Consider the following 144179-nt stretch of genomic DNA (forward strand, 5'->3'; position numbering starts at 1 on the left):
CGCGTCTTGCGTTGGCGATGTACATCAGAAGAAGACGAGAAAAGGGTACAAAACAAAAGAAAAGAATGACATAGATTAACAAAGAATGTGAGACAAATATTGTCTCTGTTTTACATAATTAGGATATTTTTAAGAAATAATTACATAATTGAATGAATATTATCCACACGTTCATATTCCACTCGTAATAAAAAATATATATATATATATATATTGTGGATGTTATATTGCCCCTTGGGCTGATAAAAAAAATACTTTATTCACCATGTTTATTTCTCATCACCCTTTTTTTTATCAGTCCACATAATCCACGAAGATTCATTGTTTTCAATGTCTGAATATTTGATTTCAATGTAAATTGACACAGAAAATTGTATTTGAATTGAGCAATAGAAACAAAACTTATTGCCTCAGAAATTGCTTCAGATACTTCCCGGATTATCTTATTCCCCCCCCCCCCCCCCATTCGGCTTAGCTGGAATCGGAAAACCGGGATCAAAACCGTCCAAGGGGCTTCAAGACAATACTATTTACAGTCAGGCTCGGCATAGTTGAGATTGTACATACTGGAACACGAATTTATGTTTCTGTCGTATGTGCGAAATACATTGAAGTGTTATGAAGGTTTTTTAACAGTTTTAATATATTTCTTGGGTATGACATAACAATGTGTCGTTGATGTTATAAAAATTTCTTCCACGTCGACCCATCGGAACTCAGTCAGGTAGTGACTGCCGCCGGTCCGCCCCTGGCCGCGTCGGCGTAGCGTCAACTGCTGTCGGCTGCGTCGTGATTGCGATCTGCTGCCAGCCAGAACTACCCCTGCAGCAGCTCTGGATTCTCTTGTGCCTCGTCATTCAGTTCAAGATGCGTACATGAAATGTCAAAATACATGTGTCAGTGACAAGATAACCACTCTTACCATCCTGTGGAGAAAATTTGTTAGTGTCCATATCACTCACATTCACACAGAAGGAATTAATTTTGTCCTGTATCTTGACACTGTTCAATACAATGTAATGATTCATTTAGGAATTCATCACAATATGCACATTTCAGTCATGGCACTGTTAATCACACATGTATCCATAGCGTGCTTTGTGTATATTCGGAGAATATGATTACACTTTCTCTCTCGCGACACACTGTAAAGCAACGTTGCATTGTTTTCGTGCTGCACGGCTGTCTCTACAGTCAGTCACATAATATTTTACCCATAAAGACGCTCCGAATCGAATTATTAGAGGTCACGAGTTCCTTTTAACTGCTAATATTGGAAACAGAAGTTAACGTCCATAGCGTTGCTGTTACCTTCGACACTACATGAATGTTCTTAAGGTTTCTTGATCACAGTTTATTACTGTTCACATTTTTCTCTAAATAAATCAGTGTCCACTAGACATTTGTGCAGTTATTGTAAGACACAGATCAACTTTCTGATTGCTGTGAGTTCATGACCATAGTACTTACACACAGTCTATATGCGAATGACACCTTTCATGGAAAGAGGTCCGGTACATTTGCACATATTTTCGCATTACAGTAACTGAATAACAAGATCAAAATTTTATCCAGTTACGTAAGCATAATATAGGATAAAACTTTAGGAATCTGCTACATTGTTGTGATCATTAGATCATTCTCGAACAATCGAGATAACAGTGCATTTTCATGTTGATGGCAAATACACATATTTTATCATTTCTTGGGACAGAGATCTATGTTTGACTTCTTTTAACCGGAATGTACATCAGAAGAAGATGACAAAAGGGTACAAAACAACAGAAAAGAATGACATAGATTAACAAAGAATGTGAGAGAAATATTGTCTCTGTTCTACATAATTATCATCTTTTTAAGAAATAAGTACATAATTGAATGAATATTATTGAGTTACGTAATTTTCCACACGTTCATATTCCACTCGTAATAATATATATATATATATATATATATATATATATATATATATATATATATATATATCGTGGATGTTATAGTTTGTTTGACAGCTACATGATTATACTACGACGCTACTTATGAGTGACACAGTTTTCATTATTGCTTTTACACTGTATCTGTTCTACGTCTGCACGGTTTTCTGCAATCTTCTGAAAAGTAAAACGTGTTTTGGTAATGACTTTTGTGGCAGGGCTATGATGAGACACTTATTTTCGTAACGCAACAACACGTTACAGTACAGTACTTTCAAGGTCAAGGCAATGAACGTAATAACTACGACGTTTATTCGCATAGCACTTTACTTTTGTATATGACAAGGTAAGTACATTGATTTTTGGAGAACTTTGTTAATGGACGACCACAACTACGACATTTGGTACATTTTTACTGTTATGCGATGACAGAAATTTTCTTACAACAAGAAGCATTGTTTAGCGCTGCAGGACACGCATTTGAGTGATTACTTTTTGTACTTGGAACATTTTTAGAAATATTTTTGAACTACAATAATACAGAGAAGTTTTTCAGCGATACATTTCATTCTGCAGTTTTAATCTGTAACATCTGAGGTATAATTACATTATCCCTCATGGGGGTATGCCTACTTTTGTACCATGCGTGTGGCAAGTGCAAGGAGCCCTAGCTAATATGGTACTTGCTTATACAATTTCATACATCGGTACCATATTTCTCTAACACAGAATTACACAGCTATCTGCTCATTTAACTGAGAGAAATAAATATTTTACTACGCCATTGACACATATTTACATAATTACACTGTTCGATTACTTTGCATTTATGAAATTGTACCAGTACTTTGTCTGTACTTTGTGAACTGTTAATATATTTTCGGAATCATTGTAATACTATGAGAGATTTGAGTGATGTATATTGATGGGATCATGATTTTTGAAGTACATTTGAGGTATAGGACACTGCTGAAACGAGATTATTGGAGGAAGCTACGAAGATTTTGAGATTTGATTGATGTGGTTACGATGATATTTTTACGACGACGATGTGTATTATGACGTCGAGATATGGTTATGATCATTATGAAAAGTGAGTGTATATGAAGGGTTTATTTCAATAGTGGTAAAAGTCCATTCTTGTTCATTCTGAGATACAGAGTCCTAAAGTTAAATGAGCGCTGCTGCAGTTGAGATACCAGAAATATTCAAGTATATATACTTGAATAAAGTTAAATACAAATTTATATAAATAAATATTCAAGTATATATATATAACTTTATTCAAGTATATATAGTTGAATATTTCTCGTATTGCAACTGCAGATTTTTCAGCGCTCATTTACCTTTAGAACTCTGTATCTCAGATGAAATAAAATGGACTTATACCAATATTGAAATAAGCCCTTCATATGTGGATGTGAATACCAGAATGCCAACGGTAATTTCTGGACTCGATTATTTATGAGATTTCGTTTCTACACGGTTCTCCTGTAATTTTTCAATCTGTGAAATTTTTTTATTTATATCAAACTGTCATTGTAGTGGAAACTGCTGCTGTAAATGTTTCGGAAAGGAGTGTATGTGATCTTGACATAATGCTCTGCTGCGCCCAGCTGCGCGCTAGCCGCCTGGAAAAACCCATTGTTGTGTTGCTTTTCAAATTTAATGGTGTCACTTAAGCCGCTTTTAAGTTTACGGCACTCCCGCAAGTGCTCGCACACCTGTAGAAAAGAGAGGCTGTTGACCTCGCTATTGATATTTCTTTGCAGAACGCACCACAAACCCGACACACTATTACTTGGAGACATATGATTACACTTTGGAGCTTGTACTTTGTGTACTTTCTGAAATGCTTATGAAGTGATGAGAAATATTCTTACATCTACACACCTGATTATGACAAGTATCTTTCTACGAGAGTTGAGAGAATTTTTACTAACTTATGAAATGCCATATGGCTGGTGAATGGTGTTTTTATGCTTTGCTTTGTATACGTATTTGCTTATTCTATTTGATATCTGGTTTCTAGCTGCGCTGCAGAATTGGTTAAAATTCAATACATACGCTAATGTAAACACTTTCTGTCAACAGATCCATAAAATAATAATTTAGTGATCCATGTTCTTTAAAAAAAAGAGCACTTGGAAAGGAAAGAACAATAAGGAGAAGGGACTAGTAACAGGAATTGCATACATAATTTTCTTTTTAAGGACTTGGTAATTTTTTGGTAGAATAAGTTGTTGTGGTGCACCACTCTAGTGTTAAGATGTGACATAGACATTAAGATGCGAATAGACATTTCCCTTATCCGCATTGCTGTCTTTACTGTATTAGTTTTTCTGCTTGTACTTTATCATGTTTAGGTATAAGTTATTGCATTTGCTGCTTTTATTTCTCAGGCAATATCCTACTGAATTTTAGTTTGTATTACTGTGCTAAGCCAGTTTTACCACTAATTTATTTTTCTTGTTTGCTGCATATTGCCTTATATTAATGTTGTATTTGCATTGCTAATTCAGATATGCTGCTGTTTGCTTAGCCGATTTGCATTTTTTGTCATTGTTGTTTGTGTTAATTGTTTTGTGCTGCTGCATTGCCTAGATCTCTGGTTTATGTATTTGAACTCAATAGATTTAAGTTAGTTTAAGAGGGGGTATGCTATATAAGAAAATGAGTTGTGATGAAATGCATTGAGAAGCTATAAGAAAAGGTTTCGCCTAAGAGTACTGTACAATAAGGAACAATTATTTTCAAAAAGGAAATGAACAGATGTAAGTAGGGTATAGTGACAACAGGTTTAGGTAGGGTTTTCATGGAAACAAATGATGAGGTAAGAAATATGTTAATGTATAAATACAGATAGATAGGACGTTTTTTGCGAACAAATGCTGAAATAAAAAGAAAGATCTGTAGGAATTAAATGAAGTTTTGGTTGGAAATGAAGTAGCACAAGTACTGCAGTACCAAATGTTACACTGAAAACAGATCCTGTCCTTTCCTTTTGTGTTGTTCCACTATGTTTATGTGTACCCTTATCTGTCTGTGTTCTTCCTGTGTCTGTGTGTTTACGTCATAAGATAAATTTGGTATAATTTTTTTCCTTCTAGTATTAATCTGTATTCACTATGACGAGGAATTCTGTTATCTTCAAATTTTGATCTGTTTGTGTAGTACATTCTTTACTCTGGAAAGATGTTCAGACATTATTTATTTTGTTGTTTCCTTTTAATGCTGAAGTGTCAAGTTAATGTTTCTAAGGATATTCTCATTCTTCATATACTTACTTTTGTCATAATTCCTGTCATACTCTTGTATATGTTTATTTTTATTCTTTTTGTAAATCCTATATTGCTACAAATGTTATATGTATTATCATGTTCTCTACGGTAATGATGTTTTCTTTACTTTTGTAATTGTATTCTCATGCTGTAAAATTGCAATTGTGTAGACACCAGTTCGTCAAGTTAAGTAAGCAGTAGGGCTTATTTAACTGCACACATTTGTCTCTTGGTCATACTATATGCATAAAATTTCGGAGGTGCTTGCACATGTGTTGATAATTCAGCAAGGGACTGGTTAACAGCACTGCTGGTTCTAAGGATATTGCAAAAAAAAGTAGTTAGTGCACAAGTGGTGGTTCATGGACTTGCTATATTATCCTCGAGAATCTTCAATTTTGATGGTGCACCAACACAGTGGCAATGGATGGCTGCTGGCCATCTCTACAAGGACTATAGTGGGTCTGCAACTTTGGTGGCTCATCAGTACCATAATTTCTACAAGGACTACAGTGGGTCTGCACCTTTGGTGGCTCACTACCATCATAATCTCTACAAGGAATACTGTGGGTCTGCTTTGTGGTGACCTACCTATTCTAACAGTATTCTTCAAGATTTCGACTGCCTCTGCTATGGGTCTGCTCTGTTGTGGCCCATTATGAATCTTCATGTCAAGAGTCAGCACTGTGTTTCCATTGGGAGAACAACACTTCTTCAAGACTGCATGGTGATCCACTACTTGTGTGTGCATTTTGTTTTACTGCACAGACTTTTTGCATAAAACTGTCATAGACTACACTTCTGATGAATGATTAGGACCATTTTTAGGGACTGTGAGGATAATTTTTGCTTCATTCATGAACACTATGTTACTAATTGTGTGCATCTGTTCTGTTTGATATTGTTAATATAAAAATTTTAACAAATTAATATTGGCCACTGCCCAAAACACAGTCTAGAATTTTTTGACAGGAGCAGGGGGGCTATGTAAGCAGCCTGTTCATATGTTTGTATGTTGGCAGGACTTTAGACTGCATTAATATCACTGACAGCGCTGTGCGCCCTCTGTAAGAGAGTCTGTGGCTGGTTGGACTCGCAGTTAGAAGTTAGTTAGTAGTGATGGAGGTTAGAAGCAGTGATAGCGTGAGTGGACGGTCTGGACGTGTGTCTGTCACAGAGATTTAATATTGGTTGGATATGGATTGTAAAATGTGTGTAGTGGAATTATTGATGATTATATAATTTTTGGGGTTGGATGTCATGGACGATTATATAATTTTTGGAACTGGATTTCACATGATTATGATAAAATCTGTTAAATACAATTGTTTCCTCTGCAACCAAATCTTTCCATTGCTAACCACATGCCTATTAGTAGTTAGAGCCTACAGTAGTTAGAATCTTTTTATTTAGCTGGCTGTGTACCTGCTGTATTTACTGTAGTTCGTGTCATGAAGATATTCTGTGAGTTAAGTGACTTGTGAAAGGTACGGGTTATTGTTAGGACTTCTTCTAATTCAGGGCCATTCTTTTGTGTTAATTAATAGTCAGATTGCGTTATCCTTGTATATTGTGGGTCATAAATGAATAGAGTAAGATTGCTTCAATTCCCTCCTATTTGGTGGCCTAGTGTCGATGTAGACTCGTTTTCGCAAAACAGCCATGAAGTAGGCTGATTTTGCTCATGGCTGGACAATTTCCTATCGTATGCGGCACTACTGAAGTTAAATGGTGAGCATGCACCTATGCTGAGTCAGTGAAAAATGCGCAAAGATCTAAATTCCTGGAAAAATATTTAGCAAACCAGTATTCTGATAAGCAGGTTGTTACCTACTGTAACAAACTGTCCACCCGTAGACGAAGGTTCAGGGAGAGCTACCTCAGGCAAAATGTATATCCCTGGTTGGGATACAGCTCATAACATATACCATGAAATTCCTACCAGAAATGGAAAACCAATTGCACATAAATTGTGCCGAATTCTATATCAATTACCGTCTGTTGTGGAAGAAACGACCCAGCACCAAACTGATGAAGTAATTACTCAAGCATCTGTCAGCCCCTGGTCAAGTTCGATTGTCGTTGTACCTAATAAATCAGTTAATGGTGAGAAAACCTATCGCTAATGGGTAGGCATCAGAGCAGTACACCTCTACTCCTTGCCATTTGTTGACGAAATGTTGGAAAGAATAGGGAACAGTAAGATTTTTACTGATCTTGATATGTGCTCACTCTAATATCAGAGTCCACTAGCCCCTCAAGTCTGGCAAAATCAGCTTTCATTTAGCAGTCTGCCATGTATGAGCTTTTATTTAGATGGCTTTTGGTCTAAGAAATGCACCCACTTCATTTTGGAGATTTTTTGATTTGCTGTTGTATGAATTGAAACCTGTTTGCTTTATTTACATGACATTACAGCGATCTCTCAAACCATCAAAGACCACATAGAAGACTGAGAAATGTATTGACAAAGTTACAGAATGCTCATATAACCATCAAATGGATGATTTTTTATTGAGAAACTAATTTTTAAGTCCTTAAGAATATCATAGAAAGGGAAAAATTCCTGTTGTTGTAAATTATAAAGTCTGAACAACACAGTTTTATTTATGAACTTTATATTTTCTCAGGAACAGATTTTATTTGTAACTTCATATAAACTTCAAAGAGATTATATAAAAAAAAGAATATTTTAGAAAATAATGAGGATTAACACATTACAGCGGATGCTAAAACATTTTTGCTTTTATCTCAACACTTCCTCCAAAAGCTCGAGCAGCTTTATTCACTGTATAACACTGAATAAGTTATGCCTGGACCAGCTGCTATTGCGAGATACATAAGACATCCAATTGCCTCACAACAGGGGACAGAGGACGAAACTGCTACATCTTGATAATTTCCTTCATATCCAATGGGAGATGAAATCATGTTGGATTTCTGCAATTCGAAATCTTTTCAATATTTGCCTCGCCTATTTTTCTTGGCTTATCATAATCATTCCATCTAAATTTTGCTTTATTTTTACGCCAAGAAAATTGTCAAGGGTCCCCAACGTTATATCAAATTCACATTATAAAATGGCAAGAAAAACTGTAATTTCTCCTTTCTCACTGCCAACAATCAAACCGTCATCAACATAAAATGTTACATAAAGTCTAATTCCACTGTATTTGTAAGGAAACAAACAACCCACATCATTCATGACTCCCATAAAACGTTTGTTCCAGTGGTGTGGTTCTTGTCTGAGTCTATAGAGAATACGTTTCAAGAGACACACTCGATGTGTATTACCTTTGAAGCTTTCTGTTTGTTCTGCATACACTTCACCTAGAAAGATTCCATTCAAAAATGCTGTCTCCATATCAAATTGTTTCAACACCATCTTCTATGAAGCAACTACTGCTAGCAAAAACTGAATTGTGTCATAACGTGCAACAGGACTATATGCATCTACTTAATCAATGCCAGCTTGCTGAAGATACCATTTAATGACTAATAGGGTTCTGAAGGGTGTTGTTCCACCAGCTGCAACTTTTTGACTAAAACCCAGCGATTTTGAAATACTTTGACATTTGTGGGACTCAACTAACGCCCAAGCATTGTTTCTCTTTAGTGCTTCTATTTCTTCATTAATAGCTTGCATACATTTTTCCTTTTTATTTGAATGCAATACGTCAGAAAACCAGTTTTGATCTTTATGTTTTCCAACACTAACTTTTGTTAGCATCAAGAAGTCGCCACTTTCTCTTCAGGCTTGTTTTCTCCATTGTCTTCTGTTCCCCAATTTATCTTTATAAGAAAATTCATGGGTTTCAGCTGTCAGGAATATCTATATCTATATTATTATCATGTGATACTTGACTTCCTCCAGAATTCAAGTACATTAAATTTTTCTTCACTTTAACTTCCTCTGGAAGCAGAATGGCATGGAATGTCAAATTTAATATGATCATTATGGAAATTACAGTCTATTTCTGCCTTAAATTTCACATCGTGACTCAAGACCACTTTCCTTTTTGGAAGGCATCCAGACTCAATCTAATAATGCAGCTACTGTAACGAACCCCAAGTAAGCGAGACTGTTTTGGCACAAATGAACATTTTTATGACACGACAGAATATAATTCACAAAGTACCAATATCAAATGCATATTAGGCCTACTACAAGCAAAAAGCTTGACGTTAGGAAATAGTTTCACACTTCATTCATACGCTCCAGTTTCTCAAACATGAGATCGTAAATCAGTAGTATGAAATTTTTATGCACATTTGGAATTGTTATATTCTTCCATAATTTGTGTGATGTTCCCATTTCTTCTCCTTCCTCGTTCTAACAAACAGTCTTGTCATCACTAATTCTGTAACTATTCCTGCCAGTGTCAAAGCTTATTTGTCGGTTAACTTCACTAACTCTGCCAGAATCACTGGTTTAGTTATCCTGTGATTTTTCTCCGGTTAGGTGTTGTTACATATTCGTCCAACGCGTTTTCCGCGCTACTTCAGAATAGAACTTAAAGCGGGTGCTAGCCAGGGACCGTACAATTGGCCCTTACTAGTCACCGATCTGGCCAAATATTTTCTCTCAAAATTTGATTTTCTTGGATACACCGAGAAGATAATACGTAATCTTTCTTACCTGTTATTCCTGTTAGTCGTTTATTTCCACTCTGATAGTCTGAATCTATGGATTTCGCTAGTAATTACAACAACGCACATCAATTTCAAACCCAATCAACCACATCTTGGCATTCATCTGTTCGGTTTTACTCCGCTCAGTTCGTATAGCCCCTTTTGCCTGCAGGAAAGTTTCTTTCTAGATACGACGAGGATTCCCCTGACAGAGACATCACATACACTATGCACGCATTCACAAATCAACTTATGATTCGTTAAGAAATCAACTTAGAAAGTGTTCAAAAATCGGCAGGGATGCGTTTCAAAGTCATATGAATAATCGATAGACCAACGTGGGGTGGATGCTAGGCGCTTTGGGAAACAAGGTTTTTTTTCCCTCCCAGATCCGGGCCTGCAACGCATGCATGAATCTGGCAGCTTGGGCGCGCCAGTAAAATTTTTCCTGATAGCATCTAGCTAGTTGCCGCGACTGCTTTCATAGCCAACAGCCACAACTCTGTAGCCAGAAGCGGGAGGAGGTACTACTCAACTGCGCATGCGCATGATCACGCTCGAAACGAATCTAATGTAAACAGTTGTGATGTCACGCTCATCATAGGCAATTTGTTGTTACGAAGCATTGCATAGTCTTCCTAAAGCCTTAACACATTTTGCTGTCGGCAGATGCTTGTATGAGCTCTGTTTTTTTGTTGTATATGGCGCATTTCCTTTTTAATTTAAGTTTTATTTTAGTTTTTTCTCTCGTTCATGTTTTATGGCTGCAATATTATTCTGCAGTAGCGGGATACAGTAATATCCTTTGTTAGAGCATCGGTTCTTAACAGTCAAAACTACAAAACTTTAACTGAAAATAAAAACAATGATAAATTCCCGGAATTCTAAAAAATTCCCGGGTTTTTCCCGGTTTTCTCCCGGACGAAAAAATTCCCGGCTTTTTCCCGGATCTCCCGGTTGTCCCGGATTGTATACACCCCGTAAACTCATACAGGCCCTCAGTAGTTTTCTCACGATCAGCCTCATCTGCTTAAATCTGCCAGTATCTCGAGAACATGTCCATGGTTGAGAAAAACTTAGCCCCCTTCAGACAATCTAGTGTATCGTCAATTCGTGGAAGAGGGTAAACGTCCCTTTTAGCTATCTTAATAAGCTTCCTGTAATCAACACAAAAGCACTGACAAGAACCACTGATGACGACCATGGGCTCTGCGAAGGCTGAATGATGACATTCTTCATCATTTGCTCTACCTCGTCGCGAATTATTACACGTTCCGTTGCTGACACACAGTATGCTCTCTGGATTATTGGTTGATGGTCTCTAATGCTGATCCGTTGCCTCACTGTTAATTTGTCTAATTTGTTCTTCACCTGTGTATTGAAGGATTAGGATAACTCTTGAAGAATGGCAAGTAGCTTCTTCTGTTGTTCCTTAGTGAGATCTGGTGATAGTCGAGCTAGAAGATCTTGTCTCATAGTGGTAGCGCCAATATCACCCACAGACTCGGCATGGGAGTTTTATACAGGGTGTTACAAAAAGGTACGGCCAAACTTTCAGGAAACATTCCTCACACACAAAGAAAGAAAATATGTTATGTGGACATGTGTCCGGAAACGCTTACTTTCCATGTTATTACTTCTCTTCAAATCACATTAATCATGGAATGGAAACACACAGCAACAGAACGTACCAGCGTGACTTCAAACACTTTGTTACAGGAAATGTTCAAAATGCCCTCCGTTAGCGAGGATACGTGCATCCACCCTCCGTCGCATGGAATCCCTGATGCGCTGATGCAGCCCTGGAGAATGGCGTATTGTATCACAGCCGTCCACAATACGAGCACGAAGAGTCTCTACATTTGGTACCGGGGTGGCGTAGACAAGAGCTTTCAAATGCTCCCATAAATGAAAGTGAAGAGGGTTGAGGTCAGGAGAGCGTGGAGGCCATGGAATTGGTCCGCCTCTACCAATCCATCGGTCACTGAATCTGTTGTTGAGAAGCGTACGAACACTTCAACTGAAATGTGCAGGAGCTCCATCGTGCATGAACCACATGTTGTGTCGTAAAGACACATGTTCTAGCAGCACAGCTAGAGTATCCCGTACGAAATCATGGCGGTGAATCGAGGAAGTACAGTACATACTGACGAAACTAAAATGAGCTCTAACATGGAAATTAAGCATTTCCGGACACATGTCCACATAACATCTTTTCTTTATTTGTGTGTGAGGAATGTTTCCTGAAAGTTTGGCCGTACCTTTTTGTAACACCCTGTATGAAGCTCAGCTGTTCAGCAATTAATTGCTCAGCATTTGCTACACACATGCATCTTGGAAGGACCTGCAGTTCTCGGCGACAGTTAACTATCCACAATTCACCAAATCCATTTTTAAACGAGATGACAGAGGCTGGGATGACCAAGTTATTCTTCAGTGGTATGCTTCTCTTACATTCCACTACAAGATATGTAGGTTGATGCATGGCATGATAGTTAACTTTCTAGCACTGACTGCAGGAATGATCACTTCATCCAGCACACAAAGTCTCCACACACTCGGATGTGCATCTTCCTGTCCACAGTATCTCATCTCGTCTGGCATAATCATCGAGCGACCACAATCTACAACTGCCTGAGAAGCTTTCAAAAAGCCCTATCCGAGAATGACTACTCTTGTAAGACAATGAATTCCAAGGGCTGTGTATGGCCACTTATACCCACACGAATGGTACATCTTCCTGTAGGTTTTACATATTTCCCACTAGCCACCTTCAGCAGAGAGGTTTTGTTGTGAAAGAATACGGTTTTCTGCAACTGGTGATGGTACTTCTCCGAAATGACTGAATATGATGCTCCAGAGTCCACAAGAGCTTGGGCTGCTCTGTCATCCATGAGGATATCGACGTAGTTTCCTATCATTTTTGTAGTGATCGACAGTGGAGGATTTTTCGCTTCAGCAGCCTCACCTCCAAGTGAGGTCGCACCCTTTATTTTTCCAGGTTGCGGCGGCAACATGATCGGCTGGAGCTTCTAAACGGCGATGGGAGACCTTTATCGGCGTGTTGGAGAGCATCCTCTCCAGCAGCTAGCTTGCGGCGATGGTGACCTATGTCGTCCTGCACCCACATCTTCTTGTTCATCTTCGTCATCACAGAGTTGGCTTTGGCTAAGATCGGTCTGCTGTCTTCTGGCACGGGCATTATCAAATATCTGCCGCCTTTCTTGACAATAGCGCACCACATGTCCCGGTCGTCCACAGTGGAAACATACTGGTTGGTTTTCCTGGCTCCTCCAGACGTCAGTCTTCCTTGGTGCCCAAACAGGTTCCTCATGCGGCATTGTCGGAACATCCATCTGGGTCTCGACTTTTTCACGTTATAAAGGGAAATGAAGGACGAGAGATTGGATTCAATGTCTGTTCCACTTCCTCCCTTATGGCCTCTTGAAGCGTCTCGGTTTTTTGCTCGCCGTGCAATCCAAGTGTCTTCTGAAATTCCTCTCTCGCTATCTTACGAAGAAGACTTGTGAAATCAGTTGCTTTCTCCATCACAGACATCGATAGGATGTTTGGAAGCTGTTCAAACTTCTTGTGTGTAATGCTTTTTTGATGCATTGTCTCGATATGCTGGCACCATTTTAATAAGTCATCTGGTTTCGAAACCTCCTTCAGGAGTTGGGTTTGATACATGTCCTCAGTAACCCCCTTCATGACATTTGCAACCTTATCTTCCTCCTTCATTCTAGGATCGACTACTTTACACAGCTCCAAGACGTCTTGAATGTAGGATGCTGTAGTTGCTCCTGGAAGCTGTGCCCTGCACTTTGTCCGCAGCTCGTGGTCGTGCGGTAGCGCTCTCGCTTTCCACGCCCAGGTTCCCATAGACATGGTCTATAAATATGTCTGCTTGTGTCTGTATATGTGTGGAGGGATATGTGTGTGTGTGCAAGTGTATACCCGTCCTTTTTTCCCCCTAAGGTAAGTCTTTCCGCTCCCGGGATTGGAATGACTCCTTACCCTCTCCCTTAAAACCCACTTCCTTTCGTCTTTCCCTCTCCTTCCCTCTTTCCTGATGAGGCAACAGTTTGTTGCGAAAGGTTGAATTTTGTGTGTATGTTTGTGTTTGTTTGTGTGTCTATCGACGTGCCAGCGCTTTTGTTTGGTAAGTCACATCATCTTTGTTTTTAGATATATTTTTCCCATGTGTAATGTTTCCCTCTATTAATTCAAATCAGATTTTAAAGTATTCTTATCAGTTTTCATGCAAAAACTTTTTTGTGCAGCTGGTTTCACAGAGCACAAGTGCAGACTTGCTTTAGGAACATAAAGTACATCTTTCCATTTAGCATTTTTTCTGCTGTTATTCAACCACATTTGTCTTTTCAGTTTTCTACACCTCTTTTAAGGAACAGAGAATTTTGTATATGATATAAAATACTTCTTATTCACAGGAATATGATTTGTGGCACCATTGTTCCAGTAACAACAGTCGACTTCAACACAATTATCAAACGAGGCGCCAAAAATGTGAAAAAAAATGCAACATTCTTTTCACGCAGATTGATATGAATGCTATTATCTGCCTTTTTCATCAGACGCTATGCTGCTGAATGGTAATACCTGCCCACATTTATAACAAGGAAATTTTCATTTTGCACATTCAACATTCTTTTTAAATTTTTCATAATTGTCACTTCTATTTTTCTGAAATTTCTTCTTAGGGCTACTGCAAGCAACAAATGCAGCTGATTCAACCATTCTTTGATCATGCATTTAATTGTGCACAACTTTTCAATCAAAAGGTTCACACTTGGGTTTTCAGATAGAATCATGTCCTACTGGCCTTAAAAAAATTCTGTGCATAATGTGGATAAAATCTAAACATTTAAAATTCTTTCACACAAAACAGTTTTATGATAATTTTGCAACTAATCGTTCAAATTCATGAAAAACTTTTATAACTTTGGAAAGTATGTACTCATGTCCTCTTTTTCGTCATGTTGGCTGCAAAACATGCTCCAATCAACATGGTCAGCCATTGCATACTGTTACAATCAAGTTGTGCACATAACTTATTCCAAATTTCAGTTTTGTAGGTGCATGTCAACACGTTTGGCAATGGATTTTCCTAGTGCACTTGCCAATAAATTTGCTGCTTCTGCATTATATTTCAACCACTGTACCATTATTTTTTTCTGCAGCCCCATGTTCCACCAATTCATGTCACTCATAGATACCACTAACAATGCCTTCAAGAGTATATGCCCACAACAGCATCAACATATGCCATTTCCATTTTGCCAAATTATAGATACTTCGTATTTTGCAGTCACCAATGTTGGCTGCCATTTTGGTTGGGGAGGAGGAAAGAATACAGGCAAATTCATATTATTTTACGAAAATTAATTCACCAGTGAAAACAAATACTTTGCAGCTGTTCATGCATGTCCTGGCCTCACAATCTGTTAATGTTACTTACAGGGTGTTTCAAAAAGGCCTTTACAACTTTAAAAATCCATTTAAATTTATTGAAAGAAGATACAGATTTGGGTTTAGTGTTACTTTGTTAGGAAATGCATAAAGTTTTTTTACCTTATACTAAAGATGTTGTCTGTGGCTTCCTTTAGTTATCCTGCACACATCCCATTGGAAATCAATTTCTTCCCAAACTCGCTGTAGCATTGCAAATGTAACTTTCTCAGTGGTGGCATAAATTCTTGCTCTAAGTTCAGGTAGAGAAGCCAGCACAGGAGGTACAAACATGATATCCTTGATGAAATCCCATTTAAAAAAATCAAGTGGTGTCAGGTCTGGGGAAAGTGGGGACCATGCAATTGGTACATCACAGCCACTCCATTGACCTGGAAAGCGGTCATTGAGAACATCCCAGACATAAGCCATGTAGTGAGGTGGTGCACCATCTTGCATGAACTAAACATTTCGTTCTCGGTCATCAACATTGATCTGTGGTATCAAAAATTGTTGTAACATATCCAGGTACACTATCCTGTTGATGGTTCTCTAATGGAAAAGAAGGGGCCTTAGGCTTTATTCTTGCTCAATGCACAAAAAACGTTCAGTTTATAGCTCCCATGAACACGTTGCAATATTTGATGTAGATCTTCACTGGCACTTAAGTGAAAAGTCGATTCATCAGAAAAGATGATTTTGTCCAAGAAATTTTCATCCTCATGTAATCAATTTAACATACCTGCACAGAAGTTCTTGTGAGCAATTTTATCAGTGTCTTTTATTGTTTGTTCAAACATCAATCTGTACGGTTTCAAATGCAAACAGTTCCTCAATATACGCCAAAGAGTCATATGCGGGATTTGCAGTTTGCAACATGAAAGCCAGGTCGATTTTGTTTCAAATGCAAATGGTTTCTCAACATACTCCAAAGAGTCATATGTGAGATTTGCAGTTCACAAGATGCATGTCGGGTCAATTTTGTAGGTCTGTTGACAAAAAGTTGTCTTACTTGCCCAGATGTGCTTGGATGACCTGATGATTTCCCATGTCTTAATGAGCACACTGTTTCTGCAAAACATTTATGCCACTCATAAACTGTAGGCCTGCTAGGCGGATCTTTAGCATACTTGGTACAGAAATTACACTGAACTGTTGTCGCTGACTTTGATTTCTCAATCCAAAACATACAGCTAGCACGCTCGGATCCAGTGAAGGCAGCCATCTTTAACACAGTTGCCACTAGTGCTCCTTACAGTGTGATTCAGCACTACTGAACTATGCAAACCAAAAATTGATGTATTTCCCTACAAGTTGACACTACAATCACCTCTGTGGATACTATGGATTAATTTGAGGTGGATGCTTGGGTGAGATACACCAAACAACACCTTATAATCAGGAGTTCATTTATTTACCTCTTCACACAAGTAAGGCTTACAGAGAACTGGATGGCGGAACTACACAAAGATAATGTTTTGCTAAGTTCAAAGATGATGCTCAGATCAATACTGGTGTCAATCTCATCGGCACCACATAGCCCTCCCCCTCCCCCCCCCAGTACGGAGTACTCCTGAGAGGCCAGGGGGGGAGGGGGGGTTTGACTATGGCATCGGCAGGGGTGGTCTGCAGGACCCGAACCACGGTCAGCTCGACAGCATCGTTGGGGAGCTGTGTTGGTAGATGACGTGAAGGAAGGTCCGGCCACTGAACCTGGAAGCTATTGAAGTGCGCCGGGCGTCGTACTGGGCATGCTGGTCGTGCGGCGACAGGTAGGCCAGCGATTTGCGGGAGGAACGGAGCGACGATGACGATGTCTCCGGTGGGCGTAGTGCACACACGAAGCGTGTCCAGGTCGACGTCAGGCGAGAGGGGAACACATTTCACCAGGTGGCAGGGAATGGCGGAGGTCGTGTCATGAGCATCGGATGAAGGGGAACACATGACGAACAGTGTGTCATCGCGGAGTATTATAGAGATGTTGTGGATTATGTCAGAGGGAACAGGCACATTTAAGATGGGGGAGCGTGAGACACCTCGAGAGGGCGAGGCAGGCGACCAGGGAGAGGTCTAAGGGACTGGAGTAGGGCCTGGCGACAAGGGTATGATTGTAGGTAAGCTCGACGTGGGGAGCATGTGATCACTCGATGGAGTGCGTGAGCCCAGAGTAGAGGGCGAGGTCGGAGAAGAGCTCGATGATTGGAGCTAGAAGTCACTCGACTGAGTGAGTAAGTCCGACGTGGAGGGAGTGGTCGGAGCGTCATGAGCCATGACAGTGAGTGGCATGGTCGTGGCCTGAAGGGGGGTAGAAGCGGGCTCGACATGAGCAGGCTTAAGTCTGTTGAGAGAGACTGTAACAGCTGAATCTTTTATCTGGATGTCATAGGTGTTGGCTGAGCGCCGGAGAACTCAGTACGGGACGGTATATTGGGGTTGGAGGGGAGCACAGACAGTGTCATCTCAGAGCATGACGTACTCGCAATTGTTCAGAGATTTTGGGACGTGAACCTTAGGGTGGGAATGGCTGGCGGGTGGAGGGATGTGGAGGTTGATGAAGTGGCGTCTGATGCGGTCCACGAAGGAAGATAAGTCAGACTGAAAGAGAGAAGTGGAAGGGCTCACAAGTTCGCCGGGGAGAACAATGTTCTGGCAGTATACGAATTCGGCTATTGTGCCTTTGAGGTCTTCCTTATAGATCGCACGAATGCCGAGTAGCACAAGGGGAAGGGCCTCCGTCCAAAGAGAGCCATGGCATCGAAGAGCCGCCTTGAAAGTGTGGTGCCAGCACTCAACTAGCCCGTTAATTTGCGGGTGATATGCTGTGGTATGGATGCGCCGGATGCCGCAAATGTTACAGATCTCGTTGAACAGGGCCGACTCTAATTGTCTGCCCTGGTCAGTCGTGATGATAGCTGGACATCCCAAATACGGTACCCATGACTTGACAAAAGCTCGAGCAACAGTTTCTGCCGTGATATTGGGGAGGGGGACAGCCTCGACCCAGCGAATTGTTCAGTTGATAGACGAGAGAACATAATGAAAGCAGTTAGAGGGGGGGGGAGAGGGCCAACAATGTCAATGTGAATATGCTGGTAACGCCCAGGAGGGATCGATAAGGCGCCGAGGGGGAGGGGGTGAAGTGTGCTTGCGTACTTTGCAGCGTTGGCACGCGACGCAGGAGCGTGCTCATTGCTGGCGGTCCTTGTTGACAGTTCTCCACACAAAGCGCTCCACTAGGAGGCGGGCGGACACATGAACACTGGGATGGGCTAAATTATGCAGTGCGTTGAAGAGAGCTCAACGGAGCGTGGTTCGGATGAGGGGGCGTAACATGCCCGTACTGTTGTCGCACCACATCTCACCAGAAATGCCAAGGAAGGTGGAAGGTGCTGCAGACGAAGTGTAGTGAAGAGGTAGAGTCTGAAATCAGGTTTTGTGTGTTCTCGTCAGCGGGTTGGAGGTTAGGCAGGTCAGAGAGGGTTAACAGTGAATGAATGGCGTCGATTGGTGAAAGGAAATCAGCAACTATATTGTCAATGCCCTTTATGTGTCTGACCTCGGTGGTGAACTGAGATATGAAGTCCATGTATCTGAAACGGCGAGGAGGCGGGTCAGCTGGAGGGTTTGAAATGGCCGCAGCCAGGGGTTTGTGGTCTGTTAAAACATAGAAAGGGCATCCCTCAGTGTCGGTTTTAAAATGCTTGATCGCTTCGTAGACCACTAGCAACCCCCTGTCAAACGCGGAATATTTCCGTTGTGCATTGGTGAGCTTGCGTGAGAAGAACGGCAGAGGCGTTGGCCATCGACTGTCTGGCTAAGGACAGCGCCGATGGCAGTATCGCTCGCATCTGTGGTGATGAAAAGCTGCGTATTGGGATGAGGATGCGTGATGGTGCAGGCCTCGGCAAGAAGATTTTTGAGGGCAGTGAAAGAGTCAGTCATAGCAGGGGTCCACAGAACAGGCCTAGATCCAGGAGTGTTGGTGCCTGCCAAGGCATCCGTCAGTGGAACCTGAATGTCCGCAGCCCAAGGTGGATGACGGCGATAATAATTAACCGTCCCCAGAAAGTGCCAGAGCTCTTTGAATGACGAAGATCTGGGTAGGTTTAGTATTGTTTGTACTTTGTCAGGGGGCGGCGAAATGCCGTCGGCAGAGACCCAAAAACCAAGAAAAGTGACAGCAGGTTGGTGTAGCTGCAATTTGTCCTGGTTGGTCTCGATGCCAGCTACCGCGAGAATGTCCATAACAGTTTGCATGTGTCGAATGTTGTCCTCAACGGAGGAGCTGAACACAAGAATGTCATCAAGATATGCAAAGCACAATTTTAGGCCGAATAGCACTTCGTTGATGAAGCATTGCCAGGTCTGGGTTGCGTTTTTTAGCCCGAAGGGCATGAATCAAAACTGAAATAACCCAATTGGGGTGGTGAGTGCTGTCTTCTCGATGTCTTCAGTAGCCATGGGGATCTGGTGGTAGGCCCATTTGCAATCAATGACAGAGAACGTGGTCGCACCTGCGAGGGAACTGGTAAAGTCGGCAATGTTGGGAATCCGGTAGGTGTCCATAATTGTTTGTGCGTTTAGTCAACGGTAGTCTCCGCACATGCGCCAGGACCCGTCTTTCTTGGGTGTCATATGAATGGGCGTAAACCAGCTGCTGGCACAGGGTTCAATGACGCCGGAGCTTAGAAGTTCAGAAATCTGCTTTTTAAGGTCGGAGAGGCGCTCGGGACAAAGTTGACGTGGTTTACTGGAGATCAGGGTCTTGGCGTGAGGCGAAGCTTGTGAACCGTGCCATTGGTGACGCCGGAAATGTTGCCAGCGGCACGGGAGGCGGTTTGTTTACAAGGTGAGGTGGGTGGGGCAGGCGAGGTGAGGTGTGGTGTTCGGAGCCACTCGGCGGATCCGACGGAAGCCGAGGCGTTGAAGTGACCCAGGAGACTTGCGTCTTGCAACCCGCTGATCGCGATGCTGATTGGCTGACAGTTAAATTCATGACGTCATATACAATAGCCAATCGATGGCCGCCGGCCTGAAGCTGTGGCATCGTGGTCAGGTGAGCTCGGTAGAGCTCTTGAAGCGTTAGTGAGTCCATTCTCCGATGGCACGGCCTGTGGCAGCACGTTCGCAGGCGAAGTGCTAGGCACGAGTGCACTGTTTGTGTTGTCAGTGGCGGTCGCACGGCGGCGCGCAGGAGCCGAAGTTGCGTAGTTTGAGGTGCTGTCCACGAGGGGAGGGGTAGGAGCTGTCAGTACGGGAACACGTGACGTTCGTCGCGCATGTGCACTCGTGTCCGGCCGAGTGTCACATGCTGCTGTGTTAGGGGGCTGTGGTCTTGTGGAACTGTCAGTACACGTTATGGTAAACTTGATAGCACAGTTGCGAGGGGTAGTGGGAGGTAAGCACACGGAGGCTCAATTGCTGGGACTACAAGCAGATTCGGCATACTTACTGACTTTGCTTTGTCCTTGCTGCAGTGTCTGTAATTCCTTTGCTGCGCCGGATAGCTGGAGCTGAGTTTCATGGAGCCGGAGAGAGAGGTCAAAGTTTTCCTTGCATAGGCGAGCGACGTTTTCAAGCTCGACGAGGCACTTGTACATTGTTTCTTGTAACGTCGTCGACAGAGCCGAGCACGTACAGATGAGATGAGCCCGGACCGACGTGTCACGGGGGGGTTTGCTCGACGGAGCACAGGGGAAGTGAGTTTTGGACAGGTGATGAAACACGGTGTTTCGCACTAGGTCTGGTGAAAGTTTGTGGTGTCGCAAGAAGTCAATGCCTAGTATAGGTTCCTTAATATTGCACACTAAAAAAGTCCACTCGAGTTTGCAGTTTGCAGAGAGTGAGACAACGTGGGAGGTTGAACCCGAACATTGTAGTTTAGTAGAATTCACAGCTTGCAGTGAAGTATGATGAGGGCAGATGTTCGATGACACTAAGGACGTAGGCAGCTGTGAAACATCGGCACCTGTATCCACTAGGAAAAAGTATCCTGGCGAAATGTCTTTAATATAGAGTCGTCCATAATTATCCGATTGTTCCCGGACAGAATGGAGCACTGGGAGGTGTCTGTCATCTTGTGCGCAGGAGGTGGCATCCGGACCTACCTGCGATTTGCGTTTGGGAAGCAGCAGGATGGTCTGCAGTTCCATGCCGCCTCACCAAACCATGTGTGGAAGTAACAGTATGGGTAGTGCGGCTGCATTTCCTGCGGAAAGTTCGTTGCCAGAGGCAGTGGCCAAGGTTTGGAGGCCGCAGCCGGTTCGGTTGCAGGAGGGGGCGTGACCAAGGGCGGAGCCGGTGACGTCCCAGCTGTTTGTATACTGCGTCCTGGAGCGAGCGGAATGGTTGGTACAGTGCAGCCCCGGCCGTGGGACGAGGAGCCTGAACCTGAGACTTGCCAGGTAGGCAGTGGCTGGCGAAATAGAGCAGTGATGCTTCATGTAGTTTGTCAGCAATTGTCATTCGTTGCTCGACAGGTTCGGGAGACCTCTGAGCCAGAGCAAAGCGGATGTGGGGAGGAAGTTTATTTGTCCAGATGGCGAGGAGAGCTGTGTCAGAGAGTAGATTGTCGCTGACCAGGGCCCGTAGCCGTCTCCAAAGTTGTGAAGGGTTGTCGTTGCCTAGTTGCTCGACATGGAGCACTTGCCGTATTTCTGTCTCACTTGAGCACGCAAGCCGACGTAGAACTGTCTTTTTGGCTAGAGTGTACCGGGTAGCTGAGTCTGGGGCATCGACCAGGTCAGCAATCAAGTCCTCCTGGTCGTGCAGGTGGGTGATAAGGCACAGAAATCTGGTTGATTCGTCGAGTTTGGAATGGTCGAACACTTCGTCCACAATTTTGAACCAGGTTGTTTCCCTGTCGGGATTGAACGGCCGCAGCATCGGTAAGCTTTGTAGAACGTTTGGAAGAAAAGGGTGAGTTGAATTCGTCGGGGCACTGCCTGAAACGAGCTGTTGTTGCTGCAGTATTCCAGGAGAGTGTGCCTTCAAGGTATGTGGCGACGACGACTGGTCAGGTGGCAGTGTGAAGGTGACGCGATGTGGTTGAGTGTGATCCGTCATGACAAGAAAGGCCAACGCGGGTGAGACACCGTAATGTGTCAATTGCGGTTGCGGAAGTTCGACTGGAGTCGGTGCGGGGGCGACAGGTGAGAAAAAGTTCAAAGTTTGAAAACGTGTGCCAGTCCGCAGAAAACTTGACGTGCGATCAGAGTTGGAGACACTTGTATTGCAGGGAGGCTGTGGAGGTGCGGGCTGTCCAAAAGTACAGTGAGGAAATGATGTCGAACATTGGGCAAAATGTGTGAATGTTCACTGTTCATAATAACTTCACTCAAAACGGTGTGCAGAAAAGGTGAATGTCGTGGCACAAAACACTGAGGTGTAGCAGTAGGACAGAGATGGAGGTCAGGCACAGATAACAAGCCATTCTTCCTATTGCAGGCCGAGGTATTGAAGCAGGAAGGCATGTGCTGATGCTGAACCGAGGCAGGTGCGGGCTTGGTCGGATGCTGAGGAGGTTGACCTGTGAACAAAGCAGTTCCAGCCACGTGGCAGGAATCCACGTGGTACTGCACGGATTGCGGCATGGCAAACCATTGTCCTGGTGGTGGTAGGTTATCCAACGAAGCATTTGCAGAAATCGGCATTGATCCTGCACTGCACAGAGATCCATAAGAGGTAACTGCACTGACGATGAGGGAGGGCACATGTGGCGGGAACAAAGGCGTCTGATAGCTGGAGTCATGCACAATCCTAACCTCACTTATTGTTGCAGGCATGAAAACGTCTGGCAAAATCAGCATAAACGATGAGTGAGAGGCATCGTGTTGCAGTCCTGGTGGGTGTACATCGCCCGCAACACGATGTATGTCAATCACAAAATCCGACTTTAGGCGTTGGGCCGAATCAATTGTTCGAATGTTGTGTTGATGTAATACACGCAAAAATAACCAATGCGGAGGCCGCGAACACAGTAAAATGGTGAAAACGGAATATGTTACAACTCGGGGTCACCAGTGAGGTGGATGCTCGGGTGAGATACACCAAACAACACCTTATAATCAGGAGTTCGTTTATTTACCTCATCACACAAATAAGGCTTACAGATAACTGGATGGCGGGAATACACAAAGATAATGTTTTGCTAGGTTCAAAGATGATGCTCAGATCGATACTGGTGTCGATCCCATTGGCGCCACAAATTTATATGAGTTTTCAAAGCTGTAAAGTCCTTTTGGAAACACCCTGTACTTAAAACAGACTGCAAAACATTTAAAAAGCTTGGTTTCTCAGAGATACACTCACAGCATAGTACCACACACTTTTAGTTTTACCAGTCCAGAGATTCCATTCCACTTGCATAACAAAGATATGAAACTCACATTACACAGATATGGCAATACACTTCTTTTCAGTGTTAACATTCTCAAATTGCAATGAACTGTTGACAACAATTTTCATCAGTTAATAAATGTACTGTGATGCTGTAATTAATATTCCCAATCACAATATGGACAGGATAGATTGCTACTCACCATGTAGAAGAGGCATTAAGTCACAAACAGGCACAAACAAAAGAATACTAGAAGTATTTAAGCTTTTGGATGAAGCCTCTTGGCTTGTATCCCTGCAATAGACCCGAACGTGAGATCTGTCCCATACACTGTCCCACTATCACCTACTCCAGTACTGTTGCAACATTCCACTTAACTTTTGTTTTTGTTGAACTCAGTTTTGAATAATTTTGAAGCCTTATAGCTTGTTGAACAGAAATAATATTCTGAGAACTAATATCAGGTTGGAGAGATTCAAATTATGTAAACTGGACATGAAACGGGTTTTAAAGATGGATTATCCCAACATATTTGTATTATATTACAATGGAAACTCCACATAGGAATATCAACAATGTAGAAAAAGATAGATTGCTACTTACCGTAAAGGTGACACATTAAGTTGCAGACAGGCACAATTAAAAGACACTTACACAAAGCTTTCGGCCACAGCCTTCATGAGAAAAAGAGAAACAAGCAAGGACACCTCATACACACATGACTTCCAACTCTGGCAGCTCAAGCCAGAATGCAGCTGTCTACATCTATATCTGAACTCTGTAAACCACTGTGAGATGCATGGCAGAGGGTATGTCCCATAAATTTACTGCATCCAGCAAGTTTTGAACCCATAGCCTCCTACACATGAACCTACTCATCTATCCATTATACCACAATATCCATATATCATGTGTGATGGAAGCAGCAATCTGGAGGGGGTATGGAAGGGGAACAGATAGTAGTGTAAGGCTGAGAAGACAGTGAAATACTCTCTGGCATAGAGTGCAAGGACTAAAATGCCAATAAGCACAGTGTCAGGAGGTTATGGGACAGGGAAGTAGGGAAAAAAGGAGCAAAAAGGAGAGACGTGGAGAAAGACAAGCAGATACATTGGCAGAAAGCTGCAAATAAACAGGTGGGAGGTGAGAATGGTGAGGAAATGATGGACAGAGGAGGTGGAAACTGTTGGGTGGAAGGTGTGGGGACAGCATGTTACTGTAGTTTGAGGCCAGGATAATTGCGGGAGCTGAGAATGTGTTGTAAGGATAACACCTATCTGTGCAGTTCAGGAAGCTGATGGTACAGGGGAGTATCCAGATGGCTCGGTTAGTAAAACAGCCTTTGAAACCAAGCATGTTATGCTTAGCTGCATGTTGTGTCACAGAGTGGTCTACATTGTTCTTGACAACAAATAGCAGTGGCTGTTCATCCTGGTGGACAGCTGGTTGGTAGTCATACCAATGTAAAATGGTTTCGGCAGAACTGATAAATACACGGCTGCTTTCACAGGTGGTCTAGTCCCTGATAGAGTAGGATAAACCTGTGACAGGATTGGAATGGGAAATGCTGGGTGGGTGGATTGGGCAGGTTTTGCATCTGGGTCTTCCATGGGGATATGATTCTTGTGACAAGGGGTTGTGATTGGAAATGGCATAGGAATGGACTAGGATGTTGTATAGTTTGTGTGGGTGACACAACACTACTTTAGGAGGGCTGGAATGGATCTCTCTCATTTCAAGGCTTGATGATGGGTAATCATAGCCCTGGCAAAGGATGTGGTCCAGTTGTTCCAGTCCCACATAATACTGGGCAGTGAAGGTGGCACTACTTTATGACCGGATTTTGAGGTTGGTGGAAGAATGGGGGGTGTGATGGTAAATGGCATGGGAGATGTGTTTGTGGACTACATCTGGGGGATAGTACTTGTCTGTGACAGCCTTGGTGAGACCATCAGCATACCATCACCAAGTGGCCAGGCCATATGGGAGGGATTTTTGTGTGCGAAAGGGATGACATATGTGGAAATGTAGGTACTGTTGGTGGTTGGTGGGTTTAATGTGGATGGAAGTGCAGACAGAGCCATCACAGAGGAGATGGCATGCTGGGTTGAGGAGGAACAGGTGAAGTGGATGGGAGAGAAGGTGTTGAGGGTGTGAAGTAATGAAGGTAGAGTGTCTTGGACCTGAGTCCAGATCATGAAGATATTTCAATGTACCTTAACAAGACTAAGGGTTTGGTATTTTGGGAGGCTAGGAAGGTCTTCTCCAGATGGTCCATAAACAGGTTGACATGGAGGGTGCAATATGGGTGCTCACGGCCATGCCACAGATTTGTTTGTATATCTTCCTTCCAAAGGAGAAATAGTTGTGGGTTAGGATAAAGTTAGCAAGGTGTATGAGGAATGAAGTAGTGGATTTTGAGCTGGGAGACATTCGGATAGGTAGTGTTCAATAGTGGTAACACCACGGACCTGACGGATGTTGGTACATAGGGAGGTGGCATCAACAGTGACGAACAGGGGTCCTGCAGGTAAAGAGGTGTTGTTGGTGGAGAGTTGATATCTTTAATGTGGGAGGCTAGATTATGGGTAACTGGTTGGAGGTGTTGTTCAATAAGAGCCAAAATTCTTTCAGCAGGGGTACAATAGCCAGCCACAATGTGGTATCCAGGATGGTTGGGTTTGTGGATTTCCAAACACCATACAGAGGTTCTGGGAAGGACCTAAGGCTTTAAGCAGGAACTTGAGGTTGTGCTGGACTTCTGGGATGAGATTACTCTTACAGAGTTTATAGGTGGAGGTATCAGATGGCTGGCGGAGACCTTCTGCCAGGTGGTCACTGCAATTCATAACAACAGTGGTGGAACTTTTGTCTACATGTAGAATGATTAGGTCAGGATTTGGTTTGAGGTTGTGTATGGCTATTCTTTCGTCTGCTGGCAGGTATTCTGAAAAAGGGACCTGGGGAAGGATGGTGAGGCTAGGCTGAAGGTAAGGAATTCCTGGAAGCAAGGTGGGAGGGGGAGGATCATGGTTGGATGGTTGTATGAACTGAGAGAGGCTTAGGTCAATGTTGGAATTAGGTTGGTTTTGGTTGGAGGGATTGGCACCAAAGAAGTGCTTTCATTGCAGGGATCGAAAGAAGGACAGTAGGTCTTTGACAAGTCAAGTATGATTAAATTTGGGTGGAGGGTTAAATGTGAGGACTCTGGATAGGATTTTGGTGGAAAGGTTAATAACAGTGTAATGGCCACGTTTTGGCACTGGATTTGGTGGAGCGTTGGTCTGGAGTTTTGGGGGATGTGGCTAGTTGAAAAGGTCAGCTACGCAGAGCTTAGGTGCTATGAGATATGGGTCAGGAGAAACACTGTTGGTAAGATAGCAGTTGGACAATGGTGCCCTGATGCGGCAGTAGGATGTTGGCAGGTTGGATAGCTTATGGGGGTGCTGTCTGGAAGGATTCTCCAGGCCAGGTGCTGGAGAGAAATGGACTCGGTTTCAGAGATCTACATCAATACTCTGCAAACTACTATGAGGTGCACTGCAGAGAGTACATCCCATTGTACCAGTTATTTGGGTTTCTTCCTGTTCGATTCACATATGGAGCATAGGAAGCACGATTGTTTGAATGCCTTTGTCTGAGCAGTTATTATTCTAGTATTATCCTCATGACTCCTATGTGAGCAATACATAGGGGACTGTAGTATATTCCTAGAGTAATCATTTTAAACCAGTTCATGAAACTTTGTTAATATACTTTCTCAGGATAGTTTACCTATACCTTCAGGAGTCTTCCAGTTCATTTCCTGCAGTATATCTGTGACACTTGTCCATGGATTAAACAAACCTGTGACCATTTATGCTGTGCTTCTCTGTATATGTTCAATATCCTCTGTTATCCTATCTTGTACGGGACTCACACACTTGAGCAATATTCTAGAAGCTGTCGCACAAGTAATTTGAAAGCGATCTCCTTTGAAGGTTGGTTGCACTTTTTCAGCATTCTGCCAATAAACTGATATCTAGCTCCTGCTTTTCCCACAACTGAACCTATGTGATCATTTCATTTCATATCCCTACAAAGTGTTACACCCAGGTATTACAGAGTTGGCCAACTACAACAGTGACTCATCGATATTATAGTCATAGGATACTACGGTTTTTCATTCTGCGAAGTGCAAAAGTTTACATTTCTGAACATTTAGAGCAAGTTGCCAATCTCTGCACCATGTTTCAATCTTACCAAGATCTGAATGAATATTTATGTAGCTCTTTTAGATAGTACTTCATTATGGATAACTGTATCATCCGCAAAAAGCCTGACTTTCCTTTTAATATTGTCTGGAAGGTCATTAATACACAACATAAACAGGAAGGGTCCCAACACAAACTTCCATGGGGAACACCCAAAGTTACTTCTACATCTGACGATGACTCTCCATCCAAGATAACACGATGTGTCCTCCCTACCAAACATTCTCAATCCAGTCACAAATTTTACTTGATACCCCATATGATCATACTTTTGACAAAAAATGTAGATGCGATACTGAGTCAAATGCTTTTAAGAAATCAAGAAAATACTGCATCTATTTGGCTACCTTGATCTGAAGCTTTCAGTATGTCATGTGGGAAAAGTGTGATTAGGGTTTTCGAAATCGATGCTGGTTGGCATTAAGGAGGTCATTCTGTTCAAGATATCTCATTATGTTTGAGCTCAGAATATGTTCTCAGATTCTACAACAAATTGATATCATGGATATTGGATGGTAGTTTTGTTGATAACCTACGCTTCTTGTAGACATGTGTGACTGTGTTTTAGTGACTACAGCTGTTCCTCCACACCATAGACACTAATACTCATTTCATTCATCCTTTCAGTGGTACAAGGATTAAACTGTGGCAATTCTCCTGGATTTTCCTTTGTAATGGCACATTCAAAAATGGAGTTAAGTATTTCAGCTTTTGCTGCACTTGTCTCATTCGCTAGGAACTGGACACTAACTTTGCTGCCACTAACAGCCTATGCATACAACCAGAATTTCTTTAGATTTTGTGAATGATCACTTGACAATATTCTGGTATGGTAGTCATTGAAGGCATCATGCACTCCTCTCTTGACAGCCAAATGTGTTTCATTCAGCATCTCTCTATCTGTAGCCCCACACTTTATTTTACACCTATTATGCAATGATCTCTGTTTCTTCAGAAGTTTCTTTACAGTGACTGTCTACCACGGAGGTACCCTCTCATTGTGAACTGTTCTAAGAGTACATATCTATCCAGTGCAAGGTCACCTATCCTTTTAAACTTGATCCCGAGTTCCTCTACATGCTCTTGCCATGTGCTGAAAGTTTCAAGTTCCTCGTTGAGACATGACACTACTGATTTTTTACCTAATTTAATGAATACACTACCAGTCAAAAGTGTTTCTTCACACGAGAAAAAAGCTATATACCTTATTTCAGTGTACAAACACATAGTACAAACTAAGTAGAGCAACAAAAAATATTTTCTCTCTATTTAATTAAGTGCAGCACAATATGATTTAGATTTTGGCCTCTTCAAAGTATTACCCTTTGGCCTCAGAAGAGACTCATAAGCTCTTGGGATTCTAGAGATAAGATTTTTTAGTATTTTTGCAGATACTGCAGTCCCATACATGTGTAAGTTACTTCATAAACCTTCAGTATGAGATTACTCCCATTTTATGACCTCCCTGTCAAGTTCATCCCATAAGAGTTCATTGGGATTCGAGTCAGGTGACTGACTTGACCAAATCATATTCTTCCGTTCCCCACATTTCTCTTTTCTATTGCTATATCCTCTGCACAATTCAGAAGCATGTTTGGGATTTGTCCTGCTGTAGAACAAACCCTTGAGTAATAAGTCTCTTGTCAGCCTGTTACCTGTGATATCCTTCCTTCTTTAATCTCTGATTAATTCTCCCTAGAACACTGATTTTATCACCTGTGAAACATCCTCACACCACAACCAACACTTCACCATGATCCAGGTTGGCAACACACACTACTCTTCATAGATTCTACACAAAGTAAATGAACAAATATTCGAGGATGGCTTCCAAATATTTCAACTTTAGATTCGTCCATGAATAACACCCTATACCATTGCTGCAAGCTGCAGTTTTTATATTGTTGTGCGCATTACAAATGTTTCACCCTATTTTCATTGCATAATAAAGGTTTTTTGGGTACTATACACTCCATTAAACTCTGTTCACCAAGACAGTGTTGCACTGTTGTGAGAGAGACTTGAAATGCTTGCATACTATTTACTTTCCTCAGAATTTCAGGTGCAGTATGAGTCCTCTGATGTTTACTCTGTACACATACGAACTGATCTTCCTTGTATGACTTTACTCAAGTTCTTCCACACCATGAAACATTTACATTTGCAACAGTTTACTTGAACTGCTGCAATGTATGCAACATGAAAACAGGGCTACGCTAACTTTTGTTGCTACTTTCGTGCTAGAACAACCTTATTGATGCAGAGTTCCAATTGCAGCACATTTTTCAATTCCAGTCTCCTCCTTCCGTCCCATTAGGGAGTAATATGCTATGAACCTGATCAGATAAAGAAACACATTGCTATATGAACATAATGTACTGTAAGCTAATGCAAACTACTTGCTACACAGTCAGCTGAAAGAATCAGGCCTATTTGAACGGAACTGTCGTAGGTACAGGCACCTCATTGTTGTTGTGGATACTCATCACTGCCCCTCTAGGTGAACTAGCGGTCAAATGCACAGCAGAGGTGCTTCATCTTTAAATATTTGTACTTATTATCATGTTGGGAATATGTTGTTGTTGTTGTTGTGGTCTTCAGACCAGAGACTGGTTTGATGCAGCTCTCCATGCTACTCTATCCTGTGCAAGCTTCTTCATCTCCCAGTACTGCAACCTACATCCTTCTGAATCTGTTTAGTGTATTCATCTCTCAGTCTCCCTCTATGATTTTTACGGCAGGTCAGCTGGAGGGTTTGAAATGGCCGCAGCCAGGGGCTTGTGGTCTGTTAACACATAGAAAGGGCATCCCTCAACATCGGTCTTAAAATGCTTGATCGCTTCATAGACCACTAGCAACTCCCTGTCAAATGCAGAATATTTCTGTTGTGCATTGGTGAGCTTGCGTGAGAAGAACTGCAGAGGCGAAGTTCGGCCATCGACTCTCTGGCTAAGGACAGCGCCGATGGCAGTATCGCTCGCATCTGTGGTGATGAAAAGCTGCATATTGTGATGAGGATGCATGATGGTGCAGGCCTCGGCAAGAAGATTTTTGAGGGCAGTGAAAGAGTCAGTCATAGCTGAAAGAATCAGGCCTATTTGAACAGAACCGTCGTAGGTAAAGGCGCCTCATTGTTGTTGTGGATACTCATCACTGCCCCTCTAGGTGAACCAGCAGTCAAATGCACAGCAGAGATGCTTCGTCTTTAAATATTTGTACTTATAATAGAGGGAAACATTCCACGTAGGAAATATATATCTAAAAACAAAGATGATGTGACTTACCAAATGAAAGTGCTGGCAGGTCGACAGACACACAAACAAACACAAACATACACACAAAATTCAAGCTTTCGCAACAAACTGTTGCCTCATCAGGAAAGAGGGAAGGAGAGGGGAAGACGAAAGGAAGTGGTTTTAAAGGAGAGGGTAAGGAGTCATTCCAATCCCGGGAGCGGAAAGACTTACCTTAGGGGGAAAAAGGACAGGTATACACTCGCACACACGCACATATCCATCCACACATACAGACACAAGCAGACATATTTAAAGACCATGTCTGCTTATGTCTGTATGTGTGGATGGATATGTGCGTGTGTGCGAGTGTATACCTGTCCTTTTTCCCCCTAAGGTAAGTCTTTCCGCTCCCGGGATTGGAATGACTCCTTACCCTCTCCTTTAAAACCACTTCCTTTCGTCTTCCCCTCTCCTTCCCTCTTTCCTGATGAGGCAACAGTTTGTTGCGAAAGCTTGAATTTTGTGTGTATGTTTGTGTTTGTTTGTGTGTCTGTCTACCTGCCAGCACTTTCATTTGGTAAGTCACATCATCTTTGTTTTTAGATAAATATTTGTACTTATTATCATGTTGGGAATATGATGTTGTTGATGTTGTGGTCTTCAGACCAGAGACTGGTTTGATGCAGCTCTCCATGCTACTCTATCCTGTGCAAGCTTCTTCATCTCCCAGTACTGCAACCTACATCCTTCTGAATCTGTTTAGTGTATTCATCTCTCAGTCTCCCTCTATGATTTTTACCTTCCACGCTTCCCTCCAATATTAAACTGTGGATCCCTTGTTGCCTCAGAAATGTCCTACCAATCGATCTCTTCTTCCAGTCAAGTTGTGCCACAAATTTCCCTTCTCCCCAATTCTATTCAATACCTCCTCATTAGTTATGTGATCTACCCATCTAATCTTCAGCATTCTTCTGTAGCACCACATTTCAAAAGCTTCTATTCTCTTCTTGTCCATACTATTTATCATCCATGTTTCACTTCCATACATGGCTACACTCCATACAAATACTTTCAGAAATGACTTCCTGACACTTAAATCTATACTCAATGTTAACAAGTTTCTCTTCTTCAGTAACACTTCCCTTGCCATTGCCAGTTACATTTTATATCCTCTCTACTTCGACCATCATCAGTTATTTTGCTCCCCAAGTAGCAAACCTCATTTACTACTTTAAGAGTCTCATTTCCTACTCTAATTCCCTTAGCATCACCCGATTTAATTCATCTACATTCCATTATCCTCATTTTGCTTTTGTTGATGTTTACTTTATATCTCCTTTCAAGACACTGTCCATTCTGTTCAGCTGCTCTTCCAGGTCCTTTGCTGTCTCTGACAGAATTACAGTGTCATCAGCGAACCTCAAACTCTTTATTTCTTCTCCATGGATTTTAATTCCTGCTCCAAAGTTTTTTTTTGTTTCCTTTACTTCTTGCTCAATATACAGATTGAATAACATCGGGGATAGGCTACAACCCTGTCTCACTCCCTTCCCAACAACTGCTTCCCTTTCATGCCCCTCGACTCTTATAACTGCCATCTGGTTTCTGTACAAATTGTAAATAGCCTTTCGCTCCCTGTATTTTACCCCTGCCACCTTCAGAATTTGAAAGAGAGTATTCCAGTCAACATTGTCAAAAGCTTTCTCCAAGTCTACAAATGCTAGAAACGTAGGTTTGCCTTTTCTTAATCTATTTTCTCAATAAGTTGTAGGGTCAGTATTGCTTCGCGTGTTCCAACATTTCTACAGAATCCAAACTGATCTTCCCCGAGGTTGGATTCTACCAGCTTTTCCATTTGCCTGTAAAGAATTCATGTTAGTATTTTGCAGCTGTGGCTTATTAAACTGATAGTTTGACAATTTTCACAGCTGTCAACACCTGTTTTCTTTGGTATTGGAATTATTATATTCTTCTTGAAGTCTGAGGGTATTTCACCTGTCTCAACAATCTTGCTCACCAGATGGTAAAGTTTTGTCAGGACTGGCTCTCCCAAGCCTATCAGTAGTTCTAATGCAATGCTGTCTACTCTCAGGGCCTTGTTTCGACTTAGGACTTTCAGTGCTCTGTCAAACTCTTCAAGCAGTATCATATCTCCCATTTCATCTTTATCTACATCCTCTTCCATTTCCATAATATTGTCCTCAAGAACATCGCCCTCGTATAGACGCTCTATATACGTTTTCCACCTTTCTGCTTTCCCTTTTTGCTTAGAAGAGGATTTCCATCTGAGCTCTTGATATTCATACAAGTGGCTCTCTTTTCTCCAAAGGTCTCTTTAATTTTCTGGTAAGCAGTATCTACCTTACCCCTAGTGATATACGCCTCTACATCCTTACATTTGTCCTCTAGCCATCCCTGCTTAGCCATTTTGCACTTCCTGTCGATCTCGTTTTTGAGATGTTTGTATTCCTTTTTGCCTGCTTCATTTACTGAATTTTTGTATTTTCTCCTTTCATCAATTAAATTCAGTATCTCTTCTATTAACCAAGGATTTCTAGTAGCCCTCATCTTTTTACCTACTTGATCCTTTGCTGTCTTCACTATTTCATCTCTCAAAGCTACCCATTCTTCTTCTAATGTATTTCTTTCCCCCATTCTTGTCAATCATTCCCTAATGCTCTCCCTGAAACTCTCTACAACCTCTGGTTCTGTCAGTTTATCCAGATCCCACCCCCTTAAATTCCCACCTTTTTGCAGTTTTAATCTACAGTTCATAACCAATAGATTGTGGTCAGAGTCCACATCTGTCCCTGGAAATGTCTTACAATTTAAAACCTGGTTCCTAAATCTCTGTCTTACCATTATATAATCTGTCTGAAACCTGTCAGTATCTCCAGGCTTCTTCTATGTATACAACCTTTTATTATGATTCTTGAAGCAGGTGTTGGCTATGATTAAGTTATGCTCTGTGCGAAATTCTACCAGACGGCTTCCTCTTTCATTCGTTACTCCCATTCCATATTCACCTACTACATTTCCTTCTCTTCCTTTTCCTACTATTGAATTCCAGTCACCCATGACTATTAAATTTTCGTCTCCCTTCACTATCTGATTAATTTCTTTTATCTCATCATACATTTCATCAATCTCTTCATCATCTGCAGAGCTAGTTGGCATATAAACTTGTACTACTGTGGTAGGCATGGACTTCATATCTATCTTGGCCACAATAATGCGTTCACTACGCTGTTTGTAGTAGCTTACCTGCACTCCTATTTTTTTATTCATTAGTAAACCTACTTCTGCATTACCCCTATTTGATTTTGTATTTATAACCCTGTATTCACCTGATCAGAAGTCTTGTTCCTCCTGCCATCAAACTTCACTAATTCCCACTATATCTAACTTTAACCTATCCATTTCCCTTTTTAAATTTTCTAACCTACCTGCCTGATTAAGAGATCTGACATTCCAAGCTACGATCCATAGAATGCCAGTTTTCTTTGTCCTGATAACAACATCCTCCTGAGTAGTGCCTGCCAGAGATCCAAATGGTGGACTATTTTACCTCCAGAATATTTTACCGAAGAGGACACCATCATCATTTAACCATACAGTAAAGCTGCATGCCCTCAGGAAAAATTACGGCTGTAGTTTCCCCTTGCTTTCAGCCATTCGCAGTACCAGCACAGCAAGGCTGTTTTGGTTAGTGTTACAAGGCCAGATCAATCATCCAGAATGTTGCCCCTGCAACTACTGAAAAGGAACCACACGTTTGTCTGGCCTCTCAACAGATACCCCTCTGCTGTGGTTGCACCTACGGTATGCCTATCTGTATCACTGAGGCACACAAGCCTCCCCACCAACAGCAAGGTCCATGGTTCATGATAGAATATTCAAAATGAAATGCATGTTTTAACCACAGTTCCATAACTGTGTTAGGTGATTGAAAACTTTTGACTGGCAGCATATATATCTTGCTGTGGTGTATGGAGCAGTGATTGCACAGTGGTAGCATCTTGCAGAGGGTGTAGAGGTTCTTCCGGGATTCTTGTGTCATTGAGGTGAGCTTTTGCAGTACCAGGTTTGTGAGGGTCAGACGCTGGAGGAATCTGAAACGGTGAAGGTTACTGTGAAAGGAGCGGTGGGATCCAGAGAAAGTAATTTTTATGGTAAGGTCACATGGGAGGATTCCATGGTTTAGGCAGCATTTGAGAAATACAATGAAGGATTGGGTTTTAGCCAGGGAAAGGGATACTTTTCTGAACTGATGCAGCAAGAAATGGTATAAAGGAAATGGGAATGATGTGGAAATGGGCAAAATAGGTGTTGATGGTTATGAGAGGAGCTGGATAAGGGAAAAGATGCTTACAAAATATATAAAGACATGCAAAAACATGCACAGATATGCACAATATGCATGAAACCTTGTACAAATATGCAAAAATATGTTAAAAACTTACAGAAACATGGGAGACAAGAAACAGATGAGATACTTGTGTGTGTGTGTGTGTGTGTGTGTGTGTGTTGCGATAAAGGAAGAGAGGGGGAGGGAGGACAGGTTAGATCAAGGGTGAAGAGTTCGTACAGCATGGTCAACCATGGAAAATATGACACTTAAGTACATCAGGATCAAGGGTAAAGTAGGATCAATAGCAATAAATGTAATTATAACTACTGGCGGGAAGAATCTGGGGCATCAGACGCTGCATCAAGAATCTGCGCAGTCACAAAGCCCATGTTGTGTGCGGACAGTCGTTGATACAGTGTGGCTCAGAAGTAGACATGGTCTGGAAGGTGGTGGATAAACAAAGGAAAGAAGAAAACGAATGGGCACTGAGAAAAAAAACATCACAGGGTTGTAAGATGGAAAAAAAGTTATTCAGCAAAATCAAACAATGGAACCTCTTCATAGGAATATCACCTTCTTAACATGTCTTCTGTACTATATTATAGTTTGTGTCTAATTATGGTTCCAGAGTCGACAGTAGATACAGGTAAATGAAAGTGCATCTCATTCTTCCTAAACCCATAAAGAAGGAAAATCATCCAATTATGAAGCACCAACATAGATTTAGTTAAAATTCACAGTGGCAGAATAAATGTATGTTGACAGATATATAATTGGAAGTCAATATAGTAATCATATAACTAATAACACTGCCTCATGAATATTGTTCTTCTTCTTCTTTCTTGGCTCTACAGCTCATGATGAGCCTTGACCTGTTCTACAATTTCCTTCCATCTCTCTCAGTCCTTTGCCAATACTCTCCAGTTTCTATAGCCCATCTTCCTAAGATCTTCGATTTCTCTATCTTCCCATCTGGCTCTTGGTCGACCACATCCTCTCTGCCCTCCGGCTTTCCTTGTAATATTCTTTTTGGTACTTCTGTATCATTCATGCGAGCCACATGTCCCGCCCACCTCACTCTGGTTGATTTCACTATCCTTCTGATGGGTTGGTCTTTGTATATGGTATACAATTCATGATTGTATCATCTTCCTCTTTCGCAGGTTGGGCTGATAATTCGTCTAAGTACCTTTCTTTCAAATGCATCCATTGTTTCAATATCTTTAGTTGTTAATGTCCAGGCTTCAGAGGCATATGAAAGCACTGGTCGTATAAGTGATTTATACATAGTTAATTTCGTAGAACGAGTCAGGAGCCTTGAGGATAGATGTCTTGTTAGGGCAAAACAGCCTCTGTTGTCCAGTATTAATCTCTGCTTAATTTCAAAGGAGGTACCATTTAGATGTGTAACTGTCGAGCCCAGATACTTGAAATGTTCAACTCTCTCAAATGTATAATTGCCCATTGTTATTACATTTGGTATATTTTCTCTATGTGCTTTTCCAGCTGTGATATATTTTGTTTTTTGTTCATTAATAATTAACCTCATGTTCCTACTGGCCTGTTCAAGAGCTATAAATGTCTCTTCCATTGCTTTTTGGGTTCTTGCTATTATATCTATGTCATCTGCATAGGCCAGTGTCTGCACTGTTTTATAGAAGATCATTCCTCTGTTCAGAAGGTTTGCATTTCTCATCACCTTCTCCAGGGCAGCATTAAAGCGAAGTCAAGCCAATGCATCCCCTTGTCACACTCCATTTTTAATACTCAATGTGTCGGACATCATTCCTCCTATTCTTACACTACCTTGTGCTTCGCTCATTGTCATTTTCACCAGCCTTACCAACTTTTTAGAGATTCCCAGTTCATCTAGAGCTTGATATACCTGCTCTCTATTTATGCTATCATAAGCTGCTTTGAAATCTATAAAGAGATGATGTGTGCCAACTTCGTATTCATTTGTTTTTTCCAGGATTTGTCTTAAGGTGAATATTTGATCTATGGTTGACTTCCCGGGAACGAATCTGCATTGGTATGGCCCCCGTCTCCCTCTGTATGATTGGGAGTATTCTGACAAATAGTATATTAGAGAGTATTTTATATCCCAAATTACGTAGTGTGATCTCTCTGTAATTGCCACACTCCATCTTACCTCCATTCTTATATATGGGACATACGATGCCCTCTTTCCATTGTTGGGGGATTTTCTCCACTTCCCATATGCTGGTGACCATTTTCAGAAGGCTTTGTTCCAGCTCTCTGCCTCCTTGCTTAAACAGTTCTGCTGGAATACTATCAGTCCCTGCCACCTTGTTGTTTTTCAATTTCTTCATGGCAGTTTTCACTTCTTCTATATTTGGTGGGGTAGTGTTGTTGTCTGGGTCCTCTTCCCCATTCGTGTCTGTTGGGTTCTCTGGTATAGTTATTCTAGGGTTGAGGAGACTATCAAAATACCTACGCCATCTTTTGCATATTCCCTTCCCTTCACCTATTATATTCCATGTCTCATCTTTTATTAAGCTTGTTTTGCTACCAAAAAGCTTCCATGCTGCATTCACCTCTCTATAGAATTTTCTTATTTCATTTTTGCTTCTCATGAGCTCCATTTCTTTGATGCTTGCTTTCATCCATTCTCTCTTTTTTATTTGGTGAGTCCTCTTTTCAATCCTCCGTTTTTCTTTGTATTCTTCTACTATCCTCCTCGTACAATGTGATCGCAGTGTCCTTCTATATGCTTTGTTCTTTTCTTCAGTTACTATTTCACATTCAGTATCAAACCATGATGGTCTTACTTGTCTTGTCCCAATTCCAAGTATCTTTCTTGATGATGCCTCCACCATCGTTTTTATCGCTTCCCACTGATCTTCAATATTGTTATATTCACCAGCATTTTCCAGAATCCAAGTTATCTTCTCCTGGTACTGTTCTCTTATTTCCACTGATTTTAAAGTTGTTATATTATATTTCTGTGCCTTGGGTCGGTCTCCTTTCGCTGCGTTGGATATCCTTGCCCTCACCCGTGCCCATACCAGAAAATGATTTGTATCTATGTTTGGGCCTCTGAGACTCCTCACATCCAATAGGTCCGATTTGTGTCTCAGATCTATCAACACATGGTCGATCTGGTTTACTGTGTTTCCATCCGGTGAGTTCCATGTTCCCTTATGAACTTCTTTATGTGGGAACAGTGGTGATCCTATTACCATATTTCTAGATGCTGCGAACAGTATAAGCCTTGTTCCGTTATCATTACTTGTTCCATGTTTGCTGTGGGGGCCAATTATTGGTCTATAAATCTTTTCTTTCCCCACCTGAGCATTTAGGTCTCCAGCTATTATTTTAATATCATGCCCTGGGCACTCATCATATACTCTTTCCAAAGATTCATAGAATACTTCTTTCTCTTCTTCTTCGGATTCTTCTGTTGGTGCATGGGCATTAATTATGGAGTAGGTAAAGAATTTCCCCTTTATCGTGAGTGTTGATAATCTTGGGCTAATGGGTGTAAACCCTATTACCAAATGCTTTAATTGATGATGTACAACAAATCCTGTCCCCAGCTGGTGATTTCTTTCACTGCAGCTATAGAATATACTCGCCTCTTTCTTTCCTAAAACTCCACTCCCTGTCCATCTAATTTCTTGTAGTGCTATTACACTTTGCTTCAGACTCATTATTTGATCCTGCATTACTTTCAGTGCTCCTGGTCGATATAGGGATCTCACATTCCAAGTACCAATATATAGATCTGATCTACGCCTTATATTTCTCTTCTTCCTAATTTTCCCTCCTTCATTTACTTGTATTCCATCTTCTTTGTCCTTTTCCATGCCAGGTCCATCTTCCTTCATCTGTCTGACTTTACTTTGTAGAAGTTTCGCAACAGTTGTTTTTACAGAGCGGGCTGTCAACCCTGCGCCCAACCCCTACCAGGGGACAGGTGATTTTTAATCAGGGTTTTCTTCCCTTAACCTTTGGAGACCCAACACCCAACTGCAAGGCAGCAGTTATTGTTTTGCTAGTTTTGGTCTGCCCCGAGTATTTTATTTCTCCAGTGTCCACCATATCTGGTGAACATTCCCCAATCTGCCACCTGGGAAGGCGCCTGATGGGAGACTAGCAACTCCATACAGGCATGAATATTGTAGTGGAATATTAACACTCTGAAGTTGCAAGTACACCATTTCATGTGAAATGTTCATGAGAACAGGTATTACCCAGTTTCATATTCTTTACAAATGAAGTCATTGTACGTATTACGTTGAGGTGCAAAGTGTCACTTTATCCACTCCAGAAATGTGAGCTTTGTGTTAGAAATATGCACGTCTTCACAAGGCTTACTACATTGGTGATATCTAAGTAAGTGCAGATCACAAACTCTTAACATGAACCAACTTATATAATTCACCCATTTACTGGTCTAATGCGATCCGACCCAGAGATGTTCGCGATGTACAGGTTGTACAAAGACACTCCATTTTGGGACGGGGATGACTATTAAAAGCCAGGCAGAAGAACATGATGTGAAGTCTGAAACTACATAATGCTTTCAGATTTGGCTAGGTTAGATTTTACTGTTCACCATGTACTCTTAAGACTTTACTGTAATTTGCTTTATGAAAAATGTTTCAGGTTAATAATTCACAAAAATATGTGGGACTTAATTATTACATGGTTTCTGAAATCCCTTCTCATGAGTATGGCATCCATCTTGAAATAAATATTTTGATTGTAAATTACTCAAAATCTTAATTACTGACTGATTAAGTGATGAGAGGTGTCATCCGATTTAGAAAAATCAGGCAATAAAATTATATTGTCAGAATTCAGAATCTTGCAGTCAGTGGACCAAAAGATGCAACTGAAATTTGGAGAGTATGAACTTTTAATGTCATGCAAGTTAATTACTTGTAGCTGATTTTGAATATGTCCTCAGGAAGTTGGGAATACTTGCTTTTGAATGAATGGTAACAATACCTCTAGTTCTGCTTAATGGCTCACAAATTTTTTCCATTACATGGTTTTGCCAAAAATTTAATGACCTGTATTTATTAATAATTAACACTTTAGAGAAATATTAATTGCATTGTCATAATCAGGAACACAAATATAAACAACTGAGATATAAGTTTACATGAGATTTTACATAAATAACACTTTTACATATCACTGTAGTGACAGTATATTACATGTACACCTACACCATATACAATGAAGTTACAAAAATCATGGGATTCTGATGCACACACATACAAATTGTGGTAATATTGTGTACACAAGGTATAAATGGGGCGATACATTGGTGGAGCTGTTATTTGTACTCAGGTCACTCATGTGAAAAGATTTTGAACATGATTATGGCTGCACGAAGGGAATTAACAGACTTTGAACGCAGAATAGTAGTTGGAACTAGACGCATGTGACATTTCATTTTGGAAATTGTTAGGGAATCTATATTCTGAGATTCATAGTGTCAAGAGAGTGCTGAGGATACCAAAATTCAGGCATTACTTCTCACAGCGAACAGTGCAGTGGCTGATAGCCTTCATGTAACAACCAAGAACAGCAGTGTTTGTGTAGATGTGTCAGTGCTAATATGCAAGCAACACTGCAGGAAAGAACCAAAGACATGTTGTGAGATGTATGACAAATGTACTGTTAGGACAGTGTGGGGAAATTTGGGATTAATGGGCTACAGTAGCAGATGACCAATACAAGTGCCTTTGCTAACAGCACAACTTCGCCTGCAGCATCTCACCTGAACTTGTGACCATATTGACTGGACCCTACACGACTGGAAAACTGTAGCCTGGTCAGATGAGTTCCATTTTCAGTTGGTACGAGCTGACGGTAGGGTTCAAGTGCGTTGCAGACCCTATGTTGACGTGGAACCAAGTTATCAACAAGGACTGTACAAGCAGTTGGTCACTCCATAATTGTTTGGGCTCTGTTTATATGGAATGGACTGGGTCCTCTGGTCAAACTGAACCTGTAATTGTAGTTGCTTGAGATTTCGGTCGTGTGTGTGAGTTGCGTTTGTGTGAGTGTGTGTGTGTGTGTGTGTGTGTGTGTGTGTGTGTGTATGTGTGTCTAATGTTGACGAAGGCCTTAATGGCCAAAAGATTTAATTGTGAGAATCTTTTTATTGTGCCTGTCTGTGATTCAGCATCTCCACTATATGTTTAGTAGCAACTTTCCTTCTCATAACCTTCTCATAATATGGAACCTATCATTGATTAGAAATGGTTACGTTTGGCTACTTGGAGACAATCTGCAACCATTCACAGACTTTATGTTGCAAAACAATGATGAAATTTTTTTTGATGTCAATGTTCTGTGTTACTGGGCCACAATTGTTCACAGTTGGTATGGAAAACATTCTGGAAAATCTGAGTGGATGATTTGGTCACTCAGATCATCCAGCATGAACCTCATACACCATTTATGGGACAAATCGAGAGGTCAGTTTATGCACAAAATCCTGCAATGGCAACACTTTCACAATTGTGGATGCCTATAGAGGTAGCATGGCCCAATATTTTGGCAGGGATTTACACCACTTGTTAAGTCCATGCCATTCAAGCTGCTGCACTATGCCAGGCAAGGGAGGTCTGACGCAATAGTAGGACATATCCATGACTTGTTATCAGCTGTGTACAGCATGAAAAAAATTTGTTTATTCTTGGAAGCACTGAACATAACAGATGTGTTCTACCCCAGCTTACTATGTCTCATTGTAACTGACATATCCTACCCCATCAAAGGCAGTACAACTTGTGAAAGCAGCCATGTGATCTGCAAACTTAGCTGCAACCATTGTGCCACATTCTATGTCAGCATGACTAACAATAAGTTGTCGGTCTGCACGAATGGCCACTACTAAACTGTGACCAAGAGGCAGAAGGTTCACCCAGCTGTACATGCCATCTGACACAGTGTGTTTTGCAGCCAATGCCATCTGGATTTTTATCCATCAACAGCAGCTTTTATGAAGCCACAACATATCCTTCAATCTCATAACACCCCTGGCCCCAGCCTTTGATAGTTCCCGCACCTGCACCTCCCCTTCCCTGCTCCCACTATGGTACACATGTCTGTTACTCCACCAATGCACCACACGTCCTTTCCTCTTCTCTACTTGTCTCCTCTCAGTTCCCCACCCCTGCAGCATAGCCTCACTATCCTGTCCTCATCACATCTCTGCACACTCCTACAGACAGTACTAGCTTCTCTCCACACATCTATCCCACTATCCCTCCCCCTCCCCACCCCATGCCTCCTCTTTACACCCACCACCCATGCCAGCAGATTGCGCTTGCTACAGATGCGGTCACAGTTAGGCCTTAGCATCCAGAGACAGCAGCCATCTGTGTATGAGTTTTTGTGTGAATGTGTGAGAGCTCTACTTCTGAGGAAGGATTTTGTCCAAAAACTTAAATATTTCTAGTATTCTTTTCTTTGTGCCTGTCTACAATTCAATTCCTCCTCTATGTGGTGAGCAGCAGTCTATCCTTTCCATATTGTTGTTATTCCATCCATCATAGACTTTCAACTGCTTAAACAGATACCTGTATGATGTACTTGTGAAAACACTACCCAGAAATGTAATTACTTTCTTTTTTTCAATGAATACTTATGTTTAAGTGAGGATTTACCTCATAATATTATCCCCCTCACTTTTATTTGTGGTTTCCATCCTAGAATTTTCTTTATCTTAATATGAAATATTTCTTTATCATTGGCATTTGTCTGTCATGTTCAGATTTATTATTTTTCTTTCTGTTAACTCACTGAAGGTAATTGTGTGAACAAACAATTTGTTAATTGCTGGTGCTTTATTCCCCTTCAACCTTATCGTTAGAAATAATACAAAGCTGGACCTAAACATGGCAGGTATTATTTCTGTTTTCTCTATGTAGAAATATGCATGTAATTTCTAGTTTCCAGATGGATTAATGATTTCATTTTTATGGGTAAGGAGGACTTTGATCTCAAGTACATAATCTCTACAACATATAGTGGAATGAGTAATAGCCAAACTGCTATCAGATTCACAAGGTTCCTGAAGGATAACTGCACATAAGAGTACCCTTGACACCAAGATAAGTTACAAATGACATGGAAATTTAACATGCTTACATATTCCAATAATTGTGACAAATCTGATTTTCTTATTCTTTTACTATTATTTCTTCTATTTCCTTTTTCACTTCTCTTTATTATTGTTGTCGTTAATATTTTTGGATTTTAAAACTGCTTTTAGATTTTCTCCCTTTTGTAGTGTTTGATGGTAGGCAGTTGTAAGGCGTAAATTTCAATAAAGCGTATAAATTCCCATCTCCCCTCCTTATACATAAAGTTTTGATGTCTAAGGAGGGGATAGTGTTGTACTCTTAATCTTGCAATATTTATAGTGTAGTTCCAAGGGCAGATGGGTGTGGTCGGCACTTGGATGGGTGACCATCCAGGTTGCCATGCGCTGTTGCCATTTTTCGGGGTGCACTCAGCCTTGTGATGCCAATTGAGGAGCTACTCGACCGAATAGTAGCAGCTTCGATCAAGAATACCATCTTACAACCAGGAGAGCAGTGTGCTGACCCCACACCCCTCTTATCCGCATCCTCCATTGAGGATGACACGGCGGTCAGATGGTCCCGGTAGGCCACTCATGGCCTGAAGACGGAGTGCTTTTTCCAAGGGCAGACAATATATACCAATGATATTACTTAACTTGTAAGTTGGCATCAGTATCCAGGTATAGCTTCAGTTACATAACCTTGCGGAAAGTTAATGTAGTCCTGGGTGTTAACTCTAGTAAGAGTGAAGCATAACTATAACTTTGATATCAACATTTCCAGTTCCACTTTGCTCAATTCAAGAAGCATTTTCACAAAACTCAAAAAAATTTTCATGCAGCGTGTGTTATAATATTCAAACAAAGACTTAATGTGTAGTCTCTCACTGATCTAAAAACTTCCTAGCAATAAGTGTTGTGAACTGCATATCTGAAATGATGCACTACAGTTGAAGTCTTTGGCACCAATTTCACAGTATAGATGAATTCCATATCATTTAGGAGCATTCAGAATGTGTAGTAAATCACATTAACAATGCGAACATTTCTGCTTTTATGGTCTGAGACAGATATTAATAAAATTATATTTTTTGTAAATGAAAGAACTTTTAGAGCTATAATGAAAATAGATGATGTTTATGTGAACATGAAAATAAATTAGACATTTTTCAAAAAATGTGCATGTCATAAGCTTCACATAATGTATATTCGTTAATTAATCAAATGTAAGTGGCACCTCTTATGATTGATATTACACTGATTTTATAAAGTAGAAATTAGAACAAAGTTATTGTTTATCATTTGTAGTGACATTTAGAGGAACACTAATTTTTGTAGCATAATCCAGAAGCAAGTAAAATTATCAGTATGTAATAAACTAACTTTGTGCAAGACAGAGTTTCTCCAGAGTGCCAATATATTTTGTAAATATGCAAAAAAGATGAATCAGATACTTCATATTGAACACTGTATAACCACAGCTGAAAATAAAGTATTATCACAAGTTTCCATAATCTGAAGTTACCTAAAAATCTTGGTTTTGTTATGAGTGTCAGTGTTTTCCTTGTAAAAAAAATGAATGTGAGTCAAGCTTCGTTTCTGGAACAGTTGTCCATTGACAGAGAGCCAGAACACAAAACTGTTTGGGTGCTCTAAGAAATCATAACAAAGATTTATGTACATTCTGATCAACTTGTTAAGACATCTTGTGAAATCATACAATCTGTATTAGTAAAATATTTAAGGAACAATAAGTAAATGCCCTCAATCAGTATCATCTAACAGAAAACCTGTATTAAAATCTCTCAGACAGTGAGTCATCAGCTTATTTGGAATAAATTTATTAATACTCTCTGTAACTATTTGACAAAACTGAGGCTATTTCACACTAGTGACCTTTGCAATGTTAGTACTACTAACTTCAGTGCATCCAGATAATGTTCCAACTTTACAACACAAAATTCACCAAGCAATTTGGTTGGGGACTTAGCTTTGACTTCTGTGTAAATAGTCTTTACAACCTACCGTTTTCTGCACCTCAATAATGCACCATTGATTTGTATTTATTATATGTGTATCTGTTCAATTTCTGTGATTTCAAAGTGTTATCCAAATAAGTGTAACACTTATGCTGACATTCCAGTTGGATTTTCATTTCCTTATACTGAGGTACCAAACTTACTTTTTGTGTATGACCTTCCCATGCTGATGTGTTAAAGTAAATGCTCTTTCATACCTATGTTTCTGTCTTTGCTGCAATGTTTAGCTTTTTTATAGTTTTCTACTCTTTAATCATATATGTATACTACACAGATCTGTATTTCTGAAATATTCAGACAAATTTTAGCCATGTTTGTCAAGTTCACAAAAATAACAGGCCTTTGTGAACTTAATAGAAATTAGCACATATTCTGATTCTTTCTATCATTTTTTCTTTTCTTTTGTTTTAGGTAAATATAGAACATATTTTTGAGACTGAACCTTTCTGTGTGTGTCTCCCAGAAACTGATTCTTATTTCCAGTTTCATAATTCTGAAATCATCAATTTTATGCTAACAATTGCACATATATGTTTGTAAAACTAGTGCACATGCACTTATATAGTGAAATTGCTTTTATTAAGATAGTGATGAATGTAGGTTATTCATTTGATATTCATATTTATTAGATTGTCTCATTTTATTTGTTGGACATATTAAGGACTGCCACCTGTAACTAAAAAAGTAAATTAAAATTACTATTAAAGATAATTAATTGTTAATGCTGTATCTAGGAGCCACTTATAACTACTTCAGTCTGCTATTGTATTTCTTGTACATTCCACATTCCAAAAATTCAACTTTAAGCTAAGATATATAAAACAAAGTCACTTGGGATGTATATATATATTTTCCTTAAATTACAGTCAGGTTAAGTCAGAACACCAGAACATTTGTTTCTTGGTTTAAGACACAAGCTCAAGCACAACTGTTTGGACCTTATCTGTCTGTGTTTTTACTTATCTGTCTCCATTGAGTATACATGATAAGACACTTATACGTATTGTGTCACCTGTGATAAGGGGATTGTCACTTAGCAGTATTTTTCTGTGTGTTTTATGTTCACTGTACAATGGAAGTGTTAGCAAAAAGGGGCAGTAAAAACATTGTGAAAGTTGCTATTACTATTGGAGAAGAAAGTGTGCTTTATGAACTCAATCAACAAGAATCACTTGAAAACATTATCAGTAGTGTATGCAGAGAGAGAAATATACCTGGTAATCCAAAACAGTATTCTTTTCAGCTTGAAGAAAGTAATCACAAGAATGAAATTCAAAGAAGATATATTACAGAAGACAATAGGTCAAAGATACAAAATGGACACATTTTAAAACTTGTTCTTTCTCCGGAGGAAATGGTGAAAATTATTATAAGTAAAATTGGTTATGATTCAGATCCAGATGATGAAACCAGATCATGGCACTTTGAAAAGCTAGCTTCATTTTCTTCAGACCCAACATTTTCTAAAGCATTTTTGAAAGCAGATGGTCTTAGTGTATTGACCAGTTTGTTACTTAATAATGCACTTGAAGAGGTGTATTTATGCAACTGTCTTCATTGTCTTTATTGTGTGCTTAAGTTCCAGTTAATAACTACTTTAGATGTTAAGATTATTGAGAAGATGTGTAAGATTATTGTAGAAAGTCAGTATAAATCATCAGTAATTGCAGATGCTTTACTCATTGTAGAAAAAATAGTGAGACTGGAAGCCTTTAAAAACAAAAGAGAAATGATTTACAAATCCTTAAATGTTGATCATTTGATTCGACATATTCAGAATAATAACAGTGATGAAGTGCAAGAGAATGCTGTAGGTTTACTTAATGCTTTGGCAGAGAATTCAAAAGATGCCAGAATAACTGAAATAATGGCTGCTGAATACAGACACATTATTTATGCAAGTGTATTAAAGCTGGGGAGGAATGTAAGCATTTCATTAGGTAAGAAACTTTATACTTATCAGAAATTAATACTAAACCTACTAGTACATGAACTACATTCAACCGTAGATCAGAATGGTGCTGATTCTAGTGCAATACAGGAAATACAGGCAATTTCAGAGAGAACTTTTGAAAAAGAAAACAGTATTATGGGGAATGACTACAAACTTAAAAAGAAAAGAATGAAAAAGAAACAAAATCTTGAGAAATTGCTTCAAATACCAAACAATATGAGCCATCTGACTCTAAGCTGCATGGTGTTTTTTTCACAAAGATATCCTGAAAGTTTTTCACAAGTCATGTTAACAGAAAATAAAGTTGGAAATTCATTTTATGTTACTTGTGATTATGTCCTACGATTACTATGCAAGATAGTTGGCATTGGTGGCCAAGCAATGATGGAGAGAAAGTATCAGCCACTAGTCTTTTCTGTTCCCATGGAATCTCCATTTTTAAATGAACTCTTCTGTAGGGCTCTATTACGTTTAACAAAAACAAGAAGAGAAATGAGGGCTAAGACCATTGATGATCATAAAAAGGTATGTAAAATTTTTATCAACATGTCTACAATGATTTTCCAGAAATGAATAGTCCCCCAGTCAACACATAAACCTGTGTTTGGCTGTAATTATCTGTATAATATTTGCAAAATGTTCATTTTTTTTCTTCAAGTTAATAGGTACCTGAATCACCATGATACTTTGTTCCAATATGTAGTTCAGTCACAGATTTGTTTCCAAGAATTAGAAAGTTTCATTATGACATAACTGTAGATGATTTCACATATCTTACCTCTTATGGAGAGGGAGAGTTCAGAATTTAATGTCCCATGAATGTTAAGCTCATCAGAGGTGAGGATGAGAAGGAATTCAGCAACTGTGTTATTTACACAATTGTCCTATTATTTACACTAGTAATTTAAGGAAACTATAGAAATGGTAAATGTAGATGCCTGTATGGGGATTTCAACTTTTTCCATTGCAAATATGAGTCATATTTTAATTACTGAACCAAACAGCTCAGTTTATGCTCAGTCTATATTTGTGACACCTGACAAAATACACACTGCAAATGCTAAGCTGTTCATTTTGTTTTCCAAGTATTCTAAGTGAACTTCCCAGTTTAAATTTTTATCAAGATTTAGGCCTAAAAACTTTACATGGTATGATTGTATGATATCCTGATCATTGGAAGTTTTTTTTATTTTGCTCCATTCTAATGTGTTAGCTTTTCAAATGCATCATTTTGGTTTTAGTTACGTTTAATTTTAGTCCATTTTGATGGAATGAAGTTTTTCTAATGTATTTTTAAAACATTCATGGAATTCTTTCAGGCACCTCATTTCCAATTAGAAGTGATGTATCATCAGCAAATAAAACGAAGTGAACATCACTAGCAAGTAATTTGTCGTTTATGTAGAAAAGGCATCCATACATTTTGGCTCCCAGTATCAAACTTGTGGGTCTCCTTAGGAAGTTGTTGCTTTAATATGAGGTTACAACTATGTACTCTTTGTTTCCTATCTATTAAGGAAGAGTTCAGTTACCGAAAATGTGTGTCCCTGATTCGATACATCTCCAATCTGTGGAGAAGTAATGAATGGTTCACTGAATAAAATGCTCTTGTCTGAGTTCAGAATATTCCTGCCACCTTTTTACACTTATCTAATGTGGAGCATATTATTTGAGTGAACTCATTTACTGCATTTTTCCTTGTTGGAATCCAAACAAGTTTTTAACAAAATTGTCATCTTCCCGCAACATTTTCAGAGACTTTAGAGAGACTGGCTGAAGAGAGACAGGGAAGTAGTTCCCTACACCTTCTGTTGATCTGTTTATGAATAACTTGACTTTTATCTTGAGCTCCTAATTCTGACTAGACAACTGGACAGAATGCTTTTGTCTTTTCCATGTTGGAGGATGAATGTATTATTTGCCATTTGTTTAGCTGCCACTACATCTTTCCTGAATACATCTTTCTAGCATTTAACATACATTACAAAATCATAATTTCTGTTTGATTTTAACTGTTTGTGGAGTTGTCTCTTTCTGGTATTAGAGATTTTTATTCCTGGTGTAATCACTTTAAGTTTACTGTTTACTTTCTTTTGCAAAGATCTAGAAGGAAAATATACATCTAAAATACAGTTTAAGAAATTGTCATAGTTTCTGGTGCTTGAAATGTGATAATTTTGTTGAATTATTGCTTTCAAATAACTTGTTTAAGTTGAAGTCTGCTGTGACCATCACTTTTTTCGTACCTTGTTTTTGAAGTGTTTCTAGGTGGCACTAGTATTTAGCTAAGAAAACATTTGTTACGAAACATGCAGGAATTCCATAGCATCTTGGACTAAAGTATCTTGTGCAACAGAGAGACAAGTTTATTTAATGCCTGAGACCAGCTCTAATTAAGATTTGAAGATGCACTATAAGAAATTGCAAATATCTCCACTCTGTTATCAAAAAATGTAAAAAAATATCTACTGTACACAAGAAATACTAAATTCCAAGAGCAGAATGAAGGCAACTTAATGCATTTCTAAGCAAGAAACAAATAAACTCACTAAGGAAAATGATACTGAACTCACTTATAACAGTACTTGTGACAAATATGACTTTGGATTCAAATTATTGGCTATTAAATTTAATGAATTTTTCCACACAAGAACCAAAAATAATAAAATAAAAAATGGACCATTAAAACCTGATGCACTTCAACAAACATTACATACATTTACTCCTCAACCGCAAATCTTGAAGTGCCTTTTTTAGTGTAAAGGAGCCTTCAGTGTCCACACAAGATGGAAAAACAGCAATTACAGCGCCAAAGAAGACACAAAATGTAAAATAATGATCAAGAATGTCCAGTGCATCACTAATAAAATAGAAAAAGTTGATGAATTTGTAGGAGACAGTAAATCAAAAATACCAAAGAGACTCAATTGGAGAGATAAAAAGTCTATCACCAAGCAGTGGCAGAATATGCACATAAAAGGAAGTTATAATTAGGCAAGCTTTCAGAGCCAGTGGCTCCTTCTTCAGGCAGAAGAGATGAAGTGGAAGGAAGAAGGGTGAAGTAAAAGGACTGGAGAAGTCTAAGAAAAGAGGTAGATTTCAGGAAAGTCACCCAGAACCACAGGTCAGTGAAGACTTACCAGATGGGATGAGAATGAAAGCTGTGATTGTATACTACCAAAAGATGCACAAGATCGTATGTTTTTTTTTTTTTTTTTAAAAAAAAAAAGGGGGGGGGGAGATGGTCTTCAAACCAGCAGCAGGAAAAGTAAAGCTAGGCAAAAACAGCTTTGTTGGCCCATGCAGATCATTAGTTAGTGTTGTAAATGAATTCTTCTCCCATTTAGCAAATCTTCTAGATAAATAATCAACAAACAAGTTCCAATAATAGGAGACGTGAATGTAGATTCTATAGATCAAATTCATTCTAAACATTATGAGCAGAAAACATCAACAGAACAAACATGGAATACTTATATAGAGCGAAATAAAACAATAATTTATGTGGGTACATGCTGACCATTTACAGGATTTTTAATGACTAGTTACCTCTGCTCAAGAGTTCCTCTATATTATTGGGATTGTTAAGAAGAAATGTCTGTAATCGAATTGGAAAAACTTCTGGTATATATCAGGCATTTTATTTCTGTGAGTAGACTGTCAAAGGGTTTTGTAGCTGCATATTTCACCGCTTTTTGTGCCAAAGTTAGATGCATTAAAGGGTGATGCAGATCATTTTTCTTTCTAGTGTTTTACTTGTGAATATCTCTGTTACCTTCAAACAATGGAAAGTCCAGGCTGGAAAAACAATACTATTATGAAAAGCCTTAATCTATCAGGACACCTGTTATCTAATGAGATCATTATGCACTAGTCTACCATCATACATGAAAACTATATTACAAATAAATCAAAGACAAAAAGGGAAGATGTTACATCATTTTTAACATCTCAAAGAACTCTTTTATCTTTGTTGACAAGAGTGAAATACACTGGCTGTCATGTTCCCATAAGAGTCTACCAATCTTCCTGCATATTAGGCCAGCATAAGGTAGACAGCAATTCTTGGTTTCTCTTCCTCTGTCTCCAACTCTACATCTTTCTCAGGTATTTTTGATTTTGACTGCACACATCTGCTCATTCTGCTGATTTGATGACCAATTTCTACAGAACTCTAGGCAGCGTAATTCCTTGAGCATGCTCTCAGTGTCTGAAATTGTTCAAGTCTATGAAGCAGAAAATGTAGCATCAAATTTTTTGTGATGGGTGCAATGGCTTGTGGCATGGGGACGTTTGTTAGTGTACGTGGGGTTTTCTACACACACTGTTATTCAGGGATACATCTGGTCACCTATTCACTAATGCACCGAGGAAATGTAGCTGGTCCTATTTTTTCAAGTTCCATCATGAATTATATATTAGGCGGGACAGACTTTTTGAACATTCCAGAAATTATTCAATTTTTTTTATTACATATGGCCACACCATAAATATGTTATCCACATATTGATAGGAATACATTGCTTTGAACTTGATAGATTCCATTCCCTTGCTTCAGTGTGTCCCACATATAGGTCTGCTATGTCAGGTGATAACTGTTTACCCAACACCATGCACCAGATTGTTCACAATATTTTTCATCATACAGCAAATAAGATGATGTCACAACATGCCTAAAAAGTCCAGTGAAACAATCATCAAACTTTTCCCCCAATCAGTTACAAGGATTCAGAAAGTGGGACTCTTGTAAAGAGAGAGACTACATCAGTTCTGAACACAATATCTATATCCCAGCATTGTGACTGTCTGTGGTGGTGTGCAAAGTCAGATGTGACAGAAGCAAACAAGAAAATTTACTCGCTATGGCCTTTAATTGTGATGCAGCTCTCTAAGCTAGTCCATCTCAAGCAAGCCTCTTCATTTGAACGGTCTACCCGACGGGGGGCCTTAGCCACACGACATTTCATTTCATCTATAAATAACTACTGCAACCTACATCCATTTGAACCTGCTTACTGTACTCATCTCTTGGTCTCCCTCTACATCCATCCATCACTAAACTGATGTTTCCTTGATGCCTCAGGATGTGTCCTGTCAACTGAGCCCACCTCTTGGTCAAGTTGTACTACAATTTTTTTTTTGTTCCATGTTTAGATGCAGTATCTCTTCATTAGTTACTCAAGCAATGTTTCTAATCTTTAGCATGTAGCACTTCATTTCAAAAGCTGCTTTTGTTTCATTGATTGAACTGCTTATTGTCCATGTTTCACTTCTGTATATGGCTACACTTCAGACAAATATCAAATATCTCCAGAAAAGGCTTCCTAACTGTTAAATTAAAACCTAATTCCTCTTTCTCAGAAATTCTTTTCTTGCTATGGCCAGTCTACATTTTGTATCTTCTCTACTTGGACCATCATCAGATATTTTGCTGCTCAAATAGCACAACTCATCTAATACTTTTCATGGCTTGTTTCCTAACTCAATTTCCTCAGCACTGCTTGATTTAATTTGACTAAATTCCATTGACCTTGTTTTACTTATGTTTATGTTCATCTTAAAACATCTTTTTGAGAAATTCCCCATTCTGTTTAACTGCCCTTTCAAGTCCTCTGTTGTCTCTGACAGAAATGCAATGACATTGGCAAACCTCAAAGCTGTTATTTATTCACAATGAACTTTCATTCTCTTTTAAAATTCCTCCTTTGTTTCCTTCACTGATCGCTCAAAGTGCAAACTGGACAACAATTGGAATATGCTACAATTGTGTCTCACTCTATTATAAACCACTGCTTCCCTGCCATGTCGTTCGCCTCTTGTAACTGCAGTCTGGTTTCTGTACAACTTGTAAATAACCTTTTGCTCCCTGCATTTTATCCCTGCTGCCTTCAGAATTTCAAAGAGTGCATATCATTCAAAATTGCAAAACTTTTCGAAATGTACACATTGTATAAATGTAGGTTTTCCTTCCTTGACTTTCTTTCTACGGTAAGTTTATAGGGTCAGTACTGCCTTACCATATCCTTACATTTCTCCACAACCCAAACTTATCTTCCCTGAGGCTAGCTTCTAACAGTCTTTCTGCTCTTCTGTAAATAATTCATATCAGTATTTTGCAACCAAGACTTATTCAAGTTCAATATGTTGTAAGGCTCATTTGAAAGTGTTGTGTTAACAATTATGATAGTAAAAACATTAGCTGCTAATGACACACCATGTGCATCTAGACGACAACAGAGAATGAGTGTATGGAGGTGCAGAGATCAATGACAGTAAAAATATTAGCTGCTAATGATACACCATGTGCATCGGGACGACAACAGAAAATGAGTGTATGGAGGTGCAGAGATCAACCTTCCATCTGATGGACGCATTACACTTCGCAAAATGGACATCATCAACATTCAAGAAATGTTCAAAACAAACCATTAACTTGTGCCATGGATACTAAATGAAAAATAGTACTATGGCGATCACAAACGTTCACACCATCAAGATCAAAGACAAAATCATTGGGAGTTAAAAACCGTGCCCGGCATTCAGCTATGTATCCACTCTTAAAGAATGCATATAAAATCATTCTGGTGTGACGGGGTGATGAGAACTGATGGAATATGATGGCATGCACCAAATGAAAAGTCTGTTGTGGACCTTGTCATGAAACTGGCTATCCTTTAAGACATAGCTGCAGATAGTGTGATAATAGATTTTACGGACATGGAAAAAACAAACATCCAAAGGCTGAATTTATTCAGTGGTCCCAGGTGGTGTGAACTGCAACATTACACAGTTTTCAGGAGGGATAGTTTGCTCTAAAGGAGTATGATTTTTTTACGCACTACTCTAGCAAATGCAAGTTATTTTGACCAGCTAATCGCCAAAAGCAATGCTCATACCATACCTGTAGTTCTCTTATGCCCATTTTTCCTCTCTTGCTTGCTGTGATGTAAATATTCCCTACTGTCCTTGCAAGATCACACACACAGGAAAGAATGGTAGGGGGAAGAGTACCTCCAACTTTTCGCAGCACAATAAATAACTTTCCAGTCAATTTATGATTCAGGTCAACAGTCGGCATTGATGTTAGTTGACCTTGATAGAACTCTCTTGGTACCTCTAGTTTCCAGGTTTCCTTTCGTATGCCTTTCCTCTTCAAATCCCAATTGGTCCTTAATGACAGATGGGATACATTTGTTTACTTTATCTACAAAGTTTTGGGCAGGTTCTTCAATTTGTTGTGCATCATCACGTTAACACTTTGTTTGAAATTTGGTTATCTTCCATCTTTCAATTCTGTAGCACTGTTTGAAGTTATGCAGCCATCCATCCCTCAAAATCACTGTAATCTATGTCACACACAATTTTGATGTGCATAACATAGTAGGTCACAGTCATGCCCATACTGTAAATTATATCGAACATCCTTGAAACATACAGTCAGCAGTTTTTGTAACAAGTGCACCTAGTGCTCCCTTGAATATACATAGTTTTCTTGGGCACCAGATGATCATATGGCTGCAGATTTATTGAGCATATGGTTGCAGATTTATTCAAAATCTGTACATAACTGTTTTTTTACTATGGTGCAGATGATTTCCATGTATGTAATCATGTTCAGTACGTGCTCCCTGTCTGACATGGATGATGAACTATATGGGTCAATACCTGTTTCAATATCATTTTCACTTGTTAAGCATGTATCTGCCTCAGCGATACAAATGGCTGTACCATAGGTGCAACCACAATGGAGGGGTATCTGTTGAGAGGCCAGACAAACGTGTGGTTCCTGAAGAGGGGCAGCAGCCTTTTCAGTAGTTGCAGGGGCAACAGTCCGGATGATTGACTGATCTGGCCTTGTAACACTAACCAAATCGGCCTTGCTGTGCTGGTACTGCGAACGGCTGAAAGCAAGAAGAAACTACAGCCGTAATTTTTCCCGAGGGCATGCAGCTTTACTGTATGGTTAAATGATGATGGCGTCCTCCTGGGTAAAATATTCCGGAGGTAAAATAGTCTCCCATTCGGATCTCCGCGTGGGGACTACACAAGAGGACGCCGTTATCAGGAGAAAGAAAACTGGCATTCTACGAATCGGAGCGTGGAATGTCAGATCCCTTAACTGGGCATGTAGGTTAGAAAATTTAAAAAGGGAAATGGATAGGTTGAAGTTAAATATAGTGGGAATTAGTGAAGTTCGTTGGCAGGAGGAACAAGACTTTTGGTCAGGTGAATACAGCGTTATAAATACAAAATCAAATGGGGGTAATGCAGGAGTAGTTTTAATTATGAATAAAAAATTGGAGTGCGGGTAAGCTACTACCAACAGCATAGCGAACGCATTATTGTGGCCAAGATAGACACGAAGCCCATGCCTACTACAGTAGTACAAGCTTATATGCCAACTAGCTCTGCAGATGATGAAGAAATTGATGAAATGTATGATGAGATAAAAGAAATTATTCAGGTAGTCAAGGGAGACGAAAATTTAATAATCATGGGTGACTGGAATTCGTGAGTAGGAAAAGGGAGAGAAGGAAACATAGTGGGTGAATATGGATTGGGGGAGAGAAATGAAAGAGGAAGCCGTCTGGTAGAATTTTGCACAGAGCATAACTTAATCATAGCTAACAATTGGTTCAAGAATCATAAAAGAAGGTTGTATACATGGAAGAAGCCTGGAGATACTAGAAGGTATCAGACAGATTATATAATCGTAAGACAGAGATTTAGGAACTAGGTTTTAAATTGTAAGACATTTCCAGGGGCAGATGTGGACTCCGACCACAATCTATTGGTTATGAACTGTAGATTAAAACTGAAGAAACTGCAAACAGGTGGGAATTTAAGGAGATGGGACCTGGATAAGCTGACTAAACCAGAGGTTGTACAGAGTTTCAGGGAGAGCATAAGGGAATAATTGACAGGGATGGGGTAAAGAAATACAGTAGAAGAAGAATGGGTAGCTCTGAGGGATGAAGTAGTGAAGGCAGCAGAGGATCAAGTAGGTAAAAAGACAAGGGCTGCTAGAAATCCTTGGGTAACAGAAGAAATATTGAATTTAATTGATGAAAGGAGAAAATACAAAAATTCAGTAAATGAAGCAGGCAAAAAGGAATACAAACGTCTCAAAAACGAGATCGACAGGAAGTGCAAAATAGCTAAGCAGGGATGGCTAGAGGACAAATGTAAGGATGTAGAGGCTTATCTCACTTGGGGTAAGATAGATACTGCCTACAGGAAAATTAAAGAGACCTTTGGAGAAAAGAGAGCCAATTGTATGAATATCAAGAGCTCAGATGGAAACCCAGTTCGAAGCAAAGAAAGGAAAGCAGAAAGGTGGAAGGAGTATACAGAGGGTCTATACGAGGGTGATGTACTTGAGGACAATATTATGGAAATGGAAGAGAATGTAGATGAAGATGAAATGGGAGATATGATACCGTGTGAAGAGTTTGACAGAGCGCTGAAAGACCTGAGTCGAAACAAGGCCCCCGGAGTAGACAACATTCCATCGGAACTACTGATGGCCTTGGGAGAGCCAGTCCTGACAAAACTCTACCATCTGGTGAGCAAGATGTATGAAACAGGCGAAATACCCTCAGACTGAATATAACAATTCCAATCCCAAAGAAAGAAGGTGTTGACAGATGTGAAAATTACCAAACAGTCAGTTTAATAAGCCACAGCTGCAAAATACTAACACGAATTCTTTACAGATGAATGGAAAAATTAGTAGAAGCCGACCTCGGGGAAGATCAGTTTGGATTCCGTAGAAATACTGGAACACGTGAGGCAATACTGACCTTAAGACTTATCTTAGAAGAAAGATTAAGGAAAGGCAAACCTACGTTTCTAGCATTTGTAGACTTAGAGAAAGCTTTTGACAATGTTGACTGGAATACTCTCTTTCAAATTCTGAAGGTGGCGGGAGTAATATACAGGGAGCGAAAGGCTATTTACAATTTGTACAGAAACCAGATGGCAGTTATAAGAGTCAAGGGACATGAAATGGAAGAAGTGGTTGGGAAGGGAGTGAAACAGGGTTGTAGCCTCTCCCCGATGTTATTCAATCTGTATATTGAGCAAGCAGTAAAGGAAACAAAAGAAAAATTTGGAGTAGGTATTAAAGTCCATGGAGAAGAAATAAAAACTTTGAGGTTCACCAATGACATTGTAATTCTGTCAGATACAGCAAAGGACTTGGAAGAGCAGTTGAACGGAATGGACAGTGTCTTGAAAGGAGGATATAAGATGAACATCAACAAAAGCAAAACGAGGATAATGGAATGTAGTCAAATTAAGTCGGGTGATGCTGAGGGAATTAGATTAGGAGATGAGACGCTTAAAGTAGTAAAGGAGTTTTGCTATTTGTGGAGTAAAATAACTGATGATGGTCGAAGTAGAGAGGATATAAAATGTAGACTGGCAATGGAAAGGAAAGCGTTTCTGAAGAAGAGAAATTTGTTAACATCGAGTATAGATTTAAGTGTCAGGAAGTCGTTTCTGAAAGTATTTGTATGGAGTGTAGCCATGTATGGAAGTGAAACATGGACGATAAATAGTTTGGGCAAGAAGAGAATAGAAGCTTTCAAAATGTGGTGCTACAGAAGAATGCTGAAGATTAGATGGGTAGATCACATAACTAATGAGGAGATACTGAATAGAATTGTGGAGAGGAGGAGTTTGTGGCACAACTTGACAAGAAGAAGGGACCGGTTGGTAGGACATGTTCTGAGGCATCAAGGGATCACAAATTTAGCATTGGAGGGCAGCGTGGAGGGTAAAAATCGTAGAGGGAGACCAAGAGATGAATACACTAAGCAGATTCAGAAGGATGTAGGTTGCAGTAGGTACTGGGAGATGAAGAAGCTTGCACTGGATAGAGTAGCATGGAGAGCTGCATCAAACCAGTCTCAGGACTGAAGACAACAACAACAACAACAACAACAACAACAACAACAAGCAGGTATCATCATCATTGTTCTCTTAATGTACACTGTCTGTACAGTCAAGCATATACAACACCACACATTCTATTGACTCATATTTCATCTGCAACTTCTCTCTCACTCTGCAAAATTCCTTGGGTTCCTTTCTGATGAAATGTCAACTTTGTCCAACTATTGTAGATATAATACAATGCTTGCTTTGTTTATAATTGCCTCTTTTCTCTGCCTTGTAGCACAGTAGCACTGCTGTTATGCATCAACTAAGCAGTTCAACTACACTCATGCTGTGCTCGCCATTTGATACCTCCAGTCCCTCCCTCTGTTGCCATTAGCAGCAAATATTGTGGTTGTATGGTAGGCAATATATGGGACATTGAATGCCCTGTTTTGACAGGTCTTGTTTTGACTTCTGTCTTTCAGTGCTCTATCAAATTCTTTTCACAGTATTACATCTCCTACTTGTCTCATGAGTCTTGTTGATGTTCACCTTCAAAAATCTTCTTTAGCTAATTAATAGGTTCATTCACAGTAAATAATGACTTAATATCACAACACAGTCAAGGTCAATTGTTTCATTCATTGCAATTACTGCTTTACACTGGTGACAAACAGTTTGTATTAAGTAATTTTAACAGTTAATGTATCACGGGTCAGCACTCTGCATAATAAAGGACTGATTTAACAGAGCATTTTTCAAGTGGCTACAATGACAACTAACTTAGTAACTTTATGTTATAATGGTTAAATGTAGACCCAATGACGAAGTAATGTTACATTCTAACTTCTTGATGCTGACTGACTTTATTTTACAATTGTACCCGTACTGTTTGATCAGCAGATGCAAAGTAACTTAAGGCTTTGTGCACAATGCCTAATTATAGATGTATGTACACTCCTGGAAATAGAAAAAAGAACACATTGACACCGGTGTGTCAGACCCACCATACTTGCTCCGGACACTGCGAGAGGGCTGTACAAGCAATGATCACACCCACGGCACAGCGGACACACCAGGAACCGCGGTGTTGGCCGTCGAATGGCGCTAGCTGCGCAGCATTTGTGCACCGCCGCCGTCAGTGTCAGCCAGTTTGCCGTGGCATACGGAGCTCCATCGCAGTCTTTAACACTGGTAGCATGCCGCGACAGCGTGGACGTGAACCGTATGTGCAATTGACGGACTTTGAGCGAGGGCGTATAGTGGGCATGTGGGAGGCCGGGTGGACGTACCGCCGAATTGCTCAACATGTGGGGCGTGAGGTCTCCACAGTACATAGATGTTGTCGCCAGTGGTCGGCGGAAGGTGCACGTGCCCGTCGACCTGGGACCGGACCGCAGCGACGCACGGATGCACGCCAAGACCGTAGGATCCTACGCAGTGCCGTAGGGGACCGCACCGCCACTTCCTAGCAAATTATGGACACTGTTGCTCCTGGGGTATCGGCGAGGACCATTCGCAACCGTCTCCATGAAGCTGGGCTACGGTCCCCGCACACCGTTAGGCCGTCTTCCGCTCACGCCCCAACATCGTGCAGCCCGCCTCCAGTGGTGTCGCGACAGGCGTGAATGGAGAGACGAATGGAGACGTGTCGTCTTCAGCGATGAGAGTCGCTTCTGCCTTGGTGCCAATGATGGTCGTATGCGTGTTTGGTGCCGTGCAGGTGAGCGCCACAATCAGGACTGCATACGACCGAGGCACACAGGGCCAACACCCGGCATCATGGTGTGGGGAGTGATCTCCTACACTGGCCGTACACCACTGGTGATCGTCGAGGGGACACTGAATAGTGCACGGTACATCCAAACCGTCATCGAACCCATCGTTCTACCATTCCTAGACCGGCAAGAGAACTTGCTGTTCCAACAGGACAATGCACGTCCGCATGTATCCCGTGCCACCCAACGTGCTCTAGAAGGTGTAAGTCAACTACCCTGGCCAGCAAGATCTCCGGATCTGTCCCCCATTGAGCATGTTTGGGACTGGATGAAGCGTCGTCTCACGCGGTCTGCCTGTCCAGCACGAACGTTGGTCCAACTGAGGCGCCAGGTGGAAATGGCATGGCAAGCCGTTCCACAGGACTACATCCAGCATCTCTACGATCGTCTCCATGGGAGAATAGCAGCCTGCATTGCTGCGAAAGGTGGATATACACTGTACTAGTGCCGACATTGTGCATGCTCTGTTGCCTGTGTCTATGTGCCTGTGGTTCTGTCAGTGTGATCATGTGATGTATCTGACCCCAGGAATGTGTCAATAAAGTTTCCCCTTCCTGGGACAATGAATTCACGGTGTTCTTATTTCAATTTCCAGGAGTGTATTACAGAAAGTTACAAACTGGTAAAATATTAAGCTACTTCATTTTAGATATTTATATGAAAGACAGTAAAATGAAAAGGAACAAAAGTACAATAGGTAATGAAGTAGATTTGTTTAACTAATAGATGTATAATTGGAAAAAGGCAAAATTATCAGTATTGTTTCACGAGAGCAATTTAATGTGCAAGGGGATTCCCAAAGCTAGGCCATAAAGTTTCTAGGAAATGTAATTTTCTAAGTGAAATAATTAACAAACTAAAGAGCTATTTTAATGAGAGTATGCATTTTTTGGAAACACACAAATCAGGGCTACCAAAATATTTCACTGGATTTTGGAAAGAAGTATATTTTAAAATACAAACATTTTGAAACATGAAAATTTTGAATATCATTGCAAATAACTTCTGGAATATTACACTTATGAAAAAAGTAAAATGTTTGTTCAAAAGTTTAGAATAAGGTCTCTGAAATAAGCTGTATTGATCTTGAAATGAATAGTTTTTAACAGTAAGGGCTTTTGAAATGCACGTGGTCTACAAGTATCTTAAACTATGAATATTTCTTCAAATAAAATGTGTCCTTGAGGTGTATACTATTGTCATCGGTAAATGGCAAATTATATATTCAATAACGAATTTTTATAAACTGCTGTATCAACAAGAAAATAGTTTTTTTATGTATCTATCATATATGTACCATTAATGAAAAGAGATCAGAAAAGGAAAAATAATTATATTGTCATCCGAGTGGTATAAGAACAAGTAGCACAATCCCACCTTGCTTTGTTACAACTCTTCTTCTTTTACGACTCCTCGCCTTTCTGTAATACTGCCTTCAACTTCATGTCCCTTGTATAGCCCTTCTATATATTCCTATCACATTTCAGCTTTGTCTGCTTTGCTTAGTACTAGCTTGCCACTTGAATTCTTGATATACATACAGCTGCATTTCTATTCAACATATGTCTTGACTGTGATGCAGATTAAAATTAAAACTCCATTTATCCTAATGGTGTATGATGAAGCAATGGATAAATGTTCCTGTGGGTAGCATCTAACACCTGCTGTACCTGTCTCCTGGTGTTGCATGCTTCTACAGCCTTACATTTGTCTTCTAGCCATTTATGCTCAAACATTTGGCACTTTTCATCAGTCTCAGTTTTTAATCATCTGTGTTCCTTTTAATCTACTTCATTTTTACATTTTCTCTTTCCATCAATTAAATTCAGTATCTTCTGTGTTATCCCACGATTCCTACCATGCTTTGTCTTTTTATCTGTTTGATCCTCTGCTGCCTTCACTATTTTTCTCTCACAGTTACCCATTTGTGTTCTGTTGTGTTCCTTTCCCCTGTTTCAATCATTTGTTTCCCAATGCTCCCTCTGAATTTCTCATTAGCCTCTGGTTCTTCCACTTTTATCAAGGTGCCGTATCCTTCATTTCCTACCATTTTTGTAGTTCCTTAGCTTTAATCTGCAGTTCGTAACCAATAAATTATGGTCAGAGTCCAGATCTACCCCTGGGAATATCTGACTGTTTAAAATCTCTTTCTTACCATAATATAATCAATCTGAAGCCTTCCAGAGTCTCTTTGAGACACAAAAACTGTTTACATTATTCTTAAAGCAAATGTTAGAGATTAAATTATGCTCTGTGCAAAATTCTACCAGGCAGCTTACTCTTTCATTTCTTTCTCCCAGTCCATGTTCTCCTATTATTTTTCCTTTTCTTCCTTCTCTTTTACCTCAACGTCACACTCTTCTAACCTCTTCATCACTTATGGAGTTACTTGGTACATAAAGCTGTATTACTGAAACTGGTGTTGGTTGCATTTCTGCCTTGACTATGATAATGTATTCATTATGCTGTTTGTGACAACTTATCTGTGTCCCTATTTCCCTGTTCATTATTGGACCTACTCCTTCCTGCATTACTCCTATTTGACTTCATATTTATAACCTTACTGCCACCACATTCCACTAACTCCCATTATATTTAACTTCAAGCTATCCATTTTCCTTTTTAAAGCCTCTAACCTACCTATTTGATTAAGAGATCCAACAATACATGCTTCAGCCCATAGAATTCCAGTTTTATTTTTCCTGATAACAATGTCCTCCTCTGTAGTTCTCATCTGGAAATTCAAATGGGTGACCTCTGGAATATTTTATCCAAGAAGGTGCCATCATCATTTACTCATATGGTAGAGGTGCATGCCCTCAAGAAAAATATAGGTTGTAGTTTCCGCAGTTTGCAGTGCCAGCATAGCAAGATCGTGAAGGCCTATGTTACAAGGCCAGATAACTCAATCATCCAGACCAGTAGCCATCAAACATTTTTGTTTACGAGCCAATACTGATACCGTAGGGCAACACCTCAGGCCACGTTGGATATTGGAAGGTGTGTAAGTGAGAGGGGTGGGGGGCGTTGCGGCCACTCGAAGAGGAATTCAGTTTTCACCGAGCTGTGGTTATTGATAGAAGCTTACAATTTCAACATTTTGAATATATATGTTGTACAGTATGACACTTAAGATTTTAAGTGAAAAATGAGATAATATAGTGGAACTGCATGGATTTTTTCTGAAGGCTTGCATAGTGACTAATTTTCCATACCTAAGCTGATACTGTGGCCAGTGCCATTACAACAGGACCCTATGTTTGCTGTTCTGACTTCTGAGCACTTTTTCTAGGCATCTTCATGCACTACTGTCTGAAAGAATACCACATGATAGCAACACACTGTTTTGAATCTGACTTTTGTATTAGGTTAACTTAACTGAACAGAGATGGTTTTAAAAATACAATTTTATTGATTCAAAATTGTCACAAAAAAATTGAATGATGGATGATAGCTCTGCATATAAAAAAAGTATGAAAAGTAAGTCTGGTGTGTAATATTTTGCATATTAATTAATAACAGCAACTGTAATATCCTTAATTTGATATCATATTACTTGCAACAAACATGTACCACAGTTGAAGGTGAATGTCTGTATAATGCACATTCACAAATCCATTTAACTTCCGTTCGAGATTTATACCACAGCAGCTGATCTGTGCTATTTGCTCATGCTAATGAGTTGTCAGCACTGGAAGATAAACAATAAAATATATTCCCCTCTCATTTCTGTTAACCCTGCAGTGATAATGCTACATACCACTGTGCCACTGACGTAAGCTTACGGCCAAATTCCTGAACACAAATTAAAATTAAGCACATCTTAAAATATTACTGACTGCAAGAATTTTTTTTTGTTATTAAACAAGAAAAAAACACTCTTAAGAAGCTATTAATTTTAGTTGACGTTTTTGGATTCCACTATTAGTTGCTAGAAACATATTATTATTATTATAAAATACAACTGAGAAACACAGGCCACACGAACACTTGATTCAGGCCACATTGACGACTTCTGATCCAGACTCTTGCCCCTGCAACTCCGAAAAGGCTGTTGCCCATCTTCAGAAGCCATACGTTAGTTTGGCCTCTCCACTAGTATCCCAAAATTGTAGTTGCACCTACAATAAAGCGATTTGTATCATTGTGGTATGTAAGCCGCTCCACCTGCAAATGCCCATGGTTCCTGGAGGAGGGAGGGTGGGGAGAAGGTTAATAAGGAATCTAAAATTTTGTGGCATTGATGGCCTTCCCCTTGCAGGTAGTAATATCTTAACAATCACATTAACAAATGATACCAGAGGAATAAAATTATTTTTGTAGTGGGGGAGCCATTAAATATGGTATACTTGGCTCATTCCTGTTCTTGACCTATATAAATGATTCACTAAATACATTAGGTACTCATGAAAAACTGAAAAGGTAACAAAGAAGTGGTCAAACACATTCACACCAACACAGACAAGAGAATAGTGAAACGGGCTTAAATGGTTCACAGCAAACAGTGTAGTATAACAGTCTGAAGCAATACAGCTAAAGGTCAAAAATGTATTTATTTTACAGGAGTAAGAATACAGGAGTAAGGATACCACTTTGTGCAGACATGAGAACATCTAGCAAAAGCCTCTTTGGGTGTTTTTGTGATTCTTGCACTCACACGTTAATTTGTTGACTCCATAATGTTACTTGTGGTTATAAGGAGAGTGAACGTAGGACAAACTGTGATATTCATAACTGCAGTGCTGGAAGTAAAACTAAATTCCTTATACACTGAAGAGCCAAAGAAGCTGGTAAAGCTGCCTAATATCGTGTATGGCCTCTGTGAGCACTCAGAAGTGTTGCAACATGACATGGCATGGACTTGACCAATGTCTGAAATAGTGCTAGAGGGAACTGACACCATGAATCTTGCAGGGCTGTCCATAAATCCATTAAGAGTACAACAGGGTGGGAATCTCTTCTGAACAGCACACTGCAAGGCATCCCACATATGCTCAATAATATTCATGTCTGGGGAGTTTGGTGGCCAGTGGAAGCATTTAAACTCAGAAGAGTGCTCCTGGAGCCACTCTGTAGCAATTCTGGATGTGTGGAGTGTTGCATTGTCCTTGCGGTATTGCCCAAGTTTGTCATAATGCACAATGGACATGAATGGATGCAGGTGATTAGACAGGCTGCTTACGTACATTTCACCTGTCGGAGTTGTATCTAGACGTATCAGGGGTCCCATATTACTTGAACTGCACATGTCCCACGCCACTACAGAGCCTCCACCACCTTCAATAGTCCCCTGCTGACATGCAGGGTCCATGCATTCATGAGGTTGTCTCCATATCTGAACACATCTATCAGCTCAATAAAATTTGAAACGAGACTCGTCCAACCAGGCAACATGTTTCCAGTCATCAACAGTCCAACATCGGCGTTGACAGGCCCAGATCCGAAAGCCCATATCAATGATGTTTCGTTGAATGGTTTGCTCACTAACACTTGTTGATGGCCCAGCACTGAAATCTGCAGCAATTTGTGGAAGGGTTGCACTTCTGTCATGTTGAAAAATTCTCTGCAGTCATGTTTGGTACCATTCTTTCAGGATATTTTTCCAGCCACAGTGATAGCATAGATTTGATGTTTTACCGGATTCCTGATATTCACGGTACACTCGTGAAATGGTTGTATGGGAAAATCCCCACTTCATCACTATCTTGGAGATGCTGTGTCCCATCGCTCATGCGCTGACTATAACAGAACTTTCAAACTCACTTAAATCTTAATAAACTGCCATTGTAGCAGCAGTAACCAATCTAACAACTGTGCCAAACAACTGTTGTCTTATATAGGCATTTCCAACCGCAGCACCATATTCTGCCTGTTTACATATCTCTGTATTTAAATATGCATGCCTATACCAGTTTCTTTGGTGCTTCAGTGTTGATTCTCTATTTGTGCCTAGCTTTCAGAATGGAGTCTTATATTGTGGTTTGTGGTGGAAAAGTCTTTAACAAGTTGCTAATAGGCACAAGGCAGGAAGAGGAAATCCCCAAATTTTTCAAAAACGTATGAGAGTACTTTATTAGCTACTACTTTCATGATTATCAGAATATTAGAACTCAGAGATGTGAATTCCAGTTAAAACTGCAGTTAATACTAAATAAGCATTAATTTTCACAGTACATAGACAGCTAATATTGTTTTCTGAAATCAATAAGGCTACATAAATATGAGGTTCATTCAAATGAAACCTGGTCAGTGCATCTACCTTTGCTTTACGCATCAGGTGGCACCACGTAACTGTGAGTATGGTGGCACCATCTATTGGCAGAGAGACAGACGCATGCTCGTCATTTGATGCTGCATAGCGCCAGTATGGCTTCACGCCAAAGAGAAGGTGGTCACACAAGTTATCATCCACTACCCAAAATGCAGGCAAGTAAGCAGGGACAACGAGGAGCGATTCGATTTTTGGCAGTGGAGGGAGTTGGAGGCTATGAACTGTATCAACAGATGAAGGCTGTGTATGGTAAGTACAGTCTGAGTGTTGTGGAATGGCACAAATGATTCCTTGAGGGGGGTGAGTCACTGGAAGACGATGCTCATTCTGGACAAACTCATCATGTCATCACACCGGAAGTAGTTGTGGAAGTGAATGCTTTAGTCTTGGACAACCGCAGAATCACCATGGACGAGATCCATCAGTTACTGGGTATTAGCGTGGGCACCACCCACACTACAATGCATCAACATTTGAATGTTTGAAAAGTCTGTGTGCAGTGGGTTCCCCACCAACTGATCATTGAATAGCACAATACTCGAATGGTGCTGTCTTTTGAGTCATCTGCAACGTTATCATGAGGGGACTACAGCTTTCTGTCGTGTATTGTCACAGGTGACGAAACATAGTGTCACCATTTTGAACCAGAAAGCAAGTGTCAGAGCAAGCAGTGGAAACATGTGACTTCACCACCTCCAAAGAAATCAAAGGCCTTGCACACCAGTTCTGATAAGGTCATGATGTCCTTCTTTTTTGACCACAAGAGCCCACTGCTTGTTGAGTTTCCGTCAGTGCCCAGTGTTGTCAAGCCACTTTACAGAATCTTAGATGAGCCATCAAATTGAAACATTGAGGTATGTTGTCCAATGGTGTTATTCTCCTGCATGATAATACTCGCCCATACACAGCCAGTACGGTGAAGACAATATTGCAGCAGTTTCAGGGGGGAATGCTGGAACATCCATCACACAGTCCCAACCTTTCACTGTGTGACTTTCATATGTTTGGACTTCTAAAACAAGCTATTCGCAGACATCAACTCACAACAGATGACGAAGTGTGTGACTGGGTCCAGGCCTGGATCTGACAGCCTAATAGCTTCTTCAAGGATGGAATCGACCAGCTAGTATCATAATGGGATGAATGTGCCAACAGTTTTGATGATTATTTTTGAGTATGTGTACTGTGTATAAATAAATTTTTGAGTTAATAAAATCGTTACCTTTACTTGACATTAGTGGCCGGGTTTCATTTAAATCCCCCTTATACTTAGTATGAAGGAAAGCTAAACAACAGCTTAATACTGTAAGAGAAGGATGACTGTGTTTTTCAGAGTCACTGGTTTTTTACTAATACATATAAAAAACAATTATCGAGAAGTAATTCCCAGAACTGACAAAGTGTGTACGTTAGCACTTACAGAAAAAGTGTGTAATTCTTACTTCTAGTGGTCAACATATAACTTGGTGTGTTCCATATCCCTGTGGGATCTCCTCCATGGTAAGATTTATAGAATATGAAGTTTGCGTGAATAAATAAATAAATAAAATGAATAACTTCAGATATGTTATAATTATGTCAAAATGTATAAATATGGAATCTGGTTTTTGGAGTAACAAAAATTGTGTTGGGAAAAGAATGTAAATGCTGATAAAAAAATGGTATAGTCATTGTCTGTTACAAGGGGATTTCTATGAGAACACGTTAGCGTTAATAACTTTTATTTGAATTTTTTGCTGTATCTCACTGTATGCCCTGTTATCTAATTATCATTAATTTGTTAATTAATTTTTGGGATGATTCTCATGTGTACTAAATAGAATGAAAAGGTATATGAAAACTATTAGTAGGATGATTTTTGCAAGTACTGAAAAAACAGTTCAAATATAAATTTATCATTATAAATGTGTTTATTCTCCCATTTTCATGGCCATTTTTCTCCAGAACATTATTATGCACCATTAAAAAAACAAAGACAGTTGTGTTACATAATCCTAAATACAAATAAATTAATGGCATCTCGTAATTTTCTTAAAGTGTCTATCATTGTGCCAATAGCCTTGCCGCAGTGGTAACACTGGTTCCTGTCAGATCACCAAAGTTAAGCACCATCGGGCTTGGCTCACACCTGGATGGGTCAATGTCCGGGTCTGCCAAGTGCTCTTGGCAAGCATGGTGCACTCAGTCCTCGTAAGGCCAATTGAGGAGCTACTTGATTGAGAAGTAGCAGCACCTGTCATGAAAACTGACAACGGACAGGAGAGCGATGTGCTGACTACATGTCCCTCCGCACCCACATCCTGTGATGCTTGAGGGCTGAGGATGATACGGCAGCTGATCAGTACCACTTGGCCTTCAAAGAGCTATTTGGACATTTTTGTGTTTGTGTGTGTGTGTGTGTGTGTGTGTGTGTGTGTATGTGTGTGTGTGTGTGTGTGTGTTCATGAACAAGCTAAAACTGATTCTAATTTGAAAGTTAGACTTTATATTTTTTTTTGGTTTTCTGTTGTGCTCCTCATGAAATATGTGCCATTTTTTAATTGCAAATTAGAAAGCTTCAAATCCTCATTTTAAAATACAGATTATACCATTCTTAATCATCAGTGTGAATTGTAGAATATCTGTGGAAGGTTCTGCTAGTGCTGGAGCGACAAATAATAGAAGGCCTCAAGACTCAGCCAAGGGAGTGGCAAAAGTTGGATCGTCAGCTGCAGGAATGGAGCTATGAGCGTGTGACACAAGTCTGGAATGATGAACGTGAGCAGCAGTTACAGTGGAACCTCCGAAATCTGCCTCCAGTTGTCAGCCTACGTGAAACACGAACAAATGAGTTGTTAGATGTTATTGCTCAGCAGAGGCTTGGAGTAATGTCTGACGGTGAATTTTTTCCTAAACTTGGCGTTCGGCAGCAGGTGAGGATATGTACATTGTTGTATTATATTCTTAGGAAATCACATTAGAAATAAAATGACGGCAGGTGTGGTTACATACTACCACAAGGCCTTGTTGAAATAACATTAACATCAAATGCCTTGTGAAAATGAATAAGTGTTTCATTTAAGTTTTAGTACTGATTTAATTCTTGAATAGAGAAATATTATTCTCTGAAAACAATGCAATGTTTAAAGTAAATACCTGAAAAAATAAGTACATACTCAGCCTTATCTAATCGAAGTATTCAAGAATATAGTTTTATTAATAAATAAGTCTTGTTTTTGATCCCTTTGCATTAGTGTGCAAAATTTATTCATTTAATTTACAGTTTGCACTAGACTTGTCTCTGTGCTTGCAAAAGAATATACATAGAACTTTGTATTTCAGAAAGGCAAACAAAAACTGTGGTTTGCATATCTATCACCTAATCACAAAGTTATTCACTATGGGGACTGCATAGATGAGAATCGTCCAGAGTGTCCATGTAAAATATCAGTGTCGGATATCAGAGATTTAGTTACGGGACTGAAATGTCCCCATATAAAAAACGCAAAGTAAGTTTCTGACTTATGGGAATCTATTGCTTCTATTATCCAAAATGTTTCAAATTTTAGATTGTCTTATGGCACTCATTTTAAAAATCTATTTTAGAAGAATTTATACTTTACAACTAATTTGTTAATTTTTGTATGATTTTTGTTACTCGTTTTTTTTAATAATGAAATTGTAATTCATCTGCATAGTGAATTTGCCTAATTTAGGGTTATCACAGCATTCATTTAACCAATGATGGAGATAATTTACACTCTACTCTTCAATTGGTTGCAAAATAAGACTTGTGTACAACATCTAAACCACCTACCTATAAACAATTGATGGATGACGAATGTATAATATGGATGACAAATGCATAGTGTGCACAATAAGTTTAAGAACTGATTTTCTACAGACATGCTAACCATAAGAACATCATTTAGAATTCACAGAAATTAGACAGATGCACCTAATGGAGATGAATACAAGTTAATACCATATTACTGCAGGTATAATAAGAAAAAGAGGGGACGATTGTTCATTCCATGTGATTACTGCATTGAACAGTTCTATCAGTACTGTATTTCAGTAACAGAATTGAAACATACAAGATAGCAAGTCTGACAGTCATGACCCCAAACAGGAGATGTTTTAAACTTCATTATGCGATTAGAGGAGGTGATAATGGCAGAAATAACTGGGATGTGATTGTATGGGGTGATTTCAATATTGATTTTAACACTGATAGTTCTGATAGAGGGCACCATGAGTTACTGATGTTCAGTTTTGGTTTGATCCAACAGTAATATTCCAGACAAGAATATAAGGAGGCAATGTAACTGTCATTCATAATTTATTTTTAAACGGTACTGTCTTTCGTGAAATACATGTGATTCTTATAATTTTTTGTTTGATCATTATGATCAAAAGGCAACAGTAAAGTATCCCCATTAATCACATTTTGTATGAAGGAAAAAGTATAATTTCATGGAAGTTTAAATTCTGACCTATTTACACTATTCAGAAAGAATTTACAGTGTGAAAAATGAGGCTCGTTTACTAAGGGCACAAAGCAGATAAGAAATATAATTCTTTCCTAAAAATATCCTTACAGCATTATGAATTCAGTTTTGCTTGACAACAGGTTAGGGAAAGTGGAAGAGGAAGCCAAGAAAAAGCGTAGCTCACATCTGTGATCAACATATCTTGTGCCACAACAAGAGGGGGAAAGAGAACTTTACTTAATGCAGAGGATTAGCTGTTATTTATCAAGACTTGAAACCAAACTACAAGCAGTACTTTATTATACCATAAATAAGGCAAAAGCCATACACTATGTACAAAAGATTGAAGATTTAGAGAACAAGACAAGGAGAATTTAGAGCATTATTAGGTGGGAAACAATAAATTTGGTAAGCCAAATAACTTTCAACTGTCAACAGTGAGATAGATTATATGAAATTCAAATCATTGGCTACTAAAGTCAGTTATTTTATGATCTCATGAACTCAATAATAGTAGAACTAAACATGAAAAATTATGCTAAAATTTCGTTTTTAGGACATCCACTACTGAGAGGTGTGTTTAATAGAATGACATGCTTCAGTTGCAATAATGATTCATTCAAGCCACAACCAGTTATTAATCCCATGTTAAAATCCCATCATCTAGTGTGAAAAAATTATTGTATTAGGTCATGCATAACACATGGTCAGGCCACTCAGTCCAAAGGTTCCAAGTCACTGCACCTTGAGTGGGAACTGCCCGTTGTCGAGCAGCTGTATGCCACAGACTCCAACATGGACTGCGTAGAGGGCCACACTGGAGATGCCTGCACCACTCCATGCATCTAGACCTCCAACATGGTCCTCCATTCAGTCTTTGTTGGCATCCATGGTGTGCAGCTGCTCAACAGCAAACTGTTTCCACCCAAGATGCAGTGACTTCTAGCCTTTGCACTGACTAACCCATCGTGTTATGCATGACCAAGTACAATAATATTTTATACACCTGAAGAAGGGATATTTTTCTTTTCTTTTTTTGAGTTACCAATCTTCTGATTGCTTTGATGCAACCTGCCACAAATTCCTCTCTTGTGCCAACCTCCTCATCGCAGAGTAGCATTTGCAACATATTTCCTTTCTGGATGTATTCCAATCTCCATCTTCCTCTACAGTTTTGTTTTTATGCTCTACAGATCTCTCTAGTACCATGGAAGTTATTCCCCGATGTCCTACCATCCTGTCTCTTCTTCTTGTCAGTGTTTTCCATATATTCCTTTCCTCACCAATTCTGCAGAGAACCTCCTCATTTTAACAGCCAAAAACGGTTGTGGGTTTAATCAATCATTATTACAACTGAAATGGGTGTTATTCTATTAGAAATTATCCTGTTGGCGTTTTCTGTAATCTTGTCAAGGCCTTTGGTTATAAACATCAGACATGAGCACTAGGGAAACTAAAATGGTATGGATGGTATGGCATGAAGAACCTTCTTTTTGCATGAGTGGAGTATTGTCCTAACAATATAAAATAAATGGTTACATTAGCAAGTTATATGATATATGCTGATGACAGAGGTACATTGACAAACAGCCCAGACACAACCACACCAGACACAGACAGGAGAATAATGGAGCAGGCTTACAGCTGTTTCACATGTAACATCTTAACTGTTGATCTATTTTTTTTAACATGTTATGCAATGCCACAAAAATAAAAATTACTTACAGTACCGAAGTAGATACAAATAGGCGTACACTGACTGAGGCTCGATGTCTGAAGTTCTTGGGCATCCAGTTGGTAATGAACTGACATGGCTCTGTCAGTGAGTGGATAAGTATAACTAAAAAAACTCAGTTCTGGCTGCTTTGGACTTGAAATCTCATTATCTTGACCTATAGACAAGACTGCTAGCATATTTTTACTGTATATTGCACTATGGCATTGACTTCTAAGGCAATGAAGCTAAAGTGAAAGAAAATATGTATTTTACAGAAACATGCAATAAGAACACAGTATAGAGTTGACATCTGAACGTCTTGGAGAAGCCTCTTTGGGGACCTTCAGGGATTCCTGAGAGAAATTGGAATGAACTTAACATTTCATAACAACAGTACTAGATGCAAAAGTTAATTTTCATATGGACTATGTATCCCTGTCTAGAGATCAGAATAGGATTTTATGCTGTTATGGAAAAGTGTACTACAGGCTGCCAGCAGATGTCAGGCACAAAACTGAAAATTCCCATATATTCCAAATCAAAGTAAAGAAAAACTTCAGTAGTAACTACATATACAATTTACTAGTGTTTGGACTAAACGATGACAATTTCAGCATAATTCCAGAACCTATTTTTATTTATTTTTATTTATTTATTTGCATTTTCCCTATGATTTCACCAATGTATGTATTAGACATATATACTGCACACATCTCCACCTACCTTCAGCCCTCTCTCTCTGTCCACTTCTTCCCCCTCCAATCACTCTGTGCAGGTGATGTGAATTGTTTATTTACTGCAATCCATAATTGTAAATGAAATAATGTGACCTGTCTCTCCAGTGTCATATCAAGAAAACTGTGCTATGTTGACAGGTACTGTTGTGATTTTGTAATTAATAGTGCTTCACAGTTGAAAGTTGTCCACAGCATTCCCAACTGTGAGGACTTTACTTGCAATGTATCGACTAATGGCGCGTCTTGTTTCCACGGTATAAGTATCCATAATCCATTTAATATGCAAACCAAGTGTCTGTCTACCTCTTCCTCCTCCTCCTCCTCCCTGTCTCTGACCATCTCCGCCTCCATCATCTATCTGTTTATACCTCCTCCTCATTTTTCGGTGCCCATCTCATCCTCCCCCTCTCTATGAACATCTCATCCTCACCCATGTCTGCCCATACCCTCATCCCCGCCTCTCTGTCCATCTCCTCCTCCTCTAACTCTTACCACCCCCTCCTCCCCCCTCCCTTCGTCCATTCCCTCCTTCCCATTCTATGTACTAATCTCCTACCTAGCTTCATAGGCCAACTCCCCCTCTACGTATTCTCCACTTACCTGTCTCTTTTCATCTCTTCCTACTCTCTTTCTATCTATACATCTCCTCCTGCCCCATCTCTCCGTCCACCTCATCCTCCCACCTTTCTCTGGCCCATCTCTTACTGCCACCTTTCTGTCTGTCCATCTCCTCTTCCTGCCTTTCCTGTGCATCTCATCGCCCGTTGTCTCACTACCCATCCATCTCATCCTCTCCCTCCTTACACTGGATCAAGATGAACTATTGTGGTGTCCTGCTGCCACAGTATAAGTACCCATGGTCCACTTAAAACATGTACCACTTGTCTGTCCATCCGCAAGTGTAACCCTGCACCTGTTGTGCAGGGCAGCATGAATGTCAGGGGTTGAAAAATTCTTTTCACTTTAGTACCTCCACTCCTATTAGAGCTAAAAGAATCTAACAGCCACAGTGCTGACTTAAATACAGCAAGTAGTATTTGTATCAAATCTGGTTGAAACCAATCCAGAGGTTTCGGAGATGGTGGACACACACACACACACACACACTCTCTCTCTCTCTCTCTCTCTCTCTCTCTCTCTCTCTCTCTCTCTCCATCCATAGAAAATATAAAACGTATGGATGTTGTCAACACATCATATAATACAGAAACATAAATACACCAATGTATACAATTACAAACACATAAATAGATCCACATATTATTTGATTTACTATGTCACATTTTTGTACATCATATTTCACTATTCTATTGAACATGTTGTAAACTGACTCTTAATCACAGTAGTTAATTATTAGCACTACTGTCAACAAAATTTACATATCATTTCAGGTAATCTTTGACATATCATTTTTAGGATATTCCTGAAGACTTATACTTCACTTTTGCCTTAGATATCTTGTGGAAGGTTGTTCTATAATTTGATTGCATTTTTGGGTTTTTATTTGTTTTTTCTATTGAGATGTAAGCAGTGGCTGGATTTCATTCCATGTTCATTTCAATGTATTTTTTTATTGGATCACTGTTCGCAAAATGCATACACATCAAACAGTCAGATTCCCACAGATGTAAACAAGTCTATGCAATGAGTTCTTGCATTACTTTTTGTTGTAATTTATACAGTCCTTTTTTGTAGCTTAAAGAGTTTTTGTATATTCTGCTCATCTGTTCCCTTGAAGGTTATCCCATAACTAATTGTAGAATGAACGTATACAAAATATATTGTTCTAGAGTATGAGCTACTACACACAGAACTTATTATTTTAAGTGCAGTGCATACTGAAGCTACTTGCTCCCTGAGGGCAGTAATATCAAGAAGTACATTGGGCCAAGCACTAATATTGATGTATTCTGGGTTATAAAGGTGTTTTATGGTATGACTGAAGTTTGCTTGAGAGATTTCTACACATGAAACCATTCATTTCCTATCTCTCTTACACCCAGTTTATTTAACAGAGTTGTGTGACCTATTGCATAAAACGTTTTTGTAAAGTCCAGGAAGATGCCTGTTATATGATCTCCTTTGCCTAGCACTTCCAAAACACCATTTGTAAATTGAGCTTCATTGCTCCTGTGCCTGAAACACACGAAAAATCATACTTTGTTAAGTACTCCATGAGCCTAACCTTCATTATGGTTTACAATACTTTTGAAAACAGTGACAGTAGAGAGAGGGGCCTATAATTTTGTAACCCCTTTCTAATGTCGAGGCAGGACTTTTGCATACTTCAGCAAGCAAACAGGCACTTCATCTATACTTCCTGAGGTTTTATTTTTTGGGTTCCATGCAACATTGCCCACCATAACACACAGTGAACACAATAAGATAAGCCAAATGTATGCAAGCAGTAACAACATGATAACTGTGCACAAGCGTAATGTGGCAGGGTTTAAATAGATACTCCCCTGTGGCAGGCTCTATCGGAAGTTCACAGTATAGCTCTTCCTTGGTGCACTCTCACAGATGACAACACACTGCTAATGCAAGCAGCTTTCAAGTGTGCGCACATTACTTCATACCTCTTACCTTGGGGCACAACTCCAATATGCGAGATGTAAATGACATCTTCCTCCACAAGGCTCTGACTCAGACAACGTGCTGATACTGGGGTGTATGATTGGAACTACCTGGGGCGAGGGCAGCATCGCAGTCCACCTTCTCGTGTCAGTCCATATTGTAAGATGGGTGACACAGATGCAAGCTACCTGTCCGCGACAGGTCCAGGGCCTGACGGTGATGGTGCCCCCATAGTTGGCAACTGAGGTGGAGGAGATGGCTCCGGTGTGGACAGCAGCTGCATCAGTACTGGTAGTGGTACTGGAGAAGCTGCACCAGGTTCGTCCCCTGGTGATGTGGGACCTCTCGTATGTCATGGCAGGGACCCATTCACATCAGGTGATCTGTGAACTGATGCAGACTGGCTTGGCAATGTCAGTGTCCCAGCCAGGGTTGTCCGATCATTCACACACAGGCGCAACTGGTCACAATGACATGCACAAGGGCCCTCCTCTGTACGGACATCGCAAGGAGGTGGACGCAGCGTCAGGAGATGGCGGCGGAAATCCATTTTGGGCACTGACCAAACCCATGTGTCTAGACAGCCACTCTGGCTGGAAACAGGATGATGGCTGCATGGGTTGGCATCCCTGGCCGGGTCACAGAAGATGCAGAAGCATTCCGGATTGGCACCTGTAGAGCAGTTCGGCAGGGCTGTTGTCACCAAACGGCTTGAACTGATAGGAAGACAAATTGATCCAAGGCAATGTCGGATGAGGACTGAGTCACATACTTTTTCATTTGCATTTTGAATGTTCTAACTAACCTTTCGGGCTCACCATTGGACTGCAGGTTGAAGGGCGGGGCCAAAATGTAAAATGTGGCTGATCTCTCAAAACCGTTGCAGGAGGCAAATTTCTGTGACATAAACTGAGGATCATTATCAGAGAGCAACACTACCAGAAGTCCTTCGATGGAACAAATTTTCAATAGGGCTGCCAAAATTGATGGGCAATGAACAACATATGGGAACCAAGAGGATACATCAATTACTAAGAGCCAGCTTGCCTTAAGGAAAGGGCCAGTGAAATCAATGTGGAGATGGTCCCACGCCTGTGAAGGCTGATGCCACAGAAACAATGCTGCCCAGATGGCAGCTTGCTCCAATGCATATTGGGAAAACAGCGGAACAAAATGAGTGATGTTGCCATCCAAAGCAGGCCAAAAAACATGACAGCAGGCTAACTCCTTGGTGCATAGCATCTCCCAGTGATCAGCATGCAGCAATTGCTGGATCTCCAAACAAAAAGCTGAGGGAACCACTACAGAAGGATTTGAATAGTCCATATCAAGTAGGAGAACACCATCAATGACAGAGAAATGGAGTCGAAACACATAGTTACGGAGGGGTTCAGATACCCATGATGGAGGTTCCTCAGGCTGGCCATGCTGAACGCAGTGTATCACTTTCTGTAAAATTGGATTGATAGCACCAGCTTATATGACTGAAGCACTTGTGATTAGAAAGCCATTGACAGTTTGTTGAGAACATTCATCAAAGTGGAAACCGAGTAACTCCTCTTGGTCAAAAATTGGACCTGGACCAGTTGTAAGACAAGGAGAGTGCATCAGCATTCATATGTTTAGCTGTGGGATGGAAGTGAATCTTGAAGTTGTACCAACAGAGGAACAGCACCCAACATTGAAGACGATGCACTGCTTTGTCTGGCAACAATGCTGAGGGGTTCAACAATGAAACTAATGGCTTGTGATCCATGATGAGGTGAAATTTTACACCATACATTGTGTTACAAGGCAAGGCACAGATTGTAACATAGACTTCAGTTTGTAAAACTCTGTTTCACATGCGTGTGACCAGTGGAAAAATGTCCCCTTATGCAGTAAGGCATGTATCAATTGTGCAACCGATGCTACCCCTGGCAGAAACTGATGGTAATAAGCAGTTTTACACAAAAAAACCTGGAGTTCCTTGACCGACACAGGATGTGGTAGAGCCATAGCAGCACACACATTCTGAAAAAGGGGCTTGATACCTCTAACCCAAGATCAGCAACAGAATTCCTTTCTAATCTTGTGGCCTGTAACACCAAAAAGAGTGTAATAAGTTGTTGAGATGTTCAGCAGTGGAGGAGTAGAAGAAACAATGTCATCAAGACATTTGGCACAGCCAGGCACAGACCTCATATGAGTTAATTGAGAAACTGTTGAGAAATTGACAGGGCACTGGTCACATCAAACAATAACTACAAGTATTGATACAAGCCAAAAGGTGTGTTAATGACCAAGGCCCGTTGAGAGTCAGCATCAATGGGAAGCTGCGAATATGCATCAGATATGTTGATCTTGGGAAAATACTGACCACTAGTGAGCTTAGAAAAAAGTTCATCAGGGCACACCATGGGATACATGTCAATGATAGACTGAGCATTGACAGAAACTGAAATCACCGCAAAAATGTAACCATCCTGATGGCTTCTCGGCAATGATTAATGGGGTAGCCCATTCACTGAATGAGATCGATTGGACGACCCCCAGAGGCCATGAAGCGGTTGAGCTCCACATTGACTTGGTCATGGAGTGCCATCAGCACCGGGTGAGCCTGAAAGAATTGGGGTTTGGCCGAATACTTCTTGGTGATGTGGGCTTTGAAATTATTGGCACAACCTAAACCCACAGAAAACAGGGCGGGAAATTTAGAGCATAAAGAGTTGAGTTACATAAAAGGCACTTGATCAGAGATGAGTTTAACATCAGAAATAGTAAATCCAAGATGATTAAAGGCATCCAAACAAAACAAAGTTTTGGTGCATGCTTTGATCACCACCACAAAAGTCAAGGACGAATCAAAGATTTAGATGTGATGGGCCAAGAAACTAGTTAACATCAGAAAGCTTTGTTAATTGTAGGTGACTAATGTATGTGAGACTGGTGCTAAAAGGGGAGAACCCAAGATCTTGTACATTTGCAGGTTGGGTACAAACACGGCAACACGAGTGTCAACTTGCAAGTGCAATGACGTACGTCCGTTTCCAGAAGTATTTTGAAAGAAGATCACTTGTGTTATCAAAAGAGGGTGAAGATGGAGCCTGCAGGGGGGCCAGTCAGCAAAGGAGTTGATACATGTGTGGTGATGACCAAGACAAAACAAAAGCACAGGACAAAGTAACATTAGTCAATTCAAATGCATTAAAATGGTGCCACAAACGTTTTTTGTAGACATCCCATTCTTTGGCAGACTCATTGCAATCCAGAAACAGTGGGGGATAAATAAGCAGGTTAGCAACAGACAAAACAGGAGGTGCAAGGGGCGAAAAGAGGAAATACAAGGGGTGACACATAAGATTGTGACAGACCCAAACTGGCCAAAACAGAGGCAAACATTTGCAATACCTCCTACTGTTGACTGGTATGCTGCAACACCACAGTACGAACCCCTAGCTGATCAATTAGCCGGTGGAAAAACTCATCAGTAGCACCATCAGACATTGTAGACGGAATGGAGGACTAACCTGAGACTGAAAACCACACGGAGAGCAATCCTACACTCATTGTCACATGTGTTGTAACTTAAACACACAAAACAACCAAGAATGTAGTACAACTTTATTAGACTGTGGCATGTACACCAATCACCATAACATGCACTAAACACAATTACATAAGGCAAATGTATGCAAGCAGTAATAACATGATAACTGAATGCGAGTGCAGCATGACAGGGTTTAAATAGGTCTTGCCCATGGTGGGCTCCATTGGAAGTCACTCTCTCGAGTGACAACACACTGCTAATGTGCATGGCTTTCAGGTATGTGCACATTACTTTACTGTTGTAGCTTGGTAGCTATGTTACTGAAATGTTGGTTCGCAGAGGTTGCTTGCTCTGTGGGATCATGTATCGTGCTACCACTGTGCTAAAGTTCTATGTTTACTTGTTTAGTCTCTCCTACTTATCTCTAGTTAGGTGACATTCTAGGCTGCTTTGATTTCATTTTCTGTCTTTTCTACAAATTTACCACTTTGGGACATTTTTATGCTTCTCTCTATATATTTTTGTATGTCTGGTAGTACTTTTGAAATGTGTGATCATTTTGGCTGCTTTTGCTTGAGGGTTACGGTTATTTTTGTTTTGTTAACGACTCTTAGTACTTTCGGAAGCACTGCTTCAACTTTGAATTCAAATACTGTGAGAAGCTTCAAGAACTTCCCATCAATGCTGATCTCCATGTACACTCCTACCCATGTTTCACTGTTCATCTGTGTGGCAAATTCAACTCTTTTTGGCTAAGAGAAAACTATTCAGTATGTCAGGATTTTAATTTTCTTTCCTATGGCTGACTGGATTGATCTTAGTGACCAAGGTAATATACAACAACATTGCAACTTTCTTTCTCTATGTCAGTTAGCATATGGTAAATGATTGATGCTGAAAGCTTGGTTAGCATTTTAGCAGTGTTAATCACAAGTGATATTCTACAGCTGTATAGCTGTTCAAGAATGGGTTCATTGTGTTGATTGTTTAAATCTCCACAAATGAGAATTTTGTCCTTAGGATTAGAAAGTATGTCCAATACTTGAATTAATATTGCAATGGTAATATACATGTCACCATTGGCAGAGCAGTAAATATGTAGTATAGTTAGTCTTTGGAACATATAGGGCCTCTACATATTCTTCTTCACTTAATGAAATAATGTCATTTCTAATTTTATACATAATTCCTCCTTTTAGACATGTGCTTATTGCAGATCCCCTGCAACAATGTTGCAAGCAAGTCAACTATCAGTAATATGCAGTTCAACTTCTAGCTGTTGCACTTTATTTCTTATGGAGTGGATACTTTGGTGGAGAACTGAAAAAAACTAAGCACTGCTTACCTTGGCGACTTCTTGTATTTCTTGTCTTTGTCCAAAAAGTCATTTGGATGACAAATAGTCTTCTTGTTGAGCACTTCATTTTCCACTGTTGCTTCTGTTGATCCTCACCTTATTTTGCACTTTTTCTGGTACTTTTGACAGTTACATCACTATTTACAGTTCTATCACTTCTATCTCTTTTAGAAGTGCTGTTGTCATTTCTGTTGGGGCTAATGATAGAGTTGCAATTATTGTTTTGCTTTTGAAATCATTTTCATGTTGTTTATTTCCTTGGTTATCAGATTTGCCAGGTACTCTTTCCCCAAGCCATTGAGATGTAGTCCATGTTATGTATGGACTCTACATCCTATATTAATTATGTCAAAGCATTTCACATTTTTAAAATGCCTGCAGATTTTGGCAAACTGATGATTGGTGTTTTGTACCTTCGTTATTACCATGACTGTCTCATGAGACATTGATGATGCTAAATATTCACAGTTACAACAGTTATGTGTGTGAGGCTTTTCAGACACTGTTCAAGATTATAGACGGTGAACACCAAGAACTTGCACAGCAAATATTGCAGCAATGGCAGATGCTACTGATGTTCAGTTTTCACAGAACACATTGTTGGTGTTCTGGGGCTCATACTATTAGCCAATCAACAGATTATAATAATACCTATAAAGTGTAATTTTTGTGCAACATACACATTCTTAAATGGAACAATACCTATTGACATTGCAGAATTCTAGAGCAAGTAGCTAATGAGGTATCATATTTTGAAAAGTTCCCACACCGACAGTTGTACAATACCTGTTGTAGCACACACTAAAGAACAACATAAGTGCATACAATAGTTATGTGGATTCTGACCAGTAATGAGACTACTGACCATCCGTAGCACATGTGCTAGCATTGCAATGGAGATGTCCAAGCAGGCTGCAGTAATACGTCATTGCTTATCATCAGGTGTAGTTAGTATGTCATTGTAAGCAGCTTCTTTCAGCTTTCCCCACAGAAAAACTTTACGGGTGTCAAATCTGGGGATAAGGGCAGCCAAGGTACACATGCTCTGCGTCCAATCCAAAAATTTAGAAACAATTTGTGAAGACATGCTGTAGTACTTCGTATACTATGGGCCGGACAGCCATCATGTTGGTACCACAGGTTCCTCCTAGTCTGCAGAGGAACATCTTCCTAGTCTGCAGAGGAACATCTTCTAGACGGTCTATTAGGAGACTACAACACTAGCGTACATTCAAGTGTTCCATCTATGAAAAATGGCCCTACGAGCTGATGGTTCACTATCCCACACCACATGTTTATACTCAGTGGACACTGATGTTCCACCTGATAAAGCCAATGGCTGATCCAGCCAATGGGGATTTTCAACATATCAATAGCGCATGTTTCACTGGTTTATTTGGCCATGGTTGGTAAACGCGGCTTCATTAGTAAATAAGACACATCTGGTGTATCCTGTCTTAATGCCTGTGTGCAGCAGTTAACATGATTCTCTTAAGCATTTCCATGCAGCTCTTGATGGAGAGAAATATGGTAGGGGTAGAACCTATCTCACTGGAGAAGCATAGGACACTTGCCTGAATCACGCCACTTTCTCGTGTGATTGTGTGGGAGCTAATGTGTGGACCAACTGCAACACTGGTAAGAGCATTGAGATAGCTTGTTGTGTAAGCCACACAAGAACAAACTGTACTTTTCCTACATTCTACATACACAATGAGCATGTCACCTTTTTGTGCATTGATAAATCTCGTTGTTCACTCAAAAGTTAATGCTTGGACTGTGACACACTAACTGCGTAGCAAGTCACAATGCATCAAGGAACACACAACTACACAGTAAGCAAACATAATGACATTGTACCTGGGAACCACACAGGTTGAATGGCACAAACAAGTATTGGAGTTGGAACTTTTCAGAATACAATTTCTTGTAAACAAGTCACACTAGAATCCTGCCACAAACACCACTGACATTTTAATTTACCCACACTAGAATCCTACAGCAAACAGTTCTGATAGTCTAATTTATCGAACTTTTGTTTTGTTAATGTCAATAGCCACTATTCCATTTAAGAAGTATATGCTGCACAAATAATCCATTTTCTAATCATTACTACAGTCTGCTTATAGGCAAAAAATACAAGCCCCTGGCTGCCAATCCATTCGGTGAAGACCACACATCAACAGCACTTTCCATTTCTACAATACTTGTGCTGCAAGTTTTAGGTGATTCAGCCTGTATGGATGTTTGCTTTGCCAGTACATAGACAGCTGGTAGTCATCTCTGTACAGTTACGTAATGCATTGTTTGAAGTATAATACAAAAACAGCAACTGATCAGCATAGCTGAAGCAGTGGTGACTTGTTTCAAAGTAGTAATTTTCTCCTAATACGCACAGATAAAGTAATGTAGAATAATTTCCACAGTTATCAGTGTGGGTAGATTAGCACTAGTTGAAATTGGTTGTAAGTGTACTTTATAGAACTATCCAGCAGAGGTTGCTTCTGCCTCTTAATATACAACTTGACTCATTCCACATCCCTGACAACTCCAATTCATGATGGAGGTTTTGGAGTACTGTGTGTGAATGAGTAAATGAATGAATCATTAATGGGTATTTTTCAAATTTACCAGAATCACAATACAGAAATGTACTTTACTTACTTGCAAAAAGGTGACAAAATGCATTGACATCAAAGGGGACTTTTGGTTTAGAAAACACAGGCTTTCACTGTCAGACTAAGAATTTCAGTCTTATCCTTATAATGTATAAGGTATGAGCTGCAACCCCTTCCTCCTGTTATTTTTCAAGCTTCAACTTTTGGTGTTATTACAACACAAATTTGCATGTGCTTACACATTATTAAACAGCACTGAAAGACAGACTTTTATATTTGCTTTCTTCACTTACACACCCATCATTCAGGGTGTACACCCCATAAGTGTGTGTGTGTGTGTGTGTGTGTGTGTGTGTGTGTGTGTGTGGGCGCGCGCGTGCAGCTCTTTAATGCAAAATATTTTCCTTGAGTTTGGAACACATTCTGCTGATATTTAATGTAAATGCTAAGCATGTACTGTAACTAAACAATGAGCAAAGGTAGACAAAGGACATATTAAATAGTTTGAAAATTACTTTGAAATTTTGTTTGTGGGTAGTAGGATATCTTTGTACTTGCTCTTTGATTAACGTCTTACTTGTTATTTTATGTGAACAATTTGTGCATAAATTTAAAGTAGCAATTCTGCCAAAGTAACTATGTCCTAAATCTTCCTTACAGGCCTAATCAAAGATTAGAAGCAAGCTTTGCTTTTTCTATCACGTATGAAGAAGATGACCAGCCTAAATCACTGGATTTCATAGCACCGTCATGTGAAGTGTATGATCACTGGACAGATGGCATCAGTGTTCTTCTAGGTATGTTTCATTATGACTTTACAACCACTAATGAAAACCTTACATATATTATGCATAATTTATTTTCACGAACAGTGGTGTGAAATAATACAAATACAAACTAGTGCGATAAATGTCTGCAGTTCAATGGTGTGAAAAGAGAAGATGTACATATTATTTGTTGCCAGCACACAGACGCACACACACAACACACTCACACACACACACACACACACACACACATACACACACAGTGACATTAGCCTGTTAACTGATCTACAGTTAAGTTGAGATGCTATTTGGTTCCACGCCATTATATTCACCATGACCTGACACACTGTGATATTAGTCTGTTAACTGAACTACAGTTAAGTTGAGATGCTGTATGGTTTCAGGACATTGTATTCACCATGACCTGACAAAAAATTGGTCTCAGCCTCCATTCTAATGCTCTAAGGGTGGTAAGGGAGTAAACACACGGACTACTGGTTTACTACACAGGGGATTCTGCAAGAGTGCAAAATTTAAACAGGAATAAGGGAAATCTTTACTACGGATTTTGAGATAGACAGCATGGATTATGCATAATGGTGTTAAAATATCTGCCAGCATTGCAGATGTTTGCTATTTTATTTTACATAATCTTACTCTGTTTCTTAGTTCCTTGGAATTTGAGGATGAACACAATCAACAAAAATTAAGAAAGGCAATCACTCATATACAACTAATTGATGTGTGGCAGAGAGAAACAAATCAGAACACATAGATGTTAGTAGCTTTCAGGCTGCTACTTTTTTTCTAGTACACAGGCATGCAAAAATACTCATTTATTTAACTGGTGTCACATGACTCACAACTCAGTACCCATAAAGGAGTAATGCCAGAGGTTAAGAACTATGGACCCATTGTAATATGACTAATCAAATAATTTACAATCCAGGAAATGCAGAGCTACATTCATCCTGGGAAGTCTATTACTGTACCTTCAAGGAGAATCTGCTGATGGTCTAGTGGTAAAGCACCTACATGGACATGAAAAAGTCACAAGATTGATTCTTAATCAGACCATAGAATATTTTAGTCTGCCTTTAACCTAGCCTTTACCTTTCAGAGCTGTGAATATTTTCCAAGAACAACATATATTTCAGATCCCATGTTTAACTTTACCTGGTAGAATCAATGAGGTAGGGTACGGGACATGCAAGCTGCCAAAGTGGCATCCAATGGAAAGACTTGCACCGGGGATATTGAAACACACTGAATAATAGAAGGTGTACAACTTTGCTTCTGCCATTTTCCCCCCCAACATTTGAGGCTTTAATGAAACAAATTGGTTACACATGTATCATTCCAAGTATTTTCCATCGCTGGCTACTACTTTCTCCCATCTTTCGGGCAGTGTAGGAATCCCACATCAAAAAAATTGTTCATCTTTTGAAGCGATCCACGAATCAATCCAATTTGTGACTTCTTCATGAGATCGTAAGTGTTGGTCAGCCAGGCCCATGCGCCATTGATCTAAACAGGTGATAGTCAGAGGGAGCAATGTCTGGAGAATACAGAGGGTGGGGTAGGCCTTCTCGTTTTAATATTTCCAAGTATGTTTTGACCTCTTTAGCAACTTGGGGTCGAGTGTTGTCACGCTGCAAAATCACTTTATTGTGTCTCTCGGTGTATTGCGGCCGTTTGTCTTTTTATGCTCTGCTCAAATGCATCAATTGTGTTTGATAAAGAGCACCTGCGATTATTTCACATGGTTTTAACACCAAATGCAGAGTATGATCTTGGAGCTGTGAATATACAGTTTGGTCATCGACTTGGAAGCAAGGGGGAGATATACCCACGATTTTTTGCATTTAGGGTTATCATAAAGTACCCATTTTTTGTCCCCAGTCACAATGTGATGCAGAAATCCCTTCTGTTCTTGCTTCTGAAGCAACTGTTCACAAACACACAAACGCCATTCAAGGTCTCTTGGTTTCAGCTCACACGGGACCCTAGTTCCTTCTTTCTGAATCATGCCCATAGCCTTGAGACATTTTGAAATGGCTTGCTGTGTCACTCCCACTAATCATGCCAATTCTTCTTGAGTCTGATGTGAGTCTTCACTCAGCAGTGTCCCCAATCCTGCATATTCGAAAACATTCTCGCTTCCACCACTATGCCAGTCTATGACATTAAAATCACCATTCTTGAAGCGTTGAAACCACTCATGACACTTTCTTTCACTAATAGCTTCCGTACCATACATACTTGAGAGCTTTCGATGAGACTCAGCTGCTGTTTTCTCCATACTGAAACAAGACAGCAAAAGATGAGAATTAGCCTCGTAAACTGACATTTTCAATCAAGAATAACTTTATTATGCAGACACAAATCAAGTAATGTTTGAATGAGGTTATGTTGACTGAGGTCCAAGCTAACTGCCTGATGTCTGCAATCTGTTTCTTTTGACCACTATTTACCGTTGTTGCCACCTATCGGCAAATCGCGGAAGCAAAGTTGTACACCTTGTAATAATAATAATAATTAGTATTATTATCTTCAGGGGAATGAAAATCTGATTACTGCATCAATCATTACTTTGTCAATCTCTATTTTATTTGTAGGTACTGATCACCATGTGGAAACGGAGACGTAACTTCTTCTTCAAAATTCATTAGGAGTGATATAATAAACTTGCTGCAAATAAGTCTGTTTGAAATTATATAGTTCAGATGGGCAGAGTAAAACAGGTACTTAACTTCTTCTAATTTGATGTCCTGGTGATTCTGACAAGAACAGGATTGGCACAATTACCATCAACGTGCAATGTGACTTGAAACAATAGGTACACCTTTATAAGTTGTTAAGACATTTTATTACTCAAAGTGATACAGGAGGTTCATCACAAATAAAATCTCAACAGTAAACATCAGATTCTCCAACTCACTCCCTTACATACAGTTTCAAACAATGACACCATTGTCGATTTTATAGTTTTCTGTAATTATAGATGAAAAGAATTTCATTAAGTCAGTTTGACATACATACAGGAACAGTATAAACATAACTATTTCTTTCAAACATACAAATTAGCCATAACACAATGACAATATTTGAATTTGTATCAGATATGTGGAATATAGTGACTTCGAAAATTATATTAATTACACGACAATAAAATTAAGTACAGTGTTCATACCATGTTTGAGATGCACATTTTAACAGAGCTTTCAGTTTACACTTAATAGGATTTTATATTTTACACAAAAAATATCTTTCAATAAATTGTTAAGATGTGTTGGTTTCATTGTTGTTGTTGTCTTCAGTCCAGAGACTGGTTTGATGCAGCTCTCCATGCTACTCTATCCTGTGCAAGCTTCTTCATCTCCCAGTACCTACTGCAACCTACATCCTTCTGAATCTGTTTAGTGTATTCATGTCTTGGTCTCCCTCTACGATTTTTACCCTCCGCGCTGCCCTCCAGTACTAAATTGGTGATCCCTTGATGCCTCAGAATATGTCCTATCAACTGGTCCCTTCTTCTTGTCAAGTTGTGCCACAAACTTCTATTCTCCCCAATTCCATTCAATACCTCTTCATTAGTTATGTGATCTACCCATATATTCTTCAGTATCCTTCTATAGCACCACATTTTGAAAGCTTCTATTCTCTTTTTGTCTAAACTATTTATCGTCCACATTTCACTTCCATACATGGCTACACTCCATACAAATACTTTCAGAAAAGACTTCCTGACACTTAAATCTATACGTAATGTTAATAAATTTCTCTTCTTCAGAAACACTTTCCTTGCCATTGCCAGTCATCATTTTATATCCTCTCTACTTCGACCATCAGCAGTTATTTTGCTCCCCAAATAGCAAACCTCATTTACTACTGTAAGCGTCACATTTCCTAATCCAACACCCTCAGCATCACTCGATTTGATTCGACTACATTCCATTATCCTTGTTTTGCTTTTGTTGATGTTCATCTTATATCCTTCTTTCAAGACATTGTCCATTCCGTTCCTTCTCCATGGATTTTAATTCCTACTCCGAATTTTTCTTTTGTTTCCTTTACTGGTTGCTCAATATTTTGCAGCCGTGGCTTATTAAACTGATAGGTAGTTTTCACATCTGTCAACACCTGCTTTCTTTGAGATTTGAATTATTATATTCTTCTTGAAGTCTGAGGGTATTTCGCCTGTCTCATACATCTTGCTCACCAGATGGTAGAGTTTTGTCAGGGCTGGCTCTCCCAAGGCTATCAGTAGTTCTAATGGAATGTTGTCTACTCCCGGGGCATTGTTTCAACTTAGGTCTTTCAGTGCTCTGTCAAACTCTTCACACAGTATCATACCTCCCATTTCATCTTCATCTACATCCTCTTCCATTTCCATAATATTGTCCTCAAGAACATCGCTCTTGTAGAGACCCTCTATATACTCCTTCCACCTATCTGCTTTCCCTTCTTTGCTTAGAACTGGGTTTCCATCTGAGCTCTTGATATTCATGCAAGTGGTTCTCTTTTCTCCAAAGGTGTCTTCAATTTTCCTGTAGGCAGTATCTATCTTACCCCTAGTGATATACGCCTCTACATCCTTACATTTGTCCTCTATCCACCCCTGCTTAGTCATTTCGCACTTACTGTCAATCTTAATTTTGAGACGTTTGTATTCCTTTCTGCATGCTTCATTTACTGCATATTTGTATTTTCTCCTTTCATCAATTAAATTCAGTGTCTGTTCTGTTGCCCAAGGATTTCTATTAGCCCTCGTCTCTTTACCTACTTGATCCTCTGCTGACTTCACTATTTGATCTCTTAAAGCTACCCATTCTTCTTCTACTGTATTTCTTTCCGCCATTCTTGTCAATCATTCCCTAATGCTCTCCCTGAAACTCTTTACAACCTCTGGTTCTATCAGTTTGTACAGGTCCCATCTCCTTAAATTACCACCTTTTTGCAGTTTCTTTAGTTTTAATCTACAGTTCATAACCAATAGATTGTGGTCAGAGTCTGCCCCTGGAAATGTCTTACAATTTAAAACCTGGTTCCTAAATCTCTGTCTTGCCATTATATAATCTGTCTGATACCTTCTAGTATCTCCAGGCTTCTTCCATGTATACAACCTTCTTTTATGATTCTTAAACCAATTGTTAGCTATGATTAAGTTATGTTCTGTGCAAAATTCTACCTGGCGGCTTCCTCTTTCATTCCTTACCCCCATTCCATATTCACCTATTACATTTCCTTCTCTTCCTTTTCCTACTATTGAATTCCAGTCACACACAACTATTAAATTTTCGTCTCCCTTCACTATCTGAATAACTTCTTTTATCTCATCAATCTCTTCATCATCTGCAGAGCTAGTCAGCATATAAATTTGTACTACTGTGGTAGGCATGGGCTTCTTATCTATCTTGGCCACAATAATGTGTTCACTATGCTTGTTGTAGTAGCTTACCCACATTCCAATTTTTTTTTTCATTATTAAACCTACTCCTGCATTACCCCTATTTGATTTTGTATTTATAACCCTGTATTCACCTGACCAGAAGTCTTGTTCCTCCTGCCACCGAGTTAAACTCACAAAATTACTTCAAATATTGGTAAACTTTGATACATAAGTTGCTTATAAAGATGGGTAATGGCAGTTCATATAATATTCTGAACAGTGCTTTATTTATTTTGGCGACACAATGTAATCTGTTTTCATATGTGTCGACTAAAACAGAATAAGATAATTTCGGATGTTCCTACCAACTGACTGAGTTTCACGGGTCTGATATGTTAGTACTTCATAATCATTTACATATTACATTGTCCACTAGGTGGAGATTACTACTTTGTTTATGTTTCTGACATTATGATTAGCTTATTCTTTGTCTAGTTTGGAATCATTGCATATGATATGATTAACTATTAAGGTAATGTACAAAATAGATCCATTACATTCTTATACCACTATTGGAATCTGGACAGTGGCAAGCCCTCAGTGAACTAAGAGCTGTGGTAACAATCTGTTCGATTTGATTTCCATTCTAGTCTGCTACATTTCAAAAGCAACATTTCAAAATACATACATACTCTGCAGACCACTGTGAGGCACATGACACATATTAAGGCTTCTTTGTCATCCATTCGTGTACAGCACACAGGAAGAATGACTGCTTATATGCTTTGCCTTTGCAGGCACTTGTATGTATATTCCTAAATTCTTCGCCTAATACTGGTGCTTGATGTATTGTAAGTAGGATTTTGTGAGATGGTTTTCTATCTGCAAGTGTCTGTCAGTTCAGGTGTTTCAGAATGTCTCTGACCCACTCTTGTACATGTTCATGGGTTTCACACAACAAATGTTCTAAGATGGGTAACATAATTGTTTTGTAAGCAGCCTCCTTTGTTGATTGATTACATTTTGCTAGTGTCGCACCCATGAACCAAAATCTGCAACCTGTTTTAGCTATGACTGGCACTAAATGATCATTTCATTTCATGTCCCCACAGGTTGTTACAAACAGTATTTGCATGAGTTGAACAATCCAAATTGTAATGCACTGCTTTTGTAGCAACAGGACACAACATGTCTGCATTTTCTAAATCACAGTTCAGAAAATTTGAAGCAATTTGACAATTTTGCACCACTCTGAAATAGAGATTTAACTAAATATTTGTGTAGCTTTCTTTCAGATAGAATTTCATTATAGATAATGGTATTACCTGCAAAAGTCTCATGCTATATATAATATTGTATGCTACATCATTCAAACACAAAATGAACAGGAAGGGTCAAAACACACTTCCCTTCATATCTGAAGTTACTTCTAGCACTGCTGAAAACGTTCCATCCAAGATAACATGCAGCATGCTCGGTATCAGAGAGCCTCAATCCAATAACAAATTTCATCTGGAACCACATATGATCTAACTTTTGTTAGTAATTATTGGTTTGGCACTGAGTCAAAAGATTTTTGGAAATAAAGAAAGACAGTCTTCACCTGTTGCCCTGGTCCATGGCTTTCAAGACGCCATGTAAGTGGACCCCAAGTTGGGCTTCACACGACTGATTTTTTTTGGAATAAATATTGGTTATCAAGAAGGACATACATTTTTCAGATACTGCGTTATGTTTGTGCTCATAATGTATTCTAAAATTATACAAGGGGATGTCAATGATATGTTGCGATCCAGGTAGCTGTGAGGCCAAGCACGGAGTGTGGAAACAGAGATACATAGAAATGTCCAGAGGCATCAGAAACATGGAAGTATCATTTATTCGCCAGCATGAGTATACAGAGTAATGAAGGTGTCTCAGTGTATCATACAGCACCTGGACCACAGTGCGTGCCCTGAAGAAGTGCTGACGTACCTTATCAGTGATTCGTGATGTCGGAGCTGTAGAACAGTGTGGAAGTGGGTAGGCGTTGCCCACTCCAGATGTTCTGTAGTAGACTGCAGCCCTACACCCAGTGCTCTTGTAAACAGCCAGTTGCACGCTTAGCTGAGGATAGCCAGGATATTGGTTATTTTAAAGACTAGACCCTGGTCAACCGCCAAGGGTCAACCATGACTGCAACATATGTTCATGAGTCGTTTGCAGGGCTGCACGAATGCATCATTCCTGGACAGCCTGGAGATGTGAAGGTCATGTGCAAATGACCCTCAGTGGGTGAATAATTAGCAGCACACCAGTCTTCTACTCATATGTGATGTCCCAGTAGGCAGCAATGGCAGACCACGTCTGTGGTTTGCATCAGGTTGGGTGCATCTTTGTTTTGGAAGTCAGCAAGCAGCTAGCAGACAGTCGATTATCGATTGAGTTGTCAGGGTTTCACTGAATCTCAATAGACTAGCAGACTCTCTCATTCTGGCGACAGACAGAATGGTGGCATGAATGAATGTACCCTCAAGCTCCAAATGCCTGTTATTTAATGAGTTATGCCCACAGTTGAGCCTCTGTGGCTCGGGGTGCATGAGTTAATTTGCCCTTGTATATTGGTCTAATCAGTGCTCCTTGCTTTACTGGGAGGCTCAATAATTATTCTGTGTTGCCGAGTTTGGATCTTTCTGCAATGTTTGACTACTGCAGTGGTGCTCGAAATCACAGAGTGCTACTTCATATTACCCTATTGTGTTATACTGCAGTATTTGTGCTTTCGCTTCCCTTGCTTGAAGGTTGAGTGGCAACACTCGCCTGATGCCTTCTTCTGCTAACTCGGCAGTATGCCTTGTAGACATTCTGATTGGCACACCAATCACAAGCTGGCCTCCTTGGCTTTAAGCTTGCAAACCAAATTCATTCTGGGAGATGCAACACTCCTCTCTTCTTCCAAAAAATTCATCCCAAATTTTGCTCTGATCATCCTCTGCAACAATCTTATACATTTACATAAATAATTGTAAAATATGCTCATTGCATCAAATTGTCTGTTTCTGTGTGAGCTGACCTACATGGACCTTCCTTTTCTTTCTTAATTCTGTACCCTTATTCATAAGTTTTAGTTCACTTTACCCTTTTCAAACTTAGGCTATGTTATGTCCAACCTTACAAGTTTTCACAGATTTACAGTTTTCCTTAATCTGTACTTCCTGGGTTATGTCAGTTAACCACAACAGAGATATTTTATGTGTCAGTAGGTCTGGAGAATGGCTACTTCTATGTCAGAGGCAAAAGTGAAGTATGCAATCTGCTACCAGAAACATGGAAAGACAGTGGTCGTAATGCTTATAGTCATGAGATTTTGATGCTGGTTCTCTTGATATTGCTGTGTGCATTGAAACATTTGTCGGATCTTCCCTTGCTGAGATGCAATTAATTTATCTAAAGAGAGTATATGGTCAGGATTTAGGGTAGTGTTGAGATGGGTTAAATTTTGTGCTGGCAGTAATCCCAAAGGTTCTTCTCGCCAATACGATGCAGTGGGTTTGTCTGAGAACAGATGTACATGTGAGTGTAGCTGGGAGGAGGAAGTTCATCCCAGCTACCTCTCAAGTTGTGCCATTCACAATAATATCATTATTATGTAACTCAAACTTTACTGTGCCCTTATGTCTCCCATTCTCATAGCCATTCATGATCATGGCTTCTGGTGAAAAACCGGAGTACATCCAATGCACTCCCACCTTCCAAAAATGAAATTGTGGGGCTAATATTTCCTTCAGGCACTCCAGTGTGTCTGCTTTCCCTAGAAACAGCTACATTTTGGATGTTTGTGCATTAGTCACTACTTCCCTGGCTGGACAAATTGTAATGTTTTCCCTTAGACATACCTGCAGGTCCTCTAGTGCCATAAGAATATGAGCTAATATCTCTCACATCTCTACTTGCACCTGTTTATCCATTGTCCCTCACATTACTGGATAAGGGTGAATACAATACAATACTTCACATTCTTTCCAAACACCAGTAACTCGACCGATACATACAATCTCTTTCTGTCTGAAATCACTTCCATTATTGTTATGTGATAAAATAAAGCCCAGATCTTTTCCGTCACCTCTGTCACATGTTGTACTTCTCCAGCAAATTCTTTTTCTGCTATGTGCAGCCCTGACAGGAATTGTTGTGGCAGTAATAGTATCAAATTCAATTGTCTGTTTACTTCATAGTAAACTGCTTCTTGTAATGACTATAAACGCATTCTCATATCATTGAGTATATCTGCTAATACCTGTAATAGTCTGGCTACTGCTATTTTGCTGTCCCAGAAAGCTCAACTGATTCTGTATTTCTCCCAAATCCATGTTTACTGTTTTCATTGTATCCTGGATGTACTGGGGCTAACTCCATATATCATTTTGGGGCTATTTATAATGCCCCTTCAAAATTCTACGATTGGATGGTATGCCACTGGCTCTGGTCGCTCCTGACATCAATTGCACTTGCCCAATCAGGTCATCCAACTTCTTAATATCCTCATTCCTAACACTGTCTCTAATATTTTTCCTCCTGTGTCCAACCACCCTCTTTTCCAACAAACTTGCTTCCATGGTGCAGTGTCTGTCATTTTTGTCAGTTGAGCTCTCAATTTGCCATATGATAGCCTCAGCCTCTGGTATTTGCTCTACAGTGAGGATTTTGTTCCCTTGCATTCCTCTCTGTAATTCTATGAAAACACCCCATAACCGGTGAACTTCATTTCTTATTTCCCGCACATCAACAGTCAACCTCAGTGTCCACTGATGACTGGTTAACAGCACATCTGGCTGTCAGGAAAAAACACCCAACTCTAACTGTTGAATGCAACCTATATGCATCGCTTCTCCATCAACGACATGTGGCAGCTTCAGGAATACAACAACTTGTCCAGTTGTTCCTGGTCACCCGCCACCTGAGGAAAGGAACTTTCATTATTCTCTCCCTCTCCCAAAAATGCATCTACGAAACAAAACAACTGTGAAATAACTTGCATCCAATACAACTGCAATGGCCTATGCAAATTAATACACTTGAACAAGAAAAGAAAAAAATGACTTATGCATTAAATAGCTCCTAGAAATAACACACCTAAGCCCAAATATTACTACTTGTTGCATCACTTCAATGTGTGGGGTATGCTATGCACATAATGCTTATCCACTACCACATGCTTTTTTACTTTGTTAGTCATTTCCTGTGCATGAAGTCATTTGCTGGAATTTGTGGTAATATATCCACCATTTCTATAAAAGGTTTAACTCTACTAACATGGACAGTAGATATTTTAGACAGAAACTGCACTTAATGTTCACTAGATAAGTCATCTCAATGACTTCATAGGGACCCTGATACTTAGTCAAGGACTTCTTTGTCTTTCCATTAGGCAAGTAAGGATTAGTGACTAACATCCATTGACACTTTTGATACTGTGTTAGTTTCCGTACATGTTACCCCTATTGTTCCTGTCATTCCAAGACTTTAGTGTTGGCCAACTTTACCTTCTGCACACCTCATATATCATTTTCACAAATTTTTTGACTGATTTGCAGTTAGGTTTCAATTTACGAATCATGACGTCAAAGTGGGACAGCATTCTTCTACTGTACACCACCTCTAACAGTGACAAACCTGTACCCACATAGACTTTAGAATGATATGTGCAAACTAAGCATTATAGGCATGTATCCTAGTCATGTTGCTGGCTATTAACACAGAACTTAACATTTTAGAGATGGCTTTAGGAACTTGCTCCATTCTGCAATTAGTCTGTGGATGGAACAGGCTTGTCCATAACTTCCAGATACAAAGTACATCACATAAATGTTTCATCGAGTCCAATAGAAAATTCGTACCCTGATGCATAATGATGGTATCAACCATACCAAATTTAAGCATCCAGCTATCAACTATAGCCTCAGCTACTGTACTAGCCTGTTGATGAGGAACTGGCACCACTGCCAGGGACCTTAAAAAAAATATCTCTAATTCAAACTATTGGTCAAGCACACAGTTTTAATCTGCCAGGAAGTTTCATATCAGTGGACATTCTGCTGTAAAGTGAAAATTTCATTCTGATCTATAATTGTTAGCATATACTTATTTCCAGCAGATGTTCTATTTAACAGTCTCAAGATATCAAAACCAATCATCTGAAAATATTTAGATGCCTCAGCTAGTCTTTGCAAAGTTTTTATTCTTATTTTATTTTTTATTTTTTTTATATATAACTAAGATCAGCTGTTTGTGCACAAGGTACACTGTCTTTTATGTACTGCTCAACATAATGTTTTCTTGTTCGCCAGGAGAACCTTTCTGTGACTCATCTGTCCATCATTCTGCATCTCCATGACTTGACAACATATGGTCATGTGTTCGACACAACACTTCATCCTTGAACACTGCTGGAACCACTACATGTTGTCCGAATGGCTCATGCACAGCAGTTGTAACCAGAATGCTTGACAGTCTCTGTCGCTGCCAGTGCTCTCTGCCACTCCATTACATTTTTAACTCATATGTTGCTACAGATAGGCTCTTTTCATTCCATGCTGAGGTGACTTTTGTTACAGTTGTAATGTTCACCAATGCTGGTGCCTGTGCTAAGAGACAGCATTCTAGCTGATATGAAATACTTATCATCTGATTTTTCAAAAACTATTAGAAAAAAAATTGATTTTTTCTCATCTTACAGTCTGATATCTTCACTTGCTAATGAATTGAATTCCTTTTTGTTATATACCATAGTTACCATGCAGCATCAAATTAAGTAAAACATTGTCCAAAATTTTAAGAATTTTGCAGAGGTTAAAATGCACTGCATAAACTTTATATATGGTTGATTTTAGCCCATACACTGCAATGAATGACATGTAGATATGATATTGAAATTTCATTTAAAACTGAGAGCAGAATGATCTCTCATTTCACTCTTGAGTTATTGGGTTTTATATCCAAAGGACAGGAGGTGCAACACACCCTTTCACGTCATTGTACACTGAGAATCATGTGGCCATTGTTGTTGTTGTTGTTGTGGTCTTCAGTCCTGAGACTGGTTTGATGCAGCTCTCCATGCTACTCTATCCTGTGCAAGCTTCTTCATCTCCCAGTACCTACTGCAACCTACATCCTTCTGAATCTGCTTAGTGTATTCATCTCTTGGTCTCCCTCTATGATTTTTACCCTCCATGCTGCCCTCCAATGCTAAATTTGTGATCCCTTGATGCCTCAAAACATGTCCTACCAACCGATCCCTTCTTCTAGTCAAGTTGTGCCACAAACTTCTCTTCTCCCCAATCCTATTCAATACCTCCTCATTAGTTACGTGATCTACCCACCTTATCTTCAGCATTCTTCTGTAGCACCACATTTCGAAAGCTTCTATTCTCTTCTTGTCCAAACTAGTTATCGTCCATGTTTCACTTCCATACATGGCTACACTCCATACAAATACTTTCAGAAACGACTTCCTGATACTTAAATCTATACTCGATGTTAACAAATTTCTCTTCTTCAGAAACGATTTCCTTGCCGTTGCCAGTCTACATTTTATATCCTCTCTAATTCGACCATCATCAGTTATTTTACTTCCTAAATAGCAAAACTCCTTTACTACTTCAAGTGTCTCATTTCCTAATCTAATTCCCTCAGCATCACCCGATTTAATTTGACTACATTCCATTATCGTTGTTTTGCTTTTGTTGATGTTCATCTTATATCCTCCTTTCAAGACACTGTCCATTCCTTTCAACTGCTCTTCCAAGTCCTTTGCTGTCTCTGACAGAATTACAATGTCATTGGCGAACCTCAAAGTTTTTACTTCTTCTCCATGAATTTTAATACCTACTCCAAATTTTTCTTTTGTTTCCTTTACTGCTTGCTCAATATACAGATTGAATAACATCGGGGAGAGGCTACAACCCTGTCTCACTCCTTTCCCAACCATAACATGTGGCCATAACAGTCATCATATCTCATAAATGATTCAAGATACTGAAAGATTTTTTGCAAATGACTGCACACACAGCACACCAGACTTCTCCTCATCCAGAATGACCTAGTAGGCAGCAATGGCAGACTACAGTTGTGGTTTGCATCAGGCGGGTGTGTATTGGCCTTAGTTTCAGCAAGCAAGTAGCAGGAGGACTATTATTGACTGGTTCATTGTTGTTTCACTGAAACTCAATAGACGGGCTTTCTCTGTGGTTCTGGTGACACAAACATGATGGTAGCATGACTGAATGTGTCCTTAAGTTCCAAAAGCCCAGTAATTTAACAAGCTGAGTCGACTCTATGATACAGTGGTTCTAGGTGCATGAGTGAATTTTCCCCCATTTACTGGTCTCGTCAGCAGTCTCCTTGCCTTACTGTGGAGACTCAATAATTATTTTGTGGCGCCAAGCTTGGATCTTTCTGCAATGTTTGGCTATTGCAGAGGTGATCTAGTGCTTGCTATTGCAGAGGTGATCTAGGGCTTGCTGTTACGGAGTGTTACTTCATACTGCCCTATTATGTTGTACTGTGACATTTGCAGTTTTGCTCACCTGGTGCCTTGTCTTCTGCTACCTCAGTGGTAAGCCATGGTGTAATTCTGATTGGCACACCAGCCCCATGTTGGCCCCCTCAGCCCTGGGCTCACCAGATAAAACTTTAAAAATTTTTGCTTGCGCAATGAATTCATTCTGGGGTACAGCAGATATTAGATAGTAGTTTTGGGGATCACTTCTGCTACTCTTTTTGTAGACATGTAACACGTACTTTTTTTCGAACTACTGTGCACAGTTTTTGTTCAAGGCTTCTTTGGTATAGTACGATAAAAATAGGATCATCTCAACTGCAAGTTCTGTATAAAATGTGATAGCAGTTCCAAAGGGTCATAGGATCTTGTTCAATTTTTGGAATTTCAGCAGTTTCCCAAATTCCATCGATACCAAACCTATATCATCCATTTTCATTGTCATGTGAGGATTAAACTGGGTCAGTACTGAATTCTCCTTTGCACAAGAACATTTGAAAATGAACATGAGCATTTATGATTTTGCTTTACTACCCTCAATTTTGGTTTCTGTGACATCTGTGTTTGGATACTAACTTGGTGACACTAACAATTTTTATGTACAATCAGAATTTCTTTGGTTTTTGTGAGAGGTCTTTCAGCAACATCTTGCTTTGTTAGTCATTGAAGGCTTCACGTATTGCTCCTTTGATAGCTCAATACATTTCATTTGGTATCTGTCTGTCTGAAGTCCTGTGCTTTGTTTTCCAGCTATTGTTCTGTAGTTGCTGTTCCCTTAAAAGTTTCTTTACATAGACTCTATACCAACTAGAGATCCTTCAATTATGAATTCTTCTATTATGAACTCATAAATCTAGTGCTATCTAGTGCTTGGTCAACTGTTCTTCTACCCTTCAGTCACAGTTTCTCTAAACGCTTCTGTCCACAGCTGGTTTACTAAACATTCAAATCTTTCTATCAGTTTTAGTTACCCTACTGGTAACCTCTGTTGCTACTAGTCCCTCATAGTCACTTATCAGAAAGTAAAAATAAATTAGGGACTGATGGAGTAAATCACATATGTAGTTAAGATTTGTGTAAAAATTCAACTGATGTGATTCACTGCTCTGCGACACGGGAATATCATGAGCAATGAAAATACCAGTACTACATCCTCATTAATGTGAATATCACATACATATCAATGCACCTAACAAAAAATAAAGTGATAGTAAACCCAGGATGGAATAATGACAATATTATGAAAAAAATAGATTGCTACTCACTTTATAGTGGAAATGGTGAGTCGCAGATAGGCACAACAAAAAGGCTATCAAACAAGTAAGCTTTCGGCTAAAAACACCATAATTGTAATTAGACAAAATACACACACACACACACACACACACACACATGCATGCAAACACAACTCACACATATGATCACAGTCTCTGGCCTCGGCAACCAAAGACTGTGGTCATGTGTGTGTGAGTTGCACTAGCGCATGCGCGTGAGCGCATATGGGAGTGTGTGTGTGTGTGTGTGTGTATTTACATAATTGTAAAGTTGGTTTTCTGACCTTTAGGACAATCTGAAAATGGGCACTGGCCCAATACTAGTCATGAAGTAAATTTAAAAAAAAAGTGAAATTTGGGACTTTGGCTGGTTTTCCATTATACCAGTTAACAGGAGTCGCTGACCTGCAATTACTCCAGCATGCTGGCAGTTCATGAAGGAAAAATGCTGGAAATGGGGGGGGGGGGGCACAAGGAAGAGTGTAGGCTTGGATCAGGTGAAGTGTGAGAACAGATAACTTATTGGAAGGACAGTTTCCATTTACATAAGAGGAGCTGACACAGTGGTGAGGGATCCAAATGGCTTAGCTACTGAAACAGCAACTGAAACCGTGACCCATAATGTCAAATAGCACTGTGAGACTGTTGCTGGTTAAAATTGGAAATAAAAATAACGTAGTCCGTCATATCTGTGATGCTTTATATCTTTGGCACGTAAGACAAGTTGAATCTGTGCTGTGTAAAACTGTGCTTTCCTCTCCGTCTTTTATATGTTGGTGTTTGAATATGTAATGAAACTGTTAGCTAGTTGGAAATAAATAATCTTAACAGGTTATGAGCCCAGACCGTGTATGAAAAGCCGTGAAGTGTTTGTTTTCGCTCATCCATGAATTTATAACAGATAACGTGAATTTGACCATTATTTTTGTGCGTGTTCAACAGAAATGGCAATGGTGACTATAAAATACATGTGGGTAAGCTTGATGAACCTGAAGACCGGTTGAAATGGAAGTGGCATATATTGATGCTGTAGCCAGCATAAGCACTTGAGGACATCCTCACAGGTACGTAGAAGTGTCCTGAAGTGGAAGAAGAACTGCGGAAAAAAGGGCAGCACATCACCAGTGGATGAAAGGTGATGCAAAAGTGGCTAGTTTATTAGCAAATGTGCTAGGGAAGTCAGTAGCCTAACGCATTTTAACAAGCACTCATGCAAGTGAAATTTGGGACAAATTATGCGCGCGGTTCGAGAGTAGCACTATGCAACGACTGAATATTTTGATAGAGTCATTTTTTCATGTTCAACGTGATGACAAAGAGGATGATAGCACTCATGCCACGAAATTGCAGAAAATTTTTGTGGACTTGAACGATGAACTGCAGAAGCACGAAGAAAATGTTTCATCTGAAAGAATCTTAAATGGCCAAATTTTATCCATGCTAGGCAAAGAATATGACAACTTTAAAGACTTGTGGGACACAATTCCATCTCAAAATCAAAGTGTAAATCTTCTGATTGAAAAATTGTGGACCACTTAATTGCGTGATCAAAGTATGGTTGAATCAGCAGCGTTTGTTGTACGCAGTAGTCCTAAGAAGAAAAGTTAGCGAAATACATGTGACAATAGTGAAAAATAGAAACAGAATGTGGAACGTGCAAAACGAAAATTTCCATGTCATAAATGTGAGCAGGTATGACACTGGGCAGCAGTGTGTTCAGTGAAAAAGTCAGATAAAAAAATTCGCATCAATCAGTCTGAAAAGAATGTTGCATTTTTGGCACAAGCCTTTGGTGCTTCAGTCATTAACAGTTTTGAAGTCAACAGTTGGTATTGCGATAGTGGTGCCACAAATCACATCACTGCAAATAAACATTTTTTTTGTGTCTCATACAAAATTTGCTGTTCCTGAAAAAAATTCAATTGGGAAGAGAGGTGTAAGCATGCTGGCTCATGGACAGGGAACTGTGAAAATTCAGAATAATTCCACAAAGAAAGCTGAACTGAGAGAAGTGCTTTATGTTCCTGGAGGAAGTGCTCACTTGTTCTCTGTAAAAGCAGCTGCACAAAAAGGTATCTGCACAAGATTTGGTGACCAAAGACTCCACATTGAAGACAAAGTGATTGGTGAAACAATGATGACTGGTCATGTCAATCATGGTCTCTATGTTCTTGTCATACATGTATTTAAACAATTCCAGCCAGTTCAAGTTAACTTGGTGACATTGTCGGATATGCTGCAAATTTATCATGAGAGATTTGGCCACCAACACACACAACATGTGAAAAGTGTTTTGAAGCAGATGAACATCAATGTGGAAGGGTGCAAAGAAGAATTTTGTGATGGATGTGCTGTGGGTAAAATGCATAGATTGCCATTCAGGACTCGAATGAATCGACCAATGGTTACTGGTGAACAAATCAATGCTGATGTGAATGGACCTGTGACTATACAATCTCTTGGAAAAGCTCATTACTATGTATGTTTCAAAGATGACTCTAGCAAAAAATTTTCTTCCTGAAGCAGAAGAGTGAAGTCAGCACTGTCTTGGAACAGTTCTTGAATGAAGCGAAGACAAATGATCATATTGTTAAACAGTTCAGGTGTGATGGAGGAAAAGAATCTGACAACAAGAAGGTCTCAGAACTGCTAGTAAACAGAGGCATCAAGCCCTGCATCACCCCACCTTACACACCACAGCAAAATGGTACTGCCGAAAGAGAAAACCAAACTATTGTGGAATGTACACGTTCTAAGTTGAACCCCAGTAAACTGCCGAAAGAACTATGGTCAGAAGCATGCAATACTGCTACATATCTTTTGAATCGCACCGGGAAGTCCTCCACTGAAAACAAACCTCCATATGAACTGTGGTATGGCCAACCAGTAGGCAACGTGAATCATCTGAGAATCTCTGGAATGGAGTGTTATGTGCATGTAAACAAGAATTTTCACACAAAGTTTGATGACAAGGCTGTGCATGGACATCTAGTTGGATGTGTGAATGACAGAGATAGCTTCAGGGTCTGGATTCCATCTAAGGGGAAGGTTTTGCTAAGTCATGATGTAAAATTTAAGGCTGAAGTTGTATGCAATCTGCAGACCAATGTTACTGAATTTGAAGTTGCTCAGGATGAAACCGTTAGACAAAGTGAACCTAATGAGACTTCTGATGAGGAAAAGGAATCAGAAAATGTCAGTCATAACAAAAGGACAGAAGGATTAAGTGAGGAGGAAGAAAATTTAGACACAACATCAAGTTCCGGAGGAAGTAAAGGTTTAAGTGAGACACGAAGAAGCAAACGTGAAAAGAAAAAACCATACTGGATGACCAGTGGAGATTATGTGTACATGGCTGGAACCCCTATAATCAGGGATAAGGATCCAAGCTCTTATACTGAAGCTTTGTAGTCTAGCAATAAAGTTCACTGGCTGGTAGCTATTCATCAAGAACCAAAGTCCCTCAGAGAGAATAATACTTGGGTATTAGTTGAGTGCCCAAGTGGTGCACAGGTTTTGCAGAATTGTTGGGTCTTGCTTAAGAAAACTGCAGAAAATGGGAATGTACGTTTAAAGGGTCGACTTGTGGCCAAAGGACATGTACAATGGCAGGGAACTGACTATGAAGAAATATTCAGCCCTGTTGCTATGATACGATTCGAATCCTGTTGGCAGTAGCTGCTGCACAGAAAATGAAACTCGACCAGTTTGACATCAAAACAGCTTTTCTTAATGGTGCACTAGAAGAAGACGTATACATGGAACAACCTGAAGGTTTTGAAGATGATACTGGACATGTACGTTTACTAAAAAAAAGTCTGTATAGTCTCAAGCAGGCACCATGTTGTTGGACCAAGCATTTCATAGACTTCATGAGAAAAGCTGGATTTGAAAACAGAAGGGCTGATCTGTGTCTCTTCTGCCGTCGGAGCAACAAAAATTGTTTATATGTTGCAATCTATGTGAATGGCAGTTCAGTTGTGGCCAGCAATAAAGCAGATATTGAAGAGTTCATGGAAATGTTGAAGTTGGAGTTTCATACAACTAGACGATCTCTCAACAACTTTTTAGGTATGAAGATACAGCAAAATGAAGAGGGGTCAATAGCAATTAATCAAGAGGACTATACAATGGAAATTCTGAAGAGATTTGGAATGGATGAAGCTAATGGAGTTTCTACTCCAACTGGACGTGAAGAAAGTGATGCCAAGGAGAAGATCACAGCCAAAGTTCCTTATCGTGAAGCGGTGGGGTGTCTGATGTATTTGACTACAGTCTCCCATCCGGATATTGCTTTTGTAGTGAACAAAGCAGCTAGAGCCATGGAAGATCCTACAGTTGAAGACAGGAATTGAGTGAAAAGAATTTTTAGATACCTGAAGAATACAATGACTTGTGGGATTATTTACAAGAACAATGCAGTTTGTTTAAAACTCTACAGTGCTGCTGATTATGCTGGTGACAAGGACACGAGGTGTTCAACAACAGGTGTTGTCGCAACACTCTCCCGTGGGGCTGTATCATGGACCAGTCAATTACAAAAGACAGTGGCAACATCCACTATGGAAGCAGAAATAATATCAGCCAGTGAAGGACCAAAGGAATTGTTCTGGCTGAAAAGGTTGCTGTATGAACTGATTGGAACATCCAAACAAGTGACGCCTCCCACACTCTATGTTGACAATGCAAGTACAGTAAAGTTGTCTAAAAATCCAACGTATCATCGAAAGTCAAAGCACATTGAAGTCCACCACTTTTACACCAGAGAGAGATTTTTGAATGGGGATCTTGGATTAGAACACACTGATGGAACATATCAACTAGCTGATCTACTAACCAAGCCATTGGAAAGGGTCCAATTCGAGATACTGCTTGAAGAAATTGGAGTGCAGAAGATTATATCCATGTGACATTTACTGTTTTTTCATATATTTTATTTGGAGGAAGTGTTAAAAATTGAAAATACAAATTACGAAGTTCGTCCTATCTGTGATGCTTTATATCTCTGGTATGTACGACAAGTTGAGTCTGTACTGTGTAAAACTATGTTTTACCTCTCTGTCTTTTATATGTTGGTGTTTGAGTATGTAATGAAACTGTTAGCTAGTCAGAAGCAAATAATCTTGAAGCTCCTAAACAGGAAAAATAACACATCTTTCTACTCAATGTTAATTTCATTTTGTATGATTTGTCTTTAGAAGTAGTGAAATGTTATAATGCATCTGAAGACTGGAGTTCATCCTGGTTGCCAGTTGTTTTTGGTTTATCCAACTGTGGAAAAAGAAAAAAATCAAAGTGGTCTTTTACTAACAACATAGGTTTTTGTTTACATTCAGTGTTTCTAAGAAAGTGATGGCTTATTGAAGTCCAGACTATGCATCCAAAGGCTTGGTATTCAAACCATAGTCAGTCCTCTGCTTCTTATTTGTTGTTTTGCACTTCTTTCATGTTTGTTGATGTGACAGATGCCATGCTGCAACAAGTTTTGGAGTCATGTTAAACTGCAGGTGCCTCATAACTGACAGGACAAGTCAGTTCAAAGGGCAGAGGAATGCAAAGGCATACCATCTCCAAAAGGACCATGCCTAGTGAGACACTGTAGTGTTCAAACAAACTTCTAACTGACAAGTACCAAAAGGACTTAAAGGCTGTAAGATCTCCACTTATTTACTGTTGCTGCCTGGTCATCCCTTACTTTTAAATACAACCAGTAATCTGTTAATATAGGTTGAGCTAGTGCACGAGTTAATGAACACAAATCATCTGACAGAGAGGCATTAAAATCCTGGACAGAATGGCAGCAACTGGCCAAATAAGTTTCCAGCTGCCACTAAATGCAATAAGAATGTACTACAATGCAATCTTAATCACTATTGTGGGCTACAGGTCAAGTGTTTGGGTTCACAGTCTCAGAATGATAATGACGTAACATCGTGTACAGAACAACACCGACTGAGGCATTGCTGGTGTCACTAGGTTTGCTACCTCTAGACCTACCCAAAAGAAAGAAAGATGCACAATATTGGCTCCAAAAGAGTGAATATGATAAGGTAAAGGAATAAGGAAATAAGGGCATGCACTGACAGAGACTAGCGAAAAATCTCAAATAGGCAGAAACAGGGAGAAGAACTTACCAACTCCTTCATAATACAAAAGAAAGAACCAGAAAGTCATTCTTCCTTCCGATCAAGGGAACTATATGCTACCTGTTGGGACATGGTCCGTACCCCAGCAACTTATTGAAAATACGAAAACACATCACAGACACTTGTAATTGAGTAGCAACTGGCACTCCAGACCATTGTCTGGGAATGCGCCATTAAACAAGACATTGCATGCCAGGACAAGAATGTCTCTGGTGTTAGAACAGCCTCTAAGATAATAAGGAATGAGGAACTGAGGCATAAGCTGAACTTGCTGACAACCTAAATATTAGATAATGAACTGCAAGCCTACATGGCTGAGAGACAAAATAGAAGAGGCCATACATTATGATGAGACACATCATGGCAGAACATCTGCCTACAACAAACCTTCTGGAAACACTGAGGAGATGAGCCTCAGGGAGGACCAGGAAGGATTTCCTGGGACCCTGGCAGCCATCTCCCAATCTCTACACCTTGGGTGGCACAGTAGCACAGCTCATTTGAATCTCAAGTTATGCCTAAGCATGCCGCTGTTTAACTACCTAGCCAAATGACAAATCTAGCATGGTTCTGATGCCATTTGCAGTAGCATAGTGTTGTACAGCAGTGCAGTCCAGAATTATAAATTGCAAAATTTGTGATCCAGCAATGCAGACAGTACAGCAGACCAGTAGCATCTGCTTTCTGGATCACAGATGAACATATATCTGTGTGCCAAATGGCCAAATGGTAGTACATCGACATATTCAAATTTTTTTATGGAGATATGTTATACAGATTTTCTTTTTTCCCCTTAAACACCAGAATGATTGGTTACAGTAACACATTTATGTTTAAATATTATATGATATATTCATGTCAATTCATGTAAAACATTTGGTCTGTTTTTGCATCTCAGCAACAGACTAAAAAAATAGCAAATAAATAAATAATGTTTGACCCAGAAATACAATGCAACTCTGGCAGCAAGGATCTGATTCTGGTCCGAGCTCCCAGAATTGGTGGTCATGAGTTTGTGAGGTGTCTTGCTTGTGTGAATGAATGGTGTGTGTTTTTCTTTCTTTTTCTGACAAAGGCTGTGGCCAAAAGCTTACGTGCAAGTGTCTTTTTGAGCCAGTCTGCAACTTAATATGTCAACTCCAACCAGGAGTTTCCATTGTTTGAAGGATCAGTGAAGATAGCCAATTGGTAAAATATATTAACAACTGAAATGAGATATTTATTTTCCATTCACTGCAAACCTCAAATGGAGAGAATATAAATTTTGCACTAATTAAACATATGAAATATTACAATTGCAATTAAAGTTTGTGTATATGCAAACACATGCTGACAGATTTTTTTAAGCAACTATTTATTTTACTATCTGCAAATACAAATTCCTGAAGCACTTCAGCTTCACCTAGTCTCACAGTTAGTCTACAAAATACATTTAATGTCTCACTGCACTATCCTACAATCCACAAACAAAATCTTAAAACTAAATAAAAAGGTCCAGAGTTCGAGTCTCAGTCTACCAAACAGTTTTAATCTGCCAGGAAGTTTCACATCAGCGCAAACTCTGCTGGAGAGTGGAAATTTCATTCTGGAAACATTCTCCAGACTGTGGTTATGCCATGTCTCTGGAATGTCCTTTCTCCCAGGAGTGCTAGTTTTGCAAGGTTCACAGGAGAACTTTTGTGAAGTTCGCAGGAGAACTTCTGTGACATTAGGAAGGTAAGAAGGTGGAAGTAAAGCTGCAAGCACAGGTCATGAGTCGTGCTTGGTTAGCTCAGTTGGTAGAGCATTTGTCTGTGAAAGACAGAGGTCGAGTTCAAGTCTCTGTCCAGCACGCAGTATTAATCTGCCAGAAAGTTTCAGGGACAAGTGCTCATAGCTCTTGACAACTCATGTGTACTGGACTTTTTTTCTTGTTTTGGTCCATACCACCTCCTCCCAAAATGTGGAAAGCAAAGAGCATGCAGCACAAGAGATGTGTATCACAATATAAAAGATGGACAAGCACTCATAGCTCTCAAGGTATGAATTTTAGAGCCCCTGTTTACTAAACATTTTTTCCTGTGTTTGGTGTGAGGAACCTGTTCACAAAGTATGTGAAAGGGAATTCAGTTAGACCTATAGACAGAAGTTACAAGTAAGGTATCACTTACTGTCAAAGATCATTACATCACACATTATTTTCGCAGACAAGATACAACTGTTCACTGCGATAATGTTTCCTTGTGCCCATAGCTAAAGTTTTTGTTAAAAAGTTCCCTTGACAAACACTGAAACATCTGTAAGTAATGGTAAATGGTAAGCTATTCTAGAAACAATGTACGACATTTGTGTCTCTGTTGCATTGTTTGTTTTGACTGTTTGACAGTCCATTATTCTGCCTTGACATAGTGTATACAGAATACAACGTATGAATGAATGGATGAATGAAGATAATATCCAAGTGTCTATCAATATATGCAAAGAAAATTACAACAGAGATTGTACTACATAGAGCAATAAATAATAGTGTTGAAAAACATAGTTGTACCAAATTCCAAAATCGACATTCGACCTGGAATCAGGATGCATACACACCTGAACATCGTCTTAAATTCAAGAGAGAACGCAGCAGATAAACATAGCAGAAATCCAAAAGGTGTTTTTATCCATGTGGGAACAAATTTGCTTCGAAACAACAGTGAGGTAGAAATTGTAAACCAGACAAGGAACCACATCTGAATGGCCAGAAGACTCTACCCGAATTCCAGAATAATAATAAGTGGCATTGTGTACAGAAGATCAGTGAGTGACAGTTATGTGCAGAGAATAAATGGCAATATTAAAGAACAGTGCAATAAACTAGGAGTCATCTTCATTGAGCCCAACAAATTTCTAGGTGCAAAGTGTCTTGCCAAAGATGGTCTACATCTGGATAGGTTGGGCTCAAAAATATTCAGTAAGATGTTCATAGATACTTGCCAGATCATAAAAAATAAGGGAAACTTATAAGTTGTGATGGGGGTGAAAAAACTTGTGTAGCATTAAGAAAGACAGAACCAAACCATCATCTGGCAAGAAATGTGCTAAAGCCTGTAAATGATAGTCAAAGTAGGTATGTTATCCACTGGAATATAAATTGCTTAAACGTTGATGCTTCTAACAATAAAAGCTCCAAAATAGATGAATTGGAAATCATTCTGTCAGAATGTGCAAATATTAAAGTTGTTTGTTGAAATGAACACTGGTTTACTGAGGACACAATTAAAATTCTAAAACAAAATAGGGAACTTCGATTAGCAAGTAGCTTTTGCAGAAGAAACAAGTCACATGGAGGCTCATATATACTTCTACATAGTGATATAAATTATGAGATCAGAAACTGTTTTAATTATTTAAATGAAGAATGTGTGTTCAAGAGCTGTTGTGTAGAAATTGTGGACTCACTAGCAAATGTTATAATAATCTCAATATACAGAATTCCAAGGACATCAACAACAGAACTATTCTTATCTAAGCTTCAAATTATGCTAGAAGACCTTTGTAGAGAAAAAAGAAAAACATTGCAATAGCTGCTGATTTTAATATTGATATCACATGTGGTAGTAGCCACACTTCAAGATTCACTGACTTAGTAAAGAAATATGGTTTCAAATTGAATTTCTTTGAATTTACCAGAAACAATCGGCAATCAGCAACATGCATTGACAATGTTCTAACTAATTATGTATATGAAGATGTGTATACATTTTGTCTAGATCTAGGTATTTCTGATCATTGTGCATTGTTCATTGAGCTGCCACAGACAGAGAGGAACATTTCACATATGAGAACCCATATGAGCAGAAACTGTAGCAAAGAAAACTTATTAACATTTAGTGAGAAGCTAAGAGATAAAACATGGCCTTTTGATTATTGTTCCTCAAGTGATAAAAACTTTGAGAAATTCCTAAATAGTTTTCTTGGAGACTTTAATGAAACATTTCCACCTAGACTCTGCAGCAGTAAAGTAACAAATACAGTAAAGTGGATTACCCAGGGCATAAAAATTACCAGTGTAAGGAAAAGGCAACTGCACAGAGAACTAAAATATAATAAAGATATTGATTTCATTAACTATGTTAGACTCTATAGAACCATATTTAAAAGAGTTGTCAAGGCAGCAAAACAACTGGCAAATAACAGGCTAATTTTAAAATCATAAAAATAAGACAAAGGCTTTGTTGTCAGTCATTAAATCTGAGTTAGCTGTTAAAGCCTGTAACCAAGAAATTCCAAAAATTGACATTGAAGGAAATACTATTGTAAATTCAACTCAAATACCAAAGTACTTTAACGAATTCTTTATAAATGTAGCAAAGTCTCAAGTAGATGTAACAGATTATCACAACAAAGTAAATCCCTTTGGCCTAGGCGAAAACTCTGAAAACTTTACAAAAGTCTCAAAAGTTTCTGTGGAGGATGTAGAAAATGCTATTCTAACATTAAGAAACAAAAAATTTGCAGGTTGGGATGGAATACCCACCAAATTTATTTAAGTGGTACACAACAGAATTGCAAAGCCACTAGCTCAGATAATAAATCAATGTTTTGAAGAGGGCTGTTTCCCAGAGGTACTGAAATATGCTGAAGTCAAACCACTCGTCAAGAAGGGATGAAGAGATATCATGGGAAATTATCGTCCTATCTTGATTACCCCAGTCCTACCTAAAATATTTGAAAAAACTTGCTGTTGCACAAATCCAACACTTCATTGCAAAATATTCTGTTATTCTAAACAATCAATTTGGTTTTCAGCAGGGGGAAAACACCATCGATGCAGTAAACAGTTTCATTGAGAAATTAAGTACATCATTAGATAAGTGAAATAAGGCGGCAGGAATTTTCTGCGACCTCACAAAGGCGTTTGATTCCATAAACCATGCATTGCTTGTTTACAAACTTGAAAAGTATGGCATTAGTGGCAGTGCCCTACAATGGTTTATATCCTACTTATCCAACAGAAAACAAAGAGTTAGCATGTCTTCAAATGGCACATATTTTTTTCTGACTGGAAAAAAAAAAAAAAAATCTCAGGGAGTTCCACAAGGCTGCATATTAGGCCCATTCCTATTTCTCTTTTATGTTAATGACTTACCATAAAATCAGGTGCCCATCAGTTCTGTTCACAGATGATACTTCTGTTCTAGTCGAAGATCAGGACTTCGAAAAAATTCCCAAATCTGTGATCAGTACCCTCAGTACCTTAGAAACGTGGTTTCAGCTAAATGGGTTGAATCTAAACCTATCTAAGACTCACGTGATGCAGTTCAAAACCAAACAGTCAAAATGAGCAGATTAAGATTGTACACAACAACCAAGGTATAGAAGAAGCTGACTCAGTCAAATTCTTAGGTTTAAATGTAGATAAAAATTTGAGCTGGCAGGCACACATTGAATACCTGGCAAACAAACTGAGCAGCTTTGCATTTGCAATGCAAATATTATCAACTGATATAGACACACAAAAAAGTAGCATATAAAAGCTACTTTGAATCCATTATTAGGTATGGTATTGTTTGTTGGGGAAACTCGACAGACATAGTGCGGGTACTAAAAACACAGAAAAAAAATCATACGAAATATGTGCATTGCAAATCACAAAGAACCATGTCGACCATTATTTAGAAAACTTAAAATATTAACTTTGCCGTCCTTATACATATATGAGATTATTATATTTGTACACCAGACATGAATTATTTGAGGGAAACCATTTTGTGCATTCACATGATACCAGAAACAAAGAAAATTTTGTGCTTCCCACCCACTGCCTCACACTGTATGCCCAGAGACCTCAATACTTGGGAATGAAAATTTGTAATAAATTAAAAGGGAACAAGTTGATGCAGATGCTATATGAGGTGCTGACACTGAAGTGTTATTACTCAGTGGATGAATTCATGCTGAACAAACTGGAAATTTGAGCTGGGTACAATGTGTTACACATTCCAAGAAATATCCTTCTAGTGTTGTTATTTATTATAGTGCTAATGTAAAAATCATTGAAATTGTTTTATAAATTTTTGACATGTCTCCTGTATGCAAACCAAATGGATTGCAAATTACATCGTGAGATGAATAAAACACAATTCACAAAAGTTCACAAAGTTTTCTGTAATTTTTCAGGTCGTTCAATGAAAAGCAAAAAACTGAAAAGTGACCTGGATACACTGCTGGACATGGATATAAGACTGCAGTTAATGGACTTGGAGGGAATTCATATCCCACATTCACCACCACCCATACCAGATGATCCTCCAGATTTTGACTTCAGTGATCCATTTGTATCAGAGGCAATAAAGTGAATACATATACTTTTGATGAGCACTTCCTTTACAGTCTGACAGAATTGAAACAAAACTTGCAGAAAGTAAACAATTTTTAAACTTTTTTGTAAGGAGAATAAAAGCATTGAAACATGACAGCAATATTTTACTTTAAAGCATTATCCTTTTCCCATTTCAATGAATTATTTTGTATGATTATTGTAAAATGTAGCCCATATAAAGCAAACAGAGATTGAATAAAATCTTCTCTAAAGTTCTAAGCTGTACGAAAGTTCAACTGAGTGTAACTTGGTCATTGTTGAGTGGTAATTGTTTGCCATACGATTTTTTTTATGGCTATGGTATGAGGTGTGACAGCACTGGTACATAATCTATAGCGTATCACCATTCAAAGCAAAGTTTCCGTCCTAACTGCCCAATTTAAAATGGAAATGGTCAGATTCCACACTGCATTTAGCCGCTAGCCAGCTTCTTTATTGATGGTGGTGTGAGGTGGGTTACCTCAGTAGTTTTTTAATCATACTATCTCAGAAATGTGATGATAGATGTAACAACAAAGGTATCGTCGAATGCAATTTTATGTCCATCTTACTAAGCACGTTTGGCAACTGCTGATTTCTCTTTGTAGAGTAGTCACAGATATCTCTCCCATTCAATACAACACTGCACTATCATAAGCTCAGTCTTCTCACCATTACAGTGATTGAACTCACACAATGCACTCTAAAAAAGAAAGAAAATGCACCATGAAGGAATTATCAGGATGGAAATCGGTAGAGGTGATGTGCATGTACAGACAAGCAAATGATTACAATTAAAATTGGATGATTTATTCAATAAAAACAGCTTCACAAACTGAACAAGCCAATAATGCACTGGACCACCTATGGCCCTTATGCAAGATGTTATTCAGCTTGGAACTGAATGAAAGAGTTGTTGGATGTCCACCTGAGATACATCGTCACAAATTCTGTCCAACTGGCACTTTTGATCATTAAAATCCTGAGCTGGTTGGAGGGCATTGCCCATAATGCTCCAAATGTTCTCAGCAGCAGAGAGATCTGGTGACCTTGCTGCCCAAGCATTAAGAGAAGCATTAAAAACTTCTGCCACATGCAAGTGGGCATTATCTTGCTGAAATGTAAGCCCAGGTTGGCTTGCCAAGAAGGGCAACAAAAATTGGATATAGAATTTCACCAATGCACCAGTGTGTTGTAAGGGTGCTGCAGACAACAACCAAAGGGAACTTCCTATGACAAGAAATTGTCCCTCAAACCATCACCCCTGGTTGTCAGACCGTATAGCAGGTGATGGTCAGGTTGGTATCCCACCACTGTCTGCAGCACCTCCAGCACCTTCACTGGTCACTGGGACTCAATTTGACACACCTCTCATCACTGAAGACAATTTTACTCCAGTCAACGAGATTTCTGGTTGAATTATGACTGTGAAGCTCTTTCTCTTGGATAAACCATTCAACTTTTCTGAAATTATAATCATTTGTTTATCTGTGTGTGTACATCACATCTACTGATTTCCATCCCATTCAGATAATTTCTTCATATATGTCTAGAACTCTGTGGCCTAAAATTATTTTTCACAATTTCATGATATGGCACATTTTAGCTGGAGGCCTTAAGACTGCCTTGAAGTTATATCTCTTCAGCAGCTGTCAAATATTTCCTGTTGGCAAAAATGCAAGCTTTTAACTCTTTTCTATGGTGATATTCTCCAAGCTGGTACCATGCGAAATTGCTTGCAGCATTAGTTGATCATGTAACCTGCCTCACTGAAGACTTTTCTTAGGAGTTCCAATTTTTGTGCCTAGTTTGCGACATTGTAGGTGTTGTTCACTTGATGAATTATCATCAGAACAACGCACTTTTAGGCCAGGTGCACATACTGTTCCATATAATGGATTTCCCGTGTATAGTATAGCTGAGCCATTCACTGTGGTTTCGTGGACAAGGACCTCAAGAAAGGACAATGTACTAACATTTTGTATCTCCAATGTGAACTTGAAATGCTACAGAGGTATTGCAAGTATTCTTCCAGTTTTTCATATTTATGTAACCTGACAAATATCTCATTAACTTATCGGTAATTCATAATGAAATAAATAATTCCCATCATCACACACCACTTGGTCCACCTATGTTAGTGGATTTCTAGTGCTATGTGAAAAAAAAGAACACAGATTAATGAGCCAATATGAAGAAAGAGCCCACCGAACTCCAACCATACTGGTGCATTTCTCCAGATTTTCATAAAGAAAGTGAATCCAGATTGACAATCCAACTGGGGAATACAGTCAACTGAAAAGTGGCAAAAATGCACTCTCTGTAGTTTTTTCACTAAGTTTGGAGCTCCACAGCTAAAGAAAAATTTTCCGTCACCACATGCAACTTTTGATACTGTTATTTTTCGGACATGACAGAGCCATAAATTTGGTAGGATCTGTGAAACAAAAATTTGCAAAATAGCTATTTAATATTGACTAGCAGCGTCGTGGACTGGTGTGCAGGAATTACTTTTCACAGTCATGAGATTGATCTTTGGATGTAATTTATTTGACAGCATATGGCAAGAAAGAAACAGTAAAAATATTGTTACAAAGGAAGAACATCAGCAACTTTGCATTTCCATTTTAATTAGGCTAATGCAATTGGCAATCATTTGATCCTACATGCAGATAAACTATGTGATTTAGTTCTAAATGATTTTCATCACATAAAACACCACAAATGCATAAAAGTTATGTATACCAGATGCTATTTTGATGATATAACTTTTAGTTTAGCCATAAAGTGTGTAATGTTTCACTTCTTTGTGAATAAAAAAGAGTTATTTGAACTTTCAGTGAACAGAGTGGTTATATATCTACAAGTAGTCTCACTGTCTATGAAAATGTGTAATGCAATGCATTGCCCACCTGCAGAGTATATGGATACTGCAACAATTCTATCCTTGTATTATGGGTAGAACCACTCTTGAAGCTGAGTGGATGTAATGTCAATGAGGCCACAAGAGTATTCCCCTTTTCCTGCTCAATTCAATGGTTGCCTGAAATTTAATAATATATTGGACACAGAGGATACAATTATGTTGTAGGTGCTTATATACTGTTGTTGCTAGTGTAGCATGTGAGTTAATGAGCATTGAGCATTTTGCTCTCATTTAAGTATATGGCTGAAAGAGTCAGCCTTCAGGAATTGTGAAACGAACCCTGCTGTCCGGGGGCCGTGTGCTACAGAGAGCGCACAATCACCACGAGATGGGGAAATTCACAGGCGTCTATTGTGCTGAATGAGGCCTAAGTGCTGTAGTGTGCTAGTGAGGCAGACGAGAACCTCTGTCATAGGGAAATCCCATAGAAGCTGTTTGTGGCCAGGGAGACGTAGTAGTGTTTTATATGGTGAACCTAATATTGGCCATAAAGAGAAACATTTATGAAAACTATTTAATTCTGTAGTAATTCAGGGAATGAAGCCACAGTAATTTTGATCTACCACCCTTCATAAATTTTCATGGTGATCCCAATGAAACTTGAATATTGATCAGATCGATAATAGTTTAGGATTTACTGTTCTAGTGAAATTAACAAGGTTTGTAAGAAAGACCTGAATGCTCAAATCTGAACGCTCTGGTCGATCTTAACGATCAACATTTCATATAGAAGCGCATCATTAAAATGACAAATGTTGTAAATATCAACCCTGTAACTTTATTTGTTTAAAAGATACAGTAAATTTAAATTATCAGTATTTTCAGTTAAGCATCAGACCATTTCCTTCACACAAAACACATTGAACGATGGCAGCAGGACACCTTATTGAATCATTAGGTAATAGAATCTTTGTTGTAAAGTTTAGTACATAATAGTTACTTTTGTTCTTTATTTACTATCAGAAACCACATTGGTGCAAGGCTACTGGCCATGACATTCAAAGCTAAGAAGGAAACTGTATTGGTTTTATGTAAATGAATTTAACATTTATACACAATGGATATTATTGTTACTTTATTTAGAACGTGAAAGTGGTCAAACTTTGATTATTTCAATATGTTAAAATGTAAAATAATGTAGAATAAGCTGCAGCCTATCAGGTGGATGGCTTCAGGAAAGGGAACTGCCCTAGTCAGTTGAATGAGGATGATCGGCGCACGGGAAATGCGGCTGGGGATGGGCAGAGGGACAGAGCTGGTGGAGAAGAGAAAGCGGACAGTTGGTCTTTAGGTAGCTAGGGAGTGAAACGACTTAGAAAATTTTGCATTGTGTGGTATCGCGGGACTTAGTCTCTGAGCGATGAGCAGCTGTGCATCTTCTGCGAACTCTAACTTTTTCCATAGTTTACAAGGTGGAGTATTGGACTTGTAATTTGCGATGAGATTGTGAATGATCGAAATGTGTCAGATGGATATGCGCTCGAGTGTAATAGAAATTCTAAATACGACCACTTTCACTATTAGTTTGCTTTCTGAATTAACATTATTATAACCAAATCACAAGTGTGTGGCCTATATCATTTATGGGTTGTTAATTTAGCTCTCGATATTATTATTACTGTTGTTGTATGTTATATTAACGTTGTATGTTTCATACAATTTCGCAAATTTTCCATCAGCCAGACAATATAACCAAACATTCACAAGTGTCTAATTTAGGGCACGTAATGCGACACGTGCAGTTCAACCCCTAGACGAGTTTGAGCAAAGACATTTCAATGAAGAGGAATCGCATGTGAGCCCGGGCATCTTATGGATGTTAGCTTGCAAGCACCACAGGCCGGTGTAAACCACCGCTGCCACAACTAAACTGATTGCAGTAATTAGATGAAGCATCATTTCACCATTATAGCTTGCTTCCGTATGTCGGCACCACAATCTGGTCAACAACCAGCAATATTACCAATATCCAGGACACCCCTGCAGTGTTGTGACTGCATGATGCCTGGGGCACCTACATGTCAATATGTCTGACCCCAGCACATATGAGTACCAGCCACTCAGAGGCCAAGAGGCATTGGGCCAGTGACCGCAGTGGAGCAGCCTAACATCATATGGTACATAGAAGCTTCATTCCTTTATTGCACTCTGCTGGTGTAGTCATCAACTTCCATCATTCTACGAGACTGCCCATTGTCTGGTCCAGCACCAGCTGCAATAGACCGAGGACAAACAAGGACCCTTTCAGCCACTGACCTGCTTAGCAAATACACCAGGTGCTGTCAACCAAAAGTCAGGGGTTGCAGTTCGCTCCACAGATGACACCACATTTGCCACAAGCTGCCAGTGGACGACTAGCCAAAAATCTCACTCAGACACAGTAAGGCAGGACCACATGCCCGGAATGACTTGGCACCAGCCACTCCAGAAGCATGAATAGCAAATGCACACTGCTCTGAGTTACACTGCACTGTTTATAACTATTGTCAGTATCCTGAAAGTGCGCCTCCACCTAGGGCCAAGATCTATCCGATTTTTCTTTTGATCACAAACGGAGGAATTATATTGAGCTTTCTGTTGCAGTTTCTTGAGATGCCTGTCTGCCAGTTCATTTCCAGCAATTCCCACAAGATCTTTTGTCCATTTGAAATTGAAATGCCAGTTTGTATGACTCAATTTCCTAATTTTGTTTCTGATGTATTCTATCAAATATTTATGATTCCTGGAATTTTTGAATGTATTCAGCATAACTCTACTGTCTGTCTGTATTTCAGCTGATATTTTAACATTTATTTCTCATAGGTTACCTAGTTTTTCAAAGGCTCACAAAACTGTCAACTGTTCTGCTTGGTTACTGGTGCACCCATTCTTTACTGCAGTGGTTGCCAAACATATCAAGCTTCTGTGTTACCATGCCATTTTTAAACCCTGCAGTGAGCTACCCAAATACACTAGGGCAGAAACGAGAACTTTAAAAAAAAATCTTACATTTGTTAATAGCCTATTAACTGACATTTGTTGTGGACTGGCAAGACAGCCAATCCACAGTGACGGGTAGCCGAAAGGCACGCGTTTAAGCTCACGCAGGCTGGCGTGAGGTCTGGAACAGTTAAGGGAATTTATAGTAGCAAAGAACGTAAGTAACTACTGGAATACTTAACTTTAATTCATAATTGGTGAACATCGGTCTGACGGTACATGCATCACAAGATAAATAGCAAATGATAATGGCGCCTTGCTAGGTCGTAGCAAATGAGGTAGCTGAAGGCTATGCTAACTATCGTCTCGGCAAATGAGAGCGTAATTTGTCAGTGAACCATCACTAGCAAAGTCGGCTGTACAACTGGGGCGAGTGCTAGGAAGTCTCTCTAGACCTGCCGTGTGGCGGCGCTCGGTCTGCTATCACTGACAGTGGCGACACGTGGGTCCGACGTATACTAACGGACCGCGGCCGATTTAAAGGCTACCACCTAGCAAGTTTGGTGTCTGGCGGTGACACCACAGAATACACATGTAAATGTATAGAAACCTGCAAGCATTTCTGATGGCAAAAGAATTGAAGGGGAAGGAAGGAAAAGGACTGGTGACGTTTAGGAAATGGTGAGAGTATGGGTCATTGGAGGCTGGGTGATTCTTTTTTGTCATCAACAAGTTTTTTAATGTTGGGAGAGTAGGTAATATGTGTACTAGTTTTTATAAATTATTCAAATACAGATACCCATGTGTTCATCAGTCATCTGTTTCTGTACTTTGCATAACTTAATAATGTAAATAGAAATGTCACAAAAATATGTAGGGTACAGCTGAACACAGCCTTCACCTTGAGATTAACTTGGGCCAAAACTAGGCATTTTTCTTTAGGAATAAGAGGTGATATATTTTCAGATCTTGAAGAAAACGATGTTAAACGTAAATTACTTTGAAAATCAATCAGTTCCAACTCCACTGCGACACTGTCTTGTTGAAAATCAATATGCTCCATTACAAAGTGAAGAACTCTTCAGTATGAGTCTCTATAAATGGTAATTGGACGAACTGTGTGACAATTGACATGCTTCTGAACTGTTAGAAGAGTTTGATTAAATGACTTCTCAAACCTGAAGGAACTTCACCATATTATTTGCTGCTGTTACGAGGCGCTGAAGAGCCTTGTTTATCAAGGGTTCGTTTGAAACAGGCGAAGTGTTTGTATTCGTCTTTGATGATTCCCCCCCCCCCCCCTACAGTACCTGCTATATGGAGAACGTAGGAACATCTGACATTGTTCTGCCAATATTTTTATTTTTACCTTGAAGCTAGGATGTGTATCTTTTCGACGAAGTCTGCCAGAAAAGAAAAATCCTGCAGCCAAACTAGCCCTTAAAAAATTCTACTAATGCAAGAAGCAACTCTTCAAAACGTTGTAAAACTCTCCTCTCTACCAACACAACGAACTTCCGTATGAAAGAGCTGGTCACCACACTGGCATTCTAGTCGTCAATGTTCCGTTGTTGAACAGTATAGATGTTCTTGGACTTTTGTCTTCGATGTATCGCCATCCAAAACACTAATGCTAACCTTGACGTTTAAGGAAGTTTTCAAAACATCGATGTATCATTTGATCCCAAGTTGTTACTGTGTGCGCGGTCTGAGCTCAGTGAAGCAACCTAGTTAGGCCGGTATTACACTATCAAATTTCTTTGTCCAATATCTTTGTCAAAGATTTTTCATAGTGTAATAGGGACTTTGTCAAATGTCGTCCAATATTTGATCAAATCTAGGGCCTCGCCGTATATTTGATCAAAGAAATCGCTTGTCTTCTGTTCATTGCAATGTGACATGTTACCACATGGAGCGCTAGCATCGCTGCAGCGTTTTGTCGTCTGTAGTGTTTTTATAACCATTGCAATTAAATACAATTGGTGTGTGCCGACAACTACAAAATTAACAGAGATGTCAGAAGCTGATGAGGCGCTTTACAACGTGAGGCACCCTGAATACAAAAATAGATTAAGAAGATTGGAGACCTGACCTAACATAACCTAACATAACCCTCTCCCGTAGCAAGGAATCGGAGTGTTACAGTGAGCTTGTCTTCTGAAGATGTAGCAGTTCTTAAGTGAATCTTGTGCTTTGTGATATGAGGATACACTTCATTGAGCACATACAGAAATGTATGCTCATCCATTCTTAAGTAATTGATGTACGACTTGACGTCTTCCATTGTAAGCTCACGTAACAAGTTTTGTTGAATGCTTTTATCGTGTCGTCGTAAAACCCATGGCTTCACCCAGATTAGATTAGTTTTTCGTTCCATAGATCCGTGCTGAGGAGATCCTCGTGGATGTGGAACATGTCGATTTTTTTTAAGCTGAAATAATAATACTAATAGTATGAATAAATACAATACATCATTTGTTTCTATTAAAAATTTCGCCAATGGAGTAGAAGGAGTTGGGCAGTAGTAAGATTTCAGGCTCCTTTTAAACTGATCTTTATTTCTAACCAAATTTTTTATGTTTGCTGGCAAATTATTGAAGATGAGTGTTCCTGAATAGTGGACCCCTTTTTGAACTAAAGTAAGTGCTTTTAAGTCCTTGTGCAGATCATTTTTGTTCCTGGTATTGTATGTAGGAACTGAGTTGTTTGTTGGAAAAAGAGATATATTATTTACGACAAATTTCATTAAGAAGTAAATATACTGAGAGGCAGTAGTTAGAATACCCAGTTCTTTGAAGAGGTTTCTGCAGGACGTCCGTGAATTTACTCCACAAATAATACATATTACACGGTTTTGGACTCTGAAAACTTTTGTTTGACTTCAAGATTTACCCCAAAATATTATCCCATATGACATTATGGAATGAAAGTATGCAAGATTTTTCATTTTTATGTTGCTTATGTCTGCTAACACTCGAATTGCAAATTCAGATTTGTTAAGGCCTTTCTGCAGTTCTGTGGTGTGCTCCTCCCAACTGAATTTATTATCAAGTTGTAATCCCAGGAATTTAAGACTGTCAACCTCGTATGTATGGTTCCTTTTTTTCCCCCATTTCTTTTCCGCATGTGCACACAATGCAATTACGGTATGTGCAACTGCTGTGGTTAATAACAAGTTGTTGTCAGCCATCTTGAACTTTGACGAAAAAATTGATGACAGTGTAATACCCCTTCTAGCGCTACATCAAAGATCTTTGTCAAATATGTTTGACAGAATATTTGATCACATCTTTGATCAAATCTTTGACAAAGAAATTTGATAGTGTAATACCAGCCTTAGCCAAGCTGAGCGTAAAGGCCGGTATTACACTATCAAATTTCTTTGTCCAGTATCTTTGTCCAACATCTTTGTCAAATATATTTGATAGTGTAATAGGGATCTTTGTCAAATGTCGTCCAATATTTGATCAAATCTATGGCCTCGCTGTAGATTTGATCAAAGAAGTCACTTGTCTTCTGTTCATTGCAATGTGACATGTTACCACATGGAGCACTAGCATCGCTGCATTCTGTCATCTGTAGTGTTTTTATAAACATTGCCGGTGAATACAATTGGTGTGTGCCGACAACTACAAAATTATAGAGATGTATGAAGCTGATGAGGCACTTTACAACATGAGGCACGCTGAATACAAAAATAGATTACGAAGATTGGAGACCTGATCTAACCTAACCTAACCTAACCCTCTCCTGTAGCAAGGAATCGGAGTGTTAACAGTGAGCCTGTCTTCTGCAGATGTAGCAGTTTTTAAGTGAATATTGTGCTTTGTGATATGAGGATACACTTCATTGAGCACATACAGAAATGTATGCTCATCCATTCTTAAGTAATTGATGTATGACTTGACGTCCTCCACTATAAGCTCACGTAACAAGTTTTGTTGAATGCTTTTATCATGTCGTCGTAAAACCCACAGCTTCACCCAGGTATGTTCCCTTTTTTCCCCTGCTTCTCTTCCGCATGTGCACACAGTGCAATTGTGGTACATGCAACTGCTGCAGTTAATAACAAGTTGTTGCTGTCAGCCATCTTGAACTTTGACAAAAAAAATGATGACAGTGTAATACCCCTTCTAGCGCTACGTCAAAGATCTTTGTCAAATATATTTGACGGAATATTTGTCACATCTTTGATCAAATCTTTGACAAAGAAATTTGATAGTGTAATACCGGCCTAAGGCCTGTCCACACGCAACGATCTGTCTGTGCAAATGTCTGTGCACATCACATCTGCGCAGACAGATCGTTGCGTGTGGACAGAGGATTTGCACCAACCTGAGGTGTGTGCAAAGCTGGAAGTTGGAGTTGGAGGTTTGAGCGAAACCTCTCAAATCTGTGGGTTCAAACCACATCTCGCAGACAAGTTGGAGCGTGTGGACAGGCGTGGCATCATTGCACAAAGTTCTGTCACACCCATTCTAAAATCCCCAGTGTCTTTGGAACAGTGTCATGGGTGGCAAGATTTCTTGTCAGCAGGTTCTCTGCAGTCTCGGTAGGAGTCTCGTTCACAAGGCTTGTCACAGGGCCCTACAAGAAGAAATCAAGTAAGGTGAGATCAGGTGAATGTGCTGGCCTAGAGACAGGGCCTCCTCTGCGTATCCACGTTTCAGGGAATGTCTGATCCAGATGTTCACAAACACTCAGTCCAAAGTCAGGGGAGGCTCTGATATGTTGGAACAACATCTTTTGATGAATAACAAGAGGGATGTGTTCTGGAAATCTGGATAGTGGGATATGTCTGTGATAAACGCTATGTACATTACTGGTGCATTTAAGAGGTATGAAGAAGAAATTGGCCTGGTACATAATCATTGACTATGCCTGCCCACATGCTGAACGATAATCTGTGTTGATTGCTCTTCACAACTGTATTGTGGGGATTCTCATTGTACCAGACATGACCACTGTGACTATTTAGTACTCCAGCTCTGGTGAAAGTAAGGATCGAAAATAATGAATTGCAACAGCCGCTGGCTGTACAAGACACAAGGTCCAAAGTCAGCAGGAATCAATGCATTCACTTGCCCGTAATACTTGCCACACAGAAATCAGTGAAACATTCTTTTTATGTGCAGCTGACTGAGCGCTGATTACAAAAGCCTCATCAATTCGAGCAAACATTGCATCTTCTAAGTCAGGAGTCCTGCACTTCGTCATCCTCCTCAGCCTTTGTACTGTGGTGCCAATTGCCCTGTTTCATTTAATCCTTGGAACACTCTTAAAACATGGTGTAAGCCAGACGTCTTCTATGTGGATATTTAGTCCTATACAAACTTTCTGCCTCATTGTTGGTTTCATTTGCTTGCCGATATACAAAAATCTTGCCTGCAAGTTCCAACGTATAGTACAAATCCATTTGGTTAGGGTTGATCAATGTTAATACTTCAGTTTGTAAACACAGACTGCAGTCTACTACAGTACAGACGTTCTCCACCAGGAGTGTACAATATACACCAGGAATGCACACATCAGTACACAGTACGCCACCTGTACTGGATGAGTTGAGTTATTATGCCAAAATCTACACCCAAGATTTCTCTGGGATTGCCTACCCTACAACCCTAGCAACAACAGGTCCAGTATATGAATTATACTATCAGAGGTATCGTAACGAATTTCGGCTATAACTTCCGACTTCGCCATTTCTGGACTGGGGCCTCTTACATCAAATTGATACATTTACCCTTTTCCATCATCACTGAAAGTTTATAACCTCATCATGGAATCAACCTGTGTTATTCAGCGGTGTTCATTAAGGTGCTCACTTTTAAAAACTCTGAAAACCAGTTTTAGGAACTGATCTGCAATTAGAGAGGGTGGGTAGCCATTCTAGCAGACGAATTAAAGCAGTAGCTCATTTGAATAAATGCTGTTTCAAAAAACCAAGGCATTAACGACCTCTCATAAACACATCGGCATTGGTACAATTTATTGTAATGAAATGGCGAAAATCGTCATATTCATGGATAAAGATATATTTCAAAGAAGATGTTTCTGCTTGGAAAAAAAGTGTTTTAAAAGAACTAGCTACTATTTTTTTCAAACGGATTACAGATAGATAAGACTAAGTCACCTTTTAATTCATTTTCAAATGAATCAGGCTTTCCATGCTTTTTATTCTGAGTGGTAGTTTGTTTTATCAGAGGATTCATGTGCTTTGAACACTTACTAGCATTTGCATGTTTCATGCTTAATTTGTAATTTATTGGCAATGACAACCAATCACGAGAGATGTTCATAACATCGAACAGTAGAGAAGCTATTTCTGTAAGATTAATAAGAAATATAATTGCGTAGGCTTCCGCTGCCAGAGTCAGTCGACATAAAAGTTTACTGGATGAGGTACTTCGTCACAATGTATAAAACTACTGCTGCTGGAGAAAAAAAAAAAAAAAAAAAACCGAAGTTTCGGCCACGGTTGCAGCGGCCTTCTTCTGGGTCTACTGGTGCGTTCTAGCTATGCAGTGTCCCTTATACTTTTGTTGTTACTGTTCACTGCACATGCCATTACGCCATAATTTTAAAAAGATAGTTCGTTTCTTTGGTCACTTAAGGAAGAAGGAGAGGGAACTTTACTCTAATAGGCTGTTGCGGTGGATGGAGAATGTAACCTCTGTTGTCTATTGGCTCTTGTGTTATGTAGGCGCTACAGTCTGGAACCGCGTGACCGCTACGGTCGCAGGTTCAAATCCTGCCTCGGGCATGGATGTGTGTGCTGTCCTTAGGTTAGTTAGGTTTACGTAGTTCTAAGTTCTGGGGGACTGATGACCTTAGAAGTTAAGTCCCATAGTGCTCAGACCCAATTTTTCCTTGTGTTATGTGCCGTGACTGGTGGTCACCGTCGAATGAGAAGTTGGCTGCTCTTTACCAAATGCTGGACGTCGGCCGCGCGGCGGCAGTTACTTGCCGGTAGTGCTCGTGCCTCGTGTTGACAGTGCGGTCTGTTGGGCTCTGATTGCTGTCACCCAAGATGGGGCAAGCCTGTGTCCATCATTCCTATTCATGTTATTAGGGTGTTTCAGTATTTCGATGACCTCTCTGATTTTGCGTTTCGTCATAACCAGCTGCTTGGCCAACACACAGGCTTCACTGAATTTATTTCTTTTCCGCAGTCTTTCTGATGTTGTGCCACTGCAGATTTGTTGTGTTGCCCAAGACGAATATAGTGCTCGTGTTCCCAAATGCGCGTTGCTATTGGCCTGTCAGTCTCGCTGATGTATGCCACTCCACATTTGCATTTTACCTTGTACACGCCTGCAGCGTGTAATGCAGCCACCTTGTCCCTAGTGGAGCCTAGCACATCCTGGATCCTGTGACCACTATAGAAGACAGACTGCACTCCAATCTGGCGAAGGTGTTTGCCTACTCGGTCAGTAACATTTTTCACATAAAGTAAGCGCACTGCTGGCTGCAGTTTGTCTACTTCTTGCTTGTGTCCGTCAACAAGGCTGTGTGGATTGACTTATGGCTGCAGCCATTGGCTAGAAAAGTTGTGCATAGCCTTTTAAGCTCAGGTGTTCTGTTTTGAGCATCACTTAGGCGCACACGGTTTGCCAAAGGACGGATGACCAAGTTCTCCTGCGCTGGGTGGTGGTAGGATAGGGAGTGCAGATACCTGTCTGTATGTGTAGGCTTGTGATATACTCTGTGCCCCAGTGTGCCCTCCGTTGTCCTGTATACTTCGACGTCTAGAAATGGAATTTTACCTCTCTTCTCTACTTCGAGCGTGAACTGTATCTTCCCATGCATGTTGTTCAAATATTCGTGAAACTTTTGTAGCTCCGTTTCACCACGGGACCATATAGCGGACGTGTCGTCCACTTATCTGAACAAGCAACGTGGGCGTAAAGGAGCTGAACCAAGGGCTGTTGCTTCAGAGGCTTCCATTAATATGTCGGCTGCCAGCGGAGATAGGGAAGACCCCATCGCTACGCCATCTGTCTGCTCGAAGTATTTTGCTTGCCATTTGAAGCACGTTGAAGTCAGGCAACCAGGTCGTATATGTCTGGCAGGACATGCTCCTATAGGATGCGGATAGTTTCATCGACTGGCACATTCGTAAATAATGATTTCACGTCAAAACTGACCATGATGCCCATAGGTAACTTTATAGAATGCCTAAAGGGAGAAACAATTTTAGCTACGGCCATTCACGATCGAAGTAGAGAAGAATGGTGCAATTCCATTTCTAGACGTCGAAGTATACAGGACAACGGAGGGCACACTGGGGCACAGAGTGTATCGCAAGCTTACACATACAGAGAGGTATCTGCACGCCCAATCCTACCACCAACCATTGCAGAAGAACTCGGTCATACGTTCTTTGGCAAACTGTGCGCAGCGCCTAAGCGATGCTCAAAACAGAACACCTGACCTTAAAAGGCCACGCACAACGTTTCTAGCCAATGGCTACAGCCATAAGTCGATCCACACAGCCTTATCGACGAACACAACCAAGGAAGATAAGCAAGAAACAGACAAACTGCAGCCAACAGTGCTCTTACCTTATGTGAAAAATGTCGCTTATCGAATACCGGTAGGCAAACACCTTTGCCAGGTTGGGGTGCAGCCTGTCTTCTGTAGTGGTCGCAGGATCCAGGACGTGCCAGGCTCCACTAAGGACAGGGTGGAATGCGTTACGTTCTCCCTCCACCGCAACAACTTATTAAAATAAATTTCCCTCTCCTTCTCCCTTAAGTGACCAATGAAACGAACTATCTTTTTAAAGCCGCGCGGGATTAGCCGAGCGGTCTAGGGCGCTGCAGTCATGGACTGTGCGGCTGGTCCCGGCGGAGGTTTGAGTCTTCCCTCGGGCATGGGTGTGTGTGTTTGTCCTTAGGATAATTTAGGTTAAGTAGTGTGTAAGCTTAGGGACTGATGACCTTAGTAGTTCAGTCCCATAAGATTTCACACACATTTGAACTTTTTTATCTTTTTAAAATTATGGCGCAATGGCATGCGCAGTGAACAGTAACAACAAAAGTATAAGGGACACTGCATAACTAGAACGCACCAGTAAACCCAGAAGAAGGCCACTGCAACCGTGGTTGGTTTTTTCCTCCAGCAGCAGTAGTTTTATATATTATGACGCGATACCACACCCAGAAAACTTTTATGTCGATTAATAAGGAAGCCCCAAAATCTTTTGGAAACACGAATACAAAAAGAAGGGAAATGGTAGGACTCAAACCAACTCTTTTAGACTTGCAACTCCAAACTCAGAAGCACTACACCTCAATGAATTTGCGGAATTTTCAGACTTCCTTTTGTTATGATCTCATTAAAACTTTAGCTGCCGATATGTCATTATCTGGCTTGTAGCTATAACAAATCACTCCAAGAATGACATGTCTTTATAAATCTTCAATGTGTTGTTCCCTTGAAACGTCATATCTTTATAATGTGCTAGTTACAATATGAAAACTATCAACTACAGAATACAGAACTGTTTCTCCCAAACATAGCGCAATAAAGTGCTAGCGAAAGTCGATAGCCGTCACGTGTGCACAAAGTCTCGTTCACTCTAGGTTACCTGACAGAACAACGATAGGTTGTCCTGTTTTGACAGGAACTTGTGGAAACTGTAGCACGTGGTGCCACTGCAGTATCAGCCGCCATACCACTTGCTTTGATGTCAGTTTAGGTGCATGTGGAAATCTGGTTTCAAGGGTCATGGCACATGAGCGATCTGTTGCTAGATCGTGCAGTCTGTCTGGAGAGTGCATGTGTGTGTGGACATATTGCAGGAATCGATCGCTAACTGCTTGGAATTCGCTTGCAATCTGTTAAATCGCATGTGATGTGTAGGAGCAAGGTTGCTCGATTGCAACTTGTTTGTTTATAAATAAAAAAAACAGCTTTATGATTAGTGCCATGGCAAATTGAATCTGCAAATCAAAGAGCTTTATAATAAATTATATTCCTTGATACTGTACTTCAGCATCATGTAACTAACTGAAATAAACTGTTAACCATTTAAAGGTTTAGATGCATACTGTCAATTTGTCAATAAAATTCTTCAGGGTACATGAATCCATTGTCAGAATGTAAAATTCTCCAACATTTTGGCAACTGCTGCAAATAGCCTACTGCAGGGTGTGTAGTTGACTGCTGAGAAACTTTACTTTGTATACACTGATGGGAGAGACTGTTATCGTAATCTGATAGAATACTGAGTATGAAGAAGAGGGCACCCATTATTGGTGTTTGCTTTATTTCTTGCCACTGGTGGAAATATACGAATGAGAAATGGGTGGTACTTGTGGCATAGTGCCGTATACTTGGTGCCTAACCTGGGTGAGGTATGAAGAGTCCACGAAGGATACGGTGGTCGATGTGCAGTGACTAATTTTCGCCCAGAGGGCTGGATGAGTTCAATTGTTTGTTCGGTATGGGAGGCCTCCACTGTCTGCCACCTTACGGTTGGCCAACCATGATAGAATCGAGGCACACGCCCTGCAGTCTTTCTCAAACGATTTTACAGAAACTGTTTAGTAAAAAAATTCATTTTTGCTTTACTTGTAGCTTCATATGAGGCGCATGCAGAAAGTAAGTTTTCCAGTGTTGTTTTATTTAAACAGGCGTATTTATCAGGAAAAATTGCGCATGCACAACAGATGACGTGAAAATTAAATGACAACTGGATAGGTCCCACCTGGTGCCAGTACAGCGGCAGCAGTGCCCCGAAATGGCGTCTCTTATTCGTTCTCCCGCTGCCTGCAAGGTTCGGTCAGTGGTAAGGTTTTTTAATGCACAAAACATAGTACCCATCAAAATTCATCATCAGCTCTGTCAGGTCTATGGGCAGAACATCATGGGCAAACAAATAGTGCTTCGCCGATGTAGGCTTTTTTCCGAAGGTCGTCAAAGTGACCATGATGAAGAGTGCAGTGGGTGACCATCCCTCGTCAATAGTCACCTCATTGTGTTGGTGTGACAGTGCATCCTGGAGATCCGTTGATTTGCGATTACAGAGCTCAGTAGCCATTTTTCGTAGATGTCATGATCCTTGTTGCATGAAATTATCACTAAGTACACGCTATTTAAGAAATTGCGTGCCAGGTTGGTGCCAAAAAATCTGATACCCGAGCACAAAATGAAATGCCTTGGAGCAGCACTGACACCTCTGGTGACGTGTCATGATGACGTCGACGAGTTCGTCAACAGGACCGTCATGGGCGATGAGACATTAATTGCTGTGGGCGAAATGAGCAGCCAAAAAATTAATATTCTTCATCTTCATGGAATTGATGAAGACATGAGTGCAGGGTCATTTCATCTCAAATCAGACATGTCAATTCATGAGCATGAATTTCTCAGGAAAATTATATGTGAGACCTGCATATCATATGTGTTAAGAAACAAACTATTTTCATTTTACCTTGGTGTTTGTAAATGGTACATTCCTTTGAAAAATGTATATTTTAAAAATAACTCAAAACATTAGAGAACTAAAAAAATGGCTAATAAACGAAAGTACTAAAGACCAGTCAGACGGCTTTCTTTAAAGCGTCTATTTATATGTTCAAATTTAGTTGACACACACAAAGTTGTGGGCTTTCTTTTAACTTACAAATTTAAGAAGAAAATACAAAAATTTTAATTTTTTTCTACTTAATATTGTTTCTAATTTGGAAAGTCGCAGACTGCTAAATTTCTTGTTATATTATCAGATACAACTGATACAATTACAAATAGTATCTTCTCTGCTCTGGATATCTGTATTATGTAAATATTTATTACTAAAACTTTTAAAAAATCACATTTTTTAAGAGTTTTTACGAATTATTTACTCGAAAACCCCCATCATAAAACTTGTAAAAATCGCACATTACATTGTATGTTCAATGTGTTAGTAGTTACTGAAATGAAAGTGGGCAATATTTCTCTGTGAAAAGTGTTAGAAATTTTTCAACATTCTGTGTATTTCTCATCATTGAATTTCTACCATAAAATATGCATGTTGGAAACACTATTTCCAGCTCTCCTTTTTTTGCAACAAATAGTGAAAACTTGTACATGAATCATTGTGCATAGAGCTTTGTGTCTGGTTTGCAAGTTTTGCCACACACAATTTCAGTGAGGAAATACACTAGTGAAAGGATGAGGAGTGTGGACTATGAAAAAAGACACAAGAAGATGGTGTTTAACGAAACTGAAAAACACTTCACAATTGTTGGTAATCTGTCAGAAATACTGCAAAAATATCTTTGTCCTAAAGTAACTGTGTTACCATCTCATCCACTGTGCAGAAATTGCTATACTCGTTACAACAAGAAACAAGTGATAACCCATCTGACCGATCACTGTGACTGGAATGTGAAACTGAAGAATACAGTGCAGTTGTTTATATTCCTGGATGTGACGTTGTTGATGCACTGAATGTTGGGATTTCTGTTGTAGTCGCTAATATATCTCCCATTAAACAATCGAGCAGGATGAGAAGCACAAGAAGAAAACAGTAAGTAAAAATAAAAAGGGAAGAACACAAAACAAGTTTTTCATGAGCAACATCTTCAAAACTTTGAGAAGTGTGTAACAGATGCATTTGGTGCAAAATTTGAAGATTCTGACACGTGCACCCAATGTGATGTATGGTTTCAAAACCTAAACACTGCTACCTCGACAGGCACCTACACTGAGAAGTTACAATTACTGACACTGTTACTAGATGGCTACTCCAAGCAGCAGATTCGAAATACATATCCACTTCCTCACCTTATTTAATTGCAAAAGCTCATAAGATAAAAAAAGGAAAAGGTATTTGGGCGTGTCCAGATTGTTTCTATGGGTATCCATTGCAAGATGGTATGTCTAATGTTGCTCTGAAATATTATCCAAGTAAAGACAAAGATTTCAGCAGACAAAGTCCTAATCAGGCTGATGTTGTCTATATTAGTGAAAATGATCAAAAAGTTAAAAAGGTAAAAAGATATATGGCAAGATCAGAAAGAGATGCAAATCTCCTAATGAATAATGAGAACCTAAATTTAAAAGTTGATCTCACAAAATGGGTAAAATACCAGCCAGTGAAGGAAGTATGCACATGTATTTAATGCACTAATTTGAAACTTGCTTGTTTCAACATAATTATGTGACAGGGAAGAGGTACACAGAGATGGACTTGTTGCTTTTGTCTATATGTCAAGAGCTGCGATATAAATGTTGGTTACATGAGTATGCAGTGTGTCGTGGTGCTGAAGGGATAATCGTTGAAGCATCACACCTGCAGGATACAGGCTACGGATGATGAAATAACCAACGCATTGTGGAGGGTGGGGAGTGGGAGAGAGAGTTGGCAAAGAAGGCAGTGGAGTTAGGGAAATTTGTCACAGAGGTTTGGCGTTGGGCCATGAAAGGTGCAGCTCACCATCATACCTGCAGGATTCAGAGACAGGCCATAGGAGAAGTAAAATCAGCCACATCCCAGAATACTGACACATTTGTTCTTCATTTTGACTTTGCTGAGAACTGGCCTGTTACTTTGCAGTACAAAATTCAAACTTACCACTGGCACACATCATACATGTCAATCTTCACATGTGTTGCTCACTGCCTTTGAAAATCATACTGTTTTGTTATTGTCAGTGATGAAATCATTCATGACAGTCTGCATACTTGCTGTGCTAAGACCATGATAATTGATGACGTAGTATCTAGAGGTCACAAATTTACTAAACTTGTGTATGTGACTGATGGTCCAGCTTCTCATTTTAAAAACTGCTTTCAGCTTTATGAGCTTACGAAACAGTGTATGCACAAAAATGGATATTTTCAGCAACAAGTTATGGAAAAAGTGAATGTGATAGGGTAGGGGTTCACTGAAAACATGTTGTTGTTGTTGTGGACTTCAGTCCAAAGACTGGTTTGATGCAGCTCTCCATGCTACTCTACCCTGTGCAAGCTTCTTCATCTCCCAGTACCTACTGCAACCTACATCCTTCTGAATCTGTTTAGTGTATTCATCTCTTGGTCTCCCTCTACGATTTTTACCCTCCACGCTGCCCCCCCCAATACTAAATTGGTGATCCCTTGATGCCTCAGAACATGTCCTACCAACCGATCCCTTCTTCTAGTTAAGTTATGCCACAAACTTCTCTTCTCCCCAATCCTATTCAATACCTCCTCATTAGTTATATGATCCACCCTTCTAATCTTCAGCATTCTTCTGTAGCACCACATTTCGAATGCTCTTCTTATCTAAACTATTTATCGTCCACATTTCACTTCCATACATGGCTACACTCCATACAAATACTTTCAGAAACGATTTTTTATATCCTCTCTTCTTGGACCATCATCAGTTATTTTGCTCCACAAATAGCAAACCTCATTTACTACTTTAAGCTTCTCATTTCCTAATCTAATTCCCTCAGCATCACCCAATTTAATTTAACTACATTCCATTATCCTCTAGTTGCTTTTGTTGATGTTCATCTTATATCCTCCTTTCAAGACACTGTCCATACTGTTCAGCTGCTCTTCCAAGTCCTTTGCTGTTTCTGACAGAATTACAATGTCATCGGTGAACCTCAAAGTTTTTATTTCTTCTCCATGGATTTTAATTCCTACTCCGATTTTTTCTTTTGTTTCCTTTACTGCTTGCTCAATATACAAATTGAATAACATTGGGGATAAGCTACAACCCTGTCTCACTCCCTTCCCAACCATGCTTCCCTTTCACGCCCCTCAACTCTTATAACTGTCATCTGGTTTCTGTACAAATTGTAAATAGCCTTTCGCTCCCTGTATTTTACCTCTGCCACCTTCAGAATTTGAAAGAGAGTATTCCAGTAAACATTGTCAAAAGCTTTATCTAAGTCTACAAATGCTAGAAATATAGGTTTGCCTTAAACTATTTTCTAAGATAAGTCATAGGCTCAGTATTGCCTCCTGTGGTCCAATATTTCTACGGAACCCAAACTGATCTTCTCCGTGGTCGGCTTCTACCAGTTTTTCCATTTGTCTGTAAATAATTCGTGTTAGTATTTTGCAGCCGCAGCTTATTAAACTGATACTTCGGTAATTATCACATCTGTCAACACCTGCTTTCTTTGGGATTGGAATTATTATATTCTTCTTGAAGTCTGTGGGTATTTCGCCTGTCCCATACATCTTGTTCACTAGATGGTAGAGTTTTGTTAGGCCTGACTCTCCCAAGGCTGTCAGTAGTTCTAATGGAATGTTGTCTACTCCTGGGGCCTTGTTTCGACTTAGTCTTTCAGTGCTCTGTCAAACTCTTCACACAGTACTATATCTCCTATTTCATCAAATTTTCAAAAATGTTCAAATGTGTGTGAAATCTTATGGGACTTAACTGCTAAGGTCATCAGTCCCTAAGCTTACACACTACTTAGCCTAAATTATCCTAAAGACAAACACACACACCCATGCCGAAGGGAGGACTCGAACCTCCGCCGGGACTAGCCGCACAATCCATGACTGCAGCGCCTTAGACCACTCGGCTAATCCCGTGCAGCCCTATTTCGACTTCATCTACATTCTATTCCATTACTATAAATATATTGCAACAGAATTTAATCACTGGCATGAAGCTGTTTATGCTATAATAGTATAAACATATTGCAACAGAATTTAATCTCCGGCATGAAGCTGTTTATGCTATAAGAGATTCTATTGGATTTGTAGAGACATTATTAAAATTAATGCAAAACACAGAACTTTCATTTCTAAATAAAAGTACATTAGGGTAATTCTGATTTTTTTTTTTTTTTTTTTTTTTTTTTTTTTTTTTTTTTTTTTAAAGACAACAACCGTCTTGTATGAAGCCAATGGCAGGAATTCAGTCAAGTCACTGGTGTGCTGCATCCCAGAGTGGCATGTACATAGCAAAAACAGTTCTCCACGAATTGCAGCCTATTACTGTGTGTGAAATGCAGAGACCTCAGTATACTTTAGAAGACTTTGTTGTGATCAGCTTCATTTCTTGCATGTAAGACAATCAGTGGTGCGTGGTACAAATAATTAGTGTGGTGTAACCATCTTCTTTATGACCCCTCATGTTCCTCCACATTCTTTCCAATGGCCATCAGAATCAACAGATCAGTGTGCAGTTCCCATTTCGTTACACAAGTTCAATGAGGGTCTGATGAAAAAAATGAACTCTTTTTCAGTAATGTTGATTGTTGCAGTGTAGGCAATTTTAATTCATGGAATGTCATAAAGAAGTAAAATCATAATAGAAGACAATACAAATTTGTGAATAATATCAGAAACATAAAAATATATAGTTTTATATCTAATTCTTTTTTATGAATTGCTTTAACAAAATGAAAAATTGTCTTCCATCTCACTTCTGAGGCTGTAAAATAATCATTTTGACTAAGATATTTGAATTTCGGTTACATTTTCTCAAAATCGGAGATAAATGTAAATTTTTAAGAGTCCAGGATTTTTTGACCTTAAATGTAGGTAGGTACAACAAAAATTTCTCAAATTTTGGACCACAAAATATTGCCCACTATAATTGTAACTTTAATAAGTACAATGACCAACTAATATAACATGCAGTTTTTGAAATATTCAGGATCAGGGTTTCAGAGAAAATAATTTATGAAGAATCAAATAATTTCAGATTTTCTTACCTTTATGCAGAAATATTTTGATAGTTTAAGACTTTCAGGCATTAATGTCATAGCTGACAGTTAGCAAGCTTTCTGCTTTATCATTTCCCAAGACAGTTAACATCCTGTGACTATTGATATTTTGAAAACATAATATCAAAGTCTGCTAAAAGTTACAAATTTTTATAGTTTATTTAAATAAATTGAAGATTAAAAAACTCAGAAGTATGTATGTGTTAATCCTGTCTGATAGTACTGTAAACAATGTTTTTATTAAAAGTAATTTGAGAGCTCTAACTCGTGTAGTTTTATATTACATTTTTATTTTCCCTTTCATTATGACATTTTCACATAGACTCTCATTTACAGAAATTTATAACATTTTAACGAATCAGCAGAAAATCAAAATTTTTTAGTTTTGGGGGGATGTCTTGTGGAGCTTCAACATATATATTTTTCTAAAACTTTGAAATAATGATGGCACACATTCAATCTTGACCTGTATGATTTGAGATGAACAGCTAATACGATCAGTGGAAATATACTCCCCTTTGTGAGAGAATTCGTCTGGCCCAAAAGTCTTGTCTTGTGACAGATCAATGTGATCTGTCCAAGCAAGCTGGAATCTATAGAGGTGCCCTAATGAATCTATGGAGATGCCCTAATGTGATAAACATGTAGTCAGCGACTTATGCACTTTACCATTTTTTTAAACCAAAACGTTGTAACATGTGTGTATTGTGGTGTCATTCACTGAAATACAAACGTAAATTTCTGTAAAAATTGTGATTCATCTTACCTATGTGTGAAGGATGGATGTGGAAATTCTGATGTTAAGTTCTACGGGTAAATGCTACAGAGAAAGTAATACTTTAGATTAAATATGTTCTAATCGTTTAGATGTTTTCTCTCATAGACTTTTATGTTAACACTATGTAGGTCCTTGCAGGATAGGACATGGTAAAGCTTGTGGATCGCAGCTTTTCGACTATATATAGCACATCAGCGAAACGCAGCACACTATGTTTAGAACATTTCCTCGAAGCTCAGTTTGATTGAAGGCATGTGTTTGCTACAGAACCTTGCATTTTTTCATCATACAAGCAGAATGTAAGTAGCACTAGATTTTTCGTAAATGATTGTAAAGTTTCTGTGTATGATACATATTTGTTTGATGTCAGAAATATATTCCCTTGCTGTTGGCAGATGATGCTACAGCAACTATCTATGTTTTGTACATCTTACTTAAATGTTTATATCTGAGTTAATCCCAGCAAGTGAATGTTGCCAGTAGGCAACAAATTAGTCATTAAAACTTTCAATATATGAATTTATTTTTGAGTATATATGATAATTCAGCTCTGTGCTAATTGTTATGTAGTAGAGTTTTCTTGGTTTTGGCAACTACTGTTCCAAAAGCTAATACTAATTTCTGTCATCACAAACTTTAACAAGTAATGCTGATTTTGTGCATCTGTCTGCTTTCTGTTGTTGCCAAAAGACGTTCCCCTCAGTCCAGATGCACCACCTCATGACACTGTAGTTCATATCAAAAGAAACATGCAAAATGGAAAGAAAATCAAGCTTCTTCAGCAGCCAAATTGTCGCCTCAAGCAGTGAAATAGTCGTTTCAATCATGTGATAAACGCCTTTCAGAAGAAAAACTACATAGGTGAAGGGTATTTTAGTACTTATTAGTGTAACTAAATGAAGAGTTGTCGTGTCAGTTTGCCAAGATGACATCCTAGAACAGTAACGTTGGAGCACCTGGTTGCATGAGTGATGCAATGCGTATGTTCACAGAATAGTTACTGAAATTATAAGTACCTGTTTGAATAAAACCCTGTTGCAGGTGAAATAAAGATTTAATTTCACTTGTTGGATATGAAATGATGATCGAAGTGATAATCCATTTGTTGTTGCAATTACTTTCACAGATATCATTGTAATGCTAAGTTAAAATCATGACAAATATATATTCCTGATTGTATAAAATTTTCAAACAAAACTGATAATGAATAGAATGACCTAAACATTCTCAGGGGGGGAGGGGATGGAATGCGTGAAAGAGACAACGATAGGGTTTTCTTGATATCAAATGTAAGTTTTGATTTTATTGGTAATGCTCAATTGCACCTCAGCGCAGTCAATAATTTTCATACAGTTATTTTATCACTCTGCTCAAAACACATCATTTACTCCTTGCATTATGAAAATCGTACATTTTGACAGTGAAATGATCAGAAAGATCTTGTACCATTTGTACTGTTAAATACTATAGCTAATAATTGGACTTCAATTAAAATGATCGGTTGTATTGCCACAATGTGGTCAATGCTCAACAAATGAAACTTTGCATCAATAAATTAAGTTCTCAATTGTTTGATTATGAGTGTGCCTCCACGAATGTGTGTAAGTGTCTAAGTGCATACCAAGATGTAACTGTCAATTCAGAGGCTGTAAGTGGAGAGCGCAAGTTTCACACAAAATTTTAAGTGAGAAACCCCTGTTTTGGTTTCAACAAGATGGCAGACTGGCCCTCGAATGCCTGGTGTCAGCATAGGTAACGCCATCTCCCTTTATTCAAACCTCCTTGGTTCTGTCACTCATATGTGGGATCCTTAAGATGAATGCTGAAAACGGCAATGAGGTGTTCAAGCAAAATTTAAAGTTGCATAAGTCAGCGGCTGCCGAAGAATGGAAGGAAGGACATGATGCTGAGTGAAGCAGGATACAAGTATCCCCACCAAACAAGAAGACCTAGAGTGCACACTACAAAAATTATATTGACGATGTTATTAGGCAGCAATTGCTGCAATATTACAAACAACATAAAGAACCACCAACCTTGCGAAAACTTCTGAGCATTTGTTTCACAGAATTGGACTTTAAAGTCACCAAGAAAAGTCTCAGAAAAATACTCTGCCTCTGGGATTTAGATTTAAAAAGTGCGAAACGAAACAAGCCATCATACCCAAATGAAAGACGTACATGTAAAAAGGGCATATTACATTAAGTTCTAGTGGGAGAGTGAAGTATTAAAGCAGTCAGTAGTTTATCTAGAGAAAACCTGAATCCATACAAATTACACTATAAATAAATGATGGCAAACTGACAGTATGATAGGAGTATTGTCAACTGCTGGCCAATGTGTAATTGTTGTATATGCAGGAAGGGACTTTTAATCAGTTAAGCCAGTAAACCTTCCACCCCAGGTCTTCAAAGAATAGAACTTGTGTTCATAAAATAGCTACAAACATATGATTCTTTAAGAATGAGCTGTGTTAAATATCTGATGTTAAGCATGCAAAAGAGGAAAAGTTTAGAAAAGGTTTGAAATTGTTTTTAAAGCCTGTTGGAAGTTGCTAAGTGCTCTCATTATGAAACACTGGATGGGTATACACTGGATAATTTGTGTTCAGTTTTCAGCAAAACCTAGTTTTTCACGAATCTCAAATCTGATACGTCATAACTCCTAAATTATGTTGTACACTGACATATATATGCAAGTGCATTCAGTGGTACATATGATCACCGTCTGCAAAATATGTTACGAATAGAATTAGTGGTAAAGAAGTAATAAATAAAACGTCAAGCCTTATCCTAAAGTTGTACTGCATTACCATCTAAAATGTAATAAGAGAGAATCTTATTTGTTTTCATCATTTTGTGGAGGGTATTAGCGAGAGAAAGTTTCATAAATACTTGAAATTATGTCTAAAGTATGTTGGAAGTCACTAAGTGCTCTCATGCTCCAGTAATGGTAAATACAATCTGTGGAACTTGCGTGCCTAGAGTTAAGCTGCGTCAAGACATAAACACAGTTTCTAATGTAATACTTATCTTAGACAGCGTCGCATCGTCTAAAATCTCATAGAGAAGATTTTAGATGATGCGATGCTGTCAGTTTTGGGGACAGGTCTTAATTTTGCACCTACACCAATTGCAGTACCTCTTATAAATTTCGTAAGTGGTGTTGAACAAGCTGTGGTTGCCGTCCTATGGACGCTGATGAAGAAATAAGAAGGGAAACTGGTTGGGTTCTCCTGAAAGCTCCTCCCCAACCCAGTAATATAACCGCTGAAGAATGGGCTGCACTATGGAACCTTCGAGAAGATCCAGAAATAGTGGTGCTGAAGGCTGATAAAGGTAATTCTACCGTTTTTCTACCTCATAGGTTGTATTTGGGGAAGATGTATAGTCTACTTAGTGATGCTATGTACAGGAAGATTGATCAAGACCCAACAGCACACGTGCAATGGAAGACATTTGCACTTTTGAACTTTTCCTCGTTAGCTCCAGAGACCATCAAGCGGTTAAGACCACATGGCAGCATACCACCGAGACTGTATGGTCTTCCTAAAGTACATAAAGAAGGTCTTCCTCTACGGCCCATAGTGAATAATATTGACACACCCACATGTGATTTAGCCAAACATCTAGCTTCTTTGCTGAGACTATTGGTTGGCAAATGTTCACACCATTTACGGAACTCTGCTGATTTTATCAACGGAATTTCGATCTTCTAGTGAGTTTTGATGTAGTTTCTCTTATCACATAAGTACCTCTTGCGGATTGCTTGAAGCTAATTGGTCAACAGTTTGACTCGGACATCATTGCTTTGTTTCGACATGCTCTTCTCTCAACTTATTTTATGTTTAACCAGGAATATTTTGAACAGTCTGACGGTGTCACCATAGGCAGCCCTCTGTCTCCTCTGGTGGCAAACTTTTTTATGGAGGATTCTGAGGAAAGAGCAGTTGATTCAGCAATCTGTAAACCAACTGTTTTTTGGAGATACGTCGATGATACTTTCATAGTGTGGCCCCACGGAGAAGAAAAGTTAATGGAGTTTTTTCATCATCTTAACTCCATCCATGAGAATATTCGATTTACTATGGAACTAGAGAAAGATGGTTGCCTTCCATTTCTGGACGTTTTGGTTAAACAGAAGAGTGACAGCTCCACGGGACATTCTGTTTATTATAATCCCACTCACTCTGATTTGTACTTGCATTCTTGAAGTTGCCATCACCCATCCCAAACCATGAGTGTGCTTAAAACCCTTGTGCACATGGCACATACAGTGTCAGATGCAGAGAATTTGCCTAGGGAACTTACTCATTTAAGGACGTCTTTCAGAGACAATGGATACTCGACCCGGCAAATTAACAGGACCTTCTCAACTAAAGCCAGGAACTAGGAAGTGGATAAAGTGGAGAACGCGCCAACCAAGTCTCTGGCTTTTCTTCCCTTCGTTGGAAATTCCTCCTTCAAATTAGCGAGGATTATTAACACTACTACTAATTAAAGTCACGTATTTATAAGCACATCTTTCATCAGTCTAGTAAAAGCAAAGTGAGACGTCTTGCTAAGCTTTATAGCATCATGTGCACAATCTGCAACTGGGAACATGTACCATACAATGGCCATACATTCAGTAATATAGATTAACTATACTTTTCGCTCCATAGTAAACAGTTCTCCAAGGGTGTTGAAGATGATATATAACAAGAATATGTAACGAATCTTTACCAAGAAAGAAATGTGCTCATCCCCCTCTCATTTCACAGGTCATAACGTGAGATCATCGGTTTAAGAGTAAGTTAAAAAATCTTAAACATACACTCTAAAGCATGAAGAACGATGCTTCATGAAAGAATTATCCGAATGGGGCGGAAATCAATCAGTATTTAGCTCAAGCAGCGAGTAAATCAGTAGTTGACAGAACGAGTGGCAATAAACAAACTTTTCTCTGATGGAAACTGAAGCATGTGTAATGAGAGCAGGATTCTAAATAGACAAAAAAAAAGACGCACCATGAAAGAATTACCTGAATGTGACAGAAATCGCTGGATGTGATGTACGTGAACACACAAACAAATGATTACAATTTCAGAAAAATTGGATGATTTATTCAAGAGAAAAGGCTTCACAATTTGCGCAAGTCAATAAAGTTTTGGTGCACATCTCGTCCTTATGCAGGCATTTATTCGGCTTGGAAGAGACTAATAGAGTTGTTAGATGTCTTCCCGAGGGATATCGTTCCCAATTCTGTCCAATTGGCATGTTGGATAGTCAAAATCCTGAGACTGTTGAAGGGGCTTGCCCACAATGCTCCCAAACGTTTTCGATTGGGGAGAAATACGGCGACTTTGGTGTGCAAGGTAGGGTTTGGCAAGCATGAAGACAGCAGTAGGAACTTTCGCTGTGTGTGGGCGAGCATTACGTCGTTGATATGTAAGCCCACAACAGAGTGCCATGAAGGGCACCAATATGGAACATAAAATATCGTCGATGTACAGCTGCACTGTAAATGTGTCACAGATCACAACCAAACTGGTCCTGATACGAAAAGAAATGGCATCCCAGACCATCACTCGTGGTTGTCAGGCTGTATGGTGGGCGACAGTTAGATTGGTAATCCACTACTGTCTGGGGTCTCTCCAGAAACGTCTTCGCTTGTCATCAGGACTCAGTTCGAAGTGGGACTCATCACTGAAAACAATTCTACTTCAGTGAGTGAGATTGCAGGACAAACACATGTCTGGAGATGCCATAGAAGGAGTGGGATACCAACCTGACTGTCAGCCACCATACAGCCCAACACCCACGAGAGGTGATCTGGGATGTCATTTCTTTTCATAGCAGGTCATTTGCGGCACCATTACACGCAGCAGTACGTCAACAGTGTTCTGTGATCCATTTTGTTGTTCTTCACAGCAAGCTGTCCTGACTTACATCTCAGCAAGGTAATGCCTGCCGAAACATGGAGACAGTTTGTATTGTTTATCTTCGTGGTAGACAAATCATACCTTGTCCAGCAGGTTTGTCACATTTCTTCAGAATTGAAAACATTTGGTGCTTTATGTGCAAGTCTCCCAACCAGCTCGGGATTTTGACGATCTAACGCGCCAATTGGACAGAATCTGACAGCTCTTCCTCTTGAATAAATCATCAAGTTTTTTTCTGAAATTCTAATCGTTTGTTTGTGTATACATGTACATCGCATCTATCGATTTTCGTCTCATTCGGATAATTCCTTCGCAGTGCGTCTTTTTTTTTTTTTTTTTTTTGTCTATTCAGGATCCTACTTTCATTTCACATGCTTCAGTTTCCATCAGAAAAAAGTGTGTTTAGTTTATTGCCACTCGTTCTATGAACTACTGATTCACTGGCTCCTTGAGCTAAATAATCAACAACTGGTCCTTTGTCCTAATTCCTTAATAATCTATGGCACCTTGGCCTACCTAACAAGTATCAAGCAGTGACTTGTCCCCGCTGTTAACTGAAGTTCTCAACAGTTACTACTTGAGGCAGAGACAGGCTATTTCTGTTCGACACTATTCCAGTCAAAACGTTTTGTGATAGTTATCTATCAGTTGCACTTGTATCCACCAGAGCATCTAACAATCTTCTTGTAGTCAAAATTTCTACAGCTCCGTCAGTAGCTATTGCTGGGCCTCCCTGCAATGTGGGTACTCGATACTGTGAAAACTGAACACTAAGTGCTGAATCTGCTCATCGCTGATCCCTTAATATTAGCCTCAATTGTCTCTGGCTGCATATAACCCTTTTCATTAACTTTCTGGAACATTCCATCTATATTTAATCGTCTTAATTCTAATTCAACATTCCAAAGGAACTAATGGTCTCTTAAGCGGGTGCATGCCTCTGTGCTACACACCAGCAGCTACTTGGACATGCTCGTTCGTCACAGAGTTTGTAAGGTGCTTCTTACGTGAGGAAGACATTTTTACCAGTTTTAATAAATTATTGTCTCTTATTGATGTATTCACGATAGTTAGGAAGTGCTGTAGTCCGTAGCCAGCCATGAGTCGGAGAGCATTTCCCACGCTGGCTGGCTAGGTGAGTAAGCGACCATATGTCGCGCGTAGTGGGGTGGGGCTCGGCGCTGGACCGTAGCAACAAGCGTCAGCCTGGGAAATATACATGACGAGAAGTACCGCCATCTTGGCGCCAAAGTCACAGATTTTGTCTATTTATATTTAATAACTAAAGTCATTTATGACAACATGAATACTAGGAGAAGCCTCTGGATGTTTAAAACTATTTATCATAATTTTGCCTCGTTAAAATTCACACCCATTCATTAACAAATGCATATCTTAGTAAGTACGAACTTGATCGGAAATCCACATAGACTCTATGTGATCGCCGTAAGCTTATTGACACCAGTGCTTACTAATTTAAGTTATATATTACAGCACTGAAGATGGTCACTAAGTGACCGAAAATCGATTTTGCGATAATAAACAAAAATATACGACCAATGCTGTCTCTCCTTCCAAGTATACTTTTTGAGATTCCTGATTCTAGTGCAGTTTGTCTGCTACTGATGTGTGGATTAGCCATGACAGCAGCTAACATATACTTGGGCATCATCATTTGTTGCAGGTCTTGGTTGACGTTTCACATGTGGCTGAACACCTCCTGTTTCCTTAAATAACGTAACTATCCAGCGAACGGTCCGGACACTTGGATGATGTCGTCCAGGATACCGAGAGGCATATGTAGCACATGCCCATTGGGCATTTTGATCACAACAGCCATACATCCACACGATATCGACCTTTTCCACAATTGGTAAACGGTCCATTTTAACACGGGTAATGTATCACAAAGCAAATACCGTTCACACTGGTAGAATGTTATGGACCACGTACTTATACGTTCGTGATTATTACAGCGCCATCTATCACAAAGCGAAAAAGGTGGTCCAACTAAAACATTCATATTTCCTTATGTACTACATGAATATGTAATAAAAAATGGGGGTTCCTATTTAAAAAAACGCAGTTGATATCCGTTTGACCTATGGCAGCGCCATCTAGCGAGCCAACCATAGCGCCATCTGGGTTCCCCCTTCAAGCTAGATGAGTTTTGTTCTTTTTAGTTTTTTCGTTTGATGCTTATTTCTTGAGATATTTGGCCCGGTAACTATCAATGGACCACCTTGTATATATATATATATATATATATATATATATATATATATATATATATATATATATACCAGTGAGGTAAATTTATCTTTCCATTTATTATTGTTCTAGTAGTACAAACAGCCAAGATTCTCACTTATTTATTCTTATTATTCTGATCAAAATTTCATTTACAAAGTTAATGTTAATTATAAAATAACGTATTCCTCAATGTATGTAATTTAATTATGAAATATATGTTGGCACCTGGATACCTATGAAAAAATACACATAACAGTAGAATTAAGCTCATCATCAGATCCCAATGTTAATAATTGCAAATGCTATGTAGCTGTTACTACCAAAAGTAGATGTTGGTGTGCGGTGGAGGAATGTTGGTCATGGATGGAAACTGTTAGGATGTGCTGTATTAAAACTCAGCTGTGATCTTCAAGTATTTTTATTATTCCCAGCTACAGTGTTGTGTTCCTCTCTGTCTGCATCACAGGGCCCCACAATGCCGAGAACGCAAAACAGCTTGACATGGAAAGGCTACCTCAGCGACCCGTGCTGCCGTGTACAGCCGCAGTGTTTTGACGACGTCAAGATGCGCCGGCAGTTGACTCAGCGGCCTTCGTCCCCATTGGCTCAGCGCCGCTCGCTGGGAGCCACAGGTCAGCCTGCTGCACGCTTCTTCGCCGTTGTGGTTAAGATTGCAGCGACCAGTGCCTGCGATCTGACAGCCAAATCCGTGGCTCTCGCATTGGAATACCTCCGGCGTGTGTTGGGAGCCAACAAGACTGCC

At 39.6% G+C, this 144179-nt stretch overlaps 1 protein-coding gene across 1 annotated transcript; it reads left to right on the plus strand.

The window, feature by feature from the left end:
* The first annotated feature begins 46679 nt into the window (after positions 1 to 46679).
* Positions 46680 to 111994, plus strand: LOC126417098 (engulfment and cell motility protein 1-like). The gene is made up of 5 exons (XM_050084992.1): positions 46680 to 48086; positions 69125 to 69406; positions 69816 to 69982; positions 84162 to 84298; positions 111761 to 111994. The coding sequence occupies exons 1-5, from the start codon at positions 46680 to 46682 to the stop codon at positions 111937 to 111939; spliced, it is 2172 nt and encodes a 723-aa protein (XP_049940949.1). The 3' UTR covers positions 111940 to 111994.
* The last annotated feature ends 32185 nt before the right edge of the window (positions 111995 to 144179 follow it).

The sequence above is a fragment of the Schistocerca serialis genome, chromosome 8 (assembly GCF_023864345.2).
Source record: "Schistocerca serialis cubense isolate TAMUIC-IGC-003099 chromosome 8, iqSchSeri2.2, whole genome shotgun sequence".
NCBI classification, from domain to species: Eukaryota; Metazoa; Arthropoda; class Insecta; order Orthoptera; family Acrididae; genus Schistocerca; species Schistocerca serialis.

Excerpts from the sequence above, each read along its gene's own strand:
- LOC126417098 (XM_050084992.1), top strand. The coding sequence starts at position 46,680 with ATGGAAGTGTTAGCAAAAAGGGGCAGTAAAAACATTGTGAAAGTTGCT. Across the intron at positions 69,983-84,161 it reads CCCCATATAAAAAACGCAAA|GCCTAATCAAAGATTAGAAG; the intron begins GTAAGTTTCTGA and ends TCTTCCTTACAG. Across the intron at positions 84,299-111,760 it reads TGGCATCAGTGTTCTTCTAG|GTCGTTCAATGAAAAGCAAA; the intron begins GTATGTTTCATT and ends GTAATTTTTCAG.